Genomic DNA, 144,179 nt, shown 5'->3' with positions numbered 1-144,179 from the left:
ATTAAGACAGTTTGTAAGTTACATAAATAGTTACATTCTCCTAACTTAGCTGTCTCTGTTGGCCTTATTTAACCCCACACATGCCTCCTACTGTGGTACTATTCCCTTACAATAAGCTAGCAAGGGGGGGGCCTAGTCCCCTACGGCATTACTGTGGTATTGCCAATTCAAATACAGCTGAAAACTAAATTACACAGGCATAGCTTAGGCAGCAACAACCCCGTAAGTCTGTTTATAGCCTGTAGAGACAGATGCTAGGTACTGTACTAAACTCAGTTCTGCAGTAGTATTGTGACCATATAGAAAGGGAATTTAGGTAGTATCAGTATCCCTGCCATTTCAGTCATTATTAAGGGTGTTTATACTCTTGTTCTGAACGTTTTTTCAGTCACATAATCAATACATTTTGCTCAAATTAAACCAATTCTATGACATATATCATTTTATGCAGATAGCCACAGAAACATACATAGATCCCCTCAGCCTGCATTCACTTGCCTGTGTACTGATGCACTGGGCCTTGTTTTTCTTTCTGTTTTGGAAAGGCTGCCATGTTGTTTTTCTTGTAATAACAAAGCCCTCTGTTGTAGGAATGCCTCTTTCTGGAATTTTATTCTGAGACAAAATACTAAAATGCACATGAAGGCTTATATTATGTCTAGCAGAGCGAGAAGCAAAGGGCAGTTATATAATGTCACACTGCCTTCTGCCTGACTGTTAATATCTAGTTGTAGTATATTCTCATATATCTAATGATTTACTGTGTGCCTGGGGAGGAAAGATAATTAATATTTAATTAGTTGAAGTTAGCTGAACTTTAGCAACACCATATTAGGATTCACTTTGTGAAAAGAACCTAGAGATGGGCTTTCTGCCAAATCTAAACGTTCTGGAGGTTATCCAACCACAGACGGAACCATTCCATGGGCCCTCACTGTCTTGCTTGCTAAGGAAAAATTGCTGCATCAGGATAGCCTTTCTGCAAGTAAAAGGCATGCTGTGTTCATAAAGAATGGAAAAGTAGATAAAATAGCTATTAAACTTAGTATATTGTATAGATTGATATAATCAATCTATGATAAATGAATAAACTAATAAATTAACCCCATAGAGTGTGCTGTGCCAGAGTAGAATACCAGATAAATCGGCTGCAGTTTAATGAGGGTTGTGCTCATTTGCATTTACTGGAAGCTGTCATGAAAATAGTTTTCCTCATCCTCTGTGAAGCAGCACTTAATAAACAGGACTTACTAGAGGACTACTTAGGCAAATAGCAAGCAATGCATTTTGGACAGAATAAATTTAGACTTATAATTTAGAAATGAATTAATTCTGTTGTGAATCTGTGGCTTATTTTCAGAGAAGTTTGTAGAATTACTAACTAAAGAAATTCTGTCATGATTTTTATGGTGTACTTTTTATTTCTAAATTACACTGTTTACATAGCAAATAATTCACTCTACCATTTAAAATTTTAGTTTTGAACCAACAAAATGTATTTATTTGTAGCTGTAATATTGGTGTGTAGGCGCCATCTCAGTGCATTATGCCTGAGTCTGAGCTTTCAGAAGGAGCCAGCGCTACACATTAGAACTGCTTTCAGGTAAACTATTGTTTCTCCTACTCCCATGTAACTGGAGGAGTCCCAAGGCAGACTTGGATTTCTTACTATTAAGTGCTTTTATCATATATATGTTTAGCAATATAGGTGTAAGGGGTCTGCTATGTTGCTCCCTTCCCATTGTTCTGCTGATTGGCTGCTGGGGGTGGGGGGGAGGGAGGGGGGGATATCACTCAAACTTGCAGCTGAGCAGTAAAGTGTGAAGCACTTTATCAGAGCACAAGTCACATGACTTTGGCACCCAGGAAAATGAAGAATATGACTAGCCCCATATGAAATTTCAAAATTACAAATTAAAAAATCTGTGCTTTTAAAAAATGAATTTCAATGCAGGATTCTGCTGGAAGCTCTATTAACTAATGGGTTTTGAACTGTTTTCCCAGGACAGTATTCCTTTAAAGAATTCCTCTGCCTAAAAATAGTTTTTGCATAGTGCAAAAAGGTCATTGTAACCAAATTTCCAATATGCCTTTATTAGAAACTGTAAATGGTTCTGAAGATTCATAAACAGTATTGCTACTTCCAGCCCTTCTCTGCCCTCGTGACACTTGAATCAATGTTGCAAGCCAACTGTTTAACAGACCTGGAGGAGACCTGCCATCTGTTACATTGGTTTAAAAGGCAGACCCAGAGAGTAGAAAGGGATAAACAAATAACTAAATTCATTAAAAATGACGGGCCCACTATATGGAAACATTAGACCAGCGCTGGACTAGAGATTGTGCAGTCACCTCGTAATGCAATCTGAAAGATATGCTACACAACTAGTCCTTGTGAGCAAGGAATAATATAAAATTACTGGGTTTAATAAAGTCCCCTTTAAATCCAATCAGCTAGAATATGTAATAACAATAAGGAAAGAAAAGTAAGCCTTGGTAGTCATTGCAATGGGGCAAGAGGTAAATACTGTGTAAAGCTAATTTAAAATCTTTCAACTTTAGTTGCTTAGTGTAACCACCCAGCACCCACTCACTGCTTTAAAGTCACATCACCTTTGAGGGGACACCATCCAAATTGTAAAAAATAAGCTCCGATATCATTGTATGAGATATTATATTTGCTACCATATAATAGTGATATGTAAAAATACATTGGAGGAGATGAGCAATTTACAGTAGGTCTAATGCCCACTCATCACTTCATGTATGCTCCCCGTGCAATGTTCTGAGTTTACTGTGCCCTCTGTATGTACTGGAAATTAAACTTTGGTCTGCAGGGCAATATCTGATTAGATCCATAAGTGGCAGGGGTCATCCTCCCCATCCATTTAAACTGAGATACACAGCTTGTTTGCTTAACAAAAAGCATTCATAAGTATCGCTGATCTGTACAATATCTAACAGTTTGGCACTAGGGTTCATTAGTCAGATCATCTAAAAATCAGCCACTCCAGTTAGTAGTCCTCTCATCATGTTCTTGGAAGATTATCCCATATTTCTAAATTTTTGAGAGGAAGAGTGGCTGGCATTGCAGGAAGGCTGTATCCCCATTGGAGAGAGGGAGTAACATTTCATAACATTTTATAATCCAGCTGGTGCTGAACTCCACATACAGATGGGACACTGAGACGTGCAGTTCAGCAATAGAAGAGCTGCAGGCTAAGCCACTGTAATATCGAACAATTCCCACAAAAAAAAGGGAGTCACTGAATAACACTGTCCTTTCATTCTGCCCTTACACTGTTAATATGGAGTAGCCACACCAATTAGGCCTTTGCCTAAGCCCTGACTCACTGACTCTGTGTGGGCTGCAAAATGAACTAACTGGAAAAATAAATGGTCAGAAGAAAAAAAAGTGCTTCTATATTTGATCAGAAATACAAAGAGAAGGCTGAGAGTTAGGCTATGCTGTAAATAACAGTGCAGTGAAATCATTCTGAACAAACCCGTGACTGTATTATTATTGCCTCCTCGGAGAGACTGTGGTTTGGGAAAATCATTTCTCCCCATTCTGTGGTGCCAGATACTTACATTATCATTGTTGTGTTTTAACCCTTTTCTGTAGCAGTGTCGCAGCGACTGGCAGGGCAGTCTAGTCTATTCAGGATAGAACAGACCACAGAAAGTACAATGGCATACTTCATGGAGCACAGATCCAAATAAAAAATGACGCAGCAGAGTTATTTCAGAAGAATATTCCTCTGTGCAGCTGTATAAAAATGTAATTTGCTAACCCTGCGGGAAGGCGTTTGTTCTGCCTAAAAAAGCCATTCTGCATCTGTAAGCAAAAGCTGTAGTTATATGGTAAATGCAGGGAGAGAGCTTAAATCCCAGAGTATAAGCATTTACATTGCCCTAAACTGAACCGCACCTGAGAGCTGTAACTGAGGGTAACAAACCCCCATGTCCATCATAATAGTTTTTTACCTGCAAGTTCTATAAACGGTGCCAATTATCTTGCTCAAGTCTTGTAAACTGTCCAACATACCCACTGTTACTGGAGTAGAGATCCTGCATTCTTGCTACTTTCAGCATTAACACGATCGAATAGGGAAAGTTTGTTTAAATAATTTCCTGTCTGTACATGTGTGTTGTGTGCTTATTTGTAGAAAATGAAATGCAGAAAATAATGTCATACTAACTATATTGTGACATACAAGTCATATTATGGTAAATAATATGCAGTGAGCAATGCTGTACAAAGTTAAACATGTAGCAAACCAATTATTTGTCATATTGTATCCTCAAACACTGGATTATATGCAAAGGATGGTTATGGAGTCCTTGAGCAGACTGGGGGCCATAGGCATACTTTGAAAGCCCATTGGGACTGCAATTAGACAGTTTTAGTTTCTTCTCCATTTCTTTTTATAAATCCTCTAGATATCCAGATAATGTCAGCACCAGAATAGTTTTTACATACAATTTTTGAGATACCCACACAGAACATTGCTCACACTCAGAAGTTTGGACTAAAATTTAAAATTAACAGCATGGAAGATATGGAAACACTGGAAAGGTAAATCTATACAACGCAGAGGTACAATAAAAGGCCTAGGTTTATACAGATATAACATAGGCCTAACCTAAGGCCTAATATTTTTCCTTTGTGCCAAGCATTCTGTCTTTGGAGTTCTCATAAGATAGTGGTGTTTCTAAATGAATATGACCTAAAAGGTGATTTTCACGCACATCTTAAAACTAGATAAACTAAACCTGATCAAAAAATGAGTCAAAAACATATTGCTTGTTCATAAATTTGTGACAAAAGTACCTTTGCTATCAGTAAGTCCACACTTGGGCAGCAATAACTCCAAGTAAACTCCCAGTAAGTGTTGATCAGACCGGCACATTGACTTGGAGAAATTTTAGTCCATTCAAAATAAGCTTGTGCTGAGAATCGAGAAAATTGCCTTTCCTGTATTCCAAAAAGCGGTTACAAGACTTCTTGGTATATATGAAAGGCAACTTTCTCTATGCCCTGTGTTATGTGGACTGGAGAAATAGAGGCCATCACCATTGCCAGCCAGATCTCACTAACCTGCAGTGGTAAAGACCTCAAGAGATTCTGCATCAGGTTTGAAGGGTTATGTCAAAAATGGTCCAAATACAGAGAATGTATCAGCAATTATTATATTACTGTAGATATGTACATGGAACAATAGACTCCCCCTGTAAAGACCATTTCAAAGGCTCCATCCTGAATAATATCAAGATCTTTATATATTTTAAAGGAAATTGAAAGGCATTTTACCATTTTATTGCCAATAGATTTGCCATAATAGTGCATCCTAGAACAATATATTTATTCAGCTGAAATCTTTACCATACCTGAGTAAACAGCCATAGAAGCTCCCTTTGTTTAAAATAGAAGTTACTATTTTAGCTTGGTCTCGGTAACTTCTGTGCTGCAGCTCTCACCAGAGAGGGGAGGGGGAGGACAGAGAAGGAAGTGGGTGGGAGAGAGCAGAGAAAGGAGGGGGAGAAAGAAGCAAACTGAGCAGGCTCGTGTCATGTCCTGAAGGATTTTTCTGAACATGTGTACACAAAAGAAGAAAATAAATCCTGTGTTTCTTGTGACAGAGGACTCAGTACAGCTTTTGTGTGAGTGCTTATGGCTATAAACATAAACCTTTCTGATAAAGCTTACTTAGTTTTTACCTTTCCTTCTCATTTAAACTCTATTATATTTAAACAGTAATACAGTTTTTCTTTAATACAATACAAATTACACAATGGGGGGCAGAATAACACACCAGTGCTTGTATGAGACTCTATCCTTAGGAGATCCAACTGGAAAAACATATACATTTGGGGAGTAACAAGCCAATTCTGATGCTTACTCACTATTTATAATACAGTAATGGCAGAGTCACAACAGTGTTATGTCTCCCTGGGAAGGAGGACTGGGTGAGGCTGACAAGGGCATTTGTCATTTCCTCTAAGTGCCTGTACTGTATTGTAATAAATGTGATTGAACAATTTATCAAACTTATTTATGTGTTCAGTGTAGTGTGTGCCAATGTGTCTGCAGGAGGCCTTATTCACTGAGCTCACAAAGGGACAACTGAATCAGCCACACTGGGGAAATCTCTAAGCCCACTCTTGCCCACCCACTCACTTGTCCTCAAACAATACATATTTTGTGTCATACTAAGAGTAAGTATCTGCTGAGACTATGATTGCACTATTTAGGAACAATGCTCTTTCTAGCCTAATGCTTTGTCAGTTTTCTACCTTCTAGAGGGGCCCTACCCAAAATGAAGCGAGCAGTTATACAATGTAATAAAGCTCAATCTTTTTTAAAGAGACATTTTATTGCATAGACTGCTTAGAGACTATGGAAGACTGAGTCAAATGTAAATATGGCGACTGATATCCATTTATATCTGCATTTGAAATGAGTCCAAACACAGTGCCTAAACAGATGCTTAAGCACAGCACAGACTGTTTATAAACACAAGACAAATGCATTCTGAGTGCCTTAACCAAGGCATATATTTTTATAACCATCTTCATTTACTTTTCATTTGGCAGATACATACCATAACTTAGTGTAAATCTTAAACTCGTCATGTTAAATTGAAATTGTCTCCTGTTTGTAAACAGTACTATCTTATATTTATTTAATATAATATATGCTGTTATACTGTATATGATAAACAAACAAAGTAAGTCCATACACTCACGGTTCCTTGTAAACTCAGTCCGTTAACCACTGGTGGTTTGGTCTCCGTAATAAACAGGTTGGAGGTATTTTTTTACACCAGCAATTCATTTTGCGTGCTTTTTTCCCCCTTTCTTTTTGTGCTCATACTGTATATGATGGCATAATTTACAACAAGCAAAAGTGTCTTTATTCTGCATATAATTTAAACATATAATTGTAGCAGAGTTATTGTTTATACACCTTTGCAAAAAATCTTAAATATGCAGTATGCCAAATTATCTTCCCAGTTCATGAAATGTGCAGCACTACTATAGAGAATGGCTCTTACTCTCATGGGTTAATAGATAAATGCTAATGTGCAGAGAATGTCATTAGCAAGGAAGACAATATGCTGCTATCCCATAAGTTAAGGCTGATGCCACACGTGGCGTTTTTACGCGGCGTTTTTTCTCAGCCTAAAAACGCTGCACAAGCCACACATGGCGTTTTTCAGCCTAGTACTGGTGACGTAAGCAAATCCTGTTGCCATGGTGCTAATAGTGCGAAATAGCAAAAAACGCCGTGTATTTCCGCTAGGTCTGGCAGCTGCCTTTGCGTATCCATAGGAATGGCTTGCTTTGCAAGTACTGGCGTATTTCAGCCAACGCTTGAAAAATCCGTGCTTAGGCGTTTTCTAGCGTATTTCCGCTTTGTGTGGTTTGCTTCGCGTCTTTTCAAGCTATTTCTATGGATGATGATATCAGGCGTTTTTCAGCCGCTGAGAGAATTAGAAAATACGCAGCGTAAAAACGCCACGTGTGGCATCAGCCTAAAACAGAACACACGACCCTAGTCATCTTATATAGAAGGTATCGGGAATAGCTATGCGGATTGCAGGGTTTGCACCAAGCAAAGAGACCTCAAGAGGCCTGATCGGCATGCATTTGGACATTACTGTAGAGGCCAATATACAACTCCAAATGCAAGGGATAGAATAGAGAGGGGGGGGGGATACACCTTGAAATGAACTTTTGATAATACAATTTGCATTTGGTCCTTATTTTTGAGATTTGTTTTTTTCAATCACTTACATTTGTGTTCTGTCGCTCTCCAGTTTAATTAAACTAGTATCTGGTAGCTAGGGTTCTATTAACATTTATCTATTAGCAATGAAGCAGTAGTTTGAATGACAGACTAATGGATCAATTTTAGGATAAACCTGCTTGCTGAAACCTTAGAATATTATTGTCTATATAAGAAAGTTTTAAGATAAACTGCTCATTTAATAGTGGGAGTAATTAGAAAGATTGGTATTTGGATTGTGAGGGCCCTGATGCCAATTTTTCAAAGTCTATGGGCCTAAAGCAAGACTGTCCTCACTGTGAAAACCCAAGGCCAAATCCAGTAAATTGACTGCTTATTGTTTCGCACTGATTCAAGGACAGCAGACAGATATATTTAGAATGTAATATAATTTGCACAAGGCTACATTTGTTACCTTTCAGACAATGATTCTTAAATATAAAAAGGTAGCATATCAGTATGCATATGGACATAAAAAAAACATTTCAGTTCTAAGCAGAGCTGTTCAAAAGACACAGTATAACACCACACAAAGCTTGTATCTGCAGCATGAAATGTTATTTTCTGTGCCAGTGAATGTACCTGCTGAAGGGCAAACGGACCATAGGAATCATCATAATGAAGGTAATGACAGGAAGACTGGGCTGCAAGTGGATGAATGCCAGGACTCACAGCATAGACTCTAAGCACAAAGCAGAGCGGCTAGCAATGGGCAAAATATTTCTAATGGCACAGAATTAGTGAACAGCACAGATGTCTGCTGCAGACTGTACTGCATTACCAGTCATGATTAATGCATCTTGACTTCTAATCAAATATACAGCAAGTGAATGCCATCTGTAACCATGATCAATGAGGTGGACATATGTGGTGAACACTTTCCTAGCTACAGTTGCTGCTGTGTTGCATCCCGCTAGGTGCATGGCAGTCAGAGCAGGCCCTGTTTGGGGGCTACCCTGGATCTCCCTTACCACTGCTGGTTCAGGTCCTTTTCACTTGCCACCTTACTTTGCTGCCTCGTATTGTCTGTGAGTAGTGTTGAAGTCCCCTGGATATAACAGTGCCGCAGACAGTAAGCGCATCCCACTTGGCGCACTTTCCACTGACTTCCTTTTGCCCACGGAGTTGACATGACATCCTCTGCACACCAGCACCCAGTGTGGGACTGGAATGCCAGGGGCCCCCAGAAACCTTAGAACCTGGGCCCACACTCTTCAAACTATTTTTCATCCACTTCACTCAGTCTCTATATTTTCCTAGTTTTTTTTTATCTTTACATACTATAATCTATTCTTGGATATATTTAGTTGCTTTAATCCCATAGAAAAATAAGTAATGACCATGAATTAGGCCAAATAGCTAGAAGCAGGAGGGCCCACTGAACCTGGGCCCACCGGGAATTTGATCAGATAACTTTTGCGCAAAGGCCCCAGCCCATAAGTAGTGTCAGCCAGTATCAGTAGACACTCTCTGTGCTGCCATCGTGCTGAACTTCAGGATACTGTATGTACTCTGCCCAAACGGCTAGGCCACTACTGAATCAAGATGGCCACTCACAATTTCCTGTTCTGCTTGGAAGATGGGCATGAGATCAGCAGGGCTGCATTGTTGACCTTCCAAAAATGGACATAACTTATTTGCTGATATGGTTCCCACCCAGTGCAGCACCAGTAGTCCAAGTAAAGGGGCCCTCCATTCCTGTTCCTGTGGGCTGTCACTTACCACCAATCTTGTTAGTGCAGTATTCAAACAGCAATGGCCACAAATCATCAACAATAAATGTTTCCAAGTTCTTACACTCTTGGCACCCATTTTACCGCAGGAGTCCCCTTCAGCACAGTCTGTGTCTCAATCCTGCCAACTATGCCAGATTTTAGTGTATTCATGGATACCATTCAACTCACACAAAGGTAGGTTTCCACACTCAAAGAACCGTTTACTGAAGCACAGAATGAACACTCACATTCAGTCAGGTCACAGAGCATACATTCCAAAGTACATCTCAGGCAGGCAATCCAGTAGCACATCCACAATTTTCCCCAACCTTCCATGGACCAGCTTCACCCACAGGGAATCTCCTTGTTGGGGTGCCTGCCACCCATTCTAAACATCCTCACTATCTAGAACACCTAGGGGCAGATTTATCAAAATTTGAGTTTTAAGCTTAATAAATAAAAACTTACCAATGTTCATTCATTCCTATGGGATTTTTAGAAGAGTATTTATTAAGTGGTGAGTTTTAACTTTTACCCATTGAAAAATATGCTTCTGAAAATCCCATAAGAATGAATAGGACGAGGGTGAGTTTATATGTTCTAAACTCACATTTTGATAAATCTGCCCCCTAGTGTTCCTTACACGGGGGACTTTTCCTATCTAGCTTGCCGTTGCTGGAATCAATTCTGACTTCGATGTGTCCACCCTTTTTGTACTCATTGTACTCTACTGGCTGGGGTTTGAACTACACTTTCCCAAAATTTCTACTCCCTCTATTGGCTGGAGGCTTTAATACACTTATTATTCCAAACTGGTAAACTGTTGCCACCTAGTGGCCTAACACAACACTATACAACAACCTTTAGTGCTAAAGCACATAGAAATACCTATATTAAAAAACATTCACACCATCAACCCTCTTGTTTCCCACCCCTTTACACACTTCTCTGGTTTCCTTCTGAGGATAAACCTCTGTGAGTGTACAATTACAGGAACTGGCCAGCAGGTGGTGCTGCTGTTACAAAATTCATTATATTGGCAATGAAAAAACTGAAACTGAAATTAAACTGAAAAAAAATATATAATAAAAGTACATTGCCAAAGAAGTAATAAGTTACTTTTTAAAGGTTTACTTGTCCTTTAAATAAATTATTTCATTCCATGCATATATTCAAATGTGTACCTTTTGAATGGATGATTTCACTCTCAGGTGGGGGCTAGCATACTGGGAGATGTGCTGATTGAAAAGTCTATAGTGAATGCCCATTAAACAAAAATAGATGAAACAGTTGAAAGAAATGCGTATTTCCCTACACTGCACCAATTCACCTTTTTGATAAACAGAAGGGGAGGGACAAATAAATAAATAAAATAATGCAGTTGGCAAGGATTCTGACCGCAGGGAAGTAAAGCGCTTCTTAGCAAACCTTTGAGATGCTTACAGTAATGCATGTGGGTGTCTTTTAAAATAATAATGTAGTAAGGAATAGCTTATACCAGAATTAACCCTATCAGCTACCAGAAAGCTCTGCAACAGTCAGCAAAACGACTCCACCAAATAGATAAAGGCACTACTGGGACTGTGATTTCCAACCGGTGTGACCTCTGCACATGTAACTACCCCTGCAGGCATGCAAGTTTCCCTTTCCTAAACTTTTATAAACTGTTCTAATGCTGAACGACACTGTTTCAGAACTATAATTCCCAGAAGACCCTTACTACTTCCCCATAGTTTCCTTATCCTTATCCTGAAATATTTATTTTTACATCATAGAGACTCCTGTGAAGCAATGGCTGCTTCCTTTGTGGTGGTTACACAAATAATCACATACCCTAGAGTAAAGCATTCATTTCCCAGGTTTAATGCTGTGTATTAAATAATCTGTTAACTATTTAGATGCTTATTTTCATGTGGTTTTTTTTCAAATGTTATTGTAGCCATTTTTGTATCTATATTGACATTTTATAAGCACTGCGATACTTCCAATAGAACTAATCAGGTGGCAGTAACCTGTGTTAGTTTATTGTTTGAAGAATTAAAGTATCAGACATAAAAGTACATCAAAAACAGTAAAATGTAAGTGCATCAAAAATAGAAATATATTATGCTGTGCATGGGACTTTCCATGTGCTCAGTTAGCATTGCGCTTAGATGCATACACTTTGGCAGGGCTGTCCAACTGGCAGCCCGTTGCCCCCCACCTGTCTGGCTGCTTTGATGGCTTACCTTTGTGTAAGCTTTAAATTGTATCAGTACTGAGATTAACTGCTCCCCCCTGCATGGTTCACACCTCAGATTCAGGCTGTAAACCCTCTGTATTGTTTAAACATGTAATCCCCTGTACTGTTCACACCTTTTAATCATGACATTGTTCACACCTCAGACTCAGACTGTAAGCACCCACATTGTTCACCTGTTCACACCTAAAACAGACTGTAGGAGCAGTGCCAGCATTGTGTCACTGTATGTACTACCTGCCCAATGCTGCCTGTGTGTGCCATACTCTTCCTGCCCTATGCTGCCTGTGCGTGCCATACTCTGCCTGCCCTATGCTGCCTGTGCATGCCATACTCTGCCTGCACTACCCTGCCTGTGTGTGCCATACTCTGCCTGCCCTACCCTGCCTGTGTGTGCCATACTCTGCCTGCCCTATGCTGCCTGTGCATGCCATACTCTGCCTGCACTACCCTGCCTGTGTGTGCCATACTCTGCCTGCCCTATGCTGTCTGTGTGTGCCATACTATGCCTGACCTACCCTGCCTGTGTGTACCATACTCTGCCTGCCCTATACTGCCTGTGTGTGCCATACTCTGCCTGCCCTATGCTGCCTGTGTGTGCCATACTCTGCCTGCCCTATGCTGCCTGTGTGTGCCATACTCTGCCTGCCCTTAGCTGCCAGTGTTTGCCATACTCTGCCTGCTCTATCCTGCCTGTGTTTGCCATACTCTGCCCTATGCTGCTTGTGTGTTTAATACTGTCTTTAAATGTAAAAAAATATTATTTATATGGAAAAGAGAACCGGGAAAATGACCCAGCAATACATAACAAATTGGCCCCAGTATTTCATGATACAGTGGCACCAGCAATATATAAAACAGGGAATCCATTTCAGCACATATTTAAAAATCAAAGCTCTGGAGGGTGAAAATGTTGCATCCCACTTGCTGGGTGCAGTTTAACAGAATGACAGGAGAACATCCTGCTCCACATGGGGCACTGGGTAGCACGTATAATGTATGCAAATGCATCTGCATCCCAGAGGGGCTGCTGAAAGATGTCCTAGACAGTTACTATTAATTGGGGGCTGTTTGGGCCTCTCTGTACTTAGAATGCCAGGGCCCATTCTGACTCCCAGTCCAGGCCTGATCAGCATTAAGTATGTATCTTCCATTTTCTTACAGGATCTACTATTCACTCCTTGCACCCTAAGCCTGCCAGGGGAAACTCAGAGCAGGATGGCTTACATTGGTCTGGGCAGAGATGTGCGTGTGTCTGCCTATATTTCTAATCAATAGCCCTGTTTCTGGGATCCCTGCCATTTACGAGCATCAGTGCACCCTAATGAAGCAAGGAAGGAAGGGACTAGTGGTTACTAAAACTCTTTAATATGAGATGTGTTAGATCTATTAAAATTTAACAAATTCATCCTACACACTTTTTTTTGTAACCTGAAGTGAAGGCAAAAGTCATAGTGTAAAAAAAGGACACTTCACAGTGACCTACAAAAGAAAAGATTTAGTAATTTTCTGTAGGTTACATAACAGCGCATGTTAAGAGGGCAGTATAGTCTGAATTATAGGGGCCACAAAATAGCCCCTCACTGCTGAGATTAATTTGCTCAGCCCATCGGCCATTTGAGCACAAAGTGCATTTTCATATATATATATATATATATATATAACTCGCTGTTGGAGGAACAGGTCACATGTTTGATAAAAAGTTTTCTAAATAAATCAGGGATTTCCAGGCGTTTTGTGTAGGGGTGTAACTGGGATTTTTTAGTCATTTCTTGTTGCCTTGTTTTATCTGTTTAGTTGTAAATCCAATCAAGGAGCTCATCAGGGAATAACTATATTCCTGATTATAATATACATACAGTCTTTTCTTTTGAGTTTCGAAGATTTGCTGATTGCATGATGAACACTTCCACAAACTGATGTCTGGGTAGGTTTGCTCATAAATATTCCAACTGCTTGTGCAAGCGGATCACGCTTACGTTGTGCTTGTAATCATCCAAACTGCTTTTGTACATCTAAGTCTGAGCTTGCCCAAGTTAGGTTCTTAATATTACACTTTTGGGGGGTCTCATTTGTGACTACATTTTCTTTATACAAATTGTACTTTGGAAGTTGTAATGTATTTCATTTCTTTCACGCTATTAGAAGGTGGGGGTATTTATTACTAGTCCTCAGCAAAGAATGTTTTAACTTTCATTTTGGAGCTATTGCTGCTGGGCAGGGCCAAATTAAATCAACTAAAATTACAACGTCTAGCATACATAGGCAGTGAATAGATAATTAAGGCTACTGGGAGAATCTACAAGACCTGGAGGGTGACAAATGAGAACAAAATGTTACTGGAAGTTATGAGTTTTCCAGCAGAGCTACAGCTCACAGAGAGTCTGCTCCACTCCTCCTATCTACTTGGTGCAGTATAAGGCCATTGTTTCCTTGGACATCCTGATGATTGCTTTGCACTGCCCAGTAGAGTCTTGATCTCCTGATCTCAATGGAAATCAAGGTTTTTTTCTGTACAACTGGTACAGCTTCCTTTTGGTCTCTGGATTCTGTGATGTAACTATAGAGGAAGCAGACCTCGTAGTTGTAAGGGGACTGGGCGAGGGCGGCCCAGACCCAGGGTCTGCTTCCTACATAGCTGTAAAAAAATCCCCCCTCCCCAGCCACCTTCTTACCTGAGGATGAGGGATGGGGAGCAGGAGATGTGGTTGGAAGGATGGGGGATGGGCGGTAGAGGTTAAAGTGCATGCCGGGCCCCTCCAAAGATTTTTCTGCGGGGGCGCAGTGTAGGGATAGAAAAATTTACACCCCTTGTTTACCCACACATGACCTTGGGCATGATACTGTGCAATAGAGCATCTTCTTAGAAATAAAATATGTTGTCTGCACTAACTTATTCTCTGACTTCAATAAATTATGGATACTGAATAGTATTTTAGGCAGCTATTGTTAAAGAATAACTTGATGATCAGAGATGTGATTAGAGTGATAACGGTTCAGGCAAAACATTTATTGTATATGGAAAACAGAATTTTAAAAAATCATTTTCACCCTAACGTCTTTGGGTTAGTTGATGTCACTGGATGATGTTGGAAGATGACATTGAAAAGTAATTGGAATTTCAGAAGCTAAACATTCCTGGCATGAGCAGTTGCAAACAACAATCTGATTATTTTTGATGCTGTACTACACATAAACCACTAATGTCCCAGACACCAAAGTGAAATTAACTGTATTCACAGTGGCTACACTGTCCTACGCTGCCTTTAAAGTCTCTACTGGGAATGGAGCTGCATTAAAACCATTAATATTTGTTAAATGGCCTGCATGCATTTTTAATCAGCAGCGAATGCAGAAATATTGAAAGAGTATCCCCACATCAAAGTACAATTAAATAATGGCCACAGAAAAAGGCAAATCAATCAATCATTAAGCGGAGACAAACACAAGTGTCAGTTTGTTATAAGAACAGATATGATGTACAACCTGATGATGATTAAAGGACTGAAACAAAAATCAAGTCATCAAAAAAATGAACAAGCTGTGAGCTACAAGATACACAATATGTGCCCTGCTCATATGTCTTACTCGCAGGAAAATGATGTTGTGACATTATGGGGTCATTAATCAATGGGAAGCAATGGCCCAACCCCCTGCAAGATAAATGATGGTGCTTATTTATATCCCAAAATAGTATCAGTAAATAGTATGGATTGTTTATAAATGAAGGGACTGATTTCGTATCATCTCAGACCCTGTTGCTATATGAGAGTCAGCACTTTGTGTATGTCGTTTATATGGTTACTTGTAATGTGGCTTGCAATATGTTGGGAAAACTAATAGGCGGCTCAAATGTAGCTATTTAAAGCATTTTGATAACATTCATAAAAACGTTGAAAACAGCTGACACATTACAGGTACATTTAAGTGAGGAACATGGAGGGATCCCCAGTTATTTGTCTTTCCAAAGTCTGGAATTGATCCATAACATAGTGCTTTAAAGGTATGGTATGGAAACGTTTGCATCCTTCAAAGGGAAGGCGTTTAGTCCTTTATTTAGATTCCTAGTGTTTTTAGTGAAGCCCTGGAGCTGACACCCTTTTTGAGACCTTGAATTGTGATGTTAAGAGATGGCTTTATTTAACAAACTGATTTTATTAAAGGGGAACTCCACCCAAATACAATTTGTGAAAAGTAAACCTAATTTCAAGCATCTTTGCAATATATATCAGTTAAATAATATGCAGATTTTTCACAATTTAAGCTTATGTTTTGGAACAGTTATCTAAGCCTACCCAAATAAAATGTAACAGTAGTTGACTATCCTCAGCCTGCGTCCTCCTAATCCTACAATTTTCTGCACCTGTGATGTTAATAAGTAAAAGAACATCACAGTGCAATGTGGGTTATGTAGTTCCTGCATGCTGTATGTAAGCTATGGAGAAGTATCTTACAATTTGTAACATCAATGTTTTGTCTCTCCTCCCCTGCCAGGATTTCAAGTGACGCAGAAAGATAAGAACTGATTTACAGCTGGATTTCAGCATATACAGTAGAAATGGTATTTATTCATACTTTTTGAAGGAACAGATTACAGTGATAGGTATATTAGGAGTTTCTGTTTGGTTTGAAAGCCGGAGACCCCCTTTAAATATTTATTTTGTTAATAATATCTTATATATTGTCAGTAGTTGATGTAATTCTATTGGAAATATATTATAATGGCTGAAGCCTCTTTTTCATGCAAAAATACATATAATTATACTCTTGTCTACCCTGTAGAAGCACGTTATCTGGAAACCCATTATCCAGAAAGCTCCAAATTATGGAAAGGCCATCTCCCATAGACTCAATTTTAATCAAATAATTCGGATTTTTAATAATTATTTCCTTTTTCTCTGTAATAATAAAGCAGTACCTTGTACATCATCCCATCTCATCTAAGATAAAATTAATCCTTACTGAGGGCAAACAATCCTGTTGGGTTTAATTAATGTTTAAATGATTTTTTACTAGACTTAACGTATGGGGATCCAAATTGCAGAATGACCCCCTTTTCTGGAAAAGTCCCAAGCATTCACCATAAAAGGTCTCATACTTGTATTAGAGTTGTATGAAATGCCTTTGAGACAGACATATATTACTGTAAGTGCATTTTATCTATTCAATTAAGTGTATTTTATATGAATGCACCGAACCCATTTTTTGGGTTCGGCCGAATCCCCAAACCCACTATTCAGCCGAATCCCGAACCAAATCTGAATCCTAATTAACATGTGGTAATTAGGATTGGAAGGGGTTAAAAATCACCTGACAATTTAACCCTTTCCAAATACTAATTAGCGTTCACCCAGGACTGCGGATTCGGCCGAAACCGAATCCTTAAAAAAAAGCTGGGATTCGGTGCATCCCTAGTATTTTAAGACACACATACCTGCATATGTCAGAAAAAGAACAATGCTTGCCCAGGTGCAGTAACCCATAGTAAATAATAAGATCTTTGTATTTACACATCTGGCCAGTTAATACTGCCTACTGATTGGTTGCTAAAGGTGATTGGACATGTAGCAAACTTTGCATCTTTTATTACAAAACCCTATTACATAACCCTCTTTTGTTTTATAGTACAGGTATGGGATCCCTTATCCGGAAACCCATTATCCAGAAAGCTCCAATTTACAGAAAGCCTGTCTCCCATAGACTCCATTTTAATCAAATAATTCAGAATTTTAAAACTGGTTTCCTTTTTCTCTGTAGTAATAAAACAGTGCCATGTAATTGATCCCAACTAAGGTATAAATAAACCTTTTTGGGTGCAAAACAATCCTATTGGTTTAATTAATGGTCTATAGATTTTTTAGTAGACTTACCAAAAGACGCCTTATCCGGAATACCCTTGGTTCCGAGCATTCTGGATAAGGGATCCTATACCTGTATGTCTAATTGAGAAAGAGTACACTGGAAACTTATCACGTCTGAGTGGTGCCAGTGTGCACTGTAAAAATGGTTGAGCATGGTGGTTGCGTTGTTCCCTATAATGCAAAGGTTTTCATTTTATGGACCCACGCGCATCTTATTACTGTTAGATATAATTCAAAAAACGATTTGGGATTGGTCTTTGCAAGGGAAGCAATCTCTTCTTCCTTTTGTGTTTTTTTGTCTTCTTTATTGCTGCTTTACATTTGTTGTAATATTTATAGATATATTACTCTTTCAATATATTGCTCCGATCTCTGAATCACCAAATCACACACAGACATTCTGTGTATAAGCATTCAGCAAAGAAATATAGGCGTCTTATCACTATAGTTTACAGCATGGAAATGATTTTTTCTGTCAATTTTTTTTTATCCTATACTGCAGTGAACAGGTATTAGGACTGCATAACAGCATTTATGTGTTAACCACAGAGAACAAGGCTTTTCCTTACCTCACTGTAATCTAAGGTCATGCTAAGCTGGTTTCTTCCTGCATTCATTTAATAGCCTGCTTCCCGAGTATCAGTGAGAACCAACCAGAGTCTGTATATAAATGCAGATTTTACTAGCACTTGTGCAGTGTGAACTTTTTGAATATTTAAAAGGACTACATTCCACTGATCTGATTTTGCACATGATTTACTTTTAAACATATGATCATCATCATGATCACACCCATCAAAAAAGCCAGCTATAGTTGGACAGGTTTCTCTACTATTGCCTGGTTCAGCATCTCACTCAAAACTCCATAGGTTCTGCTCTCATCACAGTAACCAAGGACTCACTAAAACTTTTGACACGGTGGACCACCCACTGCTCCTTGATTTCTCTATTGTTATATGTGACACTGAGCTTTTATGGTTTAATTTCCTCTTAATTGTTCCTTTAAGGTCTCTATACTTTATATCCCCCTTACTCCCTTAGGCATAGAAAAAAGAAGATTTAGGGAGGCTTAGTCTCCCCAAAATGAGATCAACTGGTATATATTCAAATATAAATATATGTTCTCTAATGGAAAACCTTCTTCTGGTAGCCTCCCCAAAACAATACTTTCTACCTTATGCCCCTTTCCTCCCTCTTTCTATTGGTTCTGTTCTGAGTCCCCTGCTCCTCTTACACTATGGCACTTCTCTAGAAAAATAGATTCAGTTATTCGAATTTTAAAACCATCTTCATGCTGCTGGCACCCAATATATCTACTCCAGACCTCCAGGCCCTCTGTTCTTTTACTAAGTCACAGGCTGCTTTTCTGCTATCTCTTCCTGAATGTGACTATGGTAGACATAGTCTACATAGAATGTGGTATGGTTGACATAGTCAACTAGCTAAAAATGAAATCATTGTATTTCTGACATCATCTTCCCCTCTACCTCACACGTTTCACACCTTCCTCTCTAAATAAATTCAAACTGCTTACATTCGTGGCCCTTTTTCATAACCCCTTCCTATATCTCTGCTCTGATTTAAAACAAAATTCCTTCACATTTCCTATGTCTCTCTCTCTTTTACTACTCTCAACTGCAAGATATCTCTTGAACCTCTGTCTGTCTCTAAAATTCCATACCACAACCTATCCAACCCTTTCCTCTAAACCTTCAAACACTTTTACAGACCCAAATATTTTAGAAGCCTGTTTGTTAGATCCTGAATGAACAGTAACCAACATGCCATATACTATCATCACCAAGTTGTTTTAACAAACGTTTGTGTCAGTTGTTCCCCACCTCTTTAAATTTTAAGCAGAGCCCTCGGATCCTATTTTTATTCTGTCACCTTGTCTAATTTACTGTAAATCCACTGTTTGTTATAATTTATTAAGAGAGCTGCATAACTTGCGGGCTCTTTATAAATACATGATGATGATGTTAAAGGGAAGTAAACTATACAAATGTAGAAGGATTCATTCCTAATGCAATTCTCTATCAGGCACTGCTTAGCTTTGACTGCAATAGCAGGTAGCTATGAGTGCTGTGTTTGCCAAGCTATATGCATATAGCAGCCATCAGTTTGAAAAACCTTAGCAAGATGGCTTGGTTCAACTGCCTTTTGATGCTTCTCTAAACACATCGCTGCTCAAAAAATCAGGACAGCCCAGAACTCAGTAAATTGAACTGATAGACACAACAGGAAGAATCCAAAGTAGGTAAACCCTACTGCATTTGTTTAGGATGTTAGCAACAGCACAAGCCTACAGTTCTACTGTTCACTGCATTCTGAATAAACATAATGGGCTCTATCTGCCTGCACTTACAAGTGGACTTGGCACAACAGTCTTGGCAGAATATAGTGTTCTGGCATATTTAATACAGAGGAGAAAGAAAGAATGCAGGGCAGATGTTTGAAGGGTTTTAGCATCAATAACCAGTTTCCACTGGTTACTGATTTTCCTGGTGCAACCAGAATATCACAACCAAAAAAGCAGGCACTCATGGATCCCACAAACAGGCTTGTGTAAAAGAATTGCAAACTTTATAATGAACCAACAGAAACATAGCCTTATGCGTTTTGTGCATAGGGCAAATAATCAAAGGCATAGGCAACCAGACAATGGTTTAACCTCTGCCTTAATCGTCTGCCAGTCTGTTAATGAAACCATTGCCTCAATTAGGGACACATTGGCAACTTATTTATATGTAACTTATTTATATGTAACTTTATATTATCTGGAAAGCTACAGAAGAAAACCTTTTATAAGTACTGATACCATTCTCTGCACAATACCAAACTAACTTAATGCTAAGGTTTGTACCCCAGGAACAATTTCACATGCTATTACAACTCGGGACAACTAAGATGTCCTCACGTTGAAGACGAGATACCACTAGAGGGTCATTGGTTGTGTTGCACCTCAAATTTACCTTTCAACACAGGGAATATTTCTATGTCTGCTGTTGATTGCACCCATGACACAGGCAATTAGTGCTCCGCAGACACTAATGAGAGGGCACTGACACTTCACATGCAAAAAGAGCTAATGGAAAAAAAGAAGAATATTAAAGTGGTTTGCAGGGCAATTAAGGATTGGTGCCACAGGAATAACGCATGCAAAGGCAGAAGAGATTTCTGGTCAGTGAGGTGTACTGGAACAGACTCTGAATTGTAATTAGGGTAGCATGGGAATGCAGACAGACTGGTAGTAGATGGGGTAACCTGCTGTATTTTAGGTAGGATGTCTAAAATCATACACTGCTCACAAGTGAACAAGTAGTTATAAAAAATATGAAGCCTGGGTTGGGCAGTCCTTAGACAAACCACCCTACATTGCCCAGATAGGAGCAGAAGGGCAGTTTACAGGATTGAATTACTGTAAGCAGCCTTGTAAAGAAAATAAAAGCTGCAGCTGCCAGTAATCTGCTGTTAGTGCCACTGCCATGGTGAGGGTGTCAATCCGTTCTTAGGGTTTTCTGTTCCAGCGACCTTGGTCAGTTTGTTCATTGTTTAAACAGTGAATGTAGCAGCAGCCTTAGATGTCAACGCCAGCCCAGCATCATCACACACTGAAATCAGAGCAGAAAGTGAATAATAGGGCACTGTGCCTAGTAAGCTTGTTGGTAACAAGCTAACCAATATACACTTCCATGGAATGCTGGAGAATGTGATTATTTTTACTGCACCTCGGAAATGAAAGCGGCTGCAGTAGCTTATCTTCAGCGTTCCAGCACCAGGAATAAATCACTTGCAAGTGCCACAACTACTGATGGGATGCAAGGACACAGAAGCTTCTATCCAATCACTATGTAGTATAAAAGGGAAATACTGAGAATCCTACAGAGCTTACAGTCCAGTCCAAATTGTATGGTGTATTAAGAGGCATTGTTGTACCAAAGTAGCTCCAGAATGTTGAATCACAATAACATTTTAAAATCTTGAACGTTGTGGCGTTGCTTCAAATGTACAAACTGCATGTAGCCTGATTATATTTAAATCCCTACACCAACTCTTTAATAACCAAATACTGCACCTTTCAGTGTATTGAAGAAAAATGATAGGCAATGCACCATTTACACCTCGTGTAGTAACTGTTCTAAGATTAGTATTGAGTGATGATTTTGCTTCTCTAGATCTGGAACATTTAAGCAAACAGCACAAAAAGATCAATATTCAGGCTTCTAAAATAGATTTTCTAAAAGGGACTTAACCCTCCAATTTGCTTTTGAGGCTTTTCAGTGTAAATTTATTTTGTGATTGGCACTGTGTTAAAGTCATATTTGGGGTGCAGCAGTGAAGCTACACAATATAAACTGAAAGCACTGTTACCCAATTTATACCATTTTGATGAGGTGCCTTGTGTGAGGGGTAAAAATGATTGAGGTCCATCAAGGCTTGTGGCAACACACATTGCCCCCAAAATTAATAATCTGACCAATTCAGTTATGTGTCATAATTATACTCTTTGCTCCCCAATGCCTTGTTACCTACAAATTCTTCCTTAGGGCAGTTCCTAATTTTTCAGAGGTAAAGTTGGGGCCCACGGTAAGCACATGACCCAAGTGGATCTAAAGGCTGGCCTTAATTATTCCTAGGGTGATTAACTAAGATTGAAAGGGGTAGTGCAAGACTGGGCTTCCTAAGGAACATGGGAGAACATGACATCTAAGACCCACTCTCACAACAATAAGGTCATGCTGAGTGCTGTGATTGTTTTAGAAAAAAAGAAATTACTGATGGGAATAGTCCTTGGCTGTGCCTAAAAGCCAGTCCAAACCTAGGGGTGCATATTCCCTTAACACTTGAGTGACACAGGGGTGATTTTAGCCCATAAACGGCCCTGAGGCAGCCCTTGCAATGCCTCCCCCTCACCCCCCAGTGCTTACCTTTATTGCCTCATAGGGGGTCCAGTGGGGATGCATCATGAGTGCAGACAGCCAGGGAGTTTTTGACTCTGGAGCCGCCCTGAGGCAGCTGCTGCAATGTTGCCCACCCTTGATCCCCTGCGCTTATCTTTTCCACTGGAGCTGGTCCGGGGGGGTGCATTGCACTAGCTGAGCCGAATTTCTGATTTAAACAGGAAATTCAGGTCTTAAAATTACCAAGAGCAAGTTTTTGCCTCCCCTGGGAACTTCAGGGGCACTGCCACCTCAGGTAACGTTCTTACCTTGCCTTATGGCAGGAGTGCCCCTGGAGTGATGACCTTTGTTTCTTAAGTGCTGCTGTGCCAAAACTAAAGAGTAGCACCCCAAAAACATAAATAGTTGCCAAATTGTGAAAAACTGAGCAAAATAAACAGCAAATCCATATAGGGGCTACCAAATAGCCAATCATAGCTCTTATTTGGCACCCATGGAACTTTTTTCATGCTTGTTTTGCCTCCCAACACTTTTTCTATATCAGCTGTTCTCAACCTCTGGGTCAGGAACCCATATTTCCGATGGTCTTAGGAACCGAGACACCACTCCTCTATCCGTGTCCAGGCGGGTCCGCCCACATACAGATATGCCCACATACGAGTACCTGGGGTGATGACATCATTGCGCCAACCCCATCACATGCACCCCGCAGTAATACAGGTGTATGTGACAGGGTTGGCGCCATAATGTACTTATGCGGACCAGTCACACATGTGTAGAGAGCAGCTACTGTGTAGAAAGCAGCTACTCTGTTAAAAACAGCTATTGTGTTGAAAGCAGCAGTATTGGAAGTAAGTTATAAAGTAGCAATGAAAATAATTTTATGGTTGGGGTCACCACAACATGAGGAACTGTATTAAAGGGTCGCGGCATTAGGAAGGTTGAGAAACACTGTTCTATATGAACGTGGCTCACGCATAGAAAAGGTTGGGGATCCCTGCTTTAGGGTAATGGCACATGAGACGCTTTACTGCCTACAGGAATTTCCTCTCTCCTGAGTAATGAAGCACCTAAAAACCTTCTGAATGAGATGAGTTCAAATCCCTGCTGGTAAAACACATGAATCACTCAATCATGTGAAGTTGCATTGAAAGGAAATTTCACTTAATCAGACAACTGATGTGGTTTACCAGCTTAGATTTACTATCATTGTGGTGAGAAGGTTAGCCTATGAAATTGACACTATACAGGAACAAATCTATCATACAACATGTCTAACATATATCAAGTGGATCAAAATATGCTCCGTCAGTGATGTCTATTATATGGCTTTCCAGCTGTTACAAATGAGAGTCAACATTCAGGAAGAGCTGTGGGATTGTAGCATGGACATCCCTGTTCTCTGCATTTATACTTATCTGCACTTGGCCAAATACTGGCCTACTGAGTGTATCAAATAAAACATCTTTGTTTTTTTAGTTGAAGTTGTTTTTGCATAACAGCATTTTAGTAGTACCTAGTTTATTTCTGTCCTAGAAGTGTATGATTCCACAGCCCACATTGCAGCTAGCATCTCATATACTTTAAACTAAAAGCTAAGACCTCTACTTTTAAAAAATATTTTTGTTGGTACAAGTAAAGCACTAATGACAATCGTGTCCAGACTCTCTAGGGCTCATTTACGTAACATCTGTTTGATAAATAGCGTGCAGGATGCGAGAAACACAATTTCCACTTTTGGCACTCTATGTTAATAAAAGCAATAGCATGTGATTTGCTTGGTGCAAGTCCAGAGAACATATTGATGTGCGGAACCCTGAAACGACTGTCGCATATAGACTCATAACGGTAATTCATGATTACAAAGTACAAATAGTTCAAAACACCACTTTTTTTTACCACAAAAGCTTTTCAACTTTTCAGCATTCCAGAATGATTGCACTGACTGTAACCTGGTGAAGAAGTCTGCGCCCAATTCTGTATGTAAATAGCACACATAGGTGCAATTTTTGCTGTCATATGTCATATATAAGTGTCAGCACATGACACAGTGGAAGGTGGGAACATGAACCTGCACATTGCTAACATGTGTGCTATTGAGGCAGTGGCTATATGCAGGTGCAAGGGAACATCAGTACACAGACAGGTGTTGGTAGGCAGCAGGGTTGTACCTTGTGGAACAGTCAATATGTTTCCTTCTGAATGCAAGTAAGGGGTATGTGCAAGTGCTAATTTGTGCATTTTGGCACTACAAGGTGAATGAGGTAACACTTACCTGACCAATTTGTGCATTTTGGCACCTAATTCTTGCAGTTACCTGTGGCTTACATAGTCAGTCTATGCAGTTACTGTGTTTAGCCTCTAAGTATCTGAAAAAAACGCTTTACCAGTTTCATTTTAAATTGCTTTTACCTCCTTGAAATATTGATATAGACGATTATGTTTCTGTGAGCTAAATAACTGATTTTTTATATACATATTTGCATTGCAGTTTTGTGTCCCCGTCTCTTTAGGAATCCTAATGTGGTAGCTACAATATTGATCTCCCTATGATGCGTGCTTATACATTCCAGAGCAACTAGACAGAATATATTATCAATCAATGCCAATCGGAGTGCAGCCAATACAAAATAATACACATAATGTGGAAAACTAGAATCTTGAGGCAAACAATTTGCAGTATGTCTCAGGGACAGCCCCACTGCCAGCTCTTGTTTCTATTTATTAACCCTGCAGCAAAGCTTTTGCCCCCATTACAGTGTGTTTCCTTGTTACATATGCAGAGTAAATAGCAAGGGGAACCCTGCAGGCAGTCATTCCCAGGGGACACCCCTAAAGTCACTGGAAACCACAATCCTAATGTATTGTTTGTAGTCTAATACAGCAAAGCTGCTGGCAAAGATAGGACTTTCATATGTGTAGCTGGCATTTCCCCCCAAATCCCAGGGATTCAAGCTGCTTGAACAGTGATAGTCTCCTCCTCAAATGACCTGTTAGCTGCTTGGGGCACTGATGTTAAATACCAATGGAACTGTTTGTAAATTGGAGCAATAAAACCACCTTAATTATCATTGCGATTACAGTGCTGTCTGGTTGGGGTACTAACATATCAGTAAATGCCCCTGTGCACATTGCACTATAAGGTGACCAAAGATAACACTTACCTTCATAAACGGCCCTGGGATTGGAGTGTAAGCTGCTTGGGACAGTAATGCCTCCTTACATGCCACTGTGATGGGACTGTAATCTTTTGGGGATGCTGAATGTTAACCCTTTATAACACACAGTGACTGGATAGAAGCGTCTTTTGTCCTTGCATCCCATTAGTAGTTGTGGCACTTGCAAGTGATTTATTCCCGGTGCTGGAAGGCTGTAGATAAGCTGCTGCGGCTGCTGCATACATTTCCGAGGTGCAGTAGCAATAATGACATGCTGTGGCATTCTGTGGCATGCTGTGGCAGTGTATGTGGGTCTGTAGGTCCTTCGCCATCAGGCTGACTCGCCAGGCACAGTGCCCCAGTATTCCCCCTGTGTGGCGCCCACATATCCGAAGCTGCCGCTACATTCACATTCATTCGAGCAATGATCAACCTGACTGAGCCCAAGGTCACTGGAAGAGGAAACCCTAAGAACGGATTGACAGCCTCCCCAGCAGCAGTGGCACTAACAGCAGCTTGCTGGGGGCTGCAGCTTTTCATTCCTCAGTCAGTCCCCCTCCCAAAAGACTCATCAAGATGTGAGGCTGCTAGTGACACTTCCAAAGAGTGCCTGCTGCAGTGTGTCTGCTCCCCCCGTACTCACAGGAGCCGAGGATGGTGCAGTGCTTAGTGGAGAGGTCCCTGCTGCTCAGGGCAGTGCTGCTATGGGCTGAGCTGCTGCAGGAGTCCCAGGCTGGCTGGAGCTGTGGGGATCTGCTGTGCGGAGACAAGGAGGGCTGCTGTGTGTTCGGGAATGTCAGCCACACGGAGATTAAATGCTGCAAACTGCCCTTCCACACTTTCCTGGACAATGTGGGCTGGTTTGTCAGGAAGCTGTCGGGGCTTCTCATCCTGCTGGTGCTGTTTGCCATCGGCTACTTCTTGCAGCGGATGATTTGCCCCAGCCCTCGCAGGTACAGCCGGCAGCCCCAGCGAACTCCGAGTGCCCCCGGGCTACTGAATGAGACCAGCTCGCAAGACTCTCTCATAGACAGTGTCCGACACTTGCCCGAGCATGAGCTTCACATCATCTCCTCGCCTATTTTCCTTCAGCTCCCAAGCTATGAGGAGGTCAAGTACTTGCCCACCTATGAGGAGTCCATGAGACCCAACCAAGTGATCCTGCCCGTGTCCCAGATACCTGCCCAGGCACATGAGGATCCCAGGCCAGGACCCCAACCCGCCTTCTGAAACTGCTGGAACGGCTTAGGGTGAAACAATGACTTCAAACACAGCAGTTCACCCCATATTTGCTACCAGTCAGTCCTGCCTTCCCTCCTACCCTAATAACAATCCCGAGTCTGTTCCAGCACCTCACTGGCATCTCCTCTGCCCCCATCTCAGCCCTCAGCCCTTCCCGGCTGCACTATTTACCTGTCCTGCTAAGCACATTCATATTCCTCTCTTTCCATTAACCACTTTAGCATCTGACGCGTCAAATCGCTAATGTACAAGCGCCAATTCCCCATGTTTCTGTGGAGCACTGACTGCCTGTGTCGGGGCTGCAATGAGCAGCAGGTATTTCAGCTCTCTCTGTTCTGAAGGGAGAATTCCAGCAGCAATATTCAAGCAGAACTTTTATCATTTATGTAGATCAGTTTTGCTGGGTTCTTACTATAGAGTGTGTCTTTCCAACCTGGAGTAGTGAGGGCAGGCTGGGGGTTGCAGTACTACAATACAAGAGAGCTGCAGGTTGGACAGCCATGCTAGGATGGAGAGCAGTCTATTTCCCAAGACTGGGTTAAAGCACAACTATCCTGCTGCCCTTCTAATGGTTATTCCACTATGTTGTATTATCCTTTATTTATCATTGTGTTGATAGTTCCCATAGTTCATTCAGTGTATTGCTAGATACATTGTTCTGTAATGGTATATAATCACCTTCTAAACCAAGAATTTCCAAGTTGTTACCTACTGAATTGAACTGCACTACTACATTTAATTTGGACTTTAACCACTTTCCACACCACACTGTACCAATCTTATAGAACCTTGCTTGCACTTTCCATATCTGGTTTAATATTACAGGATGAGTTCTCCCCAAGTTCTCTTCCACCAACAACCATGCTGCCATAAAGCAGTAAGATACCACATAGCCTGTATTTTGACTTGGATGTCACAATCTGCTTCCCATCATCAGAAAGAATCCTTCATCAGGAGTAATGCATCTTGATCCTTTATTGGGCAATCAATAAACTCCTAGGTATCACTTGCTAGAAAACTCTTGGAATCACATTCCCAGCTCTGGATACAAAAGCAATGAAATCTCATACATCTCATTTACATCTTGTTTGGTATGTATAAGCATTTATCTCAAGTGCCTGAGAATAGGATATTCTTTCAGCTGAACACATTAACCACTTAACCTTTGTTCAGGCCAGAAGGAATCTGACAGCTAAGGCCACTGTGCAAGTTGGAAGGCACCGAGGATGCGGCAACTCCAATCGCACACTGTGACTTCAAGGTGGGAAACTCCTGCACACCCAAAATATAAGGGTCTTCTTTTTAACATGAATATCAAGCCATAGACATTGCCAGGTGCTTGACTAACAGCTGTGATAGATTTAGAATGAATAACATGTCCCTACTTTATAAAATCATCATTTTTATAAGTTGTGCTTTGGCTCTGTGTTTTTATTGGCATATCTGGGGTAAATATACTGCATGGGGCCACATATAAGAGATACATGACTTTAATGGATATTCAGGGCAAGAGAATATAGAGATACATTTTAATATGCAATTTGAAAAAAAAATTAAATTAATGTTAATTGTTTGCAATATTTTTTTAGATTTTTTAGTTTTGTGTGGTTTTTTTAAAGCCCATTTTAAGATGGTCAAACCTAAAAGCCTTCTATATACTAAATATTTCCAACAAATGCCACATTTTCCTTGGGTTTTACCAGTCAGGAGTATTTTTATTGGAGAAGATCTGTTTACTGTTAAAATGTCAGAAGGCTGAACCCAAGGAGCACTTTTACCATGAGGTTTAGGGATGTCCAAAATGCAGCCACTCAGCTGGGACTGCAGGGCCACAGACAGGGCATTACTGGTACAGCACAAGTAATATCTATCTATCTATCTATCTATCTGTCTGTCTGTCTGTCTGTCTGTCTGTCTGTCTGTCATCTATCTATCTATCTATCTATCATCTATCTATCATCTATCTATCATCTATCTATCATCTATCTATCATCTATCTATCTATCATCTATCTATCTATCTATCTGTCTGTCTGTCTGTCTGTCTATCATCTATCTATCTATCTATCTATCTATCTATCTGTCTATCATCTATCTATCTATCTGTCTGTCTGTCTGTCTGTCTATCTATCATCTATCTATCTATCTATCTATCTATATTATATATTTATATGCAAGGCCCTGGGACCACAAGCACTGGGGGCCCACCATCAGACTTTTCATCTACTACAACTTTTGACTGAAGCACCCCCCAGAATTGGCAGACCCCTCATTTTAATCAGCTCAACATTTTTACTTTCTATTAGAACAAATGTCCCCTAAGGATGTATTTTTCATAGAAAGCAGTCGTTTGTGATCACAGTTTATCTTTTCCCAACATTATGGTACTGGCTGGTAAGCCTGGACTTCATGTCTATTTCAGTAAGCACATACCTTTTGTCTGTATTTCCTGCCTTATTGTATTCATGTTCTGGAGGAAGCTGGAGCAGCTGGAGGGGCCCACCAATGAGATCTTTGCCCTGGGCCCACTAGTACCTTAAAGTGGCCCTGTATATGTGTAATATATATTTATACAAATATAAATATGGGTATCCTCCATGCCAAAAACATACAGATAGGTTAATTGGAATCTGATAAAATTGGCCCAAGTGAAGTGTGAATGTAATAAGAACTTTAGATTGTAAGCTCCACTGGTGCAGGGACTGATGTGAATGATGGGTGTCCTCTGTAAAGTGGTGTGTAAATGTGTCTGCACTATAAATAAAGGATACTAAAGCTGTAAGGCTTTATGGAAATGATTATATTTCTGTAAATTGTCAGTAATATAAGGTTAAAGTTTACTGAACGCACTAGAGACTAGGGAAGACCACATAGTACCTTTACCCTCCAGTCACTGTCACTGCCATCATTTTGCCTGCTGCCCTAAAATTTAAGGTAAAGGAATAAGGCAAATCATCAGCACAGAATCATGAAATTATGGCTCTTCCAGCTGTGGTTGTAACAACACCTTTAGTTGAAACCTAAGGGCAAAGGCACAGGGAGATATTTGTTGTCCATAGTAAAAATGTTACAGCAAGCGACCAATCTACCAAAAATGTTCTGAATCCATTCTCTAACATTTGAATCGCTGCAGGTAAGTGATATTGCATGAAGTGATTCAGCTTAATCTCAGGAAAATGTGAAAGAACTGGTGCAAGTAATTTTTTAGTGCGAGTAATTTACTTGCGGCGATACAAATGTTAGCAAAGGGGATGGGATTTTGGGAGAATTGTTACCCACGGTAGCATATTTTGAAAGCGGGCAACAAACCTCCCAGTGTGCCATATCCCTAAGGGTGAGGGCAGACATGGAGATAAGTCACCCATGATAAATCTCTAATTTCTTAGTAGCTGAATGCACAGAAATGTCCTAATGTCCTATTTCTACATATTGATAATGGGTGAGTGCAGAGGATTTTTTGCGGTTGTTTATATGTATTTTGTGGTCACAGCCTCATTGCACCCCCGCCTAATGGTTTACAATTTAGTGGTTGAGCACAACTTTCCCTTTTTCTTGTGTTATTGTTTATACAGGAGCAGTGGCCAGCTCCATGTTATAGCCCCCACTATTCCCAGCTACAGTCAGGTGATCCCAATGGAGCCAATAAAAGGGCAACCATATGGGAGTTTTAACCTTATACGCAAGCATGTTGCAGGTAAAACTTAGTCCCTTTGCTCAGTGCTAATCTTAAATTACTTATATAGGTCAGTCAGTGTAGGACTGGCCAGAAGGGATGACTTTGACGTAGTTGGCCAGCTTGAAGTATATTGCAATGTACGGACAAACAATCCCTCTTTTTGGGGTGGGGAGGGAAGGCATTTCTTAGTAGCTGAATGCACAGAAATGTCCTAATGTCCTATTTCTACATATTGATAATGGGTGAGTGCAGAGGATTTTTTGCGGTTGTTTATATGTATTTTGTGGTCACAGCCTCATTGCACCCCCGCCTAATGGTTTACAATTTAGTGGTTGAGCACAACTTTTCCTTTTTCTTGTGTTAATTTCCTAAAAATGTTTTCCCACAGGCAATAATGTGAATATAAAACAAGTGTCTCGTTTTAGCTTTGCACAGTAGCCTAAAGTTGCCTTGCGGGCGACTAACCACCCTAACACTGCCACAGCATTTTGCAAAGTTACTTAAAGGGGAACTATCGTGAATGGAAACCTTGCTCAGTACTGACAGGCAGCTTGTGTTCTGAGCAGAGAGGAGTGGGAGAGGTCCAACCATTCTCGACTGACATATAAACTTCAACCCCACCTGCCCATCTTTCCTATCTGATAGAAAACCTGGAAAAGACTTTGAAGAAGGTCTAAAAATTCAACCCAATTCAGCCATCCATTGTCTGACCCTTTCCGTCTCACTTAATTTAGTCACCAACAAACTCCTAGAACTTCATTTCTTGTTTATTTATGAGAAAAAAATGAAAGAAGCCACATATCACTTACTTTTTCTTTGCTGAGCAGCAGCAATCAAGTTATTTGGTACGAAGGCCCAGCAATTTGAAACTTACAAGCCAAGTGAGCTGCAGGTGATGCTAGAAATGTTGTTTTTTTTTTTTTGCTTCCATGCTGGCACCAAAGCCTAACCAGGCCCGGATTTATACTTGGTGCGCCCCTAGGCCACCTGAAGTCGCGCCCCACCCCGCCCCCCACACATGCGCAGTAGCTCACCTTCTTCCTACCACTTGTTATCTGGTCCAGGAGCACTGAGAAATTGGCAAGCAGGAGAGGTAAACAAATCTCCTAGGCACCTATTTGCCCAGTGCTCTGTGGAAAAACAAATGCGGCTGGGCGCCCCTAAAATCTCGCCGCCCTAGGCCTGGGCCTTTGTGGCTTTCCCACAAATCTGGGCCTGAGCCTAACCTCCCTCCTCGCTACAGGCAGACGCATGGGCAAGTGAGTGTGCACGTGCCTTTGCTAGTCCAACACACAATCTTTCAGTGGCTATAAAGGAAGCAGACCCCACGGTCCAGGGCCCCCTGTTCCCAGCCCCCCACCCCATGACCACTGTTTTTTGTGACACTGAATTCTAGTGTTTGTGCAAAGGATTCCATTGTTTTGCCTAAACACCGTCTGGCACAGTTCAACCTCTCCCCATGGCACATGGGCTGGGCACAAATCCCTATAGCAGAGTGAATGCTACAGACTGACCAGATGGCACTGATCAGCCAATCAAGAAGCCTGAAAGCCTGGCTAGTCAGTCTACAGGTGAGCTCTCACTGAGAGACATAGAGAGGAGTCTGTGAATCCAACATACAGAAATCTAAGTGCCTGTACACACACAGTTGCCTGTGCAGGGGTCTGTAATATTGTTGCAACTTATGTGTCACTGTCACTGGAGGAAGTCTCTTTTATGCACTCCTTTGTTTTTATATCTGCATGTGTGAATTGCAGGAGGGTGACTGGCAGCTGATCTAACCTGTGGGCTAGCAGCAAAACCCAAATACAAAAGAGCCTGAAGTGCTATGTATATGTGAATATAAAGCTGCTTTACTGTTATATGTACTGTTCACCTATATTTTTGTTTCAAAGCACTGAAACTGTAAATGAGCTTTTTAGTGTTATATTGTTCTTGAGCAACTTGATTGTTATTTTTGGCCATGTGTTTGTGCCTCTGTTGGAATGCAGATCAATGATTCCAGATAAATACAGGTATTATAATTAACTAAATGATAAGAAAAGACTGTAGTCTGGTGCGTTTGTGCATCTTAATTATAGATCTGCTGCTGATCTGTTTCTGAGTACAATAGAGCTAATTCGTTGGCACAGTTGTGGATACAGAACATTGATTATTAATAGACGGAATATTGTACCCAACAATGTCAAATATTCTGTGACCATATAAAAGCACCAAGGCATAGGTTAGGTGGTCTTATATAGTTTACGGTGGGCTCTCTGGAGAGGTGAGTTAGGGGTCGTCAGACTGAGTTAATTGTAGTTAATGCAATGGGTGAACAGTAAATATTCAGTTGACTACAATTTTGGTCAGACGAGAGAGTCAAAAACTCTTCTGAAACGACAGTACATTCCCTTGCACGGCCCTTTGTCTTGGGGGAGCAACACAAGCATAAAATATTTCCTGGGTGCCAAATAAGGGTTGTTATTGGCTATTTGGTAGCCCCTATATCAGTGATCCCCAACCATTGGTTTGGGAGCAACAAGTTGCTCATCAACCCCTTGGAAGTTGCTCCCAGTGGCCTTAAAACAGGGTCTTATTTTTGAATTCCTGGCTTGGAGCAAGTTTTGGCTGCATGAAAATCAAGTGTACTGCCAAACAGAACCTCCTGTAGGCTGCCAGTCCACATAGGGGCTACCAAAAAGCCAATCATAGCTCTTATTTTGTACCCCCTGGAATATTTTTCATGCTGATATTGCTCCCCAACTCTTTTTACATTTGAATGTGGCTCACCGGTAAAAAAGGTTTCCCTGCCCTATATGGACTGTCAGAATACAGGAGGCTGTTTGGCAGAACACATGGTTTTTATACAACCAATACTTCCTTTAAAGCCAAGAATTCAAATACAAACACCTTCTTTGAGGTCACTGGGAGCAACATCCTAGGGGTTGGTGAGCAATGTGTTGCTCGGAAGCCACTGGTTGGGGATCACTGCAGTATGTGGTAGTAGTTTTGGTTTAGCTAGTTCTCTGAAGATTGGCGGATTTGGAATTGAGAGGACTATCTAGTAATTGTTTGTGTAATATATGCAGTAAAAGGCAAATCCAATGCAAGAAGCACTTACTGTTTAACAAGTTTGTCTTTCATAAAGGAAGTTTGCTCAGTATATATGTACATGCCTGTTCCTGCATTTACATTCTAAGGGGCTGATTTACTAATCCACGAATTCGAATCCCGAATGGGAAAAAATCAGATTGGAAACGAACATTTTGCGATTTTTTCGTATTTTTGCGATTTTTTTCGTCACCGTCACAACTTTTTCATAGCCGTTACGACTTTCGTGAATTGTCGCGACTTTTTCAAAGCCATTATGACTTTCGCAAATTGTTGCGACTTTTTCGTATTGAGCATGAAAAATTTGCGACAATTCGCAAAAAAGTTGCAAAATACCGATCATTACGAAAAAAACACATTCGGGCGCTTTTCGGATGTTCGTGGATTAGTAAATGTGCCCCTAAGTGTATGTTCTTCTTCATTATTTTTACTACTAGTTTTTTTTTATTTGCTTTCTCTTCCTTCATTTCCTAGAAGCCTACAAGACAACCCACTCCTTGTCTCTTCTCTTCCTTCATTCCCTACATGGGAACCCTGACTCACTGGCAAGTTACACTATTAATTATGTGGGGTTTTTACCATTTTTCTCTCATGTTATCCAGAAATTTAAAATACGTGTTTTATTACTCAGGTTGGACACTGTCAATTTAAATGAATTTGTTGGTTTTCAGCAAATTTTGTTTACACTGCATAATAAACAGGACCCTAAAGGGTTTATTTATCATTCTGTTTAAAAAGTGGAGGGAAGCATTACAGGTGATCTTGCCCAGGACACCCAATCAGCAATTAGTAATGTTTCACTCCACTTTTTACACAGCATAATAAACAGGACCCTAAGCCTCTGTATAACCCCCAGTGACTAAAACAGTCATCCAGACCAAACTGTTCTCATAATAGCTTACAGGGAAAATGTGAATGTCTATAATATTTAATACCAAAAAGAAAATACGGTGGGGTGCAAGTGGATGAAACTGGAACCTCCCAACCAGTAATACATAAAGGAAAAAAAGGCATTTATCTACTTGTAATTCAACTATTCAGATATTTGCTTTCTAACTTGTAGGTGACCAATTAAATCTAACTGCTGGTAGATCTCATGGCAGAGGCCAGGTGGCAAGAGTAAATCACAGGGTGACAAAGTCTGGGTCCCCCTGGCTTACACACTATAATAAATATGCTCCTAACTGTAGATATTTGTATCACAACAGCCTTGGATATTAAGCTTGTTCAAGAACTCATCCAAGGTATTCTCAAAGACAATCTGCCATTACAACACCCGGCAGCACATTCCCCAACCTCACTGTCCTCACCATGAAAAACCACCTACGCAGCTTCAAATTAAAGTTCCGTTCCTCTAATCTAAAGGAGGGGCCTCTGGTGCACTGGTCTATAACCCCCTTTAATGTATTTGTACAAAGCAATCATGTCCCCTGCAGAAAAAACGACCCCAACCATGACAGTCTAACCTCATAGCTTAAACCTTCCATCCCCTTTACCAGTTTAGTTGCAGTCTCTGCACTCTCTCCAGCTCATTAATATCCTTCTTAAGGACTGGAGCCCAAAACTGCACTGCATACTCAAGGTGAGGCCTTACCAAAGAAGCAAAATGATGGTCTTTTTTCTGCAAGATAGTAGTTTATTTGCTTAAGTAGCCACAGTATGATACTGCCTGGAATTACTACTGTTATTTTACCGTTTAGCGTGTAATTTGTATTCTTATTACTTCTACCAAAGTGCATAACTTTTCACTTTGAACCTCATTTTCCATTTTGCTGCCCATCTGAGGTACTCCACTAACACTGGCCCAATTAGAAAATGTTCCATTTACCACCACTATCTGTAATCTATCCTGTTATGTTCCAGGCCACTGTTTCTCAGTTTTATCCTTAATTTTGTGTGTGTTTATGTATCAAATGCTTTAGCAAAGTCCAAATAGATGACATCCACTGCCATTCCAGCATTGAGGTTCCTGCTCACAAGCTCTATACTTAAGTTCTATGAACCAAGGACCAGGACAAGATACAGACAACAATGTCAACTTGGCAGACTAAAAAGGATTTGTTTACTCACCGATAAAGCCTTTTCTCGGAGTCCCGTTACGGCAGCACAGGTACAAGTGGGTTAATGCACTCTTCCCTTTAGGAGGCAGGATAGCAAAAGAAAAAAGGGGGCTGGGGACCCTCCCCAGCCTTCCCCTCCCACTTCCCTGCATTAACCCCTCCTCCGACAGTTACGGCTAGCACAGCTGATGAAGGAAGTAAACAAATCCTCTTTTCTCGGTCGTCCCTAGGCAGCACAGGTACAAGCGGGTTCGTCCCAAAGCAGAGAGTAAACGGGAGGGAAATACTTTTAAACAGGAGTAGAAATAGAGTAGTTGAGAGTAAGAACTTAACCAAAAGGTGAGAATGCTCTAACATGGCAACTGAGAGTGAGCGTTATTGCTGCACAGCAGACTGCAGAACTTTTCGGCCGAAGGCTGCTTCCGCCGAAGAAAACACGTTGAACTTGTAAAACTTTGTGAACGTGTGTATGGAGGACCATGTGGCCGCTTTGCAGATCTGCTCTGTTGATGCAGCGTTGGCCAGTGCCCATGAGGTGCTGAGGGCTCTGGTTGTGTGTGTCGATGTCTTGAATGGGATAGGTAAACCCTTGTCCCGGTAGATCGAGGTAATTAGGCTCTTGATCCAGCGAGCGATGGATGCCTTGGAAGCCTTAGCCCCCTTGCGTTGGGGGCCGTACCCGACAAAGAGTGAGTCTGATTGTCGCAAATCTTTTGTTCTGTGTACGTAGAACTTTAGTGCCCTCACCACATCTAGGTTGTGTAGGAGCCGTTCCTGTGGCGATGATGGTTTAGGGCATAGTGAGGGAATAACAATCTCTTGATTAAGGTGGAATGCTGAGTTGACTTTCAGAGATGAAAGTGGGGAGGGTTCGCAGCACGGCTTTGTCCTCATGAAAAATGCAGAATGGAGGTTTATGGGATAAGGCTCCCAGCTCTGAAATCCTTCTAGCTGAGGATATTGCTACCAAGAAAGCTACTTTCCAAGTGAGGCGTTTCAGATCAATTGTGGCCAACGGCTCAAATGGTGGGAACTGTAATGTGCGGAGCACTAGGCTTAAATCCCATGGAGGAAAGGGATTCTTGTACGGTGGTTTGATATGCATTGCTGCTTGCAGGAAAGTTCTGACATCTGGGTGTGTCGCTAGCTGATGCTGAAAAAGCAGTGAAAGAGCGGAAAGTTGTACCTTTAAGGAGTTAACCCCCAGGCCCTTGTCCAGGCCGTTTTGGAGGAACTCCAGTAATGATGGTATATGGCATCTGGATGTATTGCGCTGTGTGTCGGTGCACCAGGTGAGGAAAGTTTTCCAGATACGATGGTAGGATTTCATGGTGACGATCTGCGGGCTTTCATGAGTGTGGAGGTCACCCTGGTGGAGAATCCATTCCGGGACCAGATGGCGGTCTCAATAGCCATGCCGTGAGAGCTAAGTTTTCCAGCCCAGGGTGGAGAAGTTCGCCCTGGTGTAGGAGATCCGGTCTTGCTGGGAGCCTCCACGGCGGTGCTATTGCCAGTGTTTGGAGTTCGGAGAACCACGGTCTTTTTGGCCAGAATGGGGTGAGAACTATGGCTGTGGTTTGGAACTGCAGCAGTCTGCGGAGGACTGGATGGATCATGGGAATGGGAGGAAATATGTACACCAAGTTGAAGGTCCACGGGGTGGACATAGCGTCGATCGCCAGTGCTTGTGGGTCTCGGTATCTGGTGCAATAGTGGGGAAGCTGATGATTGAATCGGGAGGCCATCAGGTCTACCTGTGGTCTTCCCCATCTTCGCGTGATTTGTTTGAATACTGCTGTATTGAGGGCCCATTCCCCTGGATCTATAAAGTTGCGGCTGAGGAAATCTGCTTCCCAGTTGAGGTGGCCTGGGATGTACACTGCTGCGAGGTGACAGCAATTGTCCTCCGCCCACTGAATTAGCCGGGAGACCTCTTTCCAGGCGGCCCTGCTCCTTGTACCTCCCTGGTGATTTATGTAAGCCACGGTGGTGGCGTTGTCTGACTGGACTTTTACCGGGCGTCCGCCCAGCAGGTGGGACCAGTGAGTGACGGATAGGTACACTGCTCGGAGCTCTAGTAAGTTGAAGCCCTTTTTCCTGTGTGGACCATTTTCCTTGAACCTTCCTGTGACTGAAGACGCCGCCCCAGCCGAGTAAACTGGCGTCTGTTGTGATGATGGCCCAGTTGGTGAATGAGCAGGTTCTGCCTCTTAGGAGTTTGTTGGGTTGGAGCCACCATCTTAAGGATAGTCTTGTGGAGTGGGACAAGTGTACAGGGCTTCTGAGGTCGTGGTGAATTCTTGCCCATTGTCTGAGGAATTCCAGTTGCAGTGGTCGCATGTGGAATTGGGCAAACGGTACTACCTCTATGGTTGAGGTCATCAGGCCTAGGAGACGCATGCAGGCTCTTGCGGTGAGTGTCGTGGAGGAGATGGCCTGTTGTGCGGTAGCTGAAAGGCATCTCTGTTTTTCCGTTGTCAAGGAGACTTTGTGTTGACTGGAGTCGAACTGGACGCCTAGAAAGATGATGGACTGTGTTGGTTGTAGTGTACTTTTCTTGAGGTGTATTTGCCACCCGTGTGCTTCTAGGATGTGCACGAACGTTGTGGTTGCGGTGAGTGCTTGCGCGTGAGATGGGGCTCGTAGTAGGAGGTCGTCTAGGTATGGGAGTACGTACAGTCCCTGTTGTCGCATGTGAGCCACCAGGGCTGCCATCACCTTTGTGAAGATGCGTGGTGCCGTGGCTAGGCCGAAGGGGAGAGCCTGGAACTGGAAGTGACCTCCCGCGAATGCGAAGCGTAGGTATTTTTGGTGATCCCGGTGAATGGGTATGTGTAGATATGCATCTCTTAGATCGATCGATGTGAAAAAAATCTCCTTGCTGGACATTGGCTATGACGGACTGAAGTGATTCCATTTTGAATGTCGGTACAAACAGGAACCTGTTTAAGGCCTTCAGGTCTAGTACTGGTCGAAAGGACCCGTCCTTTTTTGGGACGAGGAATAGGTTTGAATAGAAACCTGTGTACCTTTCCGTTGTTGGGACTGGTATGACCGCTTTGGCTGTCAGCATGGTGTTTATGGCTTGTTTGAGAGCGAGTCTCTTTTGAGCTGTAGGGGGAATGTTCGATTCTACAAACTTGCAGGGTGGGATGTGGTGGAATTGGATCGTGTAACCTGAAGAAACGAGTTGGTGTACCCACTTGTCTGTTGTAGAGGTTAGCCATGCCTCCCTGAAGAGTAGGAGGCGGCCCCCTACCGCCCCCTGCGTACCGGGAGGGGCTTGTCTTTCATGCATCCTGGGGTTTATCAGAGGTTCCCTTGAATGGGCGCCTCTGAGTGTTCCAGGCCGGTTTCCTGTTCGGGCGATAGTTCTTTGAGGAGCCTGAATATGTGTTCTTGATTGCTGGGGAGAACGCCTGGTATAGTTGAAGGGACGAAAGGACCGTTTGGGCTGCGGTCCGCTCGGGCGTGTTTTCTTATCCTGGGGAAGGAAGTTGCTTTTTCCCCCTGTGATTTTGTTTATGATTGAATCTAGTTCTGGGCCAAAGAGAGAAGTACCTGTAAAGGGTAGGGCTACTAGGTTCTTCTTTGAAGCTGGGTCAGCTCTCCAGGTTTTCATCGAGAGGGCCCGTCTGGCTCCGATGGACATGGCCGAAGTTTTGGCCAGGAGTTGTAGCGTGTCCATGGAGGAATCGCAGAGGAAGTGGACTGCATTTAGAATCTTAGATAGTTGTCCGTGCATATCAAAGGATTCATCGGTGACCGCCCCTAGTGCCTCCTCAAGCCACAGGACCGTTGTGCGAGACACGCAAGCTGAGGCTACTGTAGGTTTAAAAGCCGAGTTAGTGGAGGAGAATATGTTCTTGATGAGACTTTCTGCCTTTCTGTCCATCGGGTCTCTAAAGGATGTTCCATCCTCTAGTGGGATTGTGGTTCGTTTAGCTAATCTCGCTACTGGTGCGTCCACCTTAGGGGTGTTGTCCCATAATTCTTTGTGTGTTTGGTCAAATGGATACAGAGTATCAATTCTCTTATCTTTGGTTAGTCTGCGGTCAGGTGTTTTCCATTCTTTTTTAATGAGTTCCTGTACCGTTTTGTGTACTGGGAAATGTTTGTGGTGACGGTGGGCTGAGCCAAAGAGTTTGTCTAGAGCCTTTTGCTCTTTCACTTCCTCTTGTATTCCTAGGGTTTGGAACATGTCTGTAAGTAATACGTTTACTGCCTCAGTTTGAGGTTTGTGGGTTGGATCGGCTGGATAGGTGGCCTGATCCAGTTCCTCAGAACTGCTGAAAGCTGCGTTTTCCTCCTCAGAGGAATAACCTTCTGCGTCAGGTTGTGTGGGTCCTATCCCTGTACTGGGTCCGGGAGTGGGGACTTTGTCAGGTGAGGTACCCTTATGGGATATTTGTATAGAGGAAAGTTTTTCAAGTGAGGTGGAGATACCTAGCAGGGTAGTTTGGAAGGGTTTAAACCAATCTGGTATCTCGGTTGTGGCCTCTGTGTGTTGAGTGGACGTTTTGTTCCTTTTAGATTCCTGGGTGTATTCCCTGGGTTTAGAGCGCTTGCATTGGAGCTTGCCTGTACCCTTTACCGGCTCAGTGGTTCGTGGTGGGTCCCCTTTGTCTGGGCTGGGAGAGTTTCCTGCCTCAGAAGCCATGTTAGGCTAAGACAAGTATATATATATATGTATATATATAGTAAAGTAAGGCAAATGCCCCCTTGTGTAAGAGAGGGTAAAGTAAGGTCAATAGGGCTGTGCCAACCATACCTGTGGGGCTAAGTGACCAACTAGTGCCCTTGGTGAGGCTCCCGCCGTGTGGCTGTATCCCTCCCGCCAAAGTAGAGCGCAGCCAGAGTGTTCCGCGCTGGTTGAGCTCTCCCGGAAGTGCGCCGCATGCAGGGAGCAGGAACTTCCTGTGACGCGACTAGGCGCGGTGAAACTGGTGCCGAGTTTGAAAAAACGGTGCGAAAATATGCCTGGTGGAGGGGGGTGAGGGGTATCGCCGTATAGGCGCATGTTTGGAGCCTTCTTGATGGCCTTTGCGGCAGCGCTGGTCGCTGGCCTGGGGAGATCATAGCAGCGCAGCAGCTGCGGATCTTGTAGGGGATCCTTGTCCCGTGTGGGAAGGGGACAGAGGCAGCGCTGAAGCATGCCTTTCCAGTCCTCCTTCTACCAATAGGCAGCGCAGTAGCATGCCGTTCATACCCCTCTGCCTGTAGTAGCCCTTGGTAGCGCAGAAGCATACCTTAGTGGGCAGGGGTTGGTTGGTGTCTGGTCCGGTTAAGGGCTAAGCTCTAGGATAACCTAGGCTTTGTACCCCTCTAAAGCAAAGGTACCTAGAAATAAAAGTTAATAAAAAACAGAAACAAAAACAAAATAAAGCAAATAAAAATGAAGGGAGCAGAGCTCCCACACTACCTGCCTCCAGGAAGCAGGATAGCAAAAAACTGTCGGAGGAGGGGTTAATGCAGGGAAGTGGGAGGGGAAGGCTGGGGAGGGTCCCCAGCCCCCTTTTTTCTTTTGCTATCCTGCCTCCTAAAGGGAAGAGTGCATTAACCCACTTGTACCTGTGCTGCCTAGGGACGACCGAGAAAAGGAGTTTATGTGATGCCTACTACTCTTACTAAACCAGATGCAAGAATTGCAGTGCCCTGCTTGCCATTCACATTGCAATAGCAATTTTCAGGCCCTCATTATTGTTTATTGATAAAGTGGAAAAGGTAAAAAAGGTTAAACATGTCATAAATACTGACATTCTTCAAAAGTATAGGTATTTCTATCTAATTTTATTGGAAAAAAAGGAACTTTTATGCAATGGAAAATGACACACTGCTTAGTTCTGTGCAAAGAATTAAAGAAAGAAAATGCAATTAAAAAAAATATTATAAAGAAGTATTTTATTTATAACAATAATTTTAAATGTGTAAAATATACATTATAAATATGAAATTCTTTTAACAATAAAAATAATTTATGCATAAAAAGATACATAATTAAAGGTATTTAATCAAAACAATAATTCCACATAGACAATAACACAGTCCAATCATCTGCTGGTCTCCAGAATGAAATGCTGTATCTAAAGACAAAACTTAAAAAGGTTGTGTGGAATGAATGGCTAGAATATTTAGGGATTGGTGGAGATACTGTTTCTCATTGTGGCACCTGTGGAACCAGCAGACGCTCTCTCTCTTTCTTTAAGGAGTTCCATCTCGATTTTTGCATTAATTTTCTCCCAGTCTACTTTGACCTGTGGAAACAGCAAAGCATTTATTTAGTCCAACAATAGTTTTATTCAGAAAGAGCAACTAAATAACCCTAAAATACCAGGCATTTCATACAAAGTATGGAATGGATCATTATCTGGCTCCGATGCCTCTACAGCCGTTATATTTAACTAAAATATAATCTGTTCATATATACTAGACATGGAATGCATAGCTGGGCCGCTAGGGGGACATCAGATGTAACCCGGCTACATAAAGATTCAAATAAGGGGTTTCCTATTTCTGGGAGACACTTCAGTCAAAAATTATTCAATTTTAAAACCCTTATGATTTATAGTACAGTTCATTCTTATGTACCAACTACAATAATTCTAAATAAAGCATCTTGCGTCACTTTAATTATTTTGCAACATATCCAAATTTACAGACAAATAATATCTATAGTTGAATCCCCCCATTTTTCCATTTTTTAAGGGGACTAGAAAATAATGGTGTCAAATCCTGGAAAATGCAAAATCGGGGAAATGCATCGTAGATTATATCTTAGTGGAACAACATATAAACGGTATAAAATGCAGGAAAACTTTGAATCAGGGTATGTAAAATGGATGTTCTTCTGTATGTCAAGAGATATCCCTTTAAAAAAAAAAAAAAAAAAAAAAAAAAGAGCATTGCAGATGGATACAGTGTGCCAGAAAATGCATTATATGCCAACTGAAGACGAATGTAGTCAACAGAAAAACAGTCAGAAACAGTAAGGTAGAGAGTTGCATTTAACAAAGTCAATATTTAGCCATTAGTGACAAAAAAATGAATTTAATGGCCTAATAAATGTATGGAGAATTTATTAAAGGTGTGCATAGATATAGGGCATGAAAGGCAGTGCTCTCAATACAGCCAAGACTGCCAGAATGTGACTTGGTTAGCAGGAACAATATTAGCAGAGACCTCACATAATATCAATAATAAATTGATCGCAGTACTTGGGGTATAATACTTCAGCAGAATGAAGAGCATGGCCATGATGGCCTACAGCAGGGGTCCCCAACCTTTCTTACTCGTGAGCCACAGTTAAATGTAAAAAGACTTGGAGAGCAACACAAGCACCATAAAAGTTCATGGAGGAGCCAAATAAGGGCTAAGATTGGCTATTAGGCAGCCTCTATGCACACTATCAGCTTACAGGGGCTTTATTTGGTAGTAAATCTTGTTTTTATTCACCAAAATTTGCCACTAAGTCAGGAAATGAAAAATAACTCCCTGGTTTGGGGGCACTGAAAACAACATCCAAGGGGTTGGTGAGCAACATGCTGCTCACGAGCCACTGGTTGGAGATCACTGGCCTACAGGTAAAAGTAGCAATTGTGCAAAAAAATTGGCAGGTACAGGTAAATCAGAGACTTTATCAAATTCCCATGCACAGGGGCATCACAACAGTGGGACTTTCCAGCACAGGCATGTTTATCAAAGCCATTGAGTTTACGGTTTTTACACTTGTTTCGTCATAAGCAAAATACTGTATTCCTCCATTCAAAGCCTCAGGAAAAACATTCAACAAAAAGTTGGGTTGCCAACTTTAATATAATCAGTGTAAAGAAGGCCTAAGATTAAAAAGCAGAGCAGATTTATAAGTTTTTAAAACGTGGACCTTACAACTACAGACAAGTGGCATTTTGATGTCATTGCTTATGTGGCACTAACATTGTGTGTCTAAACAGTGATCCCCAACCAGTGGTTTTTGTGCAACATGTAGCTCATCACCCCCTTTGATGTTGCTCCCAGGGGCCCCAAAGCAGATGCTCATTTTTACTTTTCTGGCTTGGAGTCAGGTTTTGGAAGCACAGAGACACAGTTGTACTCCAAGCAGAGCCTTCTGCAGGCCAACAGTCCACATGTGGCTACCAAATAGCCAATCACAGCCCTTAGTTGGCATCCTCAAAAAACTTTTTTCATGCCTGTGTGTAACTCAACGCTTTTTACCGCTGAGTGCGGCTGATGAGTTAAAAAAGAGGTTGGAGATCCTTAAGCCAGTGTTTTTCAACCTTTTTTGGGCAAAGGCACACTTGTTTCATGAAAAAAATCACAAGGCACACCACCATTAGAAAATGTTAAAAAATTTAACTCTGTGCCCAGCAGCAGTGCCCCCCTAGTACATTGGTGCCAAGAGCAGTGCCCCCCTAGTACACTGGTGCCCAGCAGCAGTGCCCCCCTAGTACATTGGTGCCAAGAGCAGTGCCCCCCTAGTACACTGGTGCCCAGCAGCAGTGCCCCCCTAGTACATTGGTGCCCAGCAGCAGTGCCCCCCTAGTACATTGGTGCCAAGAGCAGTGCCCCCCTAGTACATTGGTGCCCTGCCTACGGCACACCAGGCAACATCTCGCGGCACACTAGTGTGCCGCGGAACAGTGGTTGAAAAACGCTGCCTTAAGCTAAGGTGATACCCAGGTGCAGCTTAGCCATAAAAAAACAAGTCCGTTACTTATTGTTGCAATACATGTTGTAATGTATTTGTAAAGGAACTCTGTTCTAACACTTTAAGTGCATTACAAAACAGCATCAAAACAACAGTAATTTATAAGATAATTTCATGCTGAAGCATTATGTTACACTATAGTGAGAATCCAGCACAATGAGTTTACATGAGCGATCAGAAATCCTGTGCTAAATCAATAAGCTCCAAAACAGGATCTAAATGCAATTAAATGTGTTGAATCAGAATCTATTTAATGGGACATAAATAGCATAAATACAAAATATGTTACCTTGAACATGATTGGTGTTCTTGGGAGAGAGTTGGCATTCATCTAGCAAGCTAAACCAAGGCACCCTTTTCAACTACCTTTTGTCTGCACTAGCCTTCACTGCTAAAAAATTACCTTTCCCTCTGTAGATAAAGCTAAACTTCAATAATTGGACACTTGGGTCTTGACATAAAATGACTTAGCAAGAGAAGCTGGGGACTTCAGTTGCCAAGGCCGTCCCGGAATATACAGAGCCCAGCATGGGGCCTGACGTCTGCTTAGAAAGAGCATGCAGTACCTTTTACTACAGGATGAGTTCCAAAAGTTATGTTAAATTCTAATCTCTCTTATGATGACAGATTAGCACTAACTGCATATTGACAGCTCGGCAATAGTGCTCACTTCCCATTCACCATCTTGTTGATATAAATTATTTATATATATATATATATATATATTATATATATATACTGAAGCTGGATATATGATTAGGGTAAGCAATTCAACCTGTACTACCAGTTTGCAAAGCTGCGACTACATTTAAAGGTTACATACCCAATGGGCAATACAGGACAGAGAATAATGGTAATCTGACCAGCTGCACTCTGATGACGTTTGGCTATTTCAAGGCCAATTAAAGATGAATTGTGTTAATTATATGGCTTAAGTACTTCATTTCTAGCACTTTTCCCAATGCAGTGTGCACAAGTAGTGCTTTATGAATTAAAATATACAATCATACGTCTCATATCATGACAGACCATGGTGGGTTAGGGAGATGATAAGCAAACTTGTAACCAGCCAGCCTGAGAACAATAGGGGTTTAGGAAAAACTGAGTCAAATACTTTTATGTGTGGAAAGACAAAGCAACAAGGGAATATTAGAGAAGATATTAAATATTAAAGGACAACATAAACCACCCTTCCAATCCAGACTTGGTTGCAACTGCACTTGCTGTGCCACAAACAGAATAATATCCTAAGCGGTGTGAGTTATTGGCTGTCGATCCTGCTGTGCAACTCTGCACTTTTTAAGAAGGTAACACTTAGGGGCAGATTTATCAAAATATGAGAGTAGAGATCACCACAGAAAAATTCACCCACTTTCTAGTTATTCCTATGGGATTTTCAGAAGCAAATTTATCAGTGGGTGAAAGTTAGAGTTCACCATTTAATAAATACACTCCTAAAAGTCCCAGAGCATTTTGGTAAATCTGCCCCTAAGAAACCCACACAAGTGGTGCAGGGAGGGAGGCTTTTATCCTCCTTTAATATAAAATATAAATAAAGGTATCTTGGCCTTTAAAGTAAAGGATGACTTTGTGAATTTATAGCGCTAAGTATGAAGTTAATTTAACTGACTGCTATTAGGCAATGGCCCCATTATCTTCCCAGTAAAAGACAGGACCTTCACCTGCTGGCAGCTACTTATCATTACAGAGTATCAGAAGTGTGCTCTGTCTGTGGCACAGCCAAACTAGCCATATGAAGGGACATGGAGTTTGCCTCCCACACTCAGGTAACAAGTAACACACCCAGGAATAAAAGGTGATTTGATTGCAGCACTTTTCTCTGGGAATATCACAGGCATTAAAGAGCCACATACAGTTAAAATATATGTACACATTTTAAAAGGACTTAATTTGAAGGGCATTTGCACAGTTCAAAGCTACACATATTCATCAACACAAACTACTTACACCTTCCGCATACTGCAGAAATCTCTTGTTGGTTTCTTTCTTATTGAAGTTATCCAGATACTTTTGTCGATATGCCAAAACAGTATCGACGTGGGTTTTGTGTTTCACTGCTAACTCTAATGCCCTGAAAAAAACACACAAATGCAATTTTAGCAAAGAAACAAAAAGCTTCCAAGATGCATTAAATATATTAAAACCAAGTTCATGTTTTGACTATAGCTATGCTTTAGATATCATTTTAGAATTTGTCAAATATAATCCTTGCCCCTAATATAAGCAATTTTCAAACAGAAACACACTGTTTAAGTGAAATAAGAAATTCTGTACACTTTGCTTAAAAGCAAGTGATTTTGCACTGGATGAACCTGTGACTCCCCACAGTTGATGGCTGAATGAAGTTGGTAAATAATGCTCTCTCTCTCATAGAATTAACATATAACTAGAGGGTTGCTTAATTAATTTGATAGAATTTGGGTGGCATGGTGGGAAGCAAGAATGTGGAGTCCATGTCTAGAGTAATTATCATGTACCCATGAAGCTCTTTATACATTTGCTTTTGTGCCATTTGTCAAGGTGTTGCAAGAACAAGGAACATGCAAATCGTATGGAGCATTTATTAAATAATCATAATTGCTATTAAATGCATCTTTATCAGTGTAAACAACCCTAGCTTGGCAAGGCTATTTCTTATAACTGAGACTTTCTTTTCCATTTGTTTATGGAGTTGCCCTAGTCTGACCTTCAGTATTTCCATAATCTTCAGTACTTCATAAATATTACAATTCAATAGTTGTGTTACTTTAGATGGTCAATAACCAACTCCATTTAAAACTATTCTTAGGCAGACTAGGGTAGGCACTGGAGCCTATAGTGCTTTTTAGCTTGGATGTCCCCTTTGCTCAGGATACAATTTTAATTTTAGTTAATAGGTAAGGAACTTACTGTATCTTTATTCTATTGTATTTTGCCTTTGGCAGCTTTAAGCCATCATTTTTGGTTAGAGAAGCAAAGGGTTTGGACATCAGCTTGTTTTTTTTATAAGGTACAAAACGTACTGTTTGCTGCTTGGTCCATTCATGGGTAAATATGAAGATCCTTTTTGCACAGCATTACGGAAAGCTGAAAAGTTTATCACTATATTTTGGCTATCATCCAGTCATATATATATGACTTTATACTTCTGTATCTGTTTATAAGCACTGAGTTCTGTTCTAGTTTGTTACAGTCAGTTACCTGTCCCAGTTGTAGGAGTCAATATTCAGCTGGATGGCTTGGTAAATAAGACCAGCTTGTAAAAGCACAGCTTCTTGAACGCTCCCACTGAGCAACTGGATGTTAGCCAACCTCGACTCCTTTGATGGTAGGTCTTTTATGGAATTGATGTACTGAACTTTATCAAGCTGCAAAAAAATAAAGGACACTGCAGAAAACAAAAACGCTTATCAAGATAAAACAGGTATTTAGGGAGTAATTATGTACTTTCCATACATTGCCAATTGCTGCATATGCTGCTTGTGCTGTTGTCAACTCTTTACTTCCAATGGCCATGGCAGCTAGACAAGACCACATGGTTTGCTCCTAAAAGTGTTGAAGCAGAAAGAAAAGAAGCATCCCGTCAGTAAAGTTTCTAATTAACAGCAGAGAGCGGCAGAAGGCCAGAGAGGAAGAAACAAAATTGCTGTTTTTTTTTTTACATCTTTAATATGTTTAAAAAAAAAATGTAAATACAAAAAAACGGTGACAGGAAAGAGGGAAATAAAAATACACATAGGGGAAAAGAAGTAGGAAGAGAGATTTGGGCTTAGAATTATCCCTTGTTCTGCCAAAGTAGAACAAGGGATGTTGCTGTATGTTGCTGTGAAGAAATTATGGCTTGTAAACATGTTCTACAGAAGGCTCCAGAACACAGCCATGCCATTTCCCATACTGCCCTATTTAAACAAATATTTATTTAGGACTAGTTTAATTTTTATCTGTAAGTACTTTATACTTAATTATAACAAAGCTATCATAAGTACATAGTAATGGCATAACATTCCCCATTCCTGCATCTTAAAATAAACGCCCTGGGTGTATGTGATAAAAAACAAGAGTGACAGATAAAAGTTATATGTATGTCCTGAACTGATGATCTTACTAACGGTGGAAATACACAGACTCACACATACGGGGAGGTTGCCAAATATGCAGATCAGGGCCCAAATTGGCCTCCAAATTGCACTGATCCAATCAAATTATGCAGAGGGGCCTATGGTGACCTTTCAGAAGAGGACTACATCAATGTGCCAATGCGCTTGGCATAACGTGTAATTCAAACTGCCTGATTTGTATAATGCAGCAAGTAAATGGATTATTCAGGAGAAGGCTGCAGAAATTAAGATTGCAATGTGACTGCATGAACAGCTACAATTTTTTAATTTAATTCCCTTTCAGGGTTCAGGGACAACTACAATATATTGAACACAAAAGGGCTGATTCATTATGAGCAGGCAGTAATATTGTCAAATGGAGAGTGAGGTTTGGAAGAACTTGCCACTCTCTTAACCGATGCTATCCTCTTGTCTCATTGCTACAATGGGTGCTCAAGACTGGGGGAGGTTGAGGAGCATCTGTATGGACATAAACGTACAAATGCCTTTTATGATGTTAAAAACATGACTTTGGAAAAGACTAGGAGGTGTATCAGGTGCAATTTTCACAGAGATCCAGCGCAGAGCAAGGCCATGTAGTATTGGTGCCAAGACACTACATTCTGGCCTGGAGCCGTGCCTGCCCACTGCCACATTTGCAAATCCCACTCAGTCACCCCCTGCCACACAGTTCATTTTCACCACCCCTGTGCACTTGTTCCCCACCCTGCATCTTGGCCCCCACATCAAATACAACCTCAAATAAAGTCAGTGAATGCAGTCACTGTACCAGCCCCGTAAGACTGTAAATGCTACACTACGTATATGTATATTTTTAATTTTTCCATCGTAAAATTTCAGACTTTTGCAGGCTGTTGATAAGGGTCTTTGTATGTTTTTGCGCTAAATATAACTTTTGCAAATATGAATATCTACAGTGTGTTGACTGGATTTTCTTATTGTATTTTCCAGGTTGGTAGGGCACTTTCTATGGTATCCTGTATTGGCATTTCAGGGATATTAAATCTTACATGACAAATTTGCTCTGCTACTAGTTTTAGTTTGACTAGGCCCATTTAAATGCAAAATATATCTATTATTAAGTTTATGTCTCACTGACATGTTTTTGTTGACTGATTTACATACTATTGCTTATGCACAGTAACACATGACCATCATGTCTAGCTGTTAAAACCCCATCTGAAGCTTCTCCAATTTGCCTTGGAGGGGGAAAAAAAGGGGGAAAAAATTCCTTCCTGACTCCAAGATGGCAACTGTCCCAGTCCCTGGATTAACTTGTACTATGAGCAAGCTTCCCAAACACTGTATTTTCTTACTTGCTAAAAAAGACATCCAACCCCTTCTTGAAGCTATCTAATGTATCAGCCAGTATTACTACTACTTCACAGTAAAAGAGAAAAAAAAAACCCTTTCCAAATATTTAGATGGACCTTCCTTTCATCTGTAGCCAGTTGCCTATCCATGTATAAACAACTTTAATAAGACCAACTGACCTTTAGAAAGGTCTGTTTAGAAAGCAGTTGTTTGTGGGGCACTACTCAAACGCTTTGTCAAAATCCAAATAGATCTCATCTGCTGCACCCCCACTACTATGGCTATTTCCAAATGCTAACAAACTCCCAGAACAAACCCCTGCCAGGTTTACCTCCCACAGGCAGCATAGGGTAGGCAGAGTATGGCACACACAGGCAGCATAGGGCAGGGAGAGTAAGGCACACACAGGCTGCATAGGGCAGGCACAGTATGGCACACACAGGCAGCATAGGGCAGGGAGAGTAAGGCACACACAGGCAACATAGAAAAGGCAGAGTATGGCACACACAGGCAACATACGAAAAGGCAGAGTATGGCACACACGGGCAGCATAGGGCAGACAGAGTATGGCACACACAGGCAGCATAGAGAAGGCAGAGTATGGCACACACAGGCAGCATAGGGGTAGGCAGAGTATGGCACACACAGGTAGGGTAGGGCAGGCAGAGTATGGCACACACGGGCAGCATAGGGAAGGCAGAGTATGGCACACACGGGCAGCATAGGGAAGGCAGAGTATGGCACATACAGGCAGCATAGGGGAGGCATAGAGCAGGCACTACCCTGCCTGTGTGTGCCATACTCTGCCTGCCCTCCCCTGCCTAGGTGTGCTATACTATGCCTGCCCTCCCCTGCCTATGTGTGCCATACTATGCTTGCCCTCCCCTGCCTATGTGTGCCATACTATGCCTGCCCTCCCCTGCCTATGTGTGCCATACTATGCCTGCCCTCACCTGCCTATGTGTGCCATACTATTCCTGCCCTCCCCTGCCTATGTGTGCCACACTATGCCTGCCCTTTGGCACACACAGGCAGCATACAGAGACACAATGCTGGATGTGTCAGAGGGAATGAGGTGTGAACAGGGGAACAATGTTGGTGATTACAGCCTGAGCCTGAGGTGTGAACAATGCAGGGGGAAAACAATGAAGGCATTAAAAGGTGTGAACAGTACAGGGGATTACATGATTAAATAATACCGGGGGATTACAGCCTGAATCTGAGGTGTGAGCAATGCAGGGGACCAGATAATCTCAGTACTGATACCATTTAAAGCGTACACAAAGGTAAACCATCAATGCAGCCAGACAGGTGGGGGGCCACACAGATGGGGGCCGCGGGCCGCATGTCAGTTGGACAGCACTGCTCTACAACATAATTTTAAATGTGATCCCTTAACAAGCCTTATTAACTTGCCCACCACAACTTGCTGGCCTATAACTGTCAGGCTGAGATAGTAATCCCTTTTTAAATATAGGAATGACATCAGCTTGTCTCCAGTCCACTGGTACCACACCAGATGAAAGCAAGTCTAAGAATAACAGAAATAGAGGCCTTGCTAAAACTGAACCTAGTTCTCTCAGTATTTTCTCAAAGGTTTATTCCATCTGGCCTCAGTGCCTTGTTCACATTATCCTGTAACTATTCAAATTACACTTAAGATATATCAATCAATATATTGGCAACATGTAAAGCATCTCTCTATTATATCTGAATAACAATCAATAACAAATAAAAACGTGATATAGGCATCTCTTTCACTCTAATAGCTGCTAGGCCAGTCTAACCCTAGAACCAATTTTCGATCCTGAACAACATGCTAAGAACCGCTGTGATTGTTACATTAAGATAAAAAAACAACCTATCATAATAACACATAATAGTCTACCCCCTCTTACTCATCATTTAATTCAGGGCTTGCAAGAAAAGAATTCCCACCTGCCTCTAAAGAGCCATAACTATATTGGTACAGTCCTTCGCTATCAGTTTATAAATTGCCCCAAGCATTTCACGTAAACAGTCAGAGAATCTCCTGTATAAGCTCGTACCATGCATGTCTTTAGCATGTTTATGGAGTGTTTAGTGTTCACTATAAAAGTAGAAAAAAAAACCCTCTATAAAAAAAAGGGTATATTAGAAGTGCAATAGAGTTCCAATACAATATGGAAGCATTAAAACACGTATCTGAAGTAATTCACTTCTTAATACAGAGGAAATAAAATAAAGAATCCCTTATCTGGAAAGCCAGTCCATTTTTAGCAAATATTTCTAATATTTTTAAAAATGATTTTCTTTTTCTCTGTAACAATAAACCAGTACCTTGTATTTGATGGTAACTAGGTTGCATGAATTCATATTGGTGGCAAAACAGTACTACTGGGTTTATATACTGTTTAAATGATTAAGCATTCTGTATTATAGATCCTATACCTGTACTTACTTTCCATTCTCCCTGTGTCAGTGATACAGCATTCACTCTTGCCAAAGCTGCCACTGTCTCTGGCTGGCTGGTTACAACCTTTCTTATTGCTTTCATTAACACCCTACTGTTTCAAAATTTCCTTTCAAAGCTAACAGAAACAGCCTGAAGTCACTAAGGTTGTTCCCAGTCAAACAGATCTAAAAACATATTGCACTTCTCCCATGGTCTAAAACCCCCTAGAGAAATAATCCTTAATTTCTGTATAATATCTTATTATAAACTTTCAGCCAGGAAGTTCCCAGGCTACTGATTCTTCAACTCATCCTAGCAACATACTATGCTATTAATTTATGAAGCTTCTCCAAATGTTTATCTCACAACAAGTTAAATGTGTGAAATTAGTCATCCCAGTCAGACCGATTTCAATTATATGTAAGTGGCTTGAACAAGGTAGACCTTAAAGAACTAACACATACTTTATGTTACCAATTATGAAATTCTTTAGACACTCATGCTGTAAGAAAGGAACACATAACAAATCAGCTTTGCATTATAAGGTGATTGGAGTTGAGCTCAGAGCAATATGTGCCTAAATTCACCCCAACACTTATTTTATGATGTTTCAGAATATTTTACCTTAACAGAACTACAAAGTCTCACTGCATCATCCCACTTGGAAGAACTGATATATCCATGAAGAATTGCTGGATAGGGCGATACATTAGTGTGTATAAGTGAGCCATCACTCCTTCGGATAGTCACTCTGTTGCCTACAAAGCTCACAATCTGAGGAGATTTGCTGAACTCACTAAAAGAAAAAAAAAAAAAAAAACAACAAACAGACTGTCAGAGACAGATCAATCTCCAGTTACCAATGCACTATGCTAAAGAACATGCTTTTATTTGAATGCCCCGGGTCAGAGCTGTTCAGCCTGTGGGCCTGATGTGGCCCTCCAAAGGATTTTTATGGTTGCCAGTCAGTTTAAAGGCTCCATACACTTCAGTGTATAACAACATAGTTTTAATTTTATCTCCTCGAACATGCTTTATAAGAAATAACTGGCCCGTCGCATGTGGACAGCAATGCCCTAGATAACAAATGCAATTTCTGCACTGGGAAAAAACTGTGGTACCAATGCAGTATTCCACATAACACATAACACAGATGACCTGGATATCAGAGCACATACTGTACTACAAACTGCCATGTAATATATTGTTAGGAAAGTACATTACCTTGTGGATGCTTCTTCCCAGTATATTATGTGCATTTGGAACCAACTTTCCAGTATACAATGTTCTTTTTGGGTTCAAGCTGCCTAGTTTAACTGTGGGTAGGAAAACCACTTTCCTCCAATACTGTATGACCAGATGGAGTTTTAACACTGCATATGACAAGGAATTTCCCATAGGTATGGGATCCGTTATCCGAGAAATCCCATAGATCCATCATAAGAGAGGCAATTAATTCTAATTTTTAAAAACTATTTCTTTTTTTTCTGCAATAAAAAAACAGTACTCGTACTTGATGGTAACTAAGCTGCATGAATCCATATCAGTGGCAAAACAATCCTATGGGCTTTATTTAATGTTTAAATGATTTTTAGCAGACTTAAGGTATGGGGATCCAAATTACTTAAAGATCCCTTATTTGAAAAAACATCAGGTCCCAAGCATTCCAGATCATATAGCTGTATTGTTTTACATTTTTCTGAGGCAGGCATTTTCTAAATTCCAGTATTATAAACAGATAAACAGTACCTATAATATTATCTGGTTATCTACAGTTGTCTTTGAGAATTGCTCCACAAGTTTAAGCATTGTAATTAGGCATTTGCTAATGGTGAGCTAGCCAGTCCCTGATGCAGCAAAGTAGCACCAACCATAACATTTCTACCATCATGCTTTAGTGTTTGTATCAGGTACTTCTTGTAAAAATGTCATTTTAGTTTTCATCAAGCAAGACTTTGGGTACTATGGCTCTATGGTATCTTTGCTTTGTGTTTCCAGAGTACATTGTCTAGATGTCCTGGTGCCTAGGTGTTCATGGGCAAACTTTAGTCTTGCCCTTATCTGCCCTGTTCTTTCTAAACATCAAAGGTTTCCTCTTTGCACACCGCCCATTATCTATCTAATGGTAGGCTCGTGCAGTTTGACACTGATAGTGGCCAGAGCTACCTGTAGGTTTGGTAATGAATTTCTGGGGTTCTTCTCAGTATCTTGCATTCTGCTCTTGGGCTGCTTTGTAGGAGTGTATTTTCTACAAACGTTAAATGTGAATTTATGTTTATTTAAATTATACCATGGCGCCTGTTATTTGTCAAAAAATGGAAAAAAACACCATGGGGTTACTTACTCTGTTACATGACTGTAATACACTCATAATACATTCAGTTTTCCAAAACATTGTTTTTTTTTTTTTGGAGTGATTTTAAAGATAGCGCCAATGACAGAAATTATGCTATATACGTTGCACAGTAACCATCCATCTATATTTTCATACCTTCCTTCTTTTTCCAGTATTGTTTTTGGCAGAAGATCTTTGTCTACATAAACTACATTGGGATAGTACCAAATCAGGACACGGTATTCTTGAAGTCCGCAAAGCATATTAAATGTGTCATTCCAGGCTAACGCGTGTACTGAGGCACCTAGGAAATGCAATAATACAATCAGTTCTTAAATAATATAAATATATCAATCAAAGATCATTCAGAGTTTTAAGATAAAATAAAAGTATGAGAAATTAAATATGGTGTAAATGTTTCCAGATGTCAATTTTTCCCCTCATCTTTTATGGTATTTTTCTATCCTTTGGGGAGCATTGCAAAGTACAAGTTATTTGGTTTGTATAAATTTTATAGAAACAATTATAGTGCAATTACAGTTTACTAGGAACCCTGATGTTTTAGGGCAAAATACCAGTGCATGGGGTGTGTTGGGCTCCCTCTTTTATTTCTCTCTCTCTCTCTCTTATACAAATGACAACGTTCTTGTATCATGTTATGTGGGCATTAAATGTGAATTTGCCACTGCATTTATATATTCCAATGTGTATTTAGGTATTAAACATCAAGAGTGATACTTTTTCTAAATGATAGACGTTGTGCTATATTTATTAAAGTAGATCTCATGATGGAGGCCAGGTGGCAAGAGTAGATCACAGGGTGACAAAGTCTGGGTACCCCTGAGTTAGAGTTTCCACAACTTCTTCTAATACCATCATTAGCATGCCATAAAGACTTACCAATCTGAATTGATTTCTGTTCTCTTCCAAAATTCCTTACAGGACAGATGTACAGATCTTGATTTTTGTCAAAGAATGCAATTTTTCTTTCATTAGATGGTCCTCCTTGGTCAAGAGCTATTTCTAATATTTCCTTCTGCAATATACCAAGAACAATTCTATATCTGAGAATTAGGTGCAAAGCTATCATTAGAATAAGCACAATTATAAATGCAGGAACACATTAAACAAACAAATTATGTATTTTAAAGAATCAAACATATACAGTGGTTCCCCTTAATAAATGAAATCCTAGATGGTAATCAAGAAAAAGTGCAGGATATATATTAGACATTTTCCTTGCTTAAATAGTTAACAATTAAATAAAGGCTGCACAGGATTTCATTTTTACATCTGCATTAATATTTCCCCTTATTTGACTTAGTAACTAATGATATGTGGGAGATAAGAAGCTGTAGACTGGAAGCTTTGAAACGATTTTTCAAAAATTTCACAAATTTTTATAAAAACTGGTGCATTTAGAAAAGCATTGCAATTTGGTAATTTGGAGTGGGAATACAGTTGTGCCTATTCTGGATTCAAACCTACTCTAAGCAGAATATTTGGGCTTGAAATCTAAAGTATGCAGATTTCTGGAAAGTTAGTAGAGTACTGCTGGGACTTTTTGACCTATAAAAGTGAGAAATTTCCATAAAACTATACATATTTGGTATTGGCACGTTCAAGAGGCATTGGACTTTCCAAATATAGGATAAACAAAAAAAAAACTCTAATCTTGTAGTCAATAATGAATAATATATGGTGCTGGTTTCACTTTGGTCTGAAAATCAATACTATCTATAAAAATGGCCCCTGTGTTGGCGCTCCCTACAGATTCCCACCTTGTCTGGGTTTAAAAGGAGGTGTGGGCGTGTCCTAATGGTCTCTGCCAGTAGAGAAATAGGAGGGGGATAGCCAATCACAGCCCTGCAGTCAGACAACCAAAGACAGGCTTCAGTTCCTTATCAGTTAGCCTAGCTGCTGATTGGTTCCTATCCTACAGTGCAGTATGCCGAGTGCTGCTGGCACCCCTGCACAGCCTGGGAAAGGAGGCAGCAGGAAGTGGAACAGATGGGCAGGACTAGCAAGGTTTTGGGAGAAGTTTTCAATAAATCAGCCAAAACACAACTTTTTAAAGCACATTCCTTCAATATTTAGATAAGTACAATTCATAGACACAATATTGTTTTTCACACAATATGTCCTATTTAATTGTTAATATCAATAGTCACTGCAGCAGAGCCCACGAGAAAATCTTTAAAAATCAAATTGCATAATTTTATAAAAGCTTGCATTTTCAGGCCTAGGCAAATGGTGTTTTTATTCATTACAGGCACTGCACCGCACCATAATAGTATAAGCTGTGTTTTAACACGAGAAAGCAAATATAAATTGGCCATTCGAACATAGCCCAGTACTGCTCTTGCAAGAGCTGCCTCACTGTTAGGTTTTTGTGGCTTAAATACTAAGTTTTTTTGTTTAAACTTTAAAGGCCCCAAGAATCTAAAACAACAAAAGTTGTCAGGTGGGTAAGGCATGTGGTAATATCATAAAGCTAATTAGGAAAACATTGTATGTATTGATATAAATTATACAGCTGGGGAAATGCATGTCTGTAGCTATAATGGCTAACAGAAGTATAATATATTACACACATCCAAGGGGTCTTGTGCCCTTAAACTATTAATGGCTAGCTGAAACTGAATAAACTGCAAGCTTTCTGCAACCTGTGGAAGGCGGTTGTGTATGGAGACCTTTAAAGGAGACATATCCTATAAAAATTATGAATGTACCAGTGAATTATACTCCTCCAGATATAGAAGGATTGTGCTTACAAAAGTTGTGTATCAGACTGATTTATTGAGAAATTCCACCAAAACTCCACTAGTCCTGCTGGCTCAATTCTCTGGTTATGCAGGGGAGCCGGCGGCTCTCAGCACACTGCACTGTACGATAGAAACCAACCAGCAGCTAGGCTGACCTGATAGGGAACTGAAGCCTTTCTTTGCTTGTGTCAGTGCAGGGCTGTAATTGGCTCTTCCCCTCCTACTGTGCTTCTGGCAGGGACCTTAGGACACGCCCACCCTTCATTTCAAACATGAACAGAGAAGTGATAGGATCTATAGGGAGCTCCAATAAAGGGGTCATTTTTAGAGATAGGATTCATGTGTAGCCCAAAGTGAAACCAGTACCATATATTATTCATAATTGCCTACAAAATTAGGGTTTTTTCCCCATATTTATCCAATATCTCTCCTTTAATGGCAAACTGAAACAATATGTATTTGGTATTGGTATCAACAAATCTATACACTTCTTTTACTATATAGGCCCAAGTTATTTATTCTATAAAGTATTTGCTATATATTACTAAATGTGTATAGAGAAAGCTAGCTGTGATAACTGGATCTTTTTCTTTTTTGCATCAATATCCTGCACAATGCTTCCAGTATATATATCAAAGTGTCAGGCAATAAAATAGTCTGCTCAACTGCAGAGAAATAAAGCTATTTCAGGCACCTCTCTCTCAGATTTTATATTTTCCCTGACGATCGTAAGCCCGCAGTAATCTCAAGCTAGTTCCGCTGTCCTGATTCCTTTAATGGCTAACTGAATTGGTGTACACTGCAAAGTGTTTGCAAGCAAAAGAAGAGTGTCCAGTTTACTTGCAATATAGTTCATTACAGATTGCATTTTAATGCACTTCTCTTGTGAATCTGCATGATTTATCTTATGAAGCAAAGTAAATTACAATCAATACAGCAAAATAAGCAGCATTTTTAATCACAAGAAATAAACATAACAAAACTACCTCGTGTGTAAGGGGCTTGCCATCACCTAATGCTTTTCCTGAGAGGGCATCAAACAAGTAGATAGCTGGAAGTCAAGATAAAAGCACTTTATAAACACTGTCTTAAATATATAGCTTTTATTTATATTGCATCTGCAAATACAGAATTTCAGCTCAGTGCATTGCATAAAATGTCAGTGTGGTATTTTATAAAGGAAATCTTTCTTTAGCAGGAAAGCTGATGTACAAGAAATATTGCTCTGGGGAAGTGCCCAGCTTTCCGTGAATGCATAGTCTAGTCTGACATTATATCATTGTTTGCAATGGAACCACCAACCCTTAGGCATTAAACTGCAACCACTCATCAGTGAGAGGTCATGCATATACACAAGGAAATCCTAGTTTAGGAGTTAAACATATGACAACTGCTGTCAGAAGACCATTCGATTTGTTTAAAAGTGAAATGGAGTTTAGGTTGAAAGCTTCACAGAGGTTGATGCTTACACAGCACAGAGAGTAATTTTGTTGATGCCCTGTGCTCTCTTTCTATAAATTCATAAGCTGATATTTTTATATTAAAGAGGGTGTTCTCAATAGTCTGAATCTGAACAGCCCCTGTGAGAAAAATATTGAAAAAAAGAGAACTCTTTCTCCTCTGCTCTCTCCCCAAACCAGGACTTGGCACTTTCCCTATCCTGTTTTATTTGTATATCTTTGATACCATTGGCTGGCAAGATTTAGCTAATCGGAACAATGAAATGCAAATGAAGCAGGTAAAAGAAGACATGCCAGTAACCAGTTCAGTGTCAACTTCCTGTTTGGGCAGAAAGAAATTTGGTGTTAGCGATCCCTTTCAAAGAGAAAGGAGAAAGAGAGACTTTTCGCAGCCCTGATCCTGGTCTGTAGCTTCAAAACTAAACATTTAAATATAAAATATAATTTCAATTCAGACTATTGTCTAAAGGTGAACACACTTTTGTGGAAAACGAGAAATTCTGCAGCAGGGAATGTTTTTTTACCCCCAGCCCAATAAGAAGCCTAATAAGTGACCTTGTTAAGATTTCGACAAAGGCTTCTGATACAGTAGAATCCACATTTTGTGTTTTTCACTGGACCAGGTCAAAATAATGTAAAATCAGGGAAATGTGTTAAAGCAACTTACTCTTCAAGTAAGCAAAGGATAAAAGCACAGGAGTCCATTTTTAAAATTTTATTGTATAACTGGAATGCTATTTAGAGCACTTTTGCAATCCCCCCCCTTTTTTTTAAGACCTTTTTGTAACAACAGTACCACCTGCTAGTCAGTAGCAACTGTGATCCAATTGGCAGAATGTGTCAGAAGAAAGAAAGAGACTGTTTTGATGTTGCTCTGTTCAGGAAAGACATGAGAAAAGATATCTAAGGTTTCTGATGCCTAAAGAGAACAACATCTCAACAGTCCTCTTTCTTTCTTTCAACCGAATCACAGTCAGAAAACTAACTAACAGGAAGTGCTGTTATTACAAAAGTATAGGAGAATATGGGGAAATAGAACTTCTAAGTTGGATGTTCCATATGAAATTCTCCAGCTCAAGTTGATATAAACCACATAGCCTAAGCAATGTTTCCTCTAATTCCTTCTCAGCAATTTGCACAAAAAAAATATATTTTATGAGCACTTGTGTGTGTATATTTTTAAAAACTGTGTGTTCAAGCCAGAATAAATGCACACTTTTGTGTTCTCTTACAAAATTCTTTGTAGGCACCACAATTTTTTTATGTGTACATGCACACAAGCACACAGCTTATAGGAGATGAAGTCTGACTCACTGCACTCGCCTTTATAAATATGCCCCTTACTTAGTTTCAATAAATTACAGCTTAGTCCTGCAGGCAAATATAGATATGGTCTATAATGCCCTTTCATATGAAGTTACATACAATTGCTTTTGAATTTAAAGGTAAGAGTAAATTTTGATTACTTACACTTTTCATCTGCTTTGTCTTTAATAGCTATGGTGTCATTACTCAGTGACACACTCTGTTCATTGAGAATATCTGTTCTTATTCCAGGTACCTTTGGTGATGAAATGAGACGACCTTCATAGGAATAGAGCCAGAAACTGCCACCATCAACCAGAAGGAAATGTCTGTAGGCAAAAAGAGATGAACATTACCAAAATGAAAAGCTATGATGACCTCCATTTAACAACTTTTTCTGTAAGATGTCTCTGCTGTTTATAAGCATTGTGGGTATATTTATATGGCCCCAACTCATGCTGAGATATGAAAATTATAGATTGCCACAAACTATAAAATGAGTAGAGAACAGGAAAAGTTAATGATTTCTGTACCTTTCACACTGTAGAATTAAACTAACAGTTCCTTCTTTCAGGTTGAAAATAAGTGGAGTGTTCCAATTCTTTGTGCTGTGGAAGAAGAAAAGAAGCCATTTCTAAAAATTGCACAGTATGTTAAAGTTTATTAAACAGATGTTTAGTTGTTCATATTATCATGGTATGGCGAGGTACAAGAGTGCAGGGCTGTATCGGGGCATGTCTGTGGTCTGCAGGGGACTGTGTAAAGGGGTTTCATTCTCCTTTGAAATAGTAAAACAGGGAAAAGGAAACGATTGAATTCTACATGCGGCAATAGGGCAGTCGGTTCGGGGACCGCATCAACGAGCCGATGCGGTCCCCGATCCGACTGGATTTTCTAACCTGGCCAATCAATATCTGCCCAATTTCAGGCCAAATATCGGTCAGCCAGGCCCCTCGGTTCTGCCCCTACATGGGCCGATAAGCTGCCGTATCAGTCCAAGGGACCGATATCGGCAGCTATAATCGCCCCGTGTATGGGGACCTTTACACCAACACCAAATCGATTACCTGCAACTAAAACATTTTTTCTTCCCCAATATGTATTCGTCTAGGGACCTGAACTGTTTCAGGGGGAAGCAAAAAGGAACATTTGCCCTAGGTCCATTGCCAAGAAAACACCTTTGATAAAATACAATTCATATATGATTATACTGTACAATCAATGACCTTTTCAGGATTTATGTTAAAGATTTCCAGCTGGTATTGATCTAAACTCTCACCATCTCAGGCAGGCAAAAGGAGCTGCATTTCAACAGCAGATATTGGGGACATATAAAAGGCATGAAGTTAGGGGCCTTAAGCCTTCTGCATTGCCCAGGGCAATCATTCATGGAAAATTACTTTGGTCTGATGGGGAGGCAAGGTGGTGTATTTTAGGAAGAGCTGGAGCGGATGTAAAGGATGCAGGGTCAGTCCATTCTACATTCAAAAATTATGACTGCATCTGAACCATTTCAACAAAATAATTTTATATTTGTCACCAATATTAGACCTTCTGTAGAATGTAAAGTCTGTAAATAAAATGAGTGCAAAAATAAATCTAATCTACACAGAGACAAAAAGAAGTTTTCCCTGCAGCTGTTCCCAAATGTGGGATTCGTACTCACAAATAATCTGGAAGTCACCCATCATTGTGTAGAACAGGTGACCACACTTAGAGAGCAAAGCTGGAAAAACAATTACTTGAAAGGTTTTTCTTGGCTTTGGTACAGATGTTTTGATTCTTCAACTTTTCAGCTATACAGAATGGATTAGCAGCAACAGTGCCACCTGCTTCCTATGACAGTAGTTGAACAAAGGAATAGAGTTTGGTATTGTGTTGGGTTAAAAGACCTTTGTGCTCCTCATGGTTCAAAAGCAATGAATCAAAGGAAACCGTTTACTGACAAGAAACCTTCTTACCTAAACACATAGCATTGGAGAGACGTACAGACTACTAAATGTCCATAGTTTAAAGAAGCCTTAATCACTCGCTCCCGAAATTCCAGTAAATCGACAGCATCATTAATTACATTCCGAACCTAAGAACGAAGACGTTACAAGATATTCTAAGACATTGTCTTTAAAAGTTTTATGTTTGATACATATATTTATTTGATATTATACTATAACATAACTACACCTTATAGCCTGAATAACCTATTAAGACTTTACAAAACATAACTAAATGCCCTTTGGCACTAAAGGTGGCAAAAAGAAAACAATAATGCACCATGTTTCAACAGGGACATGTAATTGTAACTATTTAAAACTGCCAATTGATGACCATTCCTTGTAAAGGTGCCCCCCATGCCTCCCTCCGACTAATCCCCCCCGTACTGATAACTAACCTGTGTTGGCCACAGCTTCACGCAGAGTGGTGCTGAGTGATATCAGGCTGCGGGTGTCACTTTAAATATCTCTCATCTTTTAATTCTTAGATGATAATCATCATTACACTTAGAATTTGGGATATAATAGATGTGAAAGGTAATATAAGTGTAATGATGATGATTAGAGTTTACAGGAAGACAAATACAAGGATAATACCAACCGAAGGTCTGTTATTTATCCAGTGAAGATAAGTTTAATTTCCAAATATGGAAGTACATGCATCTTAAAATACAAAAAGGTAAGGGTAGGAATAATGAATCTCATGCATGGGGCTTACGATTCAAGCTAACAGATACACAAGGCTAACTATACCAGCTAATAGATACAGCAGACTTGTTAGTGATGCTCCTTGTCTCTGTCTATCCCATATAAATGCATATTTTTATCATCCCTTGCTTCCTGTCAGTGAAAATTCACAAGGTCAATGTGGCCTAGGTGATTATTGGGCTTGCTGACAGGCTTATTAATTTATGTCCATCAGTACAACCAATGGAAGCCTGGAAGGAGACTCTATAAGGATATCAGCTTTTGGCATGTTAGTATTAAAGGCCTGGGTGTCTCCTGCCAAATGCACTCTGAGATTTACTAGATAATTAACTCAAAATATAATAATCGGTGTACTGTTCCACAAGAGTCTATAATGCAAATGTCTCCTGTCCCTTTTATTTGTGTATATCTACAACGAAAAATTGATCAGAGATTTAATATATTCAGTATGCACAAGTTTACCCTTGTTAAGTCACATTAAGTTTAAAGAAACAGTTGTCTCTCTTAGCATTTTCAAAACAGAAATGCTAACCTGCATTGCTCTCCTTTTTGTCAAAGTTACTTCAAAGTTCTTCCACTCCCAGTGCTGCTCCACGATGTGAGCAAAGATAACGTGTCCATTTCCACAAGCGCCAGCAATCTGCGTACCGTCTACAGACCAAGCAATGCTAAAGATGCTGCCAGTGTTTGGCTTTTCCAAGGCATAAGACCACTAGAAGAAAATACAGAATGCTTTTAGGCAACAGTTCACATATTTTCCTGTCAAGGCTTCACTAGTAAACAGTTCAATGTTAACAACTGGTGGTAAGAAATGGATTAAAAGGTATTTTTGACCTTGATAAAAGGGCACCTGCTAAAACTGGATGCCAGTCAGGGTTATATAAAATCATCCAGGTTCGCTGCAGGGTGTATGAATAGAATAGGGGATAGTGTGCGCTGATTGTGTCTGGGTGAGACATTAGTAAAACATGTAGAGCTATTAAGATGGATTGAGCTTTGGTGTAGAAAGGCGATGAGGCAAGCTTACTAACAGTGCTGAAAAGCAAGAGCTAATTAAAATACCCATTCATCAAAAAACAAAAGCAACTTTAGCCAGTAACTGAAAGGAAAATTTAAAAAAAAAAAAAAAAACCCTATCCAAGTACAAATTGCTGGATACATCATCTTGTGCTTTAGGGAAGGAATATTAATGCTTTTGCCACATTTAGCAATTTAATTTCTTTTGCAGGACATATAAACCCACAAACTTCAAGCCCTTGGGATACTTGTCAACTATTGATATATAAATTTAATGAGGTAAGACAAGTGTAACAGAAGGACTCCCTTAAAATACTATCAGTCTGTTCAGAAATAGTGATTTAAGGGCGTTTCTAAAAATACAGGTTTACTTTCAGCATCATTGTGTGAGTGGATTTTCAGTGTATTTTGAAGGAGGCTATAATTAAAAGGGAAAAAATAAACTTAGGCCTCCCATTAGGGTGTCTCATAATACAAGAACTCATTAAAAGAGTGATTTCTAGATAAGGTTCAGTTCAGGGTCGAAAATCAAAAAGGTGCACATAAAACAGTATAGTAAGTATGTCTAGACATTTCTGGCTTTTGGGTTTGTAAGCAATAATCACTACAGTGTGTCCCTATTCAGAATGGGAAGTAACTGCGGCTACTGTTAGGTACTTGATAATAGGGTATTCCATGAGAATACTGCCCTATACAACATTTTTTGCATGCAATTCATATTAAAGTAGAAGTGATCTTTTTTACATAAACCAACCTTTTTAAATGATTAATAGGTACAAACACACTGTGAGCTACCATAACATTATACGAGTATTGGCTTCTGCCTAAATTATTTTCTTTAGCTATAAACCAACCCCATATAAACAGAATGATGGTATACTACACTTAGATAGGGAAGCAAATGTTGTACTTTTTGTTACACTGTTTCAATGTTACAACCAGCAGCGCAGAGACAAACAAATACTACAAACCGGATTCCAAAAAAGTTGGGACACTAAACAAATTGTGAATAAAAACTGAACGCAATGATGTGGAGGTGCCAACTTCTAATATTTTATTCAGAATAGAACATAAATCACGGAACAAAAGTTTAAACTGAGAAAATGTATGATTTTAAGGGAAAAATATGTTGATTCAGAATTTCATGGTGTCAACAAATCCCAAAAAAGTTGGGACAAGTAGCAATAAGAGGCTGGAAAAAGTAAATTTGAGCATAACGAAGAGCTGGAAGACCAAATAACACTAATTAGGTCAATTGGCAACATGATTGGGTATAAAAAGAGCTTCTCAGAGTTGCAGTGTCTCTCAGAAGCCAAGAGGGGTAGAGGATCACCAATTCCCACAATGTTGCGCAGAAAGATAGTGGAGCAATATCAGAAAGGTGTTACTTAGCGAAAAATTGCAAAGATTTTGCATCTATCATCATCAACTGTGCATAACATCATCCGAAGATTCAGAGAATCTGGGACAATCTCTGTGCGTAAGGGTCAAGGCCGTAAAACCATACTGGATGCCCGTGATCTCTGGGCCCTTAAACGACACTGCACCACAAACAGGAATGCTACTGTAAAGGAAATCACAGAATGGGCTCAGGAATACTTCCAGAAACCATTGTCAGTGAACACAATCCACCGTGCCATCCGCCGTTGCCAGCTGAAACTCTACAGTGCAAAGAAGAAGCCATTTCTAAGCAAGATCCACAAGCTCAGGCATTTTCACTGGGCCAGGGATCATTTAAAATGGAGTGTGGCAAAATGGAAGACTGTTCTGTGGTCAGACGAGTCACGATTCGAAGTTCTTTTTGGGCCCAAGACGATTGAACAGTTAGAGGCCTGTATTAGACAAGAATGGGAGAGCATTCCTATTCCTAAACTTGAGAAACTGGTCTCCTCGGTCCCCAGACGTCTGTTGAGTGTTGTAAGAAGAAGGGGAGATGCCACACAGTGGTGAAAATGGCCTTGTCCCAACTTTTTTGGGATTTGTTGACACCATGAAATTCTGAATCAACATATATTTCCCTTAAAATGGTACATTTTCTCAGTTTAAACTTTTGTTCCGTGATTTATGTTCTATTCTGAATAAAATATTAGAAGTTGGCACCTCCACATCATTGCATTCAGTTTTTATTCACAATTTGTTTAGTGTCCCAACTTTTTTGGAATCCGGGTTGTACTTTCATTAGCAATGACAATTCAAATAACTGAATCAGCTGAAAATTTTAATTGATTTCTAAAGCTTAGAAATACATTTTTTCCCCAATAAACATGAAAAAAGGGTAAAGTTCTTTAAAGGGGACCAGTAACACAGACATAAAAAGCTGTATAATAAAAGTCCTGTTTAAATTAAACATGAAATCCAAATGTCTTTTTTTAACACGCATTAAAAAAAAAATCAGTTTTCAATTGCTGGCCCTGCCTCAATGCCTTAGGTGGGGCAGACAATTACTTTCACTTTCCATTTAGCACTTTATAGATGCCACTGTACTCCTCACTGTTTTGTTGAGTAGCATGGGCATCATGTCCACCATTCTGGCACATAAACAAGACTTTGGCATGATGCAAAGTTTTTTTTATTGACAAAATGGAGGAGCTTGCTGCTGTAGTTGTGCAATTCCAAAAGTGGTGCAATGGTTATCATTGCTGCTAGGGTTTCATTTTTCATGTTCTCTTCTCCGTACCTGTTGCCTTTGTTCTTTTCTCTTATGAGGTCAATGTGGTCTCATCCTTAATTTCTCTTTTATTTTTACATTCCTATCGTATTTCTTCATATTGCTTCTGTTTGCTTTCCCATTCTGTCAGACACTGTTATGTACTCCCTTAGTTACATTTACTTTTGCTCTTATTGCACTCTCTCTTCAGAACTTTCCTATACTCCTCTCCCCCTCTCTTGTATTCTCCTGTTTCACTGCCGACCCTCTCTTATAACTATTGCCTCATATCTTTGTCTTCCACTTGTGATTTTAATGTGGTAAAGAAGGGCACTGTGTTCCATTATATTCGCTGCAGGACATGCCCATTAGTCATAGGAGATGCCAAAAACTGAATTCTGGAAGTCTTTGGTTTAATTAAACATCAAATCTTTATTAAAGAACAATGATAGTGACACCCCCCCAGTGAATACAATCACTAACCTTGGCCCTTTGCCCAGGCCTGGTGAACAGTCGTGACTGAATGGCATCTTACAGTGAAAAATACTGCTTATACAAAAACATTGCAGTCCTGAAGCATAGGGAATAATGCAGGGCACAGTTATATACTTTTTGGCACAGACATTATGAATTAGAATTGGGTCTAAGTTTTCCTTTACAAATATATGCTTAATTAATTTTACAAATGTTAAAACATATTATTTAGGAATGTTAAAACATTCTTTCACATAGGACCAATAGTCACGGTTGCTATAATATGCTATATAAAAAAATGCAGTTTTTAGGGAGAATAAAGCACATAGTATAAAACAAAAAGTCACAACAGCTCCAATAAATGAAAATAGTTCAGGTAGGAGCTGCTTTTATGTATAAATGTGAAAATCAAAGTTTTATATACATTTCCCCCAGTTCTCAGTCTGATATTTTGCCATGGAGACGGCTTAGCACTGGAACTGTATCAGGACAGAGCATAGAAGAACACGGAAGCTGTAATTATGTGGCTGTTTCACATACAGTTTCCTGCTCGACTGCCGTACTCTTGCTCTTTGAACACAGCAAAGCCTCCATTACCTCTCATGTGCCTAGTAGAGGATTTGCTATCCAATACAGGGGGAATTAAAGGGCTTAGCACTTAGTTCATAATAAATTCTGTGGGAGAACAGAACAACTGGAGCAGCCCCATGATTCCTATTTACTATTCCCAGGTGTTTTGGAGTGATTAGAAATACGACTCTCAAGCTAGAAACGTTTGGCATAAAAGAAGGAAACTTTGGCCCTAATTTGGAAGCCAAAATTATATCACAACATTAAGCTGTATTATTGAAAACAGAAGACAGCCCCTGCACAATCTACAAAGACATGTTTGGAATATTTCCTTCAACATAAAAATAACGCTGAGGTAAAAATCAGAAAGAATGCGGTTATGCCTAGACGGTGAGGTGCATTCAAACACTGCCCATGTGATAAATAGCCAAAGTCTCACCATATGTTTTTCTCCTCTCTGCACACCTGCAAACTGTGCTAACCAGAAAGAGCATGAGTTATTATGTTGCCCCTGTGCTGAGTTTGAGAGAAGAGTAGAGGGCAGTGGCACTTAACCACAGCCGCTGGGTCAGCCAACTTAGGACATTTTCTTTCTCCTTCCCACACACATGCTTTGCCCTCCTCTCTTGCCTTCTCTGGGCACCTACCCACTATTCCACCACCTTAACGCCAACATATAATTAAAGGAACAGTAACACTTAAAAATGAAAGCGTTTGAAAATAAGTAAATGTGTATGAACAGGCTGCCGTTTAGCACCGAAGGCAAGTGAAAGAGGCCTGAGTTGCACAGGTTAAAAGGGATAGTCATGATTTCTATGGTATATTTTTTATTTTTAATTAACACTGTTTATATAGCAAATAATTCACTCTACCATTTAAAATTTTATTCTAGAACCAAGAAATGTATTTTTTAGCTGTAATATTGGTGTGTAGGCGCTATCTCAGTGTATTGTGCCTGAGTCTGAGCTTTCAGAAGGAGCCAGCGCTACACATTAGAACTGCTTTCAGGTAACCTATTGTTTCTCCTACTCCCATGTAACTGGAGGAGTCACAAGCTGGACTTTGATTTCTTACTATTGAGTGCTATTCTGATACCTACTGGGAGCTGCTATCTTGCTCCCTTCCCACTGTTCTGCTGATCGGCTGCTGGGAGAGGGGTGATATCATTCCAACTTGCAGCTGAGCAGTACAGTGCAACTGAAGATTACCAGAGCACAGGTCACATGACACCCTAGGAAATAAAGAAAATGGCTAGTCCCATATGAAATTTCAAAGTTAAATATAAAAAAATCTGTTTGTGGTTTTGAAAAATGGATTTCAATTCTGCTGGAGAAGCTCCATTAACTGATAAGTTTTAAAAAATACATGTTTTCCCATGACAATATTCCTTTAAATAACAGATAAGCACTGTAGAACACCATTACATTTAACAGAGCATATCTGCTATATAACCTGAGCTTTTCTCCTTTGAATGGCTGCCCCTATGGCTATACAGCAGCTTGTTTAAATACTACTACATAAATAGAGTAGCATTTCTAAAGCAAATACACCAGTTTTACACTGGTCAAAAACTTGGTAGCAACATTTTGCACACAGGAAATTCTGCCATGTTCAGTTTCAATTGTGAATATATTATTGTTGAATAAACTTAAAATAAACTGTATCCTTGCATTATTCTCACTTGCTAAAAAGGCATCCAACCCATCCATGAGCAAAGTGTCCTTTGGAAAGCTGGTGAATAAGGACTAAATACTACTAAGTTAACAATGAATACCACTACAATGTACAGTATCTTCAATTACTGTCCTCTTTCTTCATAATAGTTAGTGTGTATGTGTATATATATATATATATATATATATATATATATATACACACATACATACACATACACACATACATACACATACACAATTGGTAGCTGCTCATTAGGAACATCTGGTTTCACTTTTTTTCACTTTTGACAAAGGCTGCAATGGCAGCTGAAACGTTAGACACGATTTTTTGAATAAATTTCTTTCTATAAGACCTGTGAGTGCGGTACCCGGCTATTTTTTGTTCTATTATCTCGTATTGGACTGCACCCAGGCAACGCTGATTTTGTATTGTGAGTGCCTGTTATCAGACTTTGTGATTATATATTATATATATATATATATACACACACATACATACATACACATACACAATTGGTAGCTGCTCATTAGGAACATCTGGTTTCACTAAAAGGAACTTTAGATAAGCAACTTGCCCTAATGGGGCATACAACAGATGGTAGGAAATTTGTCAAAATTTGTCACTCTTTCACCAGCATTAATAAAATTGAGGAAAGATTTATACATTAAAATGGTTTGCTTTTTAAAGGGGAAAACACGTACTGGATATCTACAGCATGCCTTTTGCTTAGAACGTATTGAAAAATCATTTGCAGGTTTTCATATACATATAACACACAGCTAGATTTATATTTTGGTAATTTATATTACCCATTGAATTTCTAGTTAACGCCTTGCCAGCTATATTCACTATAATGATAACTCTGAAATGCACATGGTTTCAGAGTACTGTGACTCAGATTATTATTAATGGGTATCTCCACCCAAAACCATTTTTTGCACAAAAGAAAATGTCATGCTAAGCTATCTTTTTTTAAGTACACAAAAAAATTGAATTACCTGTCCAAATAAGCACTTGTTTAACTCTTTCTGATCTCTGCTTCTTACTATTGCAACAATGTAAGTCAGTTTTCTCCATATCTATTAATCAGCTCACTTTTGCTAAACTGTTTCAGAAGTCAGAACCAGTAATGCAGATAATATATTTATATTTCCCTTCTGATAAAAATTAGAAAAAAAAATAACTTGCAATAATAGTGCACAGAATATTAGAAAGGTGCTTAGAACATTTTTTCATTATGTGAAAAACAACTGCCATTGGGTGTTCAGCACAGCTCGAATTGTAAAAGGTGCTTTTTTGCATGCTCTGGGGACAGAAATAATTGTTGATAATACAAGCAGGTAAACTGTTGAAAGGTGTAATATAATACAATATTGTCACTGGCCAAATGCAAGAATAGAAGAGAAACAAATCCATGTACTGATAAAATCTTTGTTCGACTTTCAGTATGCACATGATGGCCTGTTGATCCTGTTGTACCATATATACTAGGATATGGAGCACGGACAGATAAGGAAGTAAAGAGGAGCCACAGCCCCTCTTCACCTCTGATTGTTTGGAATGTCACCCAAAGCAAGGGAATAAGTTTTATCAGCCTGTTTGCAGGGTTTGTCCATGTATTGTCACCTTTAAAGCACTGAGGTATTAATTTGGCCATTATACTCTCAGGAAAAAACACAACAATAAAGCATCTTGAGCATCTGGCACATGATTCACATTGCAGTCTATAAGAGACGTGTTGCCTATGGTGCACAGGGAGTCAGTGGGTTGACAGATAGCAACTCACGAATGTTTTTGCTGCAAAGACTGCAAGACTCAAACTGCCCTGGTAGTCCCAAACCTGCATTTGTAATGTGAGCTAAGAGGGCACATGTTGGAACCAATTAAAGCGAGATTTGGGATGACTTTGTCATGGTTATGTGATGGAGGGTCAAGTTTTTCCATGCCCTGATCCTTGGAAGATGGGGCCTGAGCACAAAGGATTTTTTTTATATACAAAAGCATAAGAAATTGCCTTTATCACAAAAGGTGATAAAATGTATCATGCAAAATGCAGTACTTTCCCCAACTTGCCAACCACTTATTTGGGTTGCCACATTTGATAAGCAGATGTTCCAGACAGAAGAAGGTGGTTTGCTGGAGCAGGTGACAATAAGGAGACTCATGATTGGCCAAATTGTACATCAAATAGGGCAGAGTCCTGTTTGATTTTAATGCTTATAAAATACAAATAGCCAGTTTTAAATCAGATGTAATTAAAACCGGACAAGTGGCAATCCTGCTCTGTGTGCATCCTGCACACAGTAACATAGAAAATTTTTTTGGGCCGGGACACTGGAGAGCAGCACAAGCTAGTAATGAGGATCAAACCTTGTAATGCCACAGATTTGGGAACTATGGGCTGCTGTGTTTTTCATAAGAGCATCAAAGTGCCCAAACTAAGACTACAGGAGGCAATTCTGTGTATTTTGGCACTGTGATGAAAACATTTGGTGGTCCTATTCAAAACTAAACAATTATCATCATTATTTATAGTTCCAAGTTGCAGGACTTTACATTCACTTATAACAAACCGAGGTATTACAATAATTTAACAAACAAGGGTTAAACAATTCAAATAGCAGCAAAAGGCCCTGCTCACAAGAACTTACAATCTAAGTGATAGTCATTCCATTTGTTTAACAATAATCCAATTATTTTAATTGGACAATTTGCAATCATGTGTAATAAAGAGCATAGATAATAAATATAAACCCTGCAGAAAAGTGGTGTGAATGTAATTAAGTTATCCTTTGAAATAAAATACACATGCAGAGGAAAGGTTAACGACATGTATGGTTTCTGACGAATCCCAAGGGAGCAGTTTGCTGAATCAGCCACATTACATCAGACACAAAAAAAAAAAGTGTTGACCAGAAAGTGGGTTTCTTTTCCCTCATGTAAGTATTGTAGTGACAGCTGACTGACTCTTTCACTTTGTGAGCCCCGAGTCCTATAGTGCCTGTGCCTGTTCCTACAGCTTCTGTGTTATTAGGTGGAAAAAGAAAAAAAAATACAAAAAAAAAAAGCATAAAGATGAAATATGATTAGAAGACTACAACTTCAACTGACTGTGACTTGGTGTAATTAGTGATTGTAGTTTATGTTTCACCTCAAAATGCTCATAAACAATGGCTTTAAAAAATACATTGCATGGTAAAAAAACCAATTGACTTTAATGCATTTTACAAATTTTTGCAGTTTTGCCAACTTTTTGGCAAAATGGGACAGATTTGCCCATCACTAGCTGTAGTACAGATAGAGAGCATCTGGCTTATTCCCATGCATAAAACTATTCAGGCCAGTAGCTATAATTTTTAGTGCAATTTGCACTCTGCAAGTGCATCCCTCTGGCCCTACAATGCTTTGAGTCTTGGCTGTTTCCGGATCTGGGGTCTTACTGAAATCTGGAGCACTGTGCATTAAGGCTTTTAAAAACATTTACATATATTGAAAAAATAGTATTGTTTTCCACCAATATGAACATATGCAGCTTAGTTACTATTAAATACAAGGTACCTAAATACAAGCTTACCATTAAATACAAAGACACTTAATCATAGGCTTGACAAAGCCTTATGCGTTTCGTGTCTAACTGACACTTAATCACAGGCTTGAATGATTAAGTGTCAGTTAGACATGAAACATGTAAGCCTTTGTGAGATGAAGCTTTAATAAAGGTTTTTTTTACCATTTTTAACTAATTCTTTGTTGGCTTGTTTGAGGGTTTCCAGAGTGCCCAATGCCTTTTTTGGTTATTGTGTATGCAGCTCCAACTCTTTTGCATACCATTAAAGGAACTGTATGAAATGCCTCTCTATGCAAAATGATGATTTATCAGACTTAATGCATGTATACTCCAGTGCAGCATTCTGTTGGTTAATGGAACTGTTGAGAGAACGATTTACATTTCTAATACCCCAAGGATGCAAGGATTAAAATTCCTAACCGATCAGCAATAAATCATTGAGACTCTTTTGAGGCAATTGCTGAACATGGTTTGGTTTATCGTTTTTTACAACTCTGTAAAATTTTACTTGGTAACTTGGCAGTAATCCCTAAGAAAAAAAAAGACTATTTTACATGGAAGGGGGACTCTAATTTTTTAATGTGGTGCTAATTTGCACCAGGGCAGTAATTTATAGCAACCCATCAGCCATTTGTTTTTGTAAATATGAGGTTATTAAAAGCACTTTAAAGGTTCATGACCTAAATAAAATCCTAAAGAACCCCTCAGTAATTCCAAACATAATTATATTTGGGGGCACATTATTTCCTGTATAGAGTTTATAGAATGTTAACCATTCCTGTAATTCATACCTAGATCATTACAATATAAATATAGTAGATTAATGAAAGGAATATATGTAAGTACAGGATGACATCTAAAAGGCTATATTTAAACAGAAGGAATGTATATTTTAGGAATACGTACAATTTGCAGAAAATGTGAGCTACAGCAACAGTGGAGTTGCGAAATAGCTACAATTTTAGAAATTATATAAAAGTCAGAAGGAATTACTAATCTACAAATAAATAATCATATGCCATTTAAATGATAGTTACATTTACTTTCTATACAACAAGTGCCATTTAAATTACAGGGAAAATAGGTAACTTAGCAGTGTGTACATACACTCCTAATTTACATATTTTCCCTTTGATTTAAGCATTAGTGTCCCTATGGGAAACCAAAACTGTGGGCTATCCTAATTAATACTGCCTTAAACATTAGCGTGACTGGCTTAAATAGCATGTTTAAATGACTACTCCATTCCTGTCACTCCATTAGTGCGACAGCATTACATGGTCAAATCTTTATAGGAAAGAAATTTACTTATTCTTTAACTCCTTTACTTATTAAGGGGTTTCTCACTTTAACCTTTCTTATAATACCTGCAAATATACAGTATAATACCTTCTGGAAACAGGTTATATTAAAAGTAGTTATCATGAAATGAAAGAAAAGTATTACTTTTGGCTTAAAGAATTAATAATACCGTAGTTTGAGGACTAACTATAGTCTGGCCCACCAACAGTCTGAGGGACCATGAACTGGCCCCCTGCTTTAAGACATTCCCTCACTGATGTACGTGAGCATTGTGTGTTGATTTGAAAATTCTACGGACATTAATGGGTGGGAAATAAGTAGTTGTATTTGACAGTGTTTATTAGCTTTAAAAAAAATGCCAAAATTGTTAAAATTTTCACCAGCTTACAACAGATTTTATCCAACAAGGTAAAAGCAGCAAGTGGATTACTTAGACAACTAATTAGTGTGTGGAGTCTAGACAGCATGTGATGGTGCCATCATTGGTGCCAACAAACTACAAGGCTGAAAAGGAGGAAGAACAAAGAATTCTCAGCAGCCACAAAAGCATAACAGATAATGAAGAGTTAATTGCACCTAATGGCAGCACACACAAGAAATTCGCAGGCAAAAAAACAAAAATTGGTCTACGAAACAAGGCTAAACAGAGGATAAAATTACCTGTGCTCTTTAGCTAAATGGCAAATGTCAGGATAGTTCTAGAACCATACGAATCATCATTCTCCAGACATACAATAAAATGCTGACTGGAATTATTCCTCTTGCTTGGGTACAGGAATGGATTTTGTCTGTTAACACTTTTATTACAGATGATCAGTTACTTTTCTTTTTCACTGAGATACATAAAACAGGCTAGTGCTTAATAAAGAGCGGAACACAAATTCAATGTTCTTTAGCGCTTTTTGTACAGCTTGTATACAGCCTGAAGCAGAAATCTATTAAACTTGTTTAGAAAAAACAACATGGTGTCTGCTGTTTTTTTTGCCTAAAATATATCAGTGAGGATGATAGGTTGCATGTATTGGACAGTTGTCAAATGAAATAAATAATTCTGTCATAGACTACCTATGCCATTTCCCACCTATGTTTACTAGCCTTGCATTTCTTCCCATAATTTTCAATGGACATAACCAAGTTCCAGGTACTTGTGAGAATATGGATGCTTACGAGCAATGGTAAATATTCTCTTCGCACCAATCAGAAACTCTGTATGGTTGCATCTCTAGGAGACATTTTTTTTAAATGTCCTTTAATGTGTTTTACTTAAAGGAACAGAAACACCAAAAAATAAAAGTGTATCAAAGAAGCTAAAATATAATGTACTGTTGCCTTGCACTGGTAAAAGTTGCTTGTTTGCTTCAGGAACACCACAATAGTTTATATAAATAAAACTGCTGTGTAGCGCTGAGAATAACTAAATGGCACAGATTACATAGCAAAAATAAAGTGGAATTAGATGTTGAAAAACACAGCAGGAAGTGAGAAAGTCACATTTGTTTCCATTGTCTTCTAGAAAAAATAAAAACACCCTATATCTAATATCTCAAATGCAAATAATGAATGTAATGTCTGTAAATGTTCCAGGGAACATATGCAGTTTAGCTTTGCTTTATTCATCACCCAGCACTAACTAAATGTCTGTAAAGAAAGCAATTGCAATCACAGATATTCGTTCAAAGGTTGAAACAGTATTCATGAACCCAAAGCAAAGATGTAACCTGTCTGACGCTGAGTAAGTTGTATATGCCCACCAACACAGACAGGGACCTGAGAAGATCTATAGGGAGCTCCAATAAAGAGGCAATTTTTACAATCAGTAATATTAATATTATCAATATTAATTGTTAGCCAAAAGTGAAACCAGCACCATATTCATAACTGCCTACAAGATTACAGGATTTTCCATTTATCCAATATGTCTTCTTTAAACACAATTACTGGAAGAAACTTCCTTAAAGAGTCTGTTTACCCAAGTATAGTAAAGGTATGGGACCTGATATCCAGAATGCTTGGGACCTGGGATTTTCCGGAATAGGGATCTTTATGTAATCTGGATCTCCATAATCTACTACTAAGGGGCAGATTTACTAATCCACAAATCTGAATCCCGAAACAGAAAAAATCGTATTGGAAACGAAAATTTTGCGATTTTTTTCGTCTCCATTTTTCGTATTTGTCGTGGCTTTATCGTATTTTGCCCCACTATTTTGTCAGCGTAGTGATTTTTTCATATTGAGCGATTGTAAACAGCAGAAAATCCAATCCGATTTTTTCGCGGCGGCGACGAAAAAGTCGCAAAAAATATATGAAAAAGTCACAACGGCAACGGAAAAGTCGCAAAAATACAGATCATTACAAAAAAAAAAAACGCCTTCAGACCGTTCGTGGATTAGTAAATCTCCCCCTAAAGGTTAAAAATCTGTTAAACATTAAATAAACCCAATAGGGTAGTTTTTGCCTTCAATAAGGATAAATTATATCTTAGTTGGGATCAAGTACAAGCAACTGTTTTATTATTACAGAGAAAAAGCAAATAATTTTTAAGAAATTTAATTATTTGATTCAAGTTGAGTCTATAAGAGATGGCTTATTGTATATAATGATGATAATAATGTTTTGTTTTGTTTTTTTTTATCCCATACCTGTACATGTATTATCCTTATCTGCTTCTGGAAGGTACAGGCAAAACTAAACTTAAGCTGTCAAACTTTAGCTGTAAAGGATGATCAGGCTCTATCAGAGAACAAACCCCATATGGAAAAAGAAAGCTTTACTCTCAGGAGCATGTTTGTCTTGTCTGAGGAGATAATAATTTAAAAGTTGAAAACTAATGAGTCTGCCAGAGGGTCTGGCTGGGCCCTTCAAGTCAGACACTGTCATTTATATCCTCTTACTGAACATGATTTGGGGATATGGGATATATAAGGTAGTATAGCATGCAATGCTTCAAAAAAAAGACTGCCAAATGTATTAACAGAAAATAGTTTTTTTTCCCCAGATTTTAAACCTCCCAAGGCTATACAACTGGGTTTTGTGACATGTATTGCAACTGAAAATTTTTATGTTGTAGTCTCAGAACTTGAAACATTAAATAAAATGTAAAATAAAAATCAAATGAGTACTATTGAAGTGTCCATGAATACATGCCTTTGATGAAAAATCTAACCCAAATCATACACTACACTCTGTTAAGTATTAGTTACTTTAAAAGGGAACGTTTTCCTAGTGTACATACAATATCTATTTTGTCTACCAGAAATAGCAAGAGGTGATTGTCTAGTTATGTTGGCTTTAACTTTCCATAGTTTCTGTCAAGGTATTACTTGGCTACCTGCAGTTTCAGTTTCATTAAAGCAACTTGTGAGGTTGGCTGGCCACAAACCTTATACTTTCCAATAGTCATTTTACAGTCATATAATCTCCCTAAAAATCTCTAGAAGGTGGCATGGCCCAAACCAGGGGATAGGGTCTAATGACACTGTGGGGCCAATCAGATGGGTTGGTAATAAAATACTGTCGGCATACCATTACAGGGAACCCGTCTGAAAACCACTATGAGACATATTGGCTTGTATACTAATGCAAGTTCCACTGTATACAGTATCTATGAATAATTTCCCCTGTGGCAGTATCTCAGTTTCATGAGAGTTAAAGAAAAATAGATACTTTTTAATAAAAATAAGCATATGCTATTTAATTAACACATACAATTAAAATATAAATTAGTGACCTAAACATTATCCAGACAATGTTTGCCCTTAAAGGAACAGTTCAGCGTCAAAATAAAACTGGGTAAAAAAGATAGATTGCACAAAATGAAAAAATATTTGTAATATAGTTAGGCAAAAATGTAATCTATAAAGGCTGAGGTGAACAGATGTCTAACATATTGTAACTTTTAGAATGTTATAGAATGGCCAGTTCTAAGCAACTAATCCATTGGTTTGATTTTTTGTACCATTTTGGGTTATTTGCTTTCCTCTTCTGACTCTTTCCAGGTTTCAGAAAAGGAGACCACTGATCCTGGCAGCCAAACAACTATTGATCTTTGAGGCTACAATATCATTGTTATAGTTATTTTTTATTACTTATCTTTCTACCCAGACCCACTCCAGTTTCTTACTTAAAGGGGACCTGTCACCCTAAGAAATAACTCCAAATTATTTCCTATATTCTTAGTTGAGCAAAATAAACTTTACTTACTCTATATAAATAATATAAATCTTGTTTTTTTCCATCTTGGAATTACTCAATCACAGCAAGCAGACAGCTGCCATTTTGTGGACACTGTTATTAAGGCAAGCTTTGTATCATGCCAAAATCTTGTTTCTGTGCCAGAATGAGGTACCAGATGTCCAGGCCCATGCACTGGTTACACAATTAGATGATGAGGAGGGAGGGTAAAAGTGAGATGTGCAGTGACATCTAGGAAGTGCTGAATGGAAAACTAAAGTTATTGTCTGCCCCGCCTCTATGCCTAAGGCATAGAGGTGGGGCAAGCAATATATGATTGACAGCTTGGATTTTTAAATGCCTTTATAATGGGTTTGGATGTGTAAATAGCTAAATGAATTTGGGTTTCATGTTTAATTTGAAAAGGACTTTTATTATACAGCTTTTTATGTCTGGGTGACAGGTCCACTTTAAGCCACTGTTTGGTTACTAGGGTAATTTATACCCTAGCAACTATATCGCTGCTAAAATGCCAAACTGGAGAGTTGCTGAATATAAAGCTGAATAATTAAAAAAACTACAAATAATGAAAAATGAAGAGGCACTCTCTACAACCTACTAAAAGCTAATTTAACAGGTCTCTGCAAAGTATCTGGGAATCATATGCATGTAAAGAGCTCAAAAGGGTTACTGTGCTCAGTGGGCAAACACACAAGAAAATGCTCATATACTCACTTTTGTCTCAACACTCTTCTTTCTTTTTTATGTAGGCAACACACATCACTGTCAGTTTGATGATTATTTAACAAACTGGCATTACAGCTACAGTAAGCAGGTTCCTAAATATTAACCCACTTCAAGCTTAAACTAAATAAATGAAATACATTGTTAGTTTAGAATAAGTTCAATAATATTAGGTTTACGGAGCTATATGTTTTGTCAGATATTCTTTACTGTCCAGCAGAGGGAGTGTGAAACTTACTAAAAAAAAAAAAAAAAAAAAAGATTTCTCTGTCCCTCTCCTACTGTGGGTTATGTAAACTGAAAGCAGATCATTGTCTGCTTTTATTATATCTGTGTTTTTAGTATATTTTACCGCCTTGACCAGACTGGAGTGCTTCATGTTCTCAAAGAGATTCACATATGCCATCCTTGTAATAATTATTCTCAAAGCTGACAAAAATATTGCACAATATACACACCCAAAGCTAATGCATTGGATGCATATGTTCTGCAATTACTGTGCCAGAGTAAATATTTGTGTTATTCTTATATAAAAAAATATAACATTGTTTTGATAAAATACTTAAAAATGGTGGACCTTCAAAATGGTAGAGAGTAGTGATTTAGATACAAATATATATTCACCACTGCTGTGTACAAGATTTTAAGCAAGAAGAATAAAAGCATTGATCATAATTTTATACTTACCCCAGTTTTATCACACAGGCGCAAAGTATGAAAGGATCCAACAGCAAACAGTTCCCCATCAGGTGCCCAGGAAACAGAAGTTATTGGATACTCATGAGATGCAGAGTTGTATAGGTTGCGGCCATTGCGGTCCCAGATCTTAGAAAGCATGAGGGAACAGTTGAATTTAAAGTGCATTGTACCTGTCACTTCACTTGGAAATGTTTATACAAACAATGTAAAATATACAAATATTGTATGTAAGTAAAGTTTTTCCTCTGTACTTGTGACAAATGTGAAAAACAGACATCTGTCCATCTACTTACCTACCTATATATTAGCATTTATCTAGATATAAACAGGCAGCAATTATAACCCCTGATACGTCTCCTATCAATTTAAAAGAGAACTAACCCCTAAAATGAATAAGGCTAGAAATGCCATGTTATATACTCAACTTACAGCACCAACATCTATAGCATCTGATGCTAAACTGCACTGGTTTAGAGCTGCCATTTACTAATAATCTGAATTAATTACTAATAAGCTTTGTATTACTTAATTTATATTTCTCTCTATATCGCATATTGTGAATTGGTCCATAAGCTCAGATAACCGACAGCAGCACAGAGTATAAATCTGCAGAAAAAAAGATGGGGAGCTACTGTGGAAATCTTTGAAGGCACAGATCTTCCATGCTGAAGGGCTGTGGGGGACTTGTGCTGGTACAGGAGCCTAAAACATAACATGCTGCATACTTCCTTAGTTACACTTTAGTTCTCCTGTAACACACAGGACAGTTTTTCAGGCACAATTAATCTAACACAAACATACACAGTAGAATTATATACTACATTAACACAGTGTCCATAATGTTTCTCTTACTGTAAGGGATGGAAGATTCAAATTACAGTTGCAGAGTGAAAAAAAATTGGATGACTTCAAGTAATAGGAAACCCACAAGCTAAAATTTGGGCAGAAGAGTGAAATCAAATAAGAGAGACAGTATTCGTAGGAAATGAGGGTCCCTCAAACCACTGACTGAATGAAAGGGTAGGCTAATGCTGTAGTTACATAGGATGACTTGAGTCACCTGATTTGACTCTACCACGTTTACTCATTGCTGTAGGAAAATATTTAGTGATATACCTCTCCAGCAGATTTCACTGAATGAAAACCACTGCATTGGCTGTGTTTAAATGATGGACTTGAAACCAGTAGCTGTTGTTAAATGCAACCAGATGTCAAATGAATGGAGGTTGCATTGAATTATAAACTGCGGAACTGCATCAAAAAGATATCTGATAGAATTTAAGTCACTGCAATGAAAAGGCAACAGACTACAAAGTTAGCAGTATCATCCATCAGGTCCACTTGACAACTTCTGCACTGATACTGTAATTTAATCTTTGCATTTGGAATTAAAGGAAAGGACTACCATATACTTTAGAATAACAATTCAATATCATGCTGAAAAGTACTTATTGATGATTCAGAGTTTCTTCTTTGGTTAGTTGTAAATTTAAAATTCAAGCACCTATTGTTAACAGACAACAACAAGAGCTATCACCTCTCCTTCAGCCAAGACTTCATTTCCCACATCCACTTCTGTATCTACCATTCTATTGTTCTCATCTAATTCTCCTTCTTTACAGGTACATTAATTACCAAACATGCAAGGCAATGTGGGGATTGAAGTCTTGGCTGGTGGGCAGCTAGTGGTACACATGGTCAAGACCTGCAGTGCACAACACTGAACAGAAAGGAATAGATAAGTACTGGTTTTGATAGCATTTAAGTTCAGAAATAACTTTAAAACTGTTGAAATGTGTAATAAATATATATTGGCTATTTTCTTAAAATTACTATTGCCTTCACTATACAAAATGTTATATTTGGGTTTACAATTCCTTTAAAGAAATGACACATGCTGTGTTTTGTCACTTCTACAAAATGCCAGAAAATACTGTGCCATAGGGGATGTGGAGAATCGCCTCTGCTAAAACAATCAAATCTCATAATAATATATTTTCTGCCGTTCTGTAGCTGGAACAAAACAAACTATGTGTCATTGCCCTTAAAGTACACATATACCAGCACACACAGATTTGCTCTGACTCTCTAACTTTCTAAATCAGTGCTGTCCAACTTCTACGGTGCCGAGGGCCGGAATTTCTCTAGCATACATGGTGGAGGGCCGCTAATGGAAGCCAGTTTTGACCACTCCCCTTTTTTAAACCACACCCACTTCAAACCACACCCAATTTATCACAATGGTGGTAGCACAGCAAAATCCCAAATGCTTGGTCCTTACTGTGGGGATATCAACCATCATTCATATGTGAAAGAATTATGTCATATTAAGATATACCCTTAAATTCCATATGCCTCCTCCTCCCCTGTGGATAACAGAGCAACCCCCAGTACATAATTACACACCTTAGGGACCATTTAATGGCTATTTCCAACTGCTAAACTCCCACAACAAACCCCTGCCAGGTTCACCTCCCACAAGCAGCATAGGGCAAGCAGAGTATGGCACACACAGGCAGCACTCTCCTGTCCTATGCTGTCTGTGTGTGCCATACTCTGCCTGTCCTACCCTGCCTGTGTGTGCCATACTCTGCCTTCCCTATGCTGCCTCTGTGTGCCATACTCTGCCTGCCCTACCCTGCCTGTGTGTGCCATACTCTGCCTGCCCTAACCTGACTGTGTGTGCCATACTCTGCCTGCCCTACCCTGACTGTGTGTGCCATACTCTGCCTGCCCTACCCTTCCTGTGTGTGCCATACCCTCCCTGACCTATGCTGCCTGTGTGTGCCATACTCTACCTGCCCTATGCTGGCTGTATGTGCCATACTCTGCCTACAGTACCTATGTCTGAGGTGTGAAGAAGTGAACAATGGGAGTGATTACAGTCTGAGCCTGAGGTGTGAACACTGCAGGGGGTGAACAATGCAGAAACTAAAAAGTGTGAAAAACACAGGGGATTACATTTTTAAACAATACAGAGGGATTACAGCCTGAATCTGAGGTGAGAACCATGCAGGGGGCCAGTTAATCTCAGTACTGATACCATTTAAAGCTTACACAAGAGTAAGCCATCAAAGCAGCCAGACAGGTGGGGGGCCACACAGAGGGGGGGTCGCGGGCCGCCAGTTGGACAGCACTGTTCTAAATGGTTACAAACTGATAAATAAGTTGATAGACTACTGAGCATATTCCTAAAGCCTGAAGCTTTGCTAAAGTTTTCCACAGAATAACTGTCACAAAATGGTACACTAATTGCTGCTGATTCTGCTGACTTATGTACTGAATTTTAAATTAGTTTACAGAGTACTATTTAGTAAAGAAATATACATATATCTACAGTTTGTAATAAGGCAAACAGCTTCTACCAAACATGCGCATGTAGATCTATAGCCACTGGGTATGACTCTATCAGAACCTATAACAAGATTATCTGACAGCTGCTGTACTGGATTATTTTGTTTTATTGTATTACAACTATGATTTAAATATTACAGAAGATATGTCACTGTGAAGGAATCATGTCTGCAGCAACAGACATGCGACAGCCAGGACTGCAGAAAATGTAAACTCATATATTGCTTTTAATATGCTTTTACATTTACAGATAGCTTTAAAACCATTGAATATGTTTAATTTATGTATATTAGAAAGCTGCATAGAATATGTTTTTTTTCACTGTGCAAAAACAGCTTTTGTGACACATGAAATCCCTAAATACTTATTATAACTTATGAACAGCACTATTAACCTATAAAGGAGATATTGTACAGTTGATTCATAGATGACATGTAATATGGTATATATGGACATACTAATTACTGTGACTGCATAAAAAGTGAACGTTTAACAATTTTTGACAGACAGCCTGGTGGAAGGCATGTAATAGACATCTAAAATGCATATGTATATATTAAAGCAGCTACAGTAATAAAGTACCTTGCTAGCATCCTTATTGATATGAACAACACCAAGCATTCCTAATAACCACTTTACTTTATAGCAGTTGTCAGTACCATGACCATCCATCTATGATGAGATACAATTCTCAGTACTGAAGCTAGGAGCTGCAGTTTGTTTTTTAGGACCAATCCCTGGGGAGAAATGTTCCTGCAGTTGTTGACAAGGATAGCAGGGAGACAAATCACTAAAAGGGCTTAGAAAATATTTGTTTTATAAATGCTAGGAGGGTTCTCTGCCCATTATTTTTAAGAAAAAGGAAAGTGATTAAACTGCTTGCATGGCCCTTGGCAGATGCATCCAGCCATATTATTCTTTAATGCCTGTATTCAGCTTCAAAAGAGAAGAACACATTTTCAAGAAAACCCTTATATATTTGTTTAATTCAAATAATCCATGAATTGTTATTTTTAACAGTGTGAAAGTTAGCACTTAACACAGCGGTGTTCCTGGGGCTGCTGCCTCGATGCCGCCCTCCCCCTCATTGTCAGAGCAGGTCCTTGGTGCCGCATCGCTAGTGCATACAGCACTATTGCACTCTCTAAACTGGAATAGCCGAATATCCATTTAAAAAACAGAAATTCATCTCTTAAAGTTACCAGAAGCGGCTTTTTGCTGCTGGTAACTGGCTGCCACCTCCTGAACTATTTAGGGCAAGGTTTCTTTATCTTTCTTTTTTTGTTACAGGGGGCACAAATTAGGCCACAGAGTCTGATTTGAACCTTAAAACTCTGGTTTAGAATGTATTATGGACCTCATTCTAATTAACTATTGCAGCAGGACATTTCACTGAACACCCCTTTAAGCAGGGAACCCAATTTTTGGTCCTGACCCATTGGTTAAGAATCACAGAGTCATTGTGGGAGGAAAGGAATTTATTTTAAGCATCTCAACCATTTAAATCCCTGGTCCTGTGACCCCAGAAAAAAAAATTACAATAATATGTCAAGAAGTTTTTAATGATATTTAGATATGCCAGAATGCAAAAAATATATCAATTAAATCAATTCAAATAAAATGATTCCAAAACTTAAAAAACCGTTTAGGCACATTTACCTTGTTAAGTAATGATAAAGAAAGTATTTAGTTTGCTTTATTCACATGTGGCACCACTTGAGCAAAATAACCCCTATATCAATAACCCCTATTCAGGGGGAAACAGTGTTTTTATAGGGTAGATTGGCTGCGATGCTAAAAACAGGCTTTAAAAGGCATTTACCACTAAGAGTGTTTTTTATTTTAAACGTTAAATACATATGGCCTGGCTCCCTTTACTGCCAAGGCTCCAAACCGGCGGGGTGGGTTATGGATTGATTTTGTAAGATGACTATGGTGATAGTGCCCCTGTAATTAGGTAGAAGCTTTTTACCTTATATATACAGTCCTCTCCTGCTGAAAGTATAAGATCATTTACAGAATTCCAGTCAACACTTAATATGATCCCATCATGTGCTTTCCACTGTTAAAGAAGGATAAAGAAAACAAGGTTATCGAGATGTACTAAGCTTTAATAAATCAGTACTTACAAAAGCCTAAACAGGAAAAAGCATGCAACTTTGTCCTTAGCCAGCATGCTAAGGGGCTCATTCACACTTTTGTCCGTCAGTACCTTAGGCTTAAACCTCAGTATTGCAATGAAAGTGATACTGGCAGATTTATTAGGATTTCGGATTAATACACGAACATGTCAGTATCGTTTCAAAATTCTTCCTAGCCTAGAGGGTTTTGCCACTGTCACTGCTGACGCAGCTGTTTCTGAAGAGATTTCATGGCCAAAAACAGGTAATAGAGAGTAAGGTTGGAGAAAGGCAAGGTGGTCATTTAAAAAGAGAAGGAAATGCATTTTAGCATTTTACTGCCAATAGATTAGCTACAACTTTATCATACCTGAGTAAACAGCCCTAGAAGCTTCCTCTGTTTGTTTAAGCAGCTGCCATTTTAGTTTGGTCTCAGTAGCTTCCGTGCTGCAGATATGGCTGCTGGTAGGTCATACTGGGAGGGGGGGGCAAATTCTGATGGGAGGGAAAAGGGGAGAAGGGAAAGGGAGAGGGAGAGAGGAGCTAACTGAGCAGACTGGTGCCCATGCCTGAAGAATTTTTCTAAAAGCAGGTCTGACACCATGTACACAAAAGAAGAAAAGAAATCCTTTGTTTCTTTTGATAGAGGACTCAGTGCAGTGTTTCTGTCAGTGCTTATGGCTGTATTTGCATAGACCTTTCTGATAAAGCTTAGTTTTACCATTTCTTCTCCTTTAAGGCTAAAGACACATGGCTGTGCCATGGCTTCACCCCGCCTGTAAGCAATGAACTTTTATCTACTCCTTCATTAATTTGCACTGAGGCGAAAAGAAGCTGAGGCACATCTCCATGTGCCTTTAACTTCAGTTAATGCAATCCTTTAAAGGAGAAGGAAAGGTAAAAACTAAGTAAGCTTTATCAGAAAGATCTATGTAAGCACTCACAGAAACGCTGCACTGAGTTCTCTATCAAAAGATTTGTTGTCTCTGTTTTCCTGTGGCAGAGACATGCAGCTCTCTCCTCTCCTGCTCCCCCCTCCCTCAAGAATGCTAAGAACTCCGTCCCCCCACCCCTTGGGAATGTGGATCTAAGCCAATCAGCAGAAAGCTACCTCATAATCTTACACACTGAGCATGTACACTGGTCTTGCTCTTGGTGCAGTAGCAAGGCATTATGGGAACTTTCTCTACAGAGATCAGCGTTTTTTTTTCCTATGAGGCTTCTGATCATCTGAACGCGAGAAATATGGGGAGACTTAAGGGCACTATTGAGAGAACTGAAGGTATGCCTGCAGCTCGAGATTAACTCTTTATTAGCCTTTCCTTCTCCTTTAAAAATATGTAATAAATCGTTCTCACTGCAAAGACTGCAAAGGCAATGGCGTAAATATTGATTCTTTATGTTCTGTTGCCCAGTCGCTTAGCAGCTTAACTGGTGGGTGACAAAACTGCTGATTGCTTTAGTTCTTTTGCATTAAATGCATCTAGAATCTGGTGTGCAGCATTTTGCTAATTCAGCTCCCACTGACTTATACGCAAATTAGCCAGCATTTAGATGCCAATATGCTTAATAAATCTCTAAAATTAGTTTTACAAACTCATACTAAAATTTACAATTTTTGTCTCAAAAACTTGAATCACAATAAAAAAATGAATTAAAATGTTAATAAATCTGACCCTTAGGGGTGAACTAACTTTCAACCATTAATAAATACACTTCTAAAAATCCCATTGGAATGAACAGAAAGTGGGTTAATTTTTCTGTGGTGAGCTCTAATTTCATATTTTGATAAATCTACTACTTCGTGTGTTGTCATGCCACAACAGGAACTACTACCCTAGGTTTGCTCACAGTGGGGCTTATTTGTAAACACTGGGCAAATCTGCACCTGGCCAGTAACCGATAGCAACCAAGACTTTGCTTAGGGCAATTCTCACGGACTTTTACATGAACTAGCAAGCTCTAAGATGCCAAAGTTTGAGTTTTCAAATTTTTTTCCCTTAAAACATATCGGATATTAGAATTTTTGAACCATAACTAGAATTGTTCAAGAAAAAAACTTGAACAAACAAAAAACAACTCGAATGTTGATAAATCACACCCTCTGGGGCCTATTCATTAATGTACGAATACAAAATATTTGTATTTTTTCTTGGTTTAAGAACTGTGCGTATTTTCTACAATATTTTCGTTAATTTCCACAACTTTTCTGTACTTCGTGACAATTTGTGTAACAAAATCGTATTTGTCACAGTGAGTACGAAAGTTTCGTTATTCATTCAAGCTTCGGTATTGTGACTTTCCTTGGGCCAGGCTGGAGCTGCAGAGTGCCATTGAGCCCTATGGGAGGCTTTCCTTGGGCCAGGTTGGAGCTGCAGAGTGCCATTGAGCCCTATGGGAGACTTTCCTTGGGCCAGGCTGGAGCTGCAGAGTGCCATTGAGTCCTATGGGAGGCTTCCAAAAACATGCTTTGAAGGTTTAAAGTCAGAAAGTTTTTTTCGTGCCGTTTACCATCGTTCATATACAAAAATTACGGAACTTTTGGATCGACAATATTTTCGTACGACCACAATCTGAAATTTTCACGCTATTAGCGCACATTAGAAATTATCAGATTTGATACAAATTTTCTTAACGTACTGAAAATTCAGACTTTGATAAATGGGCTCCTAAGGGGCCCATTTACTTACTCACGAACGGGCCGAATGCGTCCGATTGCGTTTTTTTCGTAATGATCGGTATTTTGCGATTTTTTTCGGAAAATTATCGCGACTTTTTCGTTACCAATACGATTTTTTCGTAGCCATTCCGAAAGTTGCGATTTTTTCGTAGTGTTAAAACTTGCGCAAAAAGTTGCGATTTTTTCGTAGTGTTAAAACTTGAGCAAAACGTCGCGCCTTTTAAGTTTTAACGCTACGAAAAAATCGCAACTTTCGGAATGGCTACGAAAAACTTGCGTTTTTTCGCGCAAATCGTATTGGTAACGAAAAAGTCGCGATAATTTCCGAAAAGTCGTAAAGGCGCCGAAAAAAATCGCAAAAAATACGAAAAAGTCGCAAAATGTTCGTTTTCCAATCGGAATTTTTCCAATTCGGTCGGAATTCGCGTCTTAGTAAATCAGCCCCTTAGTGTTTATAAATGCCCCCCAGTGTGTACAGCAGGGATCCCCAACCTTTTATACCCACGAGTCAAATGGAAAAAGAGTTGGGGAGCAACACAAGCATGGAAAAAGTTCCTGGGGGCGCAAATAAGAGCTGTGATTGGCTATTTGGTAGTCCCTATGTGGACTGGCAGCCTATAGAACAGTGATCCCCAACCAGTGGCTCGGGGGCAACATGTTGCTCCCCAACCCCTTGGATGTTGCTCCCAGTGCCCCCAAACCAGGGAGTTATTTTTGAATTCCTGACTTGGGGGCAAGTTTTGGTTGAATAAAAACAAGATTTCCTACCAAATAAAGTCCCCTGTAAGCGGATAGTGTGCATAGAGGCTACCTAATAGCCAATCACAGCCCTTATTTGGCTCCTCCATGAACTTTTATGGTGCTTGTGTTGCTCCCCAAGTCTTTTTACATTTGACTTTGGCTCACGAGTAAGAAAGGTTGGGGACCCCTGCTATAGAAGATTCGGTTTGGCTTTACACTGGCTTTGTATGCAACCAAAACTTGCCTCCTAACCAGGAATTCAAAAATAAGCACCTACTTTGAGGCCACTGGGAGCAACATCCAAGGGGTTGGGGAGCAACATGTTACTCACAAACCACTGATTGGGGATCACTGGTGTACAGAATAACAATACCAAAAATCTATGCTCAGAAGAGGTAGTTTACTCTACTAAGCACAATTCTAACAGAAAAATGTGTTTACGAGTGTTAACATTTAACTGTCACATATGTTGGTTAGATGGGTAATAATGCACTGTCATGGTGTTTAATACCTGCAACACTTTGGAACTCGGCTGAAGTGGCTTGATGATTAGTTGCTTTCCTAAGGGGTAAAGAACTTTTTCTGAATCTGGACCCCAAGCAACAGAGTAAACTGGAGAACCTATCAAAATGAGAAATGCAATGCACCAATAAGGACACATTAAGACTAAACACAAATTAACTTAATTTGCAAATTTGTAGACTGATGATGGAAACAAGAAAATTATAGTGGCACCTCTTGTCTCCCATCCTACCATTTCCCAGTTTATCTCCCCATTTTAGCAAACTTCCAGCCTATCATAAAGCCGCTCTTTTTTTAGTTCATTTATCATTCATTCATTCTTAGTTTTTATTGACTGCTTGCTACTCCCCTCTATCAATCCTTTTTTCCACTCTTCTTTCATTTTTGCTCCATTATATGCCTCCTCCTCCCGATTTTCTAGAACTGGAACTTACCATTCTGTGCCAAAGTGGATCTCAGCATGCCACTCTTCGACCATATTTTTACATGCCCATCTTCACCAACTGAATAAAAAACATTTTAAGTTAAAAGAGGAAATGTCATCCAAATCTGACAAAGATAACTAATTAGAAATTAACTGCACAGATTAATTTTCCAAAATAATACTAAACTTGACCATGAGAAAAGAGGTTTCTCAAACTTCTATATTATGTTGATATTGCCAAGGACATTACTTACAGAATGTGACACAGTGAAAGTAGACAGATAATTACAACCACAGCAAGTGTCCTGTGCCAATTACTTTGTTGCTGAATGCCAGGTAGAAAGTTCTAAGTTAGTTTCTAAGCGGTTAGTTAAGCGTTCAATTATGTATTTACTTCTCACCCGTAACCAAAGCAGTTCCATCATAATTCCAACGCCCAGCAAGCACAGCTCCAGAATGTGCCTCTACACTTTTCTCCAGCCTCCCTAATTTAGAAATTAGATGGAATTTTCCTGTAAAAAAACAGAAAATATGACGACATTTCTTTATGTGGTTAAAAAATCTTCTAGCAAATTTTCAGATAACGATATAAGCCTGCTTGAGGCGAACAGTGTGAAATAACATCAGTAGTAAACAAAAAGATAGGCTCTATGATAAAAGCACTATCACTAACCACACTTATAATGTAACATTTATTTTCCATGAAGGTTCAAAGTCTGAATTACTGGCACTTACCATCAGAGCTTGTAAGCACAAACATTTCAGCCTGTGCTTGTTTTCTGTTACCCACATTCTTGGGGAACCAGTGAAGATCTATTGGATAAGTATCATCTGACAGTTTCACTACTACTGTTGTTTCATTAGTTAATAAGTTCCACTTCAAAATCTGGTGGTCATCACTGCAGGAATATAACTCATCAGCAGAGGTCCATCCTACACAGCTAACAAACTCTTTATGTGCAGTGAAATTAAGGAATCTAACACATTTGCATCTGTGGCATTCTCACCTGAAAATAAACTGCAGAAATATTACCAGGAGAGAGTTCGATTCTAAACCTTCATGTCTAAGACCTCCATGTTTATAAATATATTTGTACACATTTCTACTTTATGGCCTTGTTACCTGTGGCCAAGATATGCTTGTCAGTATCACTCCATGCTTTCTTTCCATTAATATGTTTGCATATATATTTAGATACCAACAAATGTACAACATAAAAATATGTCACAGGGCACAGAGACAATTGAAGCAAATGAGCACATATAATATATAATGAATATTTCTTTATTTATAAAGCAATTACAAAGTAAGGCGTGCAGTAATTGTGATTTTATAACCATATTCCTCAGCAATCCCTCCCTCGCCTTTCCTTGTGTTAGCAAGCTTCCAACTGCCTAGAAACTTAGAAGCCAGAATCTCAGTGATCAAGGAGAAACAACTATTCCTGACTCACAGGGGGCTGCCATAGTAGCTGCAAGGTATACATGAGGTCAAAAGAGCCATAATAAAAAATAAATCAATAAATAAATACACTAAAGCTTTAGCCCCCACCCCACATATACATTTTGCCCAGTGGTGACACTAGATCAAAAACTATCTTTTCCTTCAATATTTTTAGTTGTACTTTAACTATGTATATATGTTTGCTTCAGCAAAATCACAAAAAATGTTGAAGCCAAACAAAGTGTAAAATAAATAACGCTTTAAATTAGCACTACTTTGGTTGATGGCATTTTTCCAGCTTCCAATGGTTATAGTTAACAGACTTTAAAACAAGTATATCCACGATACTACCTGTCACAAACAGAGAATAATGATAGGGGTATTTTCTGTACATGCCCCTTTTTTTTTATTATATGGAATAACACATCTGTAATGATGGTTTAGGAAGTTTATAATCAAGGCAAGGTTGCCATTTTTTTAGGAATTTAGCAAAAGTGTTTATTAGAAAATCGGTTCATTCTGTATTTATCATGATGCAGTCAGTCAATCTCTTTCATAAATGTTTAAAACAGTATTGATTTAGACTTCCTGTATCTGGTAGTGCTGTATATTATATTCCGCATATTTCAATATTCCTTAGTAAATTACGAAGAGAGAAAGTGAAAATCTTTTTAAGAACAAAAGTACCACGTCCCATGGATCACTTATGAGCTGAATCACCAATACAGAAGGCAATTCAATAAACAAAGTGAAGCTCATCACAGTTCCACATAAAGGAGAAAAAAGTATGAAGTCAGTACATGAAATGCGTAGAGCTGCACTGCAACTAGTGGTGTGGGTATTTTATAAATATATTAAAAAATACACAATATATTTGTACTTTTTCTACTTATGAACAACTATAGTGACATTTGGGGAGTATCATATACCACAGTACTACCAGTGAAGATACTCGCCAAATGTTTAGCATGACTTAAAAATTTCCAGCTCACTAACAGGCAATATCACCATAAGTGGTAGGAAAATTCAAATCACTGGTCATTAATTAGTCCCAGGACAGCTGCACACTGTTACTTGCATTGTTACTTTTGTGGGTGCATGCTGACTGCAGCATTTTATACAATTTTTAGTATTATATATTATGTATATCATATAAATATATGATATATTCATTATATTTAGTATTTTACAAAGGGTTGTAGCACTTTGTCCCCTTATCAAAATATCAGTTATTAAACCATATATTATGTTTATTGTGTTTCCTTACAGATCTTGTCACATTGGCAGATATTCTGCCTGAAAGTGCTGCCTCAGATAATGAATGTAAGAGTTGACTATGAGCATATACCTTTTCTTCATCAACTTTCAAACCAATGCTTGCATAAATATGTAAATCTTAAATCTTATTAAGGTGGCTGACAATTATCCCACATATATATACAAAAGTATTCTGCAGCATTTAGAGCCATTTTGAAAGCAGTAACATTAAAGTGCCCTGTGTTCTAGTACAGGTATAGGTTATATTATCCAGAAAGCTCAGGACCTGGGGTTTTTCAGATAAGGGATCTTTTTTTTAATCTGGATATATACCTACTAAAAAAAAGCATTTAAACATTAAATACACCCAACAGGATTATGTTTCCCCCTTTAAGGATTATTTTTTAACTTAAAGGAACAGTAATGCCAAAAAATTAAATAGTTTTAAAGTAAAAGAAATATAATGTACTGTTGCCCTGCACTGGTAAAAGTGGTGTGTTTGCTACAGTAACTCTACTATAGTTTATATAAATAAGCTGCTGTGTAGCCCTGGGGGCAGCCATTCAAGCTCGAAAAAAGGAGAAAAGGCACAGGTTACATAGCAGATAACGGATAAGCTCTGTAGAATACAATAGTGTTTTATCTGTTTTCTGCTAAGTGCCTGTGCCTTTCTCCTTTGAATGGCTGCCCCCATGGCTACACAGCTGCATTCTTTATATAAACCATAGTAGTGTTTCTGAGGCAAACACACCAGTTGTACCAGTGCAGAGCAGCAGTACATTATATTGAAATTTCTTTTATACACTTGAATTTTTTGGTGTTACTGTTCCTTTAATTAGGATCAAGTACAATATACTGTGTTATTATTACAGAGAAAAAGAAAATCATTTAAACATTTTTTGATTATTTGCTTATAATGGAGTCTGTGGGACATGGCCTTTCCATAATTCAGAGCTTTCTGGATAATGGGTTTCCGGATAACATATTGCATACCTGTATACTGCACCCATAGTTAGTTTATCACACCTCCTAATGTCCTGTTTATGTAAGAGAGAAAATGCAGTCTAAATATATATACATATATAAACATATATAGAATGCATCTTGACTCTCTTCAGTTAGCCCGTGACTTCTGTTTAAGCATAGCAAGCAAATTTAATAAAGTTTGTGTGGTAAAGGATATGTTTAGCTTCTTTTAATATAGATGTTTTCAGGTGCATCTTGCCTGGAAAGCAAACAAATGAAAATAAATGAAACAAAAGCTTTGCAGACAGGGAAATTGTGTACAAAAAAATATATTAAAATTAACACAGGAATCTGTGATGATCTTTAAAATTTACACCTGTTATATATAAACCATGACATATTGGCAATGTTTAAATTGGCTACTGAGCTAATGATGTTTTCATGCACCATTAAGACCTATTGGTTTTGTTTCTTGCATAGGACAAGATTATTCTCATATAATGAATTGCATACCATGATGACTTGGTTGCTCTGTGTGTTTAACTGCAGTGGGTCAGTAGAAGGAGATAGCAGGAGAAACTAGAGAGGTACATTTCCTGAAGAAAATGTGAGTGGTGCTTGCCGTGGCAAAACTCGTGCCCCCGCAGGGGGCAATTATCTGCCCACCCCTCAGAAAAGTCATAGCGCCCCATTCCCGAATAAGCCGCACGGTTTGGCACCTCATTCATGGGTCTACGACAAACTAGTTATTCGCCAAAATACCCATTATAAGTCAATGGGGCAAATTTGGGGACCTCTGTTGCCCCGGGGGTAAAACTTATACCCTTGTGCGGGGTATCTTCTGACACAGGTTGCAAACCTCTTCAAATGTGGTAAATTTCACCTTTCTAAAAAATTCCCTCTCTGCGCTACAATCCGTCAAAGTTGGCCTCAATGTTAAGTCAAAGGGATTGACCCCCTGCGGGGGCAATTAACCGCCCACCCCTTAGAAAAGTCATAGCACCCCATTACTGAATAGGCCGCACAATTTGACACCTCACTCATGGGTCTACGACAAACAGTGCGGGACTAGTTACGCACCGAACTTTTGTACGGAATAATAAGCCTGCAGCACTTATATTTGCCTATTTGTGTCTGTTAGTTACCCTCCCATTTAGATTGTAAGCTCTACGGGGCAGGGACCTCCTTCCTCTTGTGTCCTCAACTCTTAACATTGCAGCTGTATTTATCTTGTATTTATTGTTATACTTTGTATTTATCTATTATTATCTTATAAACACCCTGTTTGTATTAATGTACATAATACGTACATAAGTAGCGCTTTATAAATAAAGATATACATACATACATACAAGCCTGTGAGATAAAAATAGTGATGCTCGCTTCGCAAGCACCACTAATATAATTCTAGGCAAATTGGTGGATCACTGATGAACCATGCAAGCTTCAAGCTTACCATACTATATACTGCAGCAGATACCAACTAACTGTACCGAGTCTGATATGCACTGACAAATCATGTAAGCTGAAGTAACCAGGTGATTAAAACATTAGCGCTTACTGAGTGCAAGAAAGGTAAATCTGGCTGGAAAAAGGGGCTACATGCACAGTTCTGAGCAGGTGAAGGATTAAAATTAAGGCAGGGCTCCTAACTTTTGTTAATATTAAAATATTTCCAGACCCTTTGGTGACAGCAGGAGGTTGATCAAGGCTATACAAAAGGTGAAGGCCATTAGTATCACTGTGGGCAAGTCAGGAAACTATGGCTCTGTTATCAATGGGGTCCACAAAGAGGAAGGTTTGTATATTACTATACAAACTTGGCAGCACTGACCTAGAGCTAGATTACTACTGGACAAAAAAAATAGGGTAAGTACAACCTACTTAGATCAGATCTCACACATGCGACACAGGGAGGATAGTTACACCGGGCAGCATTATTCACCTGGCCCTTAAAGCATTACTTGTGTTGGAATTTACAGGAATCTTTAAAGTTGTAGCTTCTATAGGCCCAAAATAAGAATGTAGTTTCTGAAGGAAATCGTGCTTTGGGATCACTATATATTTGATCTACGCATCTTCAAATAATTCGGAGGCAGCTAATAGTATGTTAGACACCGTAATAGCCTGAGCGGTATTAAAACTTCCTATTGTACAGATCTGGCAAGCCGCAGGATACTTATTATATAAAAACCGCATACATTACAAACATGCAAGCGCAAATCCGCACGTTACCTGCGCTGTACTCCGCTCACACGCAGGCCTTCTCCTCCGGCGATGCTTCAGTTCTGTATCTATCGGCGGTCGCTATGGTTACTTCTCGCGATACTTAGTCTGATTGGCTCTCTGCCTTTCTGCCTATGGCTTAGCGCAGTGACGTACTGGGAGCCGTAGGTTAGGTACATACTGATATTTTAGCTTCCAACTTTGTAATAGTTGAATGTGGTAATAACAAATACAATACTCACACATTAAGGGAAAGCTTTGACGCAACGTTTTTATTCAACTCGTATCGGGTCAAGGGCATAAATGTACTAAACCATCCCAAAATCATTAATGGTTACTTCACATTTCTTTATACGTCAAAATGTTCAGCCAGGCGATTAAAACTACATACTGTATATCTTAATTTCACTGCGTATATCAATATGGAAATATATTATAGAGTAAAATAGTATCTTTCCACTGTACTTTATGTACTTTATGACAGGCACTAGCCAAAACCAAAGATGGCCGATGTTTTGCTACCTCGGCGGCTCACACTGTCCTCCACCCTCCAATCACCGTCCTTCTCACATCTGTAAGAAAGACAGCTCTCCTCACCCCTCCCACTTGGACAGCTCATACACTGGCACTCCCATTAGTGTTGCCACGCAACCAAGCCCCGCCTCCAAACCGCCTTAAAAACTGAGTTGTAACTGTTCTATAAGTATGCATTTAATTCTTATGAATATGTTTTGAAGCAAGTATAACTTTGTTACTCAGCAAGCGCTCGTCGCGTGTAACCATGTGTTTGTATAAACTGTAACTCTCTGCTTACTTCTTCTGCTGGATGAAAATGGCATCCGCACTCTGAATTTTTTTTCAAATCTTGAGTGTCAGCTCCCAGAATGCCATGCGCCGTGTAACGAATTTCGGTTCGAGTTTGGATTTTGGGCGCCATTTTCGAGTGGAGTAGCTGAGCAGTCAGGGAGGAAGGGCTGTGCGCAGTCCCAACTTGAAAACAGCCGTTTGGGAGACGAAAATCATTCAGTCAGCGCTCGGCTACAGCTCGAAAAATCGGCAAAAAAATCAAGGAAGCCACTGTTGAAAGGGGGGATTGACTGGAGCGATTTTTCAGGTGATTTTCCGCCAAAATTGTCATTTTTTAATTTTAGCGGGCTGGAGAGGTGTGACAGGCAGAGGAGCCGCCGCTGCCCCCATACACGGCACAGGCACTTATTTCTCCTGATGGCCGGCGCGGACATTCTCTCTTGTTCCTACGCTGCCCGGTGTGTGGAATGTAGTGCCCGGCTCTCTCAGTGGGACGTAGTGCCCGGCTCTCTCAGTGGGACGTAGTGCCCGGCTCTCTCAGTGGGACGTAGTGCCCGGCTCTCTCAGTGGGACGTAGTGCCCGGCTCTCTCAGTGGGACGTAGTGCCCGGCTCTCTCAGGGGTGCCCACTGGCACTTCCCGTTATTTTCTCCACACAGTTAGGATTGCGTGTAACCCTATCTTGCGAGGGATGTGCAGCCTGCTGCTTCTCAGCTGTCCAACCACAAAGCCTGATGCCGGCAAACAGCTGGAGGGCTGCTGCTGGTGGGACGCTTGATATATAGAAATAATGGCACAGGCGATTGTGAGCAGCTGCGAGGCTGCGGGAATGGATACCCTCGCTGGATAGCATTGATGTCACAACAGCAGCCGGAGGGCCGCGCTTTCAGACAGACTTTACTGATAATACAGAATGGGTTTTAGCCCCGATTCCTTGCAGTTGATTTTGCTTGACAATAACGGGGTCTTCGCCTTTGCTTCTCCTGCTGTTGCTAAACTGACTCTGGAACTGTCAGCCAGGATTCAGGGTGGGTGCTGGGAAATGTAGTTTAACAGGTGGGGGGGGGGGGTGACATGCCTGACTGTCAACTGACACTAGAGCAAAGGTTTATTGTAGTGGGTGGGTGTCACATGTATATGGCTTTGTACTAATGTATCATTCTGTTCTCTCGGATTATTATATCTCCTCATCTTCACCCCTCGGGCAGCTACACTGATTCGGCATACTAATGAAAGCGACATGGTATCGGCCGAGTAGAATCCCTTTGCGTCTCGGAGGTTACGGATCTCCCCCCAAATCTATAAAGCCTTTAGCGATGGATCTAATGGATGTGTGACTTTCGCATGAGCAGTGTGGCAGCTCCCACACGTACTAGTTCTATTGATACAAGAGAGGAGTGCAGTTAGCGCTGCCTTGTGCTCGGCTGAGCACTTACCAACAGAGACCATTTGTGATGCTCAGACCTTTCCTGTCACACGGACTCGGAATATCAGTGGGTCTGTCCCTCCCGTGGGTCTCTCACTAATCGCCCCCATATGAATAGTTTCGCTAAGTAGTTTGTGTTACATACACAATAGGCCATTATAGCGCTGTAACACACGGCTCTATCTGGGATAGGTTAGTAATCCCTAATAAGCAAAATGTCATATTTTTTTTTATTTTTCGTGTAAATTGCCCTTTTTTTGCATACAGGGTGAAGTGCACAGTACTAATAGTACACTAGGCTGTATTGGGTATTTTATTTGCTGGCAGAATAAAGTAAACAGCGCTAAATACACTTGGCTGTGTTAAAACCATTCATTTTAATCTGTATACAAATACCCTGACTTCTGTATCTGCATTCAAATAACATGACTTCTTATTACACCGGACTGTGCAGATCGTGTTCTTTACATACAGAGTAAAGCGAATAGTTTCAATAGGATATGGTATTTACATACAAAGCAAAGTGAGTAGCGCTAATAGTATATGGTACAGGCCCGGTTCAAGCGCTAACTCTGCTTTGTTGCCAGTGAAACAGCGTGTGCCCTAAGCGCTTTCTCATGGGTTTCTTTATTCCATTCCCAGGGCACCATGCCACCTAGAAAGACGAAGACGGCGGTGGCCAGAGAGGCCACAGAGAGCCCCATGGATGAGAGCGTCAGTGTGGCACAGGCAGGGCAAGCCGAGGCACCTACACAAGGTAAGCAAGTTGTGCCATTGTTGTACGGGGGATGGCTGATGGGACCGTGTCGCAGCAGGTTGTCCGAGTTCCTGGCCGACTGTTACATTGCATTCATTAGAGCGTCTGTGCAGCGGGCTCACAAGGGTCAATGTCACGTCGAATGGGAAATGTGGGGGATTTTTGTTGCGTTTTGCTCTGACGGGTGCAACCTTTAGGGGAAACTGCCAGCTATCTGTGTCCATTGCGTCAGGCTGGAAGGCACGGCGTTTCCCAATAGAGACCCAAGCGGACAGCCAGTGGCCTTTAGAAGGGGTGGGGGACCGCAGCCAATCGCTGAGGTACTTTTAACTCTTTATCTGTCGGGATGGCAGTAGCGGCTGTCTGGCGATATGAGCCGAGGAGGGACGTAGTTTGCTTATTAAACTCTTTGTCTTGCTGTTAGAAATAAACTTCCTCCATAGCACTTGCACACACACAGGGCTGAGAGCCCAGCTGAGAAAAGTCTAATTTCTTGTGACATTGTGGTACAACTCATGGTTCATTTTATCTAATGTGTGCGAAGTAGCGCTGTTTACACTCCCAAAATATATTGTAATAAATGTGGGTGGAGCAGTGAGTGGAAAGGAGGGAGTCATAAAGCATCTTAAGGCTCTAGAAGAGAATATCACCTAGTAATTTAATGTATCTGTAGGGCATTCATTGACTGGAAGCCTGATATTCTTATCATGCTCTTTTCATGTTTGTAGAATCTCATAATGAGGTGGTTGATAATCGAAGTTTAGAAGAGATTTTGAGTAGCATCCCTCCTCCCCCACCTCCTGCAATGACCAATGAAGCTGGAGCTCCTCGTCTCATGATAACACATATTGTAAACCAGAACTTCAAATCCTATGCAGGGGAACGCATTTTGGGGCCTTTTCATAAGGTAGTGTTTGACATCATCTGCATGTTTTTCTATCTACATTGCTTCTAGTGTTATTGGATGAAGTAATGCTTTTATTTCCGCTGCCCTTTCTGCAATTATTTGGTCTGAATACTTGTTTCACTGCACTAAAGGTTCTCCTCGACAATGTCTGAATTTGTATTTGTGTTAAACTGATAGGATTACAGTTGTGAGAAGGTTTCTTTTAATTACACTGTATGCAAATATTTAAAATGTTTGCTTCCACTTCACTCTAACAAAAATAATGTGTTTTATGTTTATTCAGCGTTTTTCATGCATAATTGGGCCCAATGGCAGTGGAAAATCGAATGTGATTGATTCAATGCTCTTTGTTTTTGGATATCGAGCACAGAAGATAAGATCCAAAAAGCTCTCTGTGCTGATCCACAATTCAGATGAGCACAAAGATGTTCAAAGTTGTACAGTGGAAGTTCATTTTCAGAAGATCACAGACAAGGTAAAGATGGCAGTCTCTGACTTGAGTCTGAAACCTTTTTTCATTCTTTAGGGTTTTTGTTAGTAAAAAGGAGTCCCCTGCTATCATTTTTATTTTTTTAGTCATTAAAACCGAATTTTGAAGCCCAGACTCCTAAACAAATATCACCCTGCTTTTAAATGCTTCATAAGTCTTTTGTTTAATATTAGCTCTGCTTTTAATAATGTACCACTCATTGAATTCATATTTATTTTTTTAAGACTCTTACTTTTTGGAGCCACCTTCACTCCCCCTCCCCTTTTTGTTTCCTGGTTGCATGCTGCTTTTCTTTTCATTGTCTACTGTTTTAATATGCCTCAGAAATATTAAGTGACATTTGTTTCATTTGATAGGGTTACCTGTTTATGCCCTGTTATGTTGTAAATATTTATCGTTTTATTTTGTTAAGATAATGCCAATAATGTGTTATGGTTACATTGCCTGTCTTCATGTATGTGGAAGTGTATATATTTCTGTGAGTTTTATTTTATTTTTTTTTAACAGTGAAATATGTAAAATGCTTTATTTTACTAATTTTATTTTATTTTTTTGTTCTCTGTAACAGGAAGGGGATGATTTTGAAGTCATTCCAAATAGCAATTTCTATGTATCCAGAACTGCTTATAAAGATAATTCTTCCGTCTACCACATTAGTGGAAAAAAGGCAACCTTTAAGGATGTTGGGCTTCTGCTCCGAAGTCATGGGATTGACTTGGATCATAATAGGTTCTTAATCTTGCAGGTAAGATGCTCCCAATAAGCTACACTTGTTTAAGTGACATGCCATAATGTTTAGCTGTTGTATTTTGAATTTCTGTTTAAAATCACTGCTGTTTTAGCTGCATTTGAAGGAACTGTTCCTGAATGTCCTAAAGAAGTGTAGCAGCACATCATGATTTGCATGCTGTATTATAGATTCTAATCATTTTTTGCTGCTTCATGATATTGGGAAAAATCTTTTGCCTTGTGCAGTTTTCTTTTACACTTTTTTTTTAGTTTTTTTTTTTTTTTCCCCTCCGTTAATATAATTGCTCCGCATTAGCAGCACGTAAATATTGGGTGATATGATATGGAGCCCCAGTATTATTGTACTGCTTAAGTGTGGCAAGGATCCTGCACCAGTATTTTAAGATTTGTTTTGATTGATTTTATTTAGTTTGTCAAAATCATTTGCTTAGAATTGCCAAAAACAAATTTACACTTTTTCCCCTACCTCAAATGTTGAGTCATAAGGATATACATTTCCAATTTTAGCTAAGTAAATTAAGAGGGAGGAGCATTCTGTTAAGCTATCAATGCCTATTATCTTTTTGCAAAAGAAAAGTACTACTTGTCTGCACAGATGAAGTGGATGATTTTAAATGTTTGTTAATTTACTCAAGGTACTGTCTGGTGTTTGTTGCTTAAACAATTTTTAGGTAACTGGTTTGCCAGAATTTATAACCTCCTTTTAAATTCACTTTAAGGACAAGGGTACATGATTATGTTTTGGGCCCTTTTGACAGGGACTTGACACATTTATTAGTTAAGCAATGGATACAGTTTTACCTTTTGTAAAGTGTTTTTTTTTTTTTATTTTTTTTTTTTATAACCGCAAACCTGGCTTACATATAAACAAGTTTCAACTTCACAATTTTTATGGATCAATTTATGTGTGTGTGTGTGTGTGTGTGTGTGTGTGTGTGTGTATGTATATATATATATATTTACTTATATCAAATGTTTTTTTTTTCTGTGTTTTGTTCTGGCCTCTGTAAATGTGGGTGCAAACAACATAAGTTTCACTTATAAATGGTTTGAGGGACCTTCTAATTGGGTTCATTCTTGGTTTGCCTAACAGCAAAATTAGAAATGTAATGCAAACATTCCCTGAAATGTGAATAATGTGAATAAATTAGCTTTTTTGCATTCTGTCAGTCTAAGACTGCTATGATGTCATTGGGGGTTAGTTTAAAATTAACTTGTTAATGTAAATCTTAAATATTCAATTAAAAGCATACATATTTTTAATGTTTACACTGGAATCTAAATGGATTTTTATTACTACAACATTAAAAAAAAATTTTTACACTGGAGAGAATTATTCAGAAGTTACTCAAGCCACTTATGTCAGTTACAGTTAGCAAATGACATAATTTAAAAGTTGACAACCATTCTGAAATTATCAAGAGACAAGTTTTTTGAGGATAGTAAGAGATGCTTATATTCCTAATGTGGCACATAAGAAATATGACAGCCCCTTTGCCTTTCCACTGCCGAAACCACTTTCTTTGCCTTCCTTTGTTCCTAGACAGAAGGCTGTTCTCTACATTAGAAGGGGACAAACCTTTCATCTTGAAATTAAGGGGTGAGAGTCAGGGAATGTTTGTTCATGATTGTATTTTGTGTGCATTTGTTTGATATTGCATTTTTGTGCGTTCAAGTATGTTCAGACTGCATTTACCTTAACAGCTGATTATTATAGAAATAATTTGTTTGTGTAGGGTGTTGAGGAACTGCCCATTCAGCACCTCACTCCTAGTTTTCAAAATGTTACTGTTAACATAGTCTTATTTGCTTTTGAATTAAAATTCTTAATTGAGATTGTAAATAATAATATATTGTGAATGTCTGGCCTAGTAATACTTTTTAATAAGTCAGTATAAATTGTGTGTTACTGGTTTGTGTTAATTTATATGGAAAAATAGTCCTGGAGTAATTATCTATTGCTAGATATGGAAACAAGTATGTGGTAACATAGTATAAAATAAAATAGGATTATGTTGGCAGTATGAACTAATATCATTTACAACAATGTGGATTCTGGGTGTTTTGGCAATCTTGTAGACTTGTTTACAAGAATTAGTATTTGGATATATGTATTTCCTAGTAAATATTGTGTTATGATTAGCCATGCATTTGGAGGCTGTAGTGGGTTTTTTTCCCCCCTCTCCTGCATCCAAGCCCCCAAACATTTTCTTTCAATCTGCGATGGCTTTCTTAACGCTTACATTAAAAACATTCAGAAAACTAAAATCTTAACCCCCTTTAATGCAAATAAGTTGGTACTCTTCACTTGCATCAGTCCCTTATGAACTATGACCCAGATATGGTGAGGCCCTTGGGAGTTGCATGCTTTGCCCAAAGATGCCAATAGGATGTTTGATTTTTTGTATGACCTTGTTCTGCTGTAACTGCCAGCAAAAGCGATATTTGCTAATTTCCCTGCTATAAAAGAAAAGTTAGGCAGCACAGAAGAGGTTAAAAAGCTTTTTTTAAGCTGCAATATTCAAATATTCCAACTTCTTTCTCCTTGGCTCTGAAAAACTAATAGGAAGTTTTTAGTCCCACTTTCCTCTATGCCACCTGTACTTACTGGCATGTTCAATTTGTGTAAAGACAAAAAATGACAATTTTACACTAATAACCAGTTGAATATGTGCTAAGCTGTTTTACCGTATATTAGACTGTAGTGAGTGATAAGAAATGGTTAACTTGTTAAAGTGTTTATAACTAACTTTTTTAAAACCATTAGCAGACCAGACATACGTACATTAGTTTAGTTTAAATATGTAATCCAGCAGACTGCTGCTAGTCTCTCTTGAAAGGGTATATGTGATGATAAATATGTGTAAATTACTATTTTAATTAAAAAAAAAGTTCAGCACCTGTTATAGAAATAGGTTCCTGGAAATATTCAACACAGGGAGGCAAAGCACAACATTATCTGAAGCCTTAAAGATATCTAACCTGTGTTAAAGCCAGACAGTCTGTACAAGTGTGCTCTAATTTGTGTATCATCGTTTTATATAGCTCTAGCAAAGTTACACAGTGCTTTACACAGAGGAGACTTACAATCATTTTAAAAAGGTTACAGAATTAAAATAGGTTTAGAGGGCCCTACTCACAAGAGCTTACAATCTGAGCTTTCTATTAAACAGTTAACTTAACCCTTTAAGTGCCAGCAAGGCTGTAGGAGATAAGGCTGTTACCCATGGCAGTCAGGGGTAATTCATGTTTAAAATATTTTTACTATGGTATAGACTGTAATATGACAATTGCATTTTTTTGTGGTTTTGAAATTATTCAGCTTTTTGTTCAGCAGCTCTCCATTTTGGAATTCTAGTAGCTATATGATCGCTAGGGTCCATTTTATCCTAGCAACCAGGAAGTGGTTTGATTGAGGTAATAGAATAAATATTAGGACAGGTCTAAACAGAAAGAAAAATAATAAAAGTAACGATTGTATCTATGAAGACAAATATTTTTTGCACTTCAATGGTGAGTGACCCCCATTTGAAAGTGGTCAAGGGGCAGATAGTGGCAAATAATTAAAAAAAAAAAAAAAAAACATAACACACACTAAATGAAGACCAATTTGAATGTTGCTAACATTAGGCTTTTTATAACATAATACAATTTACTCTACTCTAAGGTGGACATACCATTTGAGGTCATTTGTCAAGGCTGCTGTCAGCCTGCTGGTTTTAGAACTGCTTAATCGTGCCAGCAGTGGGTGTCTGTTAGTTTTTTTTTTTTTTGTTTGTTTTTTTTTTTTTTTGCACCTTCATGGTTAGAATAATGAAGCATTATTTGCCATTACCTAGGGACTTGTTTTACTTGAGTGTGTCTCTTCTACAGCCAAAGTGTTATGGCTGAGCCAGCTAATTATTGGCCTGCTCACTAAGGATAAGGAAGTTGGGTAGGGGAAATCCGGTATAGGTGCCTATATATACACATTTGTTCAACATGAATGCAATAAGCAGGACTTGGGATAAAAATGTGTTCCATATTTTTTTTCCCCTTTAAAAAGTAGTTTTAAAAATAGTATTTTTTAAAATAGTTTTGTTCCTCTCTTCCTGCATGTAATGAGAATAGTTTTTCAACAAAGATGAGCTCAGTAAAACAGACCCCTCCCAGATGCATTTTGTTAGGCTTTCGGATAAAGATGAGTTCATTACAGAACAGACTTTTTGGCTGCTGATGGTGTGTTGTGTAACTACCTTTTCCTCTTCTAACAAAAATAGATTTGACCTTTTTTTGTGCCCATTTTGTCCTTTTATATGCCCTATATTTTTTTATTTTTTTTTTTAAACTTGTGTTAGACTAGGGTATATTCTGCCCTTTGAAGTCAGTTCTGCTAAAAGCAAGCTTTAGCAAGTTTGAACCAATTTATACAGCATGCCTTTTAGAAATGGTTTGTTTTGACAATGATGGCATAGAAAATGGCATTCTGCTACAACCGCCCTGTGTTTAGTAAGTAAAGACAAGCACCTGCCTATCAGTTCTTGCACAGCTGATTTTGACCCAAAAATGTGCAATTTTATAGCAGATTGATTTCTCCGCCAGCAGGGAAAATACAGCACATTGGCCTATGATTTTGTGGCATGTGGATTCCTTTTAACTTAAAATAAAATGTGCGGCTATTGGATCTATTATTCAGAATGTTTGGGTTTTTTTAGATAATGTATCTTTTCATAATTTTCCATACCTCATTTGCTAAAAATAATTTAAGCAATGAAACCTAATTGGTTTAGATTATTTAGAATAAAAGGAAATCATTTAGAAAAATAGGAATTTGTTTAAAATGGAGTCTAAGGAAGATGGCCTTCCAACGGATCCCATACCTGTGCAGTGCCGTGTTAATTCATATAACGATTAATCACTTGTGTTATATAGCATAATTTGTTTAACCGCACATTCTACAGAAATGTTGTCCTATTGCCTAAATTAAAATATGGTTTTTCCTTTTCTGTAACCTTTTAAATGTCACCCCCTCTCTCGTGCTCTCTTTTTCAGTATACATTAAATATTTTCAATTCTTTTAAAGTTATTTGCAAATGTAATTGCAATGGAAAGCGGCATTTGCTCATCTATTTCTGTTCTCTGGGTCTAACGCTTAAATACTATATAGTAATACTATATATATTATAATATATACTAATATAAAACTATACCTTGATGTACACATTTTTGTTCTGTTACTATTTTTTCTTCAAAACTATGTCATAGTGCTACCAAGGGGAATAATTTTCTTAGAGCTCCTGAGGCGACAATATGAAGGCCCTGTAAAAAAAAAAGTTGCACAAAACTAAATTTGCCCTTTGGGCTGTGGCAGAGAGTATTCACTGCTACTCATGCGGCTGTAGTTGGGCAGCAGTAGCTTTGTTGACCAGGACCCATGTGTGCTGGTTTGGTTAGCTTGTATGCATGCAGATGGAAATTGTGTGAGTGACATTTCAGTCCTGACAGGGGTTTTGAACTGATGAGCTCTTGCATTTATTGCTTTAAACTAATGACTACACAGAATCCAAGATTTGGTTCAGTATTCTGCAAAATCCGAGCACTTTTGTACATAATTTTGATCTGGCTAATTATGAAGAACTAAATCATGTGACTTTAAAACTCTGATAATCTGATTATTCAATTTTATTTTTGTCAAATGAGCATATGCTGTTAGAGATCAGATTTGGCTGTCTTTTGTGGAGGATTTGACTGAATCAAAAAATAACTGGCGGGTGTTGAATAATTTGAGTAGTAAATAATTACATGCTTATTCTGTCCTATTATTGCTCTATGTAAATAATTTAAAGGGGGCAGCATACATGCATTTCTATATGAGCTCAAAGATTGTGTTGAAAATACTTTTTTTTTTTTTTTTTGGATATTCTTTAAATTAACAAGTTGTTTTTTTTATTGCACTAAAGAAAATGCACTTTTCACTTAATAACTTCCTGTTAGAAATTATCCACTTCTATGTTCTCCCAAGCAGAGGAGAAGCACAGAAAAAAAATTTACCAGTCCATAGATAAGCCCTCTCTATAATGAGATAAAAGGCTATAGGTTGGTGGGAGAGAGGCTTGTGTCTTCCTTTTAACACTGGTTATAGGAAATGGGACAGAAAAAACATTGTTGGTGCTTTAGTATGGCAAATAATGCATTCAAATGTGTTCTCTATGTATGTGTGTGTGTGTGTGTGTGTGTATATAATATAAATATATATAATTTACAAATTTAAAGGAAAACTATACCCCCCAAACAATGTAGGTCTCTATAAAAATATATTGCATAAATCAGCTCATATGTAAAACCCTGCTTCATCTAAATAAACCATTTTCATAAAAATACACTTTTTAATATTATGTGCTATTGGGTAATCCTAAATAGAAAATTGCCATTTTAAGAATTAACGGATCATAGGATTCACAGTGCACACAAACAAGCCAAGGCACACATACATGCTAGGCCCCATCAGCCAATTAATTGACAGAGTTCTGTCTCTTGCTCCCACACTACTTCCTGTTACAGTTAGAGCTGCATTATTTCTGGTCATGTGATCTGAGAGCACACAGCCCATCACTAAATGGTGGATCAAGGGAAGGGATGTAAAGGGGCAATATTTATATATAAAATTTAATAGGTCACTTAACGTAATATAAACTATCTGATTCTGCGGGTATAGTTTTCTGGGGGTTCTATGTTTTGATAAAATATAAACAATCTGTACATTTTTCTAATATGTGACTTAATCAAGAATGTCATTAAATTGGTTTATATGTACCCAGCACCTGGCAGGAGGGGGAAGGCAGGTTCTAACTGTACCAGAAAAGTTTTGGGCGGACAAATTTAAATTTGCTGATGTAACTTTAAAGGGGCGGTTCGCCTTTAAATGAACAGTAACACCAAAAAATGAAAGTGTATAAAAGTAACTAAAATATAATGTGCTGCTGCCCTGCACTGGTAAAAGTTGTGTGTTTACTTCAGAAAGTCTACTATAATTTATATAAATAAGCTGCTATGTAGCCATGGGGGCAGCCATTCAAAGGAGAAAAGGCACAGGCATATAGCAGATAACAGATAAAACACTATTGTATTCTACAGAACTTATCTGTTATCTGCTATGTAACCTCTGCCTTTTTTCCAGCTTGAATGGCTGCCCCCATGGCTAACAGCAGCTTATTATATAAATTATAGTAGTGTTACTGTAGCAAACACACCAGTTTTACCAGTGCAGGGCAACAGTGCATTATATTTTTATTACTTTAAAGCTTTTCATTTTTTTCCCCCCCTTGAGTGTAAATTAAATCTGTGATTATAATACGCTATTAGGCATAATGCATATCAGGTGCTATGCATTGGTCTCATGATGTGCCAAGTGTGTACTGCCACTTAAAAGCATTTAACTGGGAATCTTTAGATAGAAAAAATATATGCTAAAAAAAAATATGCTGGTGGAAAATACAGTCCATGTAAAAAGTTTTTATCCCCTATGTCAGTGCTGTCCAACTGGCGACCCCCCTCTGTGTGGCCGCCCACCTGTCTGGCTGCTTTGATGGCTTACCTTTGTGTAAACTTTAAATGGAATCAGTACTGAGATTAACTGCCCCCCTGCATGGTTCTCACCTCAGATTCAGCCTGTAATCCCTCTGGATTGTTTAAACATGTAATCCCCTGTGTTGTTCACACCTTTTAGTTTCTGCATTGTTCAACCCCTGCAGTGTTCACACCTCAGGCTGTAATCACCCACATTGTTCAACTGTTCACACCTCAGACATTGTATGTAGTGCCTGGACTATGCTGCCTGTGTATATGGCACACACAGACAGCATAGGGGAGGCAAAGTATGGCACATAGGCAGTATAGGGCAGGGAAAGTATGGAACACACAGGCAGCATATGGCAGGCAGAGTATGGCACACACAGGCAGCATATTGGAGGCAAAGTATGGCACATAGGCAGTATAGGGCAGGGAAGGTATGGAACACACAGTCAGCATAGGGCAGGTAGAGTATGGCACACATAGGCAGCATAAGGGAGGCAGAGTGCTGCCTGTGTGTGCCATACTCTGCTTGCCTTATGCTGCCTGTGTGTGCCATACTCTACCTGCCCTATGCTGACCGTGAGAGGTGAACCCGGCAGGGGTTTGTTCTGGGAGTTTGTTAGCAGTTGGAAATAGCAATTATATGGTCCGTAAGGTGTGTAGTTATGTTGCTGGGGGTTGCTGTGCTATCCACAGGGGAGGAGGAGGCATATGGATTTAAGGGTGTGTCTTAATATGACATCATATAATTCTTTCATATATGAATAACTGTTGATATCCCCGCAGTGAGGACCAAGCATTTTGGGTTTTTGCTGCACTACCACCATTGTGATAAATTGGGTGTGGTTTGAAGTGGGTGTGGTAAAAAAGGGGAGTGGCCAAAACTGTCTTCCATTAGCGGCCCTCCACCATGTATGCTAGAGAAATTCCGGCCCTCTGCACCGCAGAAGTTGGACAGCACTGCCCTATGTGATTAAACAATATATTGTGGAGCTTTAAACTGATTAAAACTCTGGATCTGTCGTTTTCTGGTTACCTGTGATGAGCTTGGAAACCTGTGTTGTGATCATTTTTGTTTTACTTTCTCCAGTTAGTACTAACATTAACTTACGATGGCTCATACCTGTAGGTGAGAGAGAAATCTATGCCATGCACAGTTTTAAACTCCAGCAGATACACAGCGTTAGACTGGTTTACTAGAAAAGTCTCTGTGATAATGAACTTTATGTATTCACAATGTTTTTAAATATTAAAAGTAGAGCTGGGCGGTATGACCCAAAATTTATATCACGGTATTTTTCAAAATTATATCTGTGTCACGGTATTTGACAGTATTTTTTTTTTTTCCATGCATGATTAGGTGTTAACCCCATTTCCTAATAAATTAGAGAATAATTACTGCAGTATTGAAAATCAGAGTCAGGCAAGCGAAGGATCGGCAACAGAAAGTCGTAAGGTAAATCAGGCAGGCTTAGTTTCCCAGGCAAGGCCGCAGACAACATAGCGCAGGAGGAGGCGTTTGATAGCTTTAAATACCCCCCACGCATGCGCAGAACCAGCGCCGTCAGCACGTCATGGACGTGCACGCTTTGACATGTACATGCGCTCTGACGCGCGTGCACAATGTCCCGCGGACAACGGGACGCGCACGAGACCGGGCCACACGTGTGAGTACCCTGACACCCCGGTATTGCTGTATCTGAAAAATGAATATAGTTTAAAAAAAAACAAAACACCGGTATTCGGTATTAAACGGTATATCGCCTAGCCCTAATTAAAAGGTGAGTGTACTACCACATATTTGGAAGGATCATAGTCTCTTCCCTTATCCAAAAAGCTGCTATTCCAGTGTTAGTTGTTCACTGGTGGTTTTCTACAGGGTGAAGTTGAACAGATAGCAATGATGAAACCAAAAGGTCAAACCGAACATGATGAAGGAATGCTGGAATATTTAGAAGATATCATTGGGTCGCAGAGGCTGAAGGAGCCGATTCAAATACTGTGCCGCAGAGTGGAGTTACTAAATGAACAAAGAGGTGAAAAGGTAAATCTGCTGCTTAATTGTATGTTTGTTTAGGCAGAAAGCATTGAAAATCTTTTCAAATATATTAAACTAGGTCCTACTTATATAAATGTAGGGTAGGGTAGGGTAGGGTGAGGGTTGTCAGCATTTAAACATGTTGTCCAAATCCAATATGTGCTGAAATACTTTTAATTTGTATATAAGTTAAGTTGACATAGTGATTTAGGCTGATGGCCCCATTGGGATATTAGTAGCCGTTAAATCTCAAAGTAACGCGTATGCCTTCCCACGAGTGATTTACTTTATTGCCTGCAGAAAGGTATTTCAGGGAGGTTAGTCGCCCACGGCAACTAATCTCCCCGTGGCCATTGCTATTAGATGACTTTGAGGGAGTTTTAGTCTTTTTTTTTTTTAACTAACCCCAAAATATAAATACTTTTTTTTTTTTTTTTTTATACACTGGTACCTCAGCCCTTGAATAAACACACAAGTTTTATCTGTGTATGGCTTATGTCCCATGGAGAGATTTAGTCGTCTGCAATAGATCCGCCAGTGGAAAGGCTTACGCATTCCCTCTGGTTTTCCGAAGTCACGCAAAGTTTGCGAAGAGATGCGTAGGCCTTTTCACTAGTGGAAAGGCGTTTCTGAGAGATTAGCTGCCCACATTAGCAGAGATCTATCTTGGCGACTAAATCTTTCTGTAGGACAAATAGAAAAGTGCCTAAATGCTGCCTGGGCTTTTTTTTTTCCTTTTGGTTTTGGAGGTAGGGGCATTTACAAACCTGAGACAAAGCTTTGGAAAGGATTCTTTTAGTAGTAGAAACTGTTTGTTTTTAAAACTCTATGCAACTTCTTGTCAGCAGGACTGTTGAAGCAACCAAGCAATGCTCTTCCTATGGCCTTGGGTTAATGAATCTTTACTACTGCTTTTTAATGTATTTTTGGAATTCTATTTAGTATAGCGTGCTAAAAAAAAATCTAAAAAATCTTTTCTCCAACTAAAAATTGAGCATGCACTGCAATTGAATTTAGCATGCACTGCAGAGACAGCTTAAAGCAATCTTTAATTACTTGCCAGAGGAGGAACAGATCTGACTGGCTCTTCTGCAGAGTCCTTTCTTATAGAGGATACCTGTCAATACTGATAGTTGTTATGAATTGGACATATAAGTTAGGATCCATATTAAAATCCGAACCTGAAACTTCCCATTTCACTTTCCAGCTGTCACTGCTTTTGCAAGCAGACCATAGTAGAAACGATTGGGTAGATAAGGGGATTGTATGTACTGGGTTTCATAAAGCAGAAAAAGGCCATTAGAAAATCCACTGATTTGGAACCCTACTAGCCCTATTAAGGCAAAGACAGACAAGGCGATTAGTCGCTGCAATTTTGAAAAGCTACATCTATTCCCAAACATGCAAGTTGCCACATGTAAATTTACCCACACGGGTATAAGTCACTGCTACTTTAGCAGTTACAATTAGTTGCTGCGACTAGATTTTTAAAATCATAGCGACTAATCGCCCCATCTGTCTTTGCCCTCGTGTGCAGTGATAGGAATGCAATCCGCTTGTCACTGCACCTGGGGTGGATTTCAGCCCAGAAATGCTTAATTGTGCTTTTTCTGGCAAAAATTATCCTTATGTACACCGTGAAAGCCAAACTGCATTACTGTCACTGCACACATAGGTGTGTTCTCTAAATGCATTTTTATGCCAGTGGAGTAAAATGTGTGTTTGCCAGATGTTTCATGCAATCTATGAATTAAAAGTGTTATGCGGTAATCATTTTCTTCTTTTTCTAATAGGAAACAAGATATTTGTTCCATGGTGTTTTTTTTTTTTTTCATTTAACAGCTAAACAGAGTTAAAATGGTAGAAAAAGAAAAGGATGCATTAGAAGGAGAGAAAAATAAAGCAATAGAATTCCTTACTGTGGAGAATGAAACTTTCAAAAAGAAAAATCAGCTGTGTCAGTACTACATGTAAGTACAAACACACAATATACTGGTTTGGTGTTGTGTAAAAAAATAGGGAAATGATTCAGACGTTGCCCTTTCTGTTATCAGACATGACCTGCAGAAGCGATCACGTGATATGGAAGCCCAAAAAGAGAAGATACAGGAAGATACAAAAGAAATTAGTGAAAAAAGCAATACGCTCTTGGAAACAATGAAGGAAAAGAACAAAGGACTTAAAGATGTAGAGAAGTAATTTTCTTAAAATTGTTTATTTGTAACAGATATTTGTATATCTCTAAACACTGTTTAGAACTTTTAGATATATCTTGGCCATTTAAAATATTCACTAGAAAATCTAAAGCTGATTATATAGTTTTGGGGTTCTTTTAGGGTTACAAAGTTGAATACTTTTTTTTTAAAGAGAAATCTTATTTTAAGGGCCACTATACATTAATTTTTTCCTGTAGATTTGTTCACGTGTGTTAGAATAGATTTATATTATGCAGGCTACTTATCAAAACTTAGGAAGTGGTCCCTTCTTTGCATATTGCCATTTGTAGCCCTGTATGCCTCAAAAGATTACGTGCCATGTCTATGGGTGGCTAACCAGTTCTTCCTTGGGTGTCTTGTAATGTTCCTTTTGCAGTGAAATAATGACAGGCTTAGCTTGCAGTTTTAGCATTGCCTCACTGGCACCGAATGGACACAAGCTGTTCATAATCTGCCACAGGGCTCCTGTTGACTTTGTAAATTTTATTATAAGAAACCAGAAGGGAGTGTTGCCTAGCAGTCTAGGGGATGTGATGTGATCCCTTTGGAGCATGGTCAGTGCATCAAGGTTATAAATTGCACCTTTTATAGCAAATTCAACTCCCTATGGCATCTCATTAAATGAGAAAACACCATAAATCTATAACAATACAGTACTGCTATTCAATTGAATATAAAATAGAGCTTTAATATTAATATTTGAGTTTCTACTTTAATTCTTTTTTGTTTTTATGGTATTGGGATTTTTTTCTCTGCATTTATTGGTTCATTTTGTCAACCATGTTTATAAATGCATAGGTACCAGTTGCTAAACTTTTATTTTATTACTCAATTGATGCTTTGGCTAGATGATTCTATTTTATGTTTAATTTAATATGATGTACTTTGTCTTCCTTGTCTAGGCAACTTAACAAAATAACAAAGTTCATTGAAGAAAACAGAGAGAAGTTTACTCAGTTGGACTTACAAGATGTTGACACTCGTGAGAAACTGAAACACTCAAAAAGCAAAGTTAAAAAACTGCAAAAACAGCTTCAAAAAGACAAAGAAAAGGTATACATGTGCCCATTTATTTTCTGTACATGCATCACTTTTTTTTCTGGAACTTATAAGTTGACCAAATTTGCAAATATTTTAACAGGTTTGTATTTTCATAACTTTAAATTATTTCTCTTGCATTCTTAGGTGGAAGAAATAAAGAATGTGCCTGCTAATAGCCAAAAGATTATTACTGAGGAAACAAATAAGAAGGATCTGCTGGAAAAGCAGAAGGAGAAAGAGGAAGAGAAGCTAAAAGATGTTATGGATAGTCTTAAGAAGGAAACGCAAGGTTTGCAAGAGGAAAAGGAGGTTTGTCATTTGAATTGTTTCAGTATGTCATTTATTCTTACAATCCTAATTCTCTACCATTTGGGATGTTACCAACTAATGTGAATTTTAATGCACAGGTAAAAGAAAAAGAACTAATGGAAATAAGCAAAACTGTAAATGAGGCTCGTTCAAAAATGGATGTTGCTCAGTCAGAGCTGGATATATATTTGAGCCGCCATAATACTGCGCTGTCCCAACTTAATAAGGCAAAAGAGGCTTTAAACACAGCTTCAGCAACTCTAAAGGAAAGAAGAGCAGCCATAAAAGAGCTAGAGACCAAGCTACCTAAGGATGAAGTTGACCTTAAGAAAGTAAGTAATTTTCCCATATTTATTCTTTATATTCCCTTTAAGCTGCTTGTGTGCCACAGTCTGGCAGTATAGTTCTATAATCTACTAAACTGTCTAACTAAATGTAGACCTATGTAGGGCTTGCTTATATCTGAAGTTACATTTTGTATTTACATTATCCCCTGTAATAACTCACTTTCACAATAAAATGAGGGGGTGGTGCAGCAGTAATTGCAGCCTTAATTAAACTTGTGGAAATTAAGTTACTTTACCCTCACTGTTTTTTCTTGGTCATTACACAAACTTATGCCCACCTTTCTATTGTTCTAGCAGTTTGTGTACACTACAGCATAAATATGATCGGAATAACACAGTAAAGAGGAGCTGTGGCTCCTCTTCACTTCCTCATTGACATTTTCATACCTTCCAAACCCTGCTTTAATAGGCCAGCATACATGCGCAGGTTATACAAATCTGTTTTAAAGCCACTGCTTCAGTGGCTAAAGGATTTATATGACTCGCAGACCCACTATTGTATATATAGATATAGATATCTCCCAGGCATTTTACTGACTCCTAATGGTACCAGTACAACCCAACCCCTACAGCCATGTTTTTTAAAGGAATACTGTTATGAGAACATTTTTTTTCCAAACACATCAATTAATAGAGCATCTCCAGCAGAACCCTGCATTGAAATCTGTTTTTCAAAAGCACCAATATTACAACTAAAAAAATTTGTTTGTTCAAGATTAGAATTTTAAGAATTAAGAATCATTTGGTGCTGATTTTAGCAAACAGGAGCACTGGCCCAGGTATCAGGTAAGGGATTTTAATCACTGGGACATGCCTAACATTTTGGTGCCATTATATACAGTGTGGGTCAGTGGTTTCTGGCACCTCTAAAGACCTCTTCCCTTCTAAAAACCAGGTTACCTGGAAAAGGTTTCCACAGAGATTGATTGCATTGCTAAAATGATCCTAGTGGTAGATATGAGAATAGCACCCATATTGGGTTCTGCAACTTGGAAGATTGCATTGAACAGGAAAAAGCAACTGCTTACCTGAAAACAGTTGCATTTTTAAGTACTGGCTCTTTCTGAAAGTTCAGGATCAGTCAAATGACCCGAGATGGCCGACTACACACTATACAACTAAAATATACATTTATTGGTTTAAGAAAACATTTAAATTGTCAAATGAATTATTTGCAATATACACAGTATAATTTAGTAGTACAAACTACCCCATAAAAATCATGACCGAATTAACTATATTAACCTTTCCATTTCTTTCTGCTGCTACTGTAAACTTACACCATGGATTTACATACATTTTCTAGAAAATGTAACTGAAAATGTATATCAACCAGCTTCATGTCCTGACCTTGGATGCTTTGTGTTTAATAAACTTGAATTTGTTAGGAAAAAGGTATCTTAACGTGCTAGTGTTATTTAAGCCTTTAACAAATGGTCAGTGTAGAAGTACCCTTAAATGAATAAAAAGTAACTTTTTTTTTTAAAACAGCAAGAAAAAGAGCTTGAAAGCCTGGTTTCTGAAGAAGCAAATATCAAGAATGAAGTTCGGGAGTTGAGGCATAAAGTAGAAGAAGCAAGGAGTTCATTGTCTGCAAACCGTAGCAGAGGAAAAGTTCTTGATGCTTTAATTCAGCAGAAGAAATCAGGGAAAATACCTGGAATCTTTGGAAGATTGGTGAGTGTGCCTGTTCTGCAGTTCTGTATTATTACTGTATAATAAAGGAGTAATAAATATGAGTCTGTAGAAGAACCAGCCATTATACTATTTACTAAAACTTGGCACCGACATGAATAAATGAGAAACCCATAAAATAGAAGCTTAGGAGGAAAAAATGCCAAAAGGAAGATCATTTTGATTCCTTTGCATTTTACACCAAATTAAAGTATAGTGTCCAATTAATAAATCTTGCTTCCCAGGCTTGTGTTTTTTGCTAGTAAGCTTAAACCCCTTAGCTTTTCAAGGAAGTAGTTTTTCTATATTGTGTTAAGTAACTGCACCAGATATATAAGACATCAATGGGACTAAAGCTCCACCTCATGGATAATGAAGGAAAAAACTGTAGAAATGCACAAAAGAACACTTGTAAATTGGACCTTAAGGGACGATTTTCTAGCTGCCGATATCGGTTCGTTAAACCAATTCAGCAGCTTATCTGTCTGTGTATGGGCACAAACAAAGGGCCTGACCGACCGACATCTGGCCTGTAATTGGGCACATCTCTATCGGGCAGGTTTGATTTTCCCGTGGGATGGGGGGCTGCATCAGTTTGTTGATGCTGTTCCCTAACCAACAGTGCCTATACCTGCCTCTATGGGATTTCTCTTTAAACAATCTCACCTGACTGCATGGTGTAGATATTGGAAATAGTAAGGTGTAAAACAAAGCTGTAATCCATGGAATATATAATGGCTTTAGGTTGTAAAATATAGATTTCTATATGGTTCTTAGTCATGTTGCACTAAACTAACTGGTGATTTGTCCTGTTTTCCAATAACGTGATACATTATTTGCTTTATAATTTATTAGAAAAAGGAATTATGGATGTTAGTTATTTAAATACAATTCCTATCTACGTGGCAATTGCTAAACATTGGTGCATGTTGCTTATTGCTAAAAAATATGCATCAAAACTATAGAGGCACTTTATTCTTTTTGAAAATAGACTTTATTTTAGTTAGTTTTTACATGCAAATTATTTACTTTTTAACTAAGACAAAAAGAAAAAATAACCTATTTAGTGTGTTTTACTGCTTCTGTATTGGTAAGTAACCGCTCCTGTACTATCCCCACTTTAAGGGAAATGTAATGTTGTTTTTTAAACCCTAGGGTGATCTTGGTGCTATTGATGAGAAGTATGATGTTGCCATTTCATCGTCATGTGGTGCCCTCGATCATATTGTTGTTGACACAATTGATACAGCCCAAGAATGTGTAAACTTCCTGAAGAAACAAAATGTTGGAGTAGCGACTTTCATTGGCTTGGACAAGGTAAGCAATTTTTTTTATACTTAATACAGGCACTAGCTTGAGATATATATAGATATATATATATAGATATATATATATATCTCTCTATCTATCTATTGTGCCAAAATAAATCTGTTCTATTTTGTTTCATTTTACTTTTGCTTCAGATGAAAGTGTGGGAAAAAGGCCTGGATAAAATTCAGACACCTGAAAATATTCCTCGTTTATTTGATATGGTGAAAGTGAAAGATGAAAAGATAAGACCAGCATTTTACTTTGCATTGCGAGATACCTTAGTTGCAAATAATTTAGATCAAGCAACCAAAGTGGCATTTCAGAAGGATAAACGATGGAGAGTTGTGACCCTGCAAGGACAGATTATAGAGCAATCAGGTAAGCTAAAGCAAAAAAAAAGTCTGGTCTTGGTTTCTGCTTTGGCCAAGGATGCCTCCTCCAAATTTAAATCTTTATACAAAGCCCCTCCTGCCCCACACACCAAAAGCACTCAGCACACAGGTCATCCTTCTCCAGAGACATGCAGCCAGACATATTAGACTTATACATATAACATTTTATCCCTGCCTGAAGGCAGAAAGATAAATTGATTGAAGTTAAATGTGAAAGGGATAGGGGAAACTAACTATCAGTTCTAAAGCAGTCAGTGTGGGAAAACAAAACAATGACTGGAAAAATGGGAATGCAAAACCATCCTAAGTGAGAAAACCAACATTTAAAGGAAACAAACTACAAGAGATTCAGTAAACTAAAAACTGGCGAGAAAATTTTCCGTTAGCTCAGCAAGACTTCTGTTGAATGGATGTACTAATCCATCTTGACAATTCTTAAGTTACTTTCGTGATAGGAATCCTTTATAAAATAAATGCTGGTGTGCCCCACTGGGTAGAAATGATCTCTGCTCCACAGACTGCCAGAAAGTTTTAGGTAGAAAAAGAAAAAAGATTAAATATCAAATCTTATTCTGCCAGAGAAACACATTTTTGTAGGGTAAGATTTCTTGTTCCCATTATCAGTTGTTAAAGAATCAAATGCTTTTTTTTTTTTTTTTTTTTTTTTTTAAATTTAGGTACTATGACTGGTGGTGGTGGAAAAGTGATGAAAGGTAGAATGGGGTCATCTGTTATGGTTGAAATTTCAGATGGTCAGGTTAGTATTTAAGAAGCTGAATACTTTTACATTGAAATGGTATGTAATACATAATGTATACATGAAATACTAATTTAATATATACATTCTGTAGTTGCAAATAATGGAAAACAAACTGAAGACTGACACTGACAAAGCTACAGCAATTCAAGATCGTAAAGCTCATCTTGAAGAGGGAGTAGCCAAACTCCGTCAGGCCACAAGGGAGATGAAAAATACCTTTGAGAAGTATACGGCCAGCCTCCAGGTAAGTGAGAAAAAAATAAATTGTTCAGGCTCAATATGCAGTAGTATCTGCACACACTCATTTACTGTGTGTTTATTTTTTAGAGTCTTTCTGAACAAGAGGTCCATCTAAAAGCTCAGGTAAAGGAGCTGGAAGTCAATGTTGCTGCTGCTGCCCCAGATAAGGCCCAACAAAAACAGATGGAAAAAAACCTTGAAGCTTTAAAAAAAGGTACCTGCATTAGTGTGCTTATAGCTATCTACACCATACCCAATAACAGAATGTGCATATTATTTATTAACTTAAAGCAGCACTCTCATGGGAAAACGTGTGGGTTTTTTTGTTTTTCCAAAATGCTTCACTTAATAGAGCTTCTCCAGCATAGTCCTGCATTCAAATCCATTTTTTAAAAGTGCAAACTGCATACTGGCCATATTTAAACTGATGTATTTTGATTTTCAGAATATGAAACAGTTGCCGAAAAAGCTGGGAAAGTGGAAGCTGAAGTGAAAAGGCTGCACAAACTGATAGTTGATATTAACAATCACAAGTTGAAAGCTCAGCAAGACAAATTAGATAAAGTCAATAAAGAGATTGATGAATGTGCCTCTGCTATTACAAAAGCTCAAGTTTCAATCAAAACAGCAGACAGGTAAGGTGGGAATGGTTTTAATGTTTGAACTGCCACTCAAAATGTTACCATAGTTGTTTCCTCGTGTTTTATTTTATAACAGCCAGTGCCAGTGGAGAAAAATGCCACATGTCTTGATATAACCCAAAATTTAAATGCTTAATGCACAGGAGTGTGAGAACTTATACACTCCACCCCCCCCACTAATCTGTAACAGGGGTCTGTGGAGAAGCAAAATTATCCTGCACAGTATATCTCTTATAACTAAATAATAATGCAAAGATTAAACTTAAAGGATGTGTATACCCCACACGCAACAATTTAACCTGTAAAATCTTTCAGTATCAAGTGTTAAATGGTTAATACAAACAAATAGTTGTTAAATGGTTAATAGTAAGGCTGCAGCATCCCCTAAATCACTTAAGGTGCCCATACACTATAAGATCGCCAAGCGAACGGATCTTCACCCGATATCCCCACCTACGGGTGGGCGATATCTGGTAGCAAGGGACTAAAAAAAAAATAATCCGATCGTTTGGCCCTGGGGCCAAACGATCGGATTACATTTGAGCTTATGGGGCAGTCGGTTCGGGGACCGCATCAACGAGCCGATGCGGTCCCCGATCCGACCGGATTTTCTAACCTGGCCAATTTCAGGCCAGGCAGCTCTGTTCTGCCCATACTCGGGCCGATTAGCTGCCAAATCGGTCCAAGGGACCGATATCGGCAGCTATAGTCGGCCCGTGTATGGGGACCTTAAGATTTCCTTCTCCTCCTGTAACCCCCTTCCCTTAGGAATTTGCATTGGCTGTTTACTCCTGGGCATGCTCCGTTTTCTCAGTTCAGATAACACACCCTCCATTCTAGCAGCCAATGAAGATATCCTGTTCTTTTCTCCTAACCTCTTTTCCTCAGCTCAGCTTAATCATTACAGTGCTCAAACAAAGCAGAACTTTTTATCAAAGACCGTTCTACCTGTGTGAGCCTGCATTCTTGATGAAATTTGTGTGTGTGTGCATACTGTTTGCAGATTTAAATGTAACTGATCATGTGTCATGTAAGAGCTTCTATTTGCTTTAGGAAAAAGTGATAGTGCTGGCAAAGGTAGGGGTATATGCAGTACAAATTATGCCAATTGGTTGAGGAAAATGTTCCCAACTGATACACATTGTAGGAAAGTGTGGGCTGTACTTGTCCTTTAAGCTAAAACCAAGCTTAGGAATCAAATGGGCACTGTCTCAAATAAACTCCATAGACTAAAAGTGCTCATCAATGTTCAATAAATTTGTCATTGAGAGGCTTTGCCAAATAATAGGTTGATTGTTGTACTTCATGTATTTAATGCACTGTGAAAGACATGTTGTTTTTAAATGAAAATGCATATGTTCCTCTAGAAACCTTAAAAAGTCAGAGGAGGCAGTTGCACGCACTGAAAAGGAAATTGTAGAGAATGATAAAACTATAGAGGAGCTAACTGAAGACTTGAAACAACTGGAGGAGAAAGCAACGGCAGTAATGAATGAGTGCAAAGAAGCTGAGGTACTGAAAGCATAGATTGCCTTTACTATTAATAATTGGTTCTAAAACAAGACTTCACCATTCTGTACAATAATTAGGAAAGGGAAAGTTAAAGCACTTCTGTTCTTGTATTTTCAGGGCTCCCTCCCAGAGGTTCAGGAACAACATCGCAACTTGCTTCAAGAAATCAAAGCCATTCAGGAAAAGGAACATGCCCTTCAGAAGGAAGCACTTAACATCAGACTTAACATTGAGCAGATAGAGAGTCACATAGCAGAACATCAGTCAAAAATTAAGTACTGGCAAAAAGAGGTAATGTTACCCTTTCTTTTTTTGGTTTCAGATGTTTTTCTGTCTCTATCCAACAATGTTTCAGCTTGTGTACATTGTGTTACATGATCCTTTTTACTTATTTTGTGCAGATAACTAAAATAAGTCTCCATAGAATTGAAGACAATCCAGAGGAAGTTCTTGCTGTATTAGCACAAGAGGAATTGGAAGCAATTAAAGACCCTGATCAAATAATAAACCAGATTGCACTTTTGGAAGCAAAAAGTCATGAGATGAAGCCAAACCTTGGAGCTATAGCAGAGTATAAGAAAAAAGTAATGCAATTGTTGCAATCTGTGTACATTTTAGAGTTGGTTTTTTTTTTTGTTTTGTTTTTGGTTTTTTTGGCAGCCTGAAGCACTAACAAAGACTGACGTTTCGGCTGGTATTCCAACCTTTCTCAAAGGATATATATAATATTGACTTTTGTATATCACTTCATACACCACCTTGCACCAGTAATATCAGGCTTGAGGGCAGGTAAAAGCCCAGTATGCTGAAGTAAATTGTTTATTCAGCCAGGGAGACTTTTAAAGGGTCTTGCCTAATGTGTTTATAAAACATATGTCTGCATCTCTTCTTAACACTTTAGCCCTTTTGTGCTGCATCCCTGTATAGTGTACAAAGTGGCACAAGGAATGAGTTATAAAAATCATTTTTGGTGTAGCCAGTAATGACCCTGTTGTAGCCTGCACATTGCGGGAGGCTTAACTTAATTTGCTCTCAGTATCACTGGATAACTGTATTTTGTGACTTCACCAATACTAAGCACCAAAGTTTGCATTGTTTGCTTGCTTATACAAACGTATTAATCTTTTGCTGGAGGAAGCTGCAGGAAAGGCTTGCTGGTAAGCTAATTAAAAAAGGGCCCATTGTCCTTTAGTCAGAGCTGGAATCGGCTAAATAACTAGTTGACCGTGCAGTGCAAAAGATTGCTATAATCCTTATATTACAATCACATTGCAGTCCTACAGACTGGCTTCACTGCATGTGTAGGTGATATATTCCAAATAATAACTAACACTGCTAGATGTTTTCAAAATAATAGGACCATGTTCTCTAAACTGTGTGAAATCTGCACTAATGGGGAATATGCGTTCTGTATATGTGCCTCAAGTAAAGTCAACAAACTAGAACATCCTTTGAATATAACTAGAAATAGCATTTAAAGCAAGCCTGTTAACTAATTAGTTTTTAGTGAAACGTGCTAATTGAACCAGATGTTAACTTGATGATAACTCTGTTTCTTATGCTCCATTTAAATTCTGAGCTCTAACTCTTCTCCCTTACTTCAATATACTGTTAAATAGGAGGAACTCTATCTCCAACGAGTGGCTGAACTTGATGAAATCACCAATGAAAGGGACAATTTTAGGCGTGCATATGAAGATCTTCGTAAACAAAGGCTGAATGAATTCATGGCTGGCTTTAATATCATTACAAATAAGTTGAAAGAAAATTACCAAATGCTGACACTGGGAGGAGATGCTGAGCTGGAATTAGTAGACAGTCTAGACCCGTTTTCAGAAGGCATAATGTTTAGGTTGGTAAGAAGTTAACCATCTATAATATACTTTGTGCTAATGAATAAATATTTACATCCTTATCCTTTGCTGTAGACCTGTTTAAGCTTAATTAAAATAGAATAGAAAGGGCAGAGTCAGGCTATAAGATTCTATTCTAATTACCTTAACCATGTAAGTGCCAGTAAGAGCAATAGCACCGTGGTTAAATCTCAGTTAATGTGGGCGACTAATCCCCCCCCAAAATGCATTCCTTCCAGCGATAAAGTAAATTGCCAGTGGGAATGCATATGCATCACTTCATTTTCCAGTCAAGTCAAGCTAAATTTCTGCAGGAGACTACATACCAAGATAAATATACCCCTAAATGTAAATAGTGGAGTAAAACATTACCGGTTATGTTGCTCATAGCAGCTAATCGGATGCTTTGGTTTTCTAATAAATGAAATCTAATTGCTGATTGCTTGCCCTTGGGACTTTTTACACAGCATGATAAATGTACCCCTTAGTCTGATACAGACTGATGTGCTTTTAAAATATTTACTCAATACCAGCATACAATAGATCCCATCAAGTTAAATCCCCCATCTATATCACAGTGGCACAAGCACCATTTATTTGATATCTAGAGTTGCAATAGATGATTTTCCTTTTATAGAAATTTGGGTTAGCACTGCTCCTGTGCCTCTTGTATCAGTCAGCTTGCTGCTTCAGAGCAGAAATATTTCTTTGCAGCTGTCAGTATTCAGAAGGCCAATGGGGAGCCCTGTTTGAAGGAGCAGTGTTGTCACTGGCTGGCAAATGAGGAATAGCAAAGCTTCTCCTTCTTCCCCAAAAACCCATTCATGGCCCATGGGTAAAAGCTATGCAGTCTATGTAGTATGCACAGTGCAATATGTAGCTGTGAAAGTTCCCATACACAATATAATTGGCCTTGTATAAACAATATGTGGCAGCAGGTTTCAATAAACAGGCCATTACAGGTTATTTTCCACAGAATCACTGCTCACGCATAGTGTCACTTTACATGAAACCCAATGACACATCCCTAATTCCTTTGTTAGGCAGTATCTGCAAGTGCAGCAGCCAACCACCCCTGTAAAACGTCAACATTTCATGCATGCAATTCAGCCTTCTGTTGTGTTTCCTCTAACCAGTGTGAGACCTCCAAAGAAAAGCTGGAAGAAAATATTTAACCTCTCCGGTGGTGAGAAAACTCTGAGCTCTTTGGCGTTGGTATTTGCTCTTCACCATTACAAACCAACACCACTTTACTTCATGGATGAAATCGATGCAGCCTTGGACTTCAAAAATGTATCCATTGTCGCATTTTACATTTATGTAAGTACCTTGGATCTCTATGAAACTCCCAGCTCAGATATCAATTTGTCCAAAACTAGCTGTGTTGTAGCTTCATTGAAACTAGTTTCTTATGTCAACAGTTGATAAGCTAGCAGGGGTCTCTGCACTTGCCAAAGCTCTGTTGTGCTAGTAATATTTATATACTGGAAAGAATTAGCCATGTGCCTTAAAGGTCTACCATCCTTACTGGAGTAAAGGAATGTTCGTTGACACAAGTTATGTGACACATTGTGCCAAGTGTCTGTATGCTAACCTGTTGTGTTTCCATTCTAGGAACAAACCAAAAATGCCCAGTTCATAATAATATCTCTGAGAAACAACATGTTTGAGATTGCGGACAGACTAATCGGAATCTATAAGACACACAATACCACAAAGAGTGTTGCCACAAACCCAAAGATAATTGCATCAAAGGGACTTGCTGAGATGCATTCGGTGGGATGTGCATAAGCTATTACACTCATACTGCAAGTGTCTCTGGGTAAAGACTGTCGAAGGACTTGGCAATAATGCTCATAATTGATTCCAGTAAGCTGTGCCATTCTTACCTTATTGGTTACCCACCATTGCCAAACCATTCCAGCTCATTGTGTTTGGAAATATTATGCTGCTGCTATTTTTTTCTGTTTTCCACTTTTCCAACCTCCTTTTATAGTGTGTATATATTTCACTTTGTATCCCCCCCCCCCCCCCCCCCCCCCCCCATATGTGTGTGGTCTATATTTCCATGTTAAGATGCTTTTATTGTTTGAGTATTTGAATAAAAATGAATTCTTTTGTAATGACATGAACATAATAATGACTGCAGTACTGCACGTTCTGCTCCTTACCATATGCTGGTTTTGTTTGAAAAAAGAGATGTTCTGTTTAGACATACATTCAGAACAAAAATCATATTGTTTTTCAGCAGGTACCTTGCAGCACTGGCCTTTGGAGTTCCTAAAATTAAGGCTGGCATACACTTAAGGTCCCCATATACCTTAAGATCGCCAAGCGAGCGGATCTTCTCCCGATATCCCCCACCTACGGGTGGGCGATATCGGGAGAATCCAGGCTAATTAATTATAAAGACAGGTATAGGAAAAGTCAGTTCGGGGATCGCATCAACGAGCCGATGCAGTCCCCGATCCAACTAGATTTTTTAAACCTGCCCAATCGAGATCTGTCAGGCCAGAAATCAGTCGGGCAGTCCTGTCTGTAGTGCCCATACACGGGCCGATTAGCTGCCGAATCGGTCTAAGGGACCGATATCGGCAGCTAGAATCGTCCCGTGTATGGGGACCTTTAAAGATCTGCTCGTTTGGCAAGGTCACCATACAGTAGGATCTTGACAGATTTGGCCTCCCACACACTGGGGTCCAGTGATCGGATCAAACTGTGGGCCTATGGAGACCCTTTAGGAAAGGAGCACATCAGCAAGCCAGTGTAGTTTTGGCCACTCTCACTGCCTGTCCCATATCCAGGCCAATAAGCTGACAACTTGGTCTGGAGCAGTGGAGTCCCTGTATGAACTTACAGAAGGAATTCTATCCCCTGAACTCTGCTAGTAATACATATACTGGGTTGGGGTTATTGGGATATGGTGCAGATCAGCAGCTGCCATACACCAGCTGTGCCCAGTGTTTGGGAGAACGAATATATGGAGAAGCTTTTGGTGGCTAATCTGGAGAATTTATTTTTTCACATAAAAGGCCTAGCTATTAACATGGATATTCTTGTTTTTTTTTTCTTTTCTTCGTGGGAGTGTAAAATATTGAAGGTGGTAGTACAGCCCCTTTCAACATAAATTTAATGAAAATGCCTTATGCTGGATATTTTCTTTTATTTTCTTCAGACTAAAGTTGCTCCATGCTTCTTGTGAGGCAGACAACGAGGATTACTGGTATAAAACTGCTCTCCCTCCCCCCCCCTTTGTTGCAATTGTACTGTTAGCAGGAGTCCATTATGCAGGGGGATTATATTCATACTCGTAATTTAATTAACTCCCTCACCGGAACCAAACATGGAGTAGCCTCCATTCATCTCTTTAGATCAAGAAATAACAATAGATTTTTTTTTTAATATTCAGTACAAGCCCTATTCATTGTATTTGAGTTGAACAAAGGGATATACTGCCCTTTTGCGATTCTGCTGTGTTTAGCTGATACTGTGTGCCTGGTCCAATTTAATGGACAATTTTTTTTTTTTTTTTAAAGCTTAATATAAAATAAATGATAAGCAAGAGATGTTTTACACATCCTGCTTTCAACAGATTCTTATTGGAAATATTAAACTTTCGGTGATTCCTTTGGAACTGGACCCTAGTAGGAAATATCAAGACCGTTGTCTCATATCAGAGCAGAAGTCGGACGTGCCAGTAGCAGTTAGTTCCCCCAGCCTGGCAGGGATACTGCAGAACAGGGCTAAAAGGGGCTGTGGGATTAGGCTAGAGCTAATTACAGTATGTGCTAGTGGTCTGGGCCCAAACATGCCTAATAAAGAGGCTCTGTGCGCACTATAAGGGCAGGCAGATTTATTGACCCTACTGTGTTTGCTGTTTGAATGTGCTAAGGCACCTACATATGAGCTCTGCTGGAGCAGGGACTTGTGGGAATGATGAACAAGACCTTAGACCTGCAGGCTGATCCTTTCAACAACTTTTAAATCATGTTTTGTACATTTTTGTTCAGCAGCTTTGTTGCTAAGGTCCAATTTAACCTAGTAACCAGGCTATGGGTGAATATGACATGGAAGATGAAAAGGAGAGAGCCTGAATAGAAGGATAAGTAATCAAAGGTAAAAAAAAAAAAAAAAAACTAGCTTCACAGAACAATAGCTTTTTAGCTGCTATGTTATATGTTATAATATGTTGTTTAGGTCATTATATAATGTGCTAAAACGTAAAGGTGAACAACCCCTTTAAGGTGCAAGAAGGTTGTGCAAGCGCTCCTTGGATAATATATAGTGTTAGCCATTTGTCCAGCAGGGACCCTGTGTGCTTGTTCTACGTTCCAATGCTGGGAGAATTGATCAGTAGCCAAGGGACGAGTGTTGGCACTGAGCTGGAGCCCTCTGCTCCAGGAAAACCAGACCGGCACGGGGAGGAAATACAAAGCCCCAACTGGAATCAACATGACCGGCACACGAGAAAGAACAGCCTTTTATTTAAAGGGGACCTCCGGCTTTCGAACCGAAATTTGTTAAAGAGCTCCACACAACACAGAAACCCCTAATATACCTATCCTGTAATCTGTTCCTTCAAAAAGTATGAATAAATACCATTTGATTTGCTGAAATCCAACTGCAGAACAATTCTTCTCTTTCTGCATCATTTAAAATCCTGGCAGGGGAGGAAATTGTAACAATTACTCCACAGCTTACAGACAGCATGCAGGAACTACATAACCCATAATGCATTGCACTGTAATGTTACTTCCTTGTTGACAAGGCTGCATATTTTTTAATTAAATTGTGTACGGGTAGAGTTACCCATTAATACATAGGTACATATACATTCACAGCTTGACATGTTTTGTACTTCATTATAAGCTAGAAAACTTCAGGTAATGCATTTATGTCGCCATCTATTAAAAAAAAAAAAATGCTATTCTACACGTCTGGTCTGTAGACATCACTGTCCTAGAGTGTCTGTTATACATTAACTCCTGTTTAGGATCAGATCTAGGGCCCCGGCAATGCTGTGCCGGATTTATCCCCATGAGAGTAGCCCCCATATGTAATAAAATACATTAAGTTTGCCCAGGTGCAGTAACCCATAACAACTATTAAGATGTTTGTTTTTAAACAGGTGACCAGTAAATGCTACCTGCTGATTGGTTGCTATGGGACACTGCTCCTGGGCAATCTTAGGGCTCTGGCACATGGGGAGATTAGTCGCCTGCCGAAGTTGTAGAGTAATATGGCTGTATTGAGTACAGACTGTATGTGTGTGTGACATGCCTTTCCCACACTACTGCTTGGAAAACCCTCCCCAAGTGCACACGTGTGCATGACACTCACTCATTCTGCACATGCGAGTGCCCCAGCAGGGCACAGCACCCAACCAGGGTGTGGGAACAATATTTTTCTGATAGATCTCAACTACTATTGGTTCCACCACCCACCTGGGGTGTGGGATCTGTGGGGGAAGTATAATTTTGGTAAGTGTTAGGATTTAATTTTGAGTAACTTTGCTATGTACATCAATTTAAAAATATGCAACCTTTTCATGATTTCTAATGTAATATGGCTTAGGCCAGGCTTAGGAAAAATTACCTAACCCTGGCCCCCTGCTCTCCTGCTGAGACTCAAAAAAATGTAACAGCAGTCGACTTTACATAGTTACGTAGGGAAACCCATCCAAGTAAACCCAGCACACACAACCTATACTTACCAATCTATACACTCACATACATAAACTATATATAAAACCACTAGTACTAACTGTAGATTTTAGTATCACAATAGCCTTGGCTATTCTGATTGATCAAGAACTCATCCAGGCCCCTCTTAAAGGCATTAACAGAATCTGCCATTACCACATCACTAGGAAGGGCATTCCCCAACCTCACTGCCCTCACTGTGAAAAACCACCATCGCTGCTTCAAATGAAGCTCCGTTCCTCTAATCCAGCGATCCCCAACCAGTGGCTCCTGAGTAACATGTTGCTCCCCAACCCCTTTGATGTTGCTCCCAGTGGCCTCAAAGTTGGTGCCCATTTTTGAATTTCTTATTTGGAGGCATGTTTCGGAGGCATAAAGGCCATCTGTACTGCTAAACAGTACCTCTAGTAGTCTGCCAGTCCACATTGGGCTACTATTTGACCAATCTAAGTCCTTATTGGTCACCTACTTGGAAAGATTTTGTGCTTGTGTTGCTCCCCACCCTTTTTTCATTGAAATGTTGCTCACAGGTAAAAAAAGGTTGGGGATCCCTGCTCTAATCTAAAGGCCTCTGGTGCGCTGATTGTTTTTATGGGAAAAAAGAACACCCCCTATCTGCCTATAATCCCCTCTAATGTACTTGTACAGAGTAATCATGTCCCCTCACAAGCGCCTCTTTTCCAGAGAAAACAACCCCAACCTCGACAGTCTAACCTCACAGTTCGACAGTCTAACCTCATAGACTTTAGCATGCCATCAGTCTGCATCCTCTAAATCTAACAATTCCCTGCACACGTGATGTCAATAAGGGAAGGAACATTACAGTGCAATGCATTATGGGTTATGTTGTTCCTGTATGCTGTCTGTAAACTGTGGAAAAGTTGTTATAATTTGTAACATCAATGTTTTAGTCCCTCCTTTATTATTTTTACAATGATTATCGGGCATTATAAAAAGGATTTGTTGAGCATCTCAAATCCTCCTGAAATTTGCAAACTTTGGATAATTTTTAGGGCTGTGTTTTCTTACTTTCCAACAAAGCACCCAGATATGCTTGTGCATGTGCATTCATTTTATACGCAACATCGGCATACTAGGAATATATGTGGCTTTTTTATGTGCATGCATTCATTTCTAATAGAATGTGTGATAACTGAAGCAGATGTTGATAGGGTTACTTTAGTCAGCGGGATTTTAAAGGGGATTAATCAAATACTACCAATATGAAAAACCCATGTAAGAGAAGGAAATTTAGCTTAATTATAGTAAAATACTGAAGAGTCCCTGAAGGGCAATGGCACATTCTTATGTCTAAGCATTTTGTCTACCATGTGGTTTAGAGTCCAGAATGCCAAAATGAGATAGATTTGAAAGATTAGATTTGAATAATAATAATAATAATAATACATTGAGGAGTAATGCAACCACACATACACAACCACACACCACAGTTAAGTGATTTTAATGAAAAGGTTTGATGTACAATACAAAGCTACAAAATATATATAAATGTACACAATATATAGAATTTAGCAATTTATTACCAAGGCACCAAATTCAGAAGTGCAAAGAAACCGTACAAAAGCCAGATGGATAGAGGTTGGGCAGGTACTCGCTTTCTCTGGGCAATCTCTGCAAAAATACAAATGCTTGGGCACCCAGCTGGTGTGTGTAAGTGTGCGGTACAGTTCTTGTATTCTTGCAACACGTGTGTTGTATGGTTCATTTATTGAATGAAAAGAACAGCTACCTTGTTAAAGGCACGGTACTAAACAAAATGGGGGGGTTTGTGGCAGTGCTGCAAGGTTAAAGAGCAATGAAGGGTTTACATGATATGGTGGCTTAACAACATTATTATCATAATTTTGTAACTAAAAACCATGACCATAAAATGTGCATTGATTATTCCCCTCTCTTTTGTATGCTTAAAATTACAGTAACAATGGATTTGCAGTAAAGATATTTTATCTACTGTTACCAGCATTATCTACAAATAACCTTGATGGGATCCGATTTCAATTAAACTTTATAGCAAAAGTTTGCTGGAGTATTCCTTTAGGGCTCTGGCACACGGGGAGATTAGTCGCCCGCGAACAGGGAGATTTGTCGCGGGCTAATCTCCCCAAGTTGCCATCAGTTGCCATCCCACCGGCGAACATGTAAGTCGCCGGTGGGATGGCACATGCGGCGGCGCAATTTCGGCAAATTGACGAAAATGCCTTGCGAGGCAACTTCAGCAATTTGCCGAAATCGTCTGCGCAGTGTGTACCATCCCACCGGCAACTTACATGTTCGCCGGAGGGATGGTAGTTTGGGGAGATTAGTCGCCTGTGACAAGGGAGATTTGTTGCGGGCAACTAATCTCCCCGTGTGCCAGAGCCCTTACTAGTCACTTTTCATTGCTCGGCTGTTTGGCCACCTATCCCTTGCTGGCTTCTAGCAACAGTACAGGCTTTCAAAGGTGCTAGGGTAGATTGTGGCCATTGAACCTATGGATAACAAAGCAAGAGCAAAATAAAAATAATACATTCACGCCATAATATGTCCATTATAAAAATACAAAGGAAATATAAACCTTACATTTGAAAGGTTAAAGATTAACAGTAAAACATGCAATATTGTGTAGGAAAAAAAAAATCAATGGGTTCAACAGAAATTCTACAAACGTCTAAATCAAGAAACCACTCCTACAAAACTGAAATAGTAAAATGATTTCTTATTCTTCATAAAATTAGTTTATAAAAGTTTATAAAAGTTATATATATAATATTATATATATATATTTAATCATCCTGATGACGATCCTATGAGGGTCGAAACGCGTTGATGCGATGATTAAATAAAGAAGAAATCTTTTTACTTTACATTCTGATGCCGTGAGTGCTTTCTACAAACCTGCTGTCTATTTTTTGGTCAGCACCCGGCGAGTGCCTCTGGAGCGGTGAGTGCCGATTTTACTTGGACTATATTTAATATTATATATATAAAATTATATAAAGAGTATCTATAGTTTAAAAAACAAAACAAAATGCAGCCTGCATTCATACAGTTGCATGTGTTTAGAAAGAATCATTTAGTTGCGCTCACAACAAACGTGATAGCCAAACTTCAGAAAGATGCCAGCAGTGCAGTGCGGCTTCCCGAATGGCACACGTGGCGCTGCTCAAACCCTTCCTAACAGGATCCATGATTTCAGAAAGGTACGACATGTACCTAGAAGCAAAATAATTTAACGTGTTGGTGTCGTACAACCAGATAGCGAACATTAGTACAAAAAATAAAGTCATTATTAGTAAAATACAAAGAACTGTCCATTTATCTTGAAGCATTCGGGATTTTTTGGGTGTTTCGAAGCACAGATTTATTGTTGGAGTTGGCACCAGATTGATTTCACCAAGTCTAGCTTTCGCCCATTCATTATTTAGAAACTGCCTGACTCGAGGGTAGATTGCAACTGGGTGGACAGTGACAAGTTCCTGCTTCTTTAGAGCTTTCATCCTTTTGCGTATGTTGTGAAGGCTTTCCAGGAACAGCAGAGGGGACGGCTCTTCCTGAACGGAGCTGCTCAGAGAGATGAGATCTAACTCTTCATCTTGAATCTGCTTCATCTCCTCTATCTTTGGAGCATACACCTCGACAATCTGTCGATTGAGATCACTGAGAGCAGCCAGCATATCTTGCTTCTTCTGCTCCAATGTCTCATTCAACCGCTCGAAACAACTTACCACCTCCTTTTTATCATCCAAAACAATCTGTTTACAATAATTCATTTGTTCTTCTAACTTCTCAATGACGAAGGAGACGCCGATGAAGTGTTTGTCAGTCAGAATGTGGAGATATTTCGAGGCAGTCAGCCGCTCTTTTAAGTAGGCACTTTCTGGATCATCGATTGCATGCCCTTGGTGTTGCCCTACGGTAAGGCACTGGCCACAGATTAATTTTCTATCTCTAAGACAAAATAGGTTTAAGGGCTGTTTGTTGTGTTCGGGGCAGGTGGCTGCTTTGAAGTGGTTTTCACTTTTGTACTTTTCAACAATGGATTTCAATGCAAAGTTTATGGGTAGGGCCAGAGTTCCCGACATTGTTAGTTCTGAAGTGTTTCGGCACGATGGGCATTTAAGCCAGGCAGCAGATGTCCTCCACAGACCACTGCCTGAGGAATGTATAACTTTCTCAAGACAATTCCTGCAAAACGTGTGTGAACATGGAAGGATTCGCGGGTCATCAAAAATATTATAGCAGACTGAGCAGGTGAGTTCATCTTCAAAGTTATCCATTGCCTGTGAAGAAAGTTTGTATTATTAAATTACACTGTGTACATTGCAAATAATTCTACCAATTAAAATTGTATTCTGAGCTTGAGTCTGAGCTTTCAGAAGGAGCCAGCGCTACACATTAGAACTGCTTTCAGCTAACCTATTGTTTCTCCTACTCCCATGTAACTTGAGCCGGGCTTGGATTTCTTACTATTGAGTGCTATTCTCATACCTACAACTAGGTGGGGCATGGGAGCATTTTTAGCAATACAGGTGTCAGGTGCTATCTTGCTACTTTTCTATTGTTCGGCTGATCGGCTGCTGTTGGGGTGGGGGGTGATATTACTCCAACTTGCAGCTCGGCAGTAAAGTGTGACTGAAGTTTATCAGCGCATGGTTGGGTGACATGGTTGGGGGCACCGGGAAAACTAAGAATATGTCTAGCCCCTTGTCAAATTCCAAAATTAAATATATTAAACCTGTCTGCTCTTTTGAAAAATGGATTTCAGCGCAAGATTCTGCTGGAGCAGCATGGATGCATGTTTTCCCAGAATCACTTTAAGATGCACTATTTCCACTTATATTCCCATAAATATGTAGCTACATTTGAAGATAAAACAGACAAAATGTATTTATTTTAATACTTATCACCTCAAGAAATGAAACAATATGAGCACCAGGTTACTGAAAGATCGTGGTCATTAATCCTAAATTTAAAGGCACTCTTATATGTGAAGGGCTCCGGTTCAGCACAGAATGTGATGTTATGTAAAGGACTGTAATTGTCCATAACACATGGATGTGCTTCCGGTTCTGTAAGTTAAACAGATAACCTAAGGCAGGGGTCTCAAACTCGCGGCCCGCGGGCCATTTGCGGCCCTCAGTACAATATTTTGTGGCCCGCACCAACGCCTTCGCAAAAGCAATGAATGGATCGCGATTTTTATTGCGATTCAAGGGATAATGCAAGGCACGGCGGGCGGGAGCTGCTGATTGCGGAAATGACGTTATGCCATCATAACAGTTATTATGGGAAGACGTTCTGTGTGCACAATTAGCTCCTTAGTTAGCAGCTAATTGTGCACACAGAACGTCTTCCCATAATAACTGTTATGATGGCATAACGTCATTTCCGCAATCAGCAGCTCCCGCCCGCCGTGCCTTGCATTATCCGATAATGCAAGCCTTCATGGACTTTTTTTTGTGAAATCCCTTATGCGGCCCAGCCTCATCCTGACTTTGCCTCCTGCGGCCCCCAGGTAAATTGAGTTTGAGCCCCCTGACCTAAGGGGACCTGTCACCCGGACATCAAAAACTGTATAATAAAAGTCCTTTAAAAATACAATATGAAACACAAATTAGTTTTTTTTATTAACACATCCAAACATCCCTGCTGTCAATCATATGATGCCATAGAGGCGGGGCAGACAATTACTTTTACTTTCCATGTAGCACTCAAATTCCCCCTCCCTCCTCACCATCTGATTGTTTAAGCAGTGCAGGGGCATATTCTTTAGGTCCCTCATTCTGGCACATACACAAGATTTTGGGGTGACACAAAGCTTGCATTAATAACAGTGCCCACAAAATGGCACCTGCCTGTTAGCTGTGATTGTGTAATTCCAGGACTGAAGGAAATCACTTCTATTATTTATACAGTGTAAGTAAAGTTTATTTTGCTTGACAAACACAATAGAAAATAATTTGGAGTTGTTTCTTAGGGTGACAGGTCCCCTTTAACTTTCAGTATGCTTTTCAATTGGCCTTGTTAGAATTCTTGACTCTTTCACGCTTTGTAATGGGGGTCACTGATGCCAGCAGCCAAAAAAGGATTGCTCTTTGAGGCTACAATTTTTATTGTTATACAGGTAGGGGATCCATTATCCAGAAACCCATTATCCAGAAAGCTCCGAATTACGGAAAGCCCGTCTCCCATAGACTCCATGTTAATCAAATAATTCAGATTTTTAAAATGTTTTTCCTTTTTCTCTGTAATAATAAAACAGTACCTTGTACTTGATCCCAACTAAGATATAATTAATCCTTATTGGATGAAAAAGTCATATTGGCTTTAAATAATGTTTATTGTTTTTTTAGTAGACTTAAGGTATGGAGATCCAAATTATGGAAAGACCCCTTGTCCGGAATACCCTTGGTCCCAAGCATTCTGGATAATTATTTTTTATCTTTCTATGCAGCCCCCTCCTCTATTCAAATTCTAGTCTCTCATTCAAAGCACTGCCTGGTTGCTACAGCAATTTTGACCCTAGCAATCAGATAGCTGCTGAAATTCCAAACTGGACAGCTGCTGAACAAAAAGCACAAATAAAATCCAGCTGATTGTCTTAGAACAGCACTCACTACATTACGCTAAAAGTTAATTCAATGGTGAACTACCCCTTTAAAGGAACAGTAACACCAAAAAATGAAAGTGTTCTAAAGTAATGGAAATATAATGTACTGTTGCCATGCACTGGTAAAACTGGGGTGTTTGCTTCAGGAACACTACTATAGTTTATATAAATGAGCTGCTGTGTAGCCATGGGGGCAGCCATTCAAGCTGGAAAAAAAAGGAGAAAAGGCACAGGTTACATAGCAGATAACAGATAAGACACCATTGTATTCTACAGGGTTTATCTGTTAGCTGCTATATAACCTGTGCCTTTTCTTCTTTTGAATGGCTGCCCCCATGGCTACACAGCAGGGTTTATATAAACTCTAGTAATTGTTCTGAAGCAAACACACAACTTTTACCAGTGCAGGGCAGCAGTACATTATAGTTTAATTTCTTTAAAATATATACATTTTTTGGTGTTACTTTTCCTTTAAGTGGAAGAGAGCCTGGGGTCCGTAGCATAATTTGTCACTGCCCGAGCAGCCAGCCACTGAAATGAATGATGGCTGCTTGTCTATTGTCATTGAAGTCTATGGCAAGCAGCCCAAGTGGCAACAAGCATTTCTGCATAAGCTGAGCAAATACTTTCTGTGCCATGGGCCCAAGGCACACTACACCCTCATTTTTTCAGTTTAATCTTTCACTGCCAAAAACAAAGTACAACCATACATTAACAATCTTATACTGATTAAAAAGTACTTTGCTTTGAGGGGACAAATACAGTGCATAGGTCTTTCTTATCCGTATTCTGCACTCGTATCCTCCCACAGGTCAAGCTGTGACCCAGAGGCCTATAAAGGCAATGTGCCCTGAGGCACCGAGGCTGAGCTAGTGGGAAGCAAAGACTGAAAGGACTGGTTTCAATAATATCGCAACTGTTTCCAGCAGTTTTATTTCCAGGGATTTTACCAGTTTTCTATGCTGTAGTGTTAGTTTATTATCCAAATAATACAAATAAATATATGTGTACAAAGATAATCTGTGTGAATAGTTCCCTACACTGTACCAGGAGCAGAAAAATGGTCCACAGCAATGCATAATGGGAAGACTGATCTAGAATCCAAGGCTGAAAGAGAGTAGACAGCAGCATGATTAAAGGAACAGTAACATCTAAAAATGAAAGTGATTAAAATAATGGCAATATAATGTACCGTTTCCCTGCAGTGGTAAAACTTGTGTGTTTGCTTGTGTGCAGAAATGTTGCTATAGTGTATATAAACACACTGTAGCTATGGGGGCAGCCATTCAAGCACAGGATACACGGTAGATCAGGGGTCCCCAACCGCCGGGCCGTGGGCTGCTTTCTAGTGGGCCGCCTCTGTGAATATGCTGTGTACGCAAAGCGACGCCTGAAGAAAGGCACGTATAAAAGCGGCACGTCTTTATAGGCGCAACGCTTTTATACGCGCTTTTCTTCAGGCGTCGCTTTGCGTACACAGCATATTCACTGCTGCCGGGAAGTAAATGAATGCGCCGGGGGTTTAGAGGCGCCAATTAACGAGACTTGCATATAGAGGTGCAGAGGAAAGGCCAGCACGTATAAAGATGCAGATGACCGCCTGCACATATAAAGGCGCAGATGGACGCGCATTAGAACGCGTCACGCGTATAAAGGTACGAGTGAACGCGCACAGCCCCCCCCCCCCCCCCGGTCCGTGGAAACATTTTCATGCTTGACACCGGTCCTTGCTGCAAGAAACGTTGGGGACCACTGCGGTAGATAACATATAAGCTGTGCAGAATCCCATTGTATACTACAGAGTTTATCTGTTATCTGCTGTGAACCGGTGCCTTTTCTCCTTTTTTGCCTTTGAATGGCTGCTCCCATGGCTACACAGCAGCTTGTTTATATTGTTTATATAAACTATAGTAAAGTTTCTGAAGCAAAGGCACCAGTTGTACCAGTGCAGGGCAACAGTGCATTATATTTAATTACTTGAAAAAACTTTCATTTTCTGGTGTTACTGTTCCTTTAAGAAAAAACAATAACATACAAGCAGAAGGATGGCTATGATTTATAAAGGACAGTGGCCCCACCCCCATTCAACAGGTTTGGAGACCAAATGAGCTCTGCATAAACAAGCTCCTCTCTTTATACAGTGTTTCAAACCCCTTACTGAGAAGGATGCATTGATTAACATAAATTTGATTTTAAGAGAGCAGCTTTTATAAAGTGCAATTGGTGCATTTGTCTTCTGCCTCAAACAAATCTGTTATTTTTGCCTAGTGTTAATTATGGCTTTGGGGTTTTGGTCTCCCAGTCTGCAATGGATGGTACATAGAGTAGCAATATCACCATGAAAAGCTCACCATATTTGAGAGCAAAGACTTTATTACAAAATAAAAATTCTGGGATAAAATACCCATCCAGCCATTTTGTATTTAATGCACTCCTCCTGGCCACAGAGCAGGGTTGGCCACTGGACGATACAATTAAAGGAAGCTGACTGGCACAGCTACACTATTCTCTCTCCAGGCATGGTGACTGCCCATGGCAGCAAATCTTTGCTCTGGGCCCACTGGTACAATAAAGCAGCCTTGCTTATGCTAAGGAAAGTTGTTGTAAACCCTATGGTGTCTCCAGCAAGTGCCTAAAGCTCTTTATCTTTATAGCAACCAGAACTCCTCATCTAACAGCCAGTACCCACCCTATTACATCCCCAGCTCTTTCAGCCTCAGTGCCCACCCCTGTACCTGCTCATACAGCCTCAGTGCCCACCCTGTACCTGCTCATACAGCCTCAGTGCCCACCCCTGTACCTGCTCATACAGCCTCAGTGCCCACCCCTGTACCTGCTCATACAGCCTCAGTGCCCACCCTGTACCTGCTCATACAGCCTCAGTGCCCACCCTGTACCTGCTCATACAGCCTCAGTGCCCACCCCTGTACCTGCTCATACAGCCTCAGTGCCCACCCTGTACCTGCTCATACAGCCTCAGTGCCCACCCTGTACCTGCTCATACAGCCTCAGTGCCCACCCTGTACCTGCTCATACAGCCTCAGTGCCCACCCTGTACCTGCTCATACAGCCTCAGTGCCCACCCTGTACCTGCTCATACAGCCTCAGTGCCCACCCTGTACCTGCTCATACAGCCTCAGTGCCCACCCTGTACCTGCTCATACAGCCTCAGTGCCCACCCTGTACCTGCTCATACAGCCTCAGTGCCCACCCTGTACCTGCTCATACAGCCTCAGTGCCCACCCTGTACCTGCTCATACAGCCTCAGTGCCCACCCCTGTACCTGCTCATACAGCCTCAGTGCCCACCCTGTACCTGCTCATACAGCCTCAGTGCCCACCCTGTACCTGCTCATACAGCCTCCGTGCCCACCCTGTACCTGCTCATACAGCCTCAGTGCCCACCCCTGTACCTGCTCATACAGCCTCAGTGCCCACCCTGTACCTGCTCATACAGCCTCAGTGCCCACCCTGTACCTGCTCATACAGCCTCAGTGCCCACCCTGTACCTGCTCATACAGCCTCAGTGCCCACCCTGTACCTGCTCATACAGCCTCCGTGCCCACCCTGTACCTGCTCATACAGCCTCCGTGCCCACCCTGTACCTGCTCATACAGCCTCCGTGCCCACCCTGTACCTGCTCATACAGCCTCAGTGCCCACCCTGTACCTGCTCATACAGCCTCAGTGCCCCCTCCTGCCATACAGCCTCAGTCCACCCTGTACCTGCTCATACAGCCTCAGTGCCCACCCTGTACCTGCTCATACAGCCTCAGTGCCCACCCTGTACCTGCTCATACAGCCTCAGTGCCCACCCTGTACCTGCTCATACAGCCTCCGTGCCCACCCTGTACCTGCTCATACAGCCTCCGTGCCCACCCTGTACCTGCTCATACAGCCTCCGTGCCCACCCCTGTACCTGCTCATACAGCCTCAGTGCCCACCCTGTACCTGCTCATACAGCCTCCGTGCCCACCCCTGTACCTGCTCATACAGCCTCCGTGCCCACCCTGTACCTGCTCATACAGCCTCCGTGCCCACCCTGTACCTGCTCATACAGCCTCAGTGCCCACCCCTGTACCTGCTCATACAGCCTCAGTGCCCACCCTGTACCTGCTCATACAGCCTCAGTGCCCACCCTGTACCTGCTCATACAGCCTCAGTGCCCACCCTGTACCTGCTCATACAGCCTCAGTGCCCACCCTGTACCTGCTCATACAGCCTCCGTGCCCACCCTGTACCTGCTCATACAGCCTCCGTGCCCACCCTGTACCTGCTCATACAGCCTCCGTGCCCACCCCTGTACCTGCTCATACAGCCTCAGTGCCCACCCTGTACCTGCTCATACAGCCTCCGTGCCCACCCCTGTACCTGCTCATACAGCCTCCGTGCCCACCCCTGTACCTGCTCATACAGCCTCAGTGCCCACCCTGTACCTGCTCATACAGCCTCAGTGCCCACCCTGTACCTGCTCATACAGCCTCCGTGCCCACCCTGTACCTGCTCATACAGCCTCAGTGCCCACCCTGTACCTGCTCATACAGCCTCAGTGCCCACCCTGTACCTGCTCATACAGCCTTAGTGCCCACCCTGTACCTGCTCATACAGCCTCAGTGCCCACCCTGTACCTGCTCATACAGCCTCCGTGCCCACCCCTGTACCTGCTCATACAGCCTCAGTGCCCACCCTGTACCTGCTCATACAGCCTCAGTGCCCACCCTTGTACCTGCTCATACAGCCTCCGTGCCCACCCTGTACCTGCTCATACAGCCTCAGTGCCCACCCTGTACCTGCTCATACAGCCTCAGTGCCCACCCTGTACCTGCTCATACAGCCTTAGTGCCCACCCTGTACCTGCTCATACAGCCTTAGTGCCCACCCTGTACCTGCTCATACAGCCTTAGTGCCCACCCTGTACCTGCTGCCCAACTCCCACCATTCTGCCTCAGATATAGGAACATGCTGGGGAGATGTATGGCAGCAGCAGTACTTCAGGAAACACCCTATTTAGCAACCCTACCACTCAGCACTCTGGGACTGCTGCTAGTTTGCCGTGACTCCCAGCTCGCCGCTGCCTACCTGCTTTTCCACGGAGCTTTCCTTCAGACGGCCGGCAGCGATACACTCCCCCCTGTGTCCCAACTTCGGCTGACAGCGAGGCTACAAGCAAACCTGACACAAACGGCCCTGCCTGCCTGTTTTACTGAAGGGTTGTAGTGCGCATGCGCTCCTCTACAGACGTAACTGGATGACTGTCCTTTCAAATATAAGCAGCTGTGTATCCCGCCCACAGCAGCCCAAAAGCCCATTCCGCCTTTGGACATGTCACTGTAGGTATGAGAATCCCCACACGCTAAAGGCTTTAAGGGGAACTATCGTGAGCACAAGAATCTCCTGCTCTCTCCCCCTTTGCCCCCCCCCCTTTCTCTCTAGCAAGACGTGTAAAGTCAGGGCTAGTAAAGTTACTTTTAAAGCTTCTTTCTCCAGTTTGCTGATGCACAAACACCTGCGAGTCTCAGCAGAAGTACAAGAGAGTGAGCAGCAGAGAACAGGGAAGGAAGGCAGTGAGCTACTGATTTTCTGTATCTTTCTAGGGGCAGGGGGAGAGTAGGAGTCAGCATTGGTCAGGGAACCAAAAAGGAGGCTTTCCACTTGCCTCTCTGGGGGTGGGGGGAGAGGGGGCAAAGATGGGATAGGAAAGAAATCTATAGTACTTATGTTAATTGTGTAAACATTAAATATATCAACTATATTACTATTATAATGAAAGTATACTCATAAAATTTGCAAAAACTATTTTGGTGCAATTTTGGTGAATTATAGTTCTATGACAGTTTAAACACTGGGTGCTTCTCCAACAACATGTTAACAGCAATAAGGGATAATATGATGTGAGTCCATCTTGCTGATTTTTAACCCTTTAAGTCAGTGTTCCCCAACCAGTGGCTCATGAGCAACGTGTTGCCCACCAACCCCTTGGATGTTGCTCTCAGTGTCCCCAAGTAGTTATTTATTTGTGAATTCCTGACTTGGTGGCAAGTTTTGTCTGAGTAAAAACAAGATTTACTACCAAATAAAGCCCCCTGTAAGCGGATAGTGTGCATAGAGGCTACCTAATAGCCAATCTTAGCCCTTATTTGGCTCCTCCATGAACTTTTATGGTGCTTGTGTTGCTCTCCAAATCTTTTTAGGCTGATGCCAGACGTGGCGTAGGGCTGATATTTTCGGCAAGTGGAAAACGCTTGGCGAAAATTCAGCCCTACGCCTGCTACTCGTGCCTGCACCCGAATGAATGGAATACACTCGGGTGCAGGCACATGTAGCCGATATACGCATGAAAAGGCGAGACTTTGCATTATCTCGCGTTTTCATGCGTATATCGGCTACATGTGCCTGCACCCGAGCGTATCTCATTCATTCGGGTGCAGGCACAAGTAGCAGGCGTAGGGCTGAATTTTCGCCAAGCGTTTTTTCGCTTGCCGAAAATATCAGCCTTATATTAGACTGTGGCTCACAAGTAAGAAAGGTTGGGGACTCCTGCTTTAAGTGACATAAAATCTACATTCTGTGGATCAAATTCTTTAAGTGGCACACATTGTAAGGGCTTTTAAAGCTAATTAGATTAGGCAACAAAAATGCATTGATTTGAGTGGTTTTATTGGATTTTTTTTTTTTTTTAACAATTCTTTTATTAAACATTTCAAAGCATTACATACAGTTGTTTTACATGCATTATTAAGTTTGCTTTTGCATTTTTGTATTTACTTGTAATAGAGCAGAGTATTATTATACATGCCATGTTTAATAGTGAAAATAAGAATAATAAACAAAAGAATAAAATTTAAATTTAACCAATTTAACCTTGATGGTGTCTTATTCCTTGCTTGCTATTTCTCTTGATGTCTATACTTAGGGGGAGGTACCATTTGGTGTGTGTTTATTTCGTTCTGCTTGGTTGTGTCATGTAGGGGTTTAATCTACTGTTGGATCTATATCTAACCAGGGTTCCCATACTTTATAGAATTTGTCTGGGCAACCTCTTCTCATATAGGTGAGTTTATAGAGCGGAATGGCCTTTTCTATTAATTGTTTCCAGGAGTGAATAGATGGGGCAGCACTCGATTTCCAGTGGATTGCTATGGATTTTTTTGCGTACATACATAGTATTGACACTAACGTTCTTTGTGCCCTTCTTGGTGAGATTTCTTCTACTAGGTTGAGTAGTGTAACTTTGGGATCCATTGGAAGTGTTATGTCTGTTTTTTCTTTTATGCACTGTATGACCTTTCCCCAGAAACGTTTTATTTTAGGACATTCCCATGTCATGTGGATAAAACTTGCTGGGGTGTATTGGCATCTAGGGCAGTTCTGGGATAGTGTAGGGTTCATGTTGTGTAACCTCTGTGGGGTAAGATAGGTCCTGTGTAGGTAGTTTAGTTGAGTCATCTTGTCTTTACTGCTAATGACCCCTTCGAAGGCAGAGTCTAAAGTATCTTCCCATTGTTCTGTTGTAAACTGGGGAATATCATTTTGCCATTTCATATAGAGCCTATTCAGGGGTGTGTTACCAGCTTCCATTAATTGTGCATAGAAACTCGATAGTGGTTTCTTGAGGGTTTCCGCATGCGTTCTTATTTCTGTTTGTTTTGGGGTTGTATCAATTAGCGTGCGGCCAAATTGGGCCTCCGCAGCATGCCTGAGTTGTAAGTATCTAAAGAGCATCTTGTTAGGGAGCAAGAATTTTTGTTTAAGTTGTTGATATGTTAGTATCGTGCCATTTTCCACTATATCTGCCATGTATTTTATGTTGTATTGTGCCCATAATTGCGGGTCTGGGATTGATCTGAAGTGTTTTAGGTGGGAGTTGTGCCATAACGGCGTGTATAAGGAGTAATGTTGTTGGGGCTTGGGGTAAAAACTATTCACAGTTTGCCATGCTCTCACAGTTGCTTTCATTAGCGGAGAGGCTTTTTTTGTGTATTTAGTGCCTCTGTATAAGAGGTTTTTTAGCTCTTCCAGTGAGCCTATTACTTGGGCTTCCAGAATAGTTGCAGCATTGGTTAAGGTGGGTACTGTCCAGTTTCTGGCCGTTGTAAGTTGCGCTGCAAGGTAATATAAAAATAAGTTTGGAGCTGCTAGGCCTCCTTTATTTATAGGGAGTTGCAGGGTTGTGAGGGCTATTCTCGGGGGTGAGTGATTCCAGTATAGTGTGGTCGTTAGGCTTTTTAGTTTGGCAAAGGTGGATTTGTGAAGGACAGTTGGGGCTTGTCTAAAAATATAGGTCAATTTGGGAAGAATTACCATCTTAAACAGGTTTATGCGACCTATTAGTGACAGAGGTAGTTTTGCCCATTGTTCAGTTTTTTTTTCTATTAGCTTAAGAACTGGGTTTATGTTGAGTTCTTCAAATTTATTTAGGTTAGCGTGTATCCAAATTCCCAGATATTTAAAGGACTCTACCCATTGTAGACCTTTAGTCTGAGTGGGAGCGTCTGGTGGTCAAGGGTCTATTGAGAATAACACTGATTTTTCCCAGTTGATTTTTAGGCCAGAGTAGGTAGTATGGGAATCAATTACCTGCAGTACCATTTCTAGTGCTTGTTCTGAGTTAGGTAAGTAAATGAGGGTGTCATCTGCATACATCGAGATGATTTCTTTGTTGGGGCCCAGTTTCAGACCTTCAATGTTGTTATGAGCTTTTATACGACAGGCCATGGGTTCCATTGCGAGTGCGAATAAAAGCGGGGAGAGGGGGCATCCCTGTCTGGTGCCCCTACTTATAGTGAGGGGTGTGGATACTTTAGTGTTAGTTCTTACCTTAGCTACTGGGAGGTGATATAGTGCTTTTACCCAATTGATGTATACAGGATGTATTCGTACCCGATTCATTGTGGCCCATAAGTATTCCCATTCCACTGAATCGAAAGCCTTCATATTGTCTAAGGAGGCAACCAGTCTACTACCTGGGTTATCGTGGTTTGCCGAAATGTTTGTGAACAGCCTTCTAATATTGATATCTGTTGTGCGCCGAGGCATAAAGCCAGTTTGGTCTGGGGAAATTACCTTGGAGAGATTTTGAGCTATTCTGGTAGCTAGGGTCTTTGCTAGGATTTTTGCATCTGCATTGATAAGCGATATCGGCCTATAAGAGGAGCAGTCTAGGGGATCTTTACCTGGTTTTAAAATTAAGACAATAAGAGTCTCCTTCATTGATTTAGGTAGGGGTTTCCCTTCATTTACCCCATTTTATAACTTCACTAGTAGTGGTGCCAGAAGTTTGGAGTGTTGTTTATACCACTCCATTGGTATACCGTCTGTACCTGGTGTTTTACCACTCGGGGAGGCTCTTATGGCTTCTTCTACTTCAGCT

The 144,179-nt window shown here is 39.7% G+C and overlaps 4 protein-coding genes and 2 non-coding genes across 7 annotated transcripts; 4 read left to right on the top strand and 2 right to left on the bottom strand.

Annotated features, from left to right (window-relative positions):
• Positions 1 to 25,748: 25,748 nt before the first annotated feature.
• Positions 25,749 to 28,339, top strand: c3orf80 (chromosome 3 open reading frame 80). Its single transcript, XM_004914434.4, has one exon. It carries the CDS (start codon positions 26,324 to 26,326, stop codon positions 26,897 to 26,899), a length of 576 nt encoding a protein of 191 aa, XP_004914491.1. The 5' UTR covers positions 25,749 to 26,323; the 3' UTR covers positions 26,900 to 28,339.
• A 13,284-nt stretch (positions 28,340 to 41,623) lies between these two features.
• Positions 41,624 to 95,589, bottom strand: ift80 (intraflagellar transport 80). 2 transcript variants are annotated; one of them, NM_001017193.2, is made up of 20 exons: positions 95,488 to 95,514; positions 93,470 to 93,511; positions 90,321 to 90,542; positions 89,987 to 90,097; positions 89,596 to 89,664; positions 89,151 to 89,260; positions 85,071 to 85,160; positions 79,733 to 79,870; positions 63,406 to 63,585; positions 62,136 to 62,254; positions 60,708 to 60,782; positions 60,340 to 60,503; positions 58,396 to 58,460; positions 55,545 to 55,680; positions 54,801 to 54,948; positions 52,934 to 53,105; positions 47,900 to 47,989; positions 47,645 to 47,811; positions 46,412 to 46,535; positions 41,626 to 41,993 (listed from the first exon to the last, which is right to left on the bottom strand). In NM_001017193.2, exons 2-20 carry the CDS (start codon positions 93,504 to 93,506, stop codon positions 41,871 to 41,873), a joined length of 2,340 nt encoding a protein of 779 aa, NP_001017193.1. In that variant the 5' UTR covers positions 93,507 to 93,511; positions 95,488 to 95,514; the 3' UTR covers positions 41,626 to 41,870. The 2 variants fall into 2 exon arrangements, with proteins under 2 accessions (XP_012818514.1, NP_001017193.1); XM_012963060.3 differs by lacking the exons at positions 90,321 to 90,542; positions 93,470 to 93,511 and having other exon boundaries at positions 41,624 to 41,993; positions 95,488 to 95,589.
• A 428-nt stretch (positions 95,590 to 96,017) lies between these two features.
• Positions 96,018 to 124,627, top strand: smc4 (structural maintenance of chromosomes 4). The gene is made up of 24 exons (XM_002933237.5): positions 96,018 to 96,592; positions 98,353 to 98,467; positions 99,196 to 99,374; positions 99,658 to 99,849; positions 100,433 to 100,609; positions 110,045 to 110,209; positions 112,046 to 112,173; positions 112,258 to 112,398; positions 113,322 to 113,472; positions 113,605 to 113,769; positions 113,868 to 114,101; positions 115,608 to 115,793; positions 116,946 to 117,107; positions 117,254 to 117,479; positions 118,171 to 118,250; positions 118,345 to 118,497; positions 118,581 to 118,707; positions 118,939 to 119,128; positions 120,502 to 120,646; positions 120,764 to 120,937; positions 121,048 to 121,230; positions 122,266 to 122,498; positions 123,636 to 123,819; positions 124,114 to 124,627. The coding sequence occupies exons 2-24, from the start codon at positions 98,359 to 98,361 to the stop codon at positions 124,288 to 124,290; spliced, it is 3,861 nt and encodes a 1,286-aa protein (XP_002933283.1). The 5' UTR covers positions 96,018 to 96,592; positions 98,353 to 98,358; the 3' UTR covers positions 124,291 to 124,627.
• Positions 100,733 to 100,820, top strand: mir15b (microRNA mir-15b). The gene has a single exon (NR_049544.1). It is a non-coding gene; the product is annotated as a microRNA mir-15b (primary transcript).
• Positions 100,894 to 100,977, top strand: mir16b (microRNA mir-16b). The gene has a single exon (NR_049654.1). It is a non-coding gene; the product is annotated as a microRNA mir-16b (primary transcript).
• A 6,532-nt stretch (positions 124,628 to 131,159) lies between the features above and the next one.
• trim59 (tripartite motif containing 59) lies at positions 131,160 to 140,034 on the bottom strand. Its single transcript, XM_002933236.5, has 2 exons — positions 139,889 to 140,034; positions 131,160 to 132,481 (listed from the first exon to the last, which is right to left on the bottom strand). Exon 2 carries the CDS (start codon positions 132,476 to 132,478, stop codon positions 131,285 to 131,287), a length of 1,194 nt encoding a protein of 397 aa, XP_002933282.1. The 5' UTR covers positions 132,479 to 132,481; positions 139,889 to 140,034; the 3' UTR covers positions 131,160 to 131,284.
• Between the last annotated feature and the right edge of the window lie 4,145 nt (positions 140,035 to 144,179).

Source organism: Xenopus tropicalis, chromosome 5, assembly GCF_000004195.4.
Source record: "Xenopus tropicalis strain Nigerian chromosome 5, UCB_Xtro_10.0, whole genome shotgun sequence".
NCBI lineage: Eukaryota > Metazoa > Chordata > Amphibia > Anura > Pipidae > Xenopus > Xenopus tropicalis.
This window is presented reverse-complemented; position numbering and strand designations above follow the sequence as displayed.

Bases quoted from the DNA above. Each gene is read 5' to 3' on its own strand.
- c3orf80 (XM_004914434.4), top strand. From the start codon at position 26,324: ATGGTGCAGTGCTTAGTGGAGAGGTCCCTGCTGCTCAGGGCAGTGCTG.
- ift80 (NM_001017193.2), bottom strand. From the start codon at position 93,506: ATGCACCTGAAAACATCTATATTAAAAGAAGCTAAAC. The intron at 62,255-63,405 runs GTTAGCATTTCT...CTTCGTTCTTAG, and splicing joins CAAAAAGGAGAGCAATGCAG to GTTCGGAATGTAATTAATGA. The intron at 41,994-46,411 runs GTAAGTAGTTTG...CTGTTTCCACAG, and splicing joins TTCTGCAGTATGCGGAAGGT to GTCAAAGTAGACTGGGAGAA.
- trim59 (XM_002933236.5), bottom strand. From the start codon at position 132,478: ATGGATAACTTTGAAGATGAACTCACCTGCTCAGTCTGCTATAATATT.
- smc4 (XM_002933237.5), top strand. From the start codon at position 98,359: ATGCCACCTAGAAAGACGAAGACGGCGGTGGCCAGAGAGGCCACAGAG. The intron at 99,850-100,432 runs GTAAAGATGGCA...TCTCTGTAACAG, and splicing joins TTCAGAAGATCACAGACAAG to GAAGGGGATGATTTTGAAGT. The intron at 119,129-120,501 runs GTAAGGTGGGAA...ATGTTCCTCTAG, and splicing joins TCAATCAAAACAGCAGACAG to AAACCTTAAAAAGTCAGAGG.